This window comes from Somniosus microcephalus, chromosome 29 (genome assembly GCF_052327205.1).
Source record: "Somniosus microcephalus isolate GS21.2 chromosome 29, FLI_Smic_1.0, whole genome shotgun sequence".
Lineage (NCBI taxonomy): Eukaryota > Metazoa > Chordata > Chondrichthyes > Squaliformes > Somniosidae > Somniosus > Somniosus microcephalus.
In genome coordinates, this window is record NC_141015.1 from 16,011,012 (window position 1) to 16,129,549 (window position 118,538).

Consider the following 118,538-nt stretch of genomic DNA (forward strand, 5'->3'; position numbering starts at 1 on the left):
AAGGGGCCTCGTACAAGAAGATTGCTGATAAGTCCCTTCTCATTGCACAATACCCAGTCTAAAATGGCCTGATCTCGAGTCGGCTCCTCGACATATTGGTCCAGATAACCGTCCCGAAAACATTCCAGGAATTCCTCCTCCTCAGAATTTTTACTAATTTGGGTAGTCCAATCAATATGTAAATTAAAGTCACCCATGATGACAGCTGTGCTCTTATCGCACGCTTCTCTAATTTCCCTTTTTATGCCTTCCCTCACCTCCATATTACTATTTGGAGGCCTATATATCACACCCACTAACGTTTTCCTCCCCTTGCTATTTCTCATTTCTACCCATACAGATTCCGTTTCATCCGAGTTAATATCCTTCCTTTCCATTGCATTAATCCCCTCCTTTACCAGCAATGCTACCCCACCTCCCCTACCTTTTTGCCGATCCTTCCTAAATATTGTATATCCCTGGATGTTAAGTTCCCAGCCTTGCCCACCCTGCAGCCACGTTTCTGTAATCCCAATCAAATCATACTTGTTTACCTCTATTTCCACAACTAATTCATCCACCTTGTTCCTAATGCTTCTAGCATTAAGATACAAAGCCTTCAGGCTTGCTTTTTTCACACTCTCATTATGAATTAGTTTGGCCCTTTGTGTTTCTCTCCTTTGCTTATTGCTTCTCACCTTTCTACCATCTATTTCTGACTTCATATGACTTCCCTCTTTTCCACTACCTAGGTTCCCATCCCCCTGCCAAATTAGTTTAAATCCTCCCGAACCGCCCTAGAAAATATTACCCCGAGGACATCGGCTCCCTCACAGTTCAGGTGTAGACCGTCCCCTTGGTACAGGTCACTCCTCCCCAAGAACTGGTTCCAATGCCTCAGGAATTTAAATCCCTCTCCCTTGCACCACTGCTCAAGCCACGTATTTAGCTTATCTATCTTACTCTCTCTAAACTTATTAGCTCGTGGCACTGGTAGCAATCCAGAGATTACTACCTTTGAGGTCCTACTTTTCAATTTAGCTCCTAACTCCCTAAATTCAGCTTGTAGGACCTCCTCCCTCTTTTTACCTACATCGTTGGTACCTACATGTACCACGACAACTGGCTGATCCCCCTCCCCCTTCAGAATGCTCTGCACCCGCTCCGAGACATCCTTGACCCTTGCACCAGGGAGGCAACATACCATCTTGGAGTCTCGGTCTCGGCCACAGAAACTCCTATCTATCCCCCTTACAATTGAATCCCCTATCACTATAGCCCTATCCCTCTTTTTTCCGCCCTTCTGTGCAGCAGAGCCAGTCATGGTGCCCTGAACCTGGCTGCTGGTGCCTTCCCCTGATAAGTCATCTCCCCCAACAGTACCCAAAACGGTAAACCTGTTTTGGAGGGAGATGACCGCAGGCGACTCCTGTACTACCTTCCTGCCTTTACCCTGCCTTTTGGTCACCCATTTACTGTCTGAGCTAGCCTTTACCTGCGGTGTGACCAACTCACTGAATGTGCTATCCACAAGATCCTCAGCATCGCGTATGCTCCAGAGTGAGTCCATTCACAGCTCCAGCGCCGCCATGCGGTCCGCTAGGAGCTGCAGCTGGACACACTTCCTGCACACATAGTTGTCAGGGACAGTGTCCCTGATTTCCCACATGGCACAGGAGGAGCATGGCACGGGTCCGAGCTGCCCTTCCATGACTTAACCCTTGCAATACCCTTTTATTTACTACGATTTAGCTTAATTATTGAATTCTACTTAGAATAAGTTTGTGAAAGTACTCACCAACCAGTCACCTACCTGTTTTCTGGTGTTGTATTTTCACTGCCGCCTCCTGTCCTGGAACCTTTTCCACCTAGGTTAGGCTCCTGAAATAAAATAAATTGAACCTACCTTTTCAACTTCCCCTAACCCCTAAAAGGTTAGAGGAGGTGGAAGGGTGGGAGACACTACACTGTAGTGTTTCGGGTTTAGCAACAGGCCAGTTAGTTTAACCTCAGTAGTGGGGAAGCTTTTAGAAACAGTAATCAGGGACAAAATTGGGTCACTTGGATAGGTGTGGATTAATTAAGGAAAGCCAGCACAGATTTGTTAAAGGCAAATCGTGTTTAACCAACTTGATCGAGTTCTTTGATGAGGTAACAGAGGGTTGATGAGGTAATGTGGTTTACGTAGTGTACATGGATTTCCAAAAGGCGTTCGACAAAGTGCCATATAATAGGCTCACCAGCAAAGTTGAAGCCCATGGAATAAAAGGGACAGTGGCAGCATGGATACGGAATTGGCTAAGTGACAGGAAACAGAGAGTAGTGGTGAGCGGTTGTTTTTCGGACTGGAGGAAGGTATAGTGTGGTGTTCCCCAGGGGTCGGTTCTAGGACCACTACTTTTCTTGACATATATTAATGACTTGGATGTGGGTGTACAGGGCACAATTTCAAAATTTGCAGATGACACAAAACTTGGAAATATAGTGAACAGTGAGGAGGAGACTGGAGACTTCAGGAAGACATAAACAGGCTGGTGAAATGGGCAGACACATGGCAGATGAAATTTAAACGCAGAAAAGTGTGAAGTGATACATTTTGGTAGAAATAATGAGGAGAAGAAATATAAACTAAATGGTACAATCCTAAAGGGGGTACATGAACAGAGAGACCTGGGGGTATGTGTGCACAAATCGTTGAAGGTGACAGGGCAGGTTGAGAAAGCAGTTAAAAAGGGTTAAGGGATCCTGGGCTTCATAAAGAGATATGGAGTACAAAAGTGTAGGAATTATGATGAACCTTTATAAAACACTGGTTCAGCCTCAACTGGAGTATTGTGTCCAATTCTGGGCACCGCACTTTAGGAAGGATGTGAAGGCCTTAGAGAAGGTGCAGATGAGATTTACGAGAATGATTCCAGGAATGAGGGACTTCAGTTACGTGGATAGACTGGAGAAGCTGGGGTTGTTCTCCTTGGAGCAGAGAAGATGGAGAGGAGATTTGATAGAGGTGTTCAAATTCATGAGGGGTCTGGACAGAGTAGAAAGAGAGAAACTGTTCCCATTGGCAGAAGGGTCGAGAACCAGAGGACACAGATTTAAGGTGATTGGCAAAAGAACCAAAGGCGACGTAAGAAAAAACTTTTTGTGCAGCGAGTGGTTAAGATCTGGAATACACTGCCTGAAAGGGTGGTGCAGGCAGATTCAATCTTAATTTTCAAAAAGGAGTTGGATAAGTATCTGAAGGAAAAAACTTTGCAGGGCTACGGGGAAAGGGCGGGGAGTGGGACTAGCGGAGAGTCGGCACGGGCTCAATGGGCCGAACGGCCTTCTTCCATGCTGTAACCATTCTACGATAATAGTGTGTGCAGGTTGCACCATGGCCGGCAGGACAGGCTTGATGAACCAAATGGTCACTTCCCGTCCTCTTTCGTAAATTTGTACGAGTGGACAAGGCTGCTGCAGCAGCAAGTTAACAGGAGGCTCCTGGACACTGTCACGACAGCAGCATGGGAGCAGGAGGGACTCTGGCCTCATGCATCCCACTCTCAATTCCACCCTTGGTGGCTGTGCCTTCAGTCATTTAGGGCCTTGAATTCCTTCCTGAAACTGCTGCGCCTCAAGACCATCCAAGCTTTTGGTCACCCCCCCAATGTCCTCCTTTAACTCAGCATCTGTTTTCTACATTAAAGACACTATATAAATGCAAGTTGTCATTATCCCGTGGCTAATCACTAGTTTTGAACCCTGCAACCCACTCAGATGGATTACTTCAAATCAGTTCAGAATGGAGTTAGGGCAGGTTCTGAAACTTGAGGGAAGTAGAAACAATCTACAAGGAAGTTGCCAAAGCAGAAGCCATTAGACTCTCATGATCTCCTCCTGATGCAGAAGACACTATACCTAAACGTATGCTGGCTAAAACAGACTAAACATGTGCAATCTCGACTCCCAATGCAAATTCTGGAGGCAACATTGACACAGCAGCCAAGGTGAGTAAAGGTTGGGTTAAAATAGAGAATAGGTCAAACCCTAAACAACAGCTGACATTCGTCTTGTTTTGCACACTTTGTACAAAAATAATAAATTGCAGGACAACGGAGTATTACAGTTTAAACCTTTTAATGAAGCATCAGGTCTGTGATCTCATACAGCACAGTGGGGACAAGATAGAGTCCGGGCCCCTGGGTCTTCTAAACAATAGCAGTCCTTACAGATGCCTGCAGGCCAATGATAAATCAATATGCAAATGTTACATTGTAGGAATTGACGAATTCCTACGAATAACTGAGATCGACGCAGGAGAGCAATTAAACGGGTCTTTACTCAAAGGAGATGCCACAGGGACCGCCTGGGCAGCCCCGTGGTTTGCGACGCGACATCATCGCGTTTGCCCATGTTTTCCCGCGCTCTTAAAGGGGCCACGCCCCGTACATGCAAACTCTATATACAAAACACAGTAATGCCTAACACAATGGTACAGGTTTAGGCTGGTGTTAGAACATCGTTAGAGAATTATATACAGTTATCCAGAGTCATTCAGGGATTCTGCCACATGCGCCCCCCCAGAATTCACTTTAACGGACAAAGTCAAATGGTGAGGGGGTCTGACAAGCCTGTCAGAACGACTCCTGTACTCTCGAGGCGGAGGCTGCTGGGCGGCTGGCGGTCTGGCGGGAGGTCGCACTTGATCTGCCGCAACGACGATGGGAGACCAACCCAGTCTCGGCGGTTGTGCTGTCTCGACGGGGCGGTCGAGGTCTAAATGCGCTGGCTTTAAGCAGTCGACTGAAATGTGGTCCGGTTTGCCACCGACATCTACCGTGAAGGTTTTGTCCCCTGCTTCCAACATGCGGAAGGGACCAGTATATGGGGCCTTGAGCGGATCTCTATGTGCGTCATGGCGAATAAAAACGTATTCCGCCTTGTGAAGCTCCGTGGGAACGTGTGACCTCTGCAGCCCGTGGTGCGAAGTGGGCACCGGTGCGAAACATCTGGCCGCCTCTTGGTGACTAGCAAGCTGGGCAGACGCGGACCAGGGCTCCGTCGATGTTGGTAGGAAGTCCCCTGGGACTCGCAACGGCTGACCATAGATAAGCTCCGCTAATGAAGAGTGAAGGTCTTCTTTGGGGGCTGTGCAAAGGCCCAACAGGACCCACGGTAGCTTGTCTGCCCATCCAGCGTCCTGGAGGCTGGCCCTCAGGGCGGCTTTCATTGAACGGTGGAAGCGTTCGCAGAGGCCATTCGCCTGTGGGTGGTAGGCTGTGGTGCGGTGTAATTTGACAGAGTCCTTGGGCCACTGCATTCCAGAGTTCAGAGGAGCACTGCGGTCCCCTGTCCGACGAAATATCTGCGGGCACTCCGAAATGGGTGATCCAGGAGGAAATGAATGCCCTGGCCACGTCCACCGAAGTAGTGGATGACAGGGGGACAGCCTCTGGCCATCTGGTGGTGCGGTCAACCATGGTCAGGATGTGTGAAAAACCATGGGAGGGTGGGAGTGGTCCGGCCAGGTCCACGTTGACATGGTCAAAACGTCGCTCCGGAACTGTGAAGGCGGCCAACGGAGCTTTGATGTGGCGCTGTACCTTAGCCTTTTGGCAGACCACGCAGGTGTTGGCCCAGTCGCGGACATCTTTATGCATGCCATGCCATACGAATTTCGCTGACATCAGTTTCTGAGAGGCCTTTATTCCAGGGTGTGACAACCCACGTATGGCGTAGAACATTTTACGGCGCCAGACGACCGGGCGGGGATCCTGTACGGAGATGTCACACAACAGCATGGTACCTGCCGAATGGAACTTGACGTCGGCCAACTGGAGGCCAGTGATGGTCACTCTGTAAGCCTGGACTTCCGGGTCTGAGGCTTGGTCCGCTGCCATGAGGGCGTAGTCGATGCCCAAATGAATCGTATTGACGATCGCGCGGGAGAGGCAGTCTGCCACCAGGTTGTCCTTACCGGCCACGTGCCGTATATCCGTGGTGAATTCGGATATGTAGGTCAGTTGACGATGCTGTCGGGCTGACCACGGTTCGGCGGTCTTGGACATTGCAAAGGTCAGCGGCTTATGGTCCACAAAGGCGGTGAAAGGACGTCCTTCCAGAAGGAACCGAAAATGGCGGATGGCCAGAAAAAGGGCGAGCAACTCCCGGTCGAACGTGCTGTATGCTTTCTTGTTCTGCCGTAGTTGACAGCTGAAGAATGCCAACGGCTGCCACGTCCCGTTCACCCACTGCTGTTGTACGGCACCGACTGCGTAGTCCGACGCGTCGGTGGTGAGGGCGATGGTGGCTCCTGGCAGCGGGTGCGCCAGCATGGTGGCGTTGGCTAAGGCGCTTTTGGTGACGGCGACACTCGGGCCATGTCATCCGTCCAGTCTACCGGGTTCTTGCCAGTCTTGCCCTTGAGGGCCTCGTACAGGGGCTGCATGAGTAGTGCTGCCTTAGGCACGAAACGGTGGTAAAAGTTTACCATGCCTAGGAATTCCTGCAGGGCCTTTATGTTCTGCGGGCGTGGAAAAGATGTCACCGCCTCTACCTTTGAAGGTAAAGGAACCGCTCCCTCTGAGGTGATGCGATGCCCCAGGAAATCAATTTGGTGCAGGCCAAACTGACACTTGGCTGGGTTTATAATCAGGCCGTGTTGGCTGAGGCGTCGAAAAAGGGTGCGTAGTTGACAGGTATGTTCCTCCTTGGTAGGACTGGCAATTAGAATATCGTCCAGGTAGAAGAAGAGGAACTTGAGGTCCCGCAGCACGGAGTCCATCAGGCGTTGGAAAGCCTGGGCTGCGTTCTTTAACCCAAACAGCATCCATAAAAACTCGAAGAAGCCGAATGGGGCAATGACTGCAGTCTTCTGGGCGTCTTGTGGATGAACTGGGACCTGGTGGTAGCCCCGGACGAGGTCGACTTTTGAGAACACGGTGTTCCCTGCCAAATGGGCAGAGAAATCCTGGATATGGGGGATCGGGTACCGATCAGGAGTGGTGGCGTCATTTAGCCGTTGATAGTCGCCGCATGGCCGCCATCCACCGCCAGGCTTCGGGACGATATGGAGGGGCGAAGACCAGGGACTATTCGACCGGCGAATAATCCCCAACCGTTCCATGGTTGCAAACTCCGCCTTTGCGACCGCCAGCTTGCCAGGTTCCAGGCGCCGGGCCCGCGCGTAGACCGGGGGGCCACTGGTGGTGATGTGGTGTTCCACACCATGTTTTGTGGCCGTGGAGGAGAACGTGGGTCTTGTCAGGTCGGGGAATTCGCTGAGCAGGCGAGTAAACTCATCAGGAGTCGGGAAAGCACAAGAGACGGTGCGTGACGTAGTGTTACAGCGGTAACATGGAAGAGAGTTAAAAGTTGCTGCGTTGATCAGCCGCCGGTTCCTAACGTCGACCAGGAGGCTGTTGGCGCACAGGAAATCCGCGCCGAGGAGGAGCTGGGAAACTTTGGCCGTAACAAACTCCCAGTGAAAACGTTGCCCCCCGAGGCACAACTCCACTCACCGTCTGCCGAAGGTCCGAATAGTTCTGCCATTGGCCACCTCAAGGGCGGGGCCGTGATTCCCCGTCTGCACATCGAGGGCGGACGCGGGTAAAATGCTGCACTGCGCTCCGGTGTCGCACAGAAAACGATGACTGGAGAGAGTATCAGTGATGAATAGCAATTTTCCCGCGTTGCCAACCGCCATCGCGGCTGCGGGGTGCCCGTTAGACCCGTTCCTCGGTGGTCGCATCGTCAGTTGTTGGTTTTTTCGGGGAAAACTGCAGGGAGGGCGGCAACGCTTCGCCTTCGCGCTGAACTGCGTGTGGTAGAAACACAGCCCAGCAGGCTGACGAGCTGGGGCGGCGTCTGCGGGGGATGGGTGCCTCATGGCGGCACAGTACTGCCGAGTTACAGCGAAAATTTTGTCCGCCTCCGCAGCGAGTGTTGCGCAGTCTTCTATTTCGGATCTGGCCAGGGCAGCTTGTACCTGTTCAGGCAGTTGGCTGAGGAAAATCTCGCGGAATAGGAAACATTCCGGTTCTGAGCCCAGGAGTGTGAGCATTTGGCTCATCAATTCTGAAGGCCTGGAGTCCCCGAGCCCGGGCATAGCGAGTAATCGACGTGCGCGCTCCGATTTTGTGAGCCCGAAAACCTGCAGTAACAGCGCTTTGAGGGTTTCATACTTGCGCTCCGTTGGGGGGTTTTTCGAGGAGGCTGACGATCCGAGAGGCGGTAGAGCTGTCGAGTGCGGAGACCACATAAAGATATTTGGTCTGATCCGCATCGATGTTCCTCAGGGTGAACTGGGCCTCGACCTGAATAAACCACGAGGGTGCTTGCTGCTCCCAGAACTGCGGTAGCTTTAGCGAAACGGCGTTTGCTTCCATGCTGTGCTCTTCTTTTGTGAAAACGTTCACAAAAACGGGGTCACCAATGTAGGAATTAACGAATTCCAACGAATAACGGAGATCGACACAAGAGAACAATTAAACAGGTCTTTACTCAACGGAGATGTCACGAGGACTGCCTGGGCAGCCCCGTGGTTTGCGACGTGAGGTCATCGCGTTTGCCCGCATTTTCCTGCATTCTTAAAGGGGCCACGCCCCGTAAATGCAAACTCTATATACAAAACACAGTAATGCCTAACACAATGGTATAGGTTTAGGCTGGTGTTGCAGCATCGTTAAAGAGAATTATATACAGTTATCCCGAGTCATTCAGTGGTTCTGCCACAACATCCCCTTTCTTTTAAAAGAAAAATGTTATTCATTACTTTTGAACCTTTCTTCTACATAATGTTCTCAGTAGCATCAACATATAAGTAAACTCAACATTTAACTAGCACCGAAAACACCTCAACATTTCAATAACGACGTACAGTTTTTTTTTAGGGCAGCGATCCGCCTACACCCTTTGGCAGTTCACAAGTCAAGGATAACTCTAGGCTTGACCTCTCGTCCCGACCTTGTGTGGTGTTGTTCCTTGGTGTTCAGGAGGTGCCTGCGATTGCGGTGATACACCTGTCCTTCTGGGGTGCGGACGTGATATGATCGCTCAGTGTCAGCTGGCTGGATGACGACTGCTGGCTTCCAGTAGTCGTGCTCCTGGATTCTGACGGATTCTCCATTGTGCAGCGGCGGCAGTGGTCTAGCTGACATGTCAGAGTATCTCTTTTGGTGTTGCTGTCTCTGTACACGTTTTGCATGCACTTGCTTGCAGCTGACGACCTTCCAGGGCCTGTCTGGGATACGGTGAGGTATCATGGGCTCTTTGACATTTGATGGGCGACGTTCTAGACAAATGGGACATTTTCCGACAATGTCCTCAATGTGTTTGCACATTCCGGGCCAAACCATAATGTCACGTGCTCTTTGTTTGCATTTTTCCATGCCCATATGTCCAGCATGAATTTTTGTCAACATCTCTTCTCTGAGACTGGTAGGAATGATGATTTTCTCCCCTTTGAAGATGATTCTGTTGATTTGTGACAGTTCGTCTCTGTGGTTCCAGAATTCAGATATGCTCTGAGGGCATTTCCTCCTTTCCTCAGGCCATCCTTCATGTATGACTTTGCTCAGCAGTGAGAGTTGTGCATCTTTCTCTGTTGTTGCTCGGATCTCCTTCAGTTTTGAGTCACTCAGAGGTAAGCTGTTGTACACCATGTGCACCTGCACATCCATGCCTTCACTGAGGCTGCTGTCCTGGTAGCTAAGAGACTTTCTGGAGAGTGTGTCTGCGACAGGAATGTCTTTGCTTGGACGGTGAATGATTGTGAAGTCATACTTCTGTAGCTGAAGGATCATTCTCTGTAGCCTTGGTGGGGCTGCGGCTAGTGGTTTCCTCATGATTGACTTGAGGGGCTTGTGGTCGGATTCCACAATGGTTTGTCAGCCATAGACGTACTGGTGGAAACGCTTACATCCAAACAGAATTGCATATAGCTCTTTCTCGATTTGAGCATAGTTGATTTCACTGTCTGAGAGAGATCTGGAAGCGTAGCCGATGGGCTTTCCTTCTTGCAGTAATACTGCACCTAGTCTGTACTTTGACGCGTCCACTTGTAGTCTGAGCTCTTTGTTGGGGTCGAAGTAGGCAAGAACTGGTCCTGGTTCTCTGGTGATTAGGTCTTTCATTTTCTGAAATGCTGTGTCATGTTGTTTGTCCCACAGGAACTCATTGGATTGTTTGAGCAACTGATGCATGGGTGCGTTGATTTCGGAGAGGCTCGGGGCAAACTTGGCTAAGTAGTTAACCATGCCTAGTACTGTCTCTAGCTCTGCGCGGTTCTTCGGTGGCTCCATCTTCTTGATGGCGGAGATTTTCTCTGGATCCAGCTTAATGCCATCAGTTGAGAGGCGATGCCCGAAATAACTGATCTCGGTGGATCCGATTATGCTTTTCTCGGGGTTGAGCCGGATACCTTTCTCCTGTGATCTTTGTAGCATCGCACGGAGGTTCCTGTCATGTTCCTCTCTATTCCTGCCATAGACGAGGATGTCATCTATGATTGCGACTACTCCGTCGAGGCCTTCATAGGTTTCATCGATCTTCCGCTGGAATGCATCCTGAGCTGAGATAAGACCAAATGGTAAACGCAGAAATCGGTAGCGTCCAAATGGTGTGTTGAACATTGTTAGCTTAGATGGCTCTTCCGTGAGCTTGATAGTCCAGTATCCTGATCATGCGTCCATTACACTGAAGTAACGTGCTCCCACTAGCTTGGGTGTGATGTCATCTAGCGTTGGTAGAGGGTAGTGAGGGTGTTTGATATCCTTGTTCAAATCTCTGGGGTCAAGACAGACTCTGAGCTTGCCTGTACGTGGTTTCTCAACCACTACTAACGCATTGACCCACTCTGTCAGTTCTGTTTCCCGGACGATGATTTCTGTATTCTCCATGCTCTGCAGCTCCTCCTTCAGGCGACTACGTAGAGCAAGGGGTATCCTTCTCGGTGGGCAAACCACAGGGGTTGTTGCTGGGTCAAGGTGAATAGTGCATTCATCTGGGAATAGTCCGATTCCTTTGAAAACGTCAGCAAACTCCTCCATGACTGTCTGCTTCTCAACTGGTGCTGTCAATGATAGCACTAGCTTGACGAGGTCCATGTTTAGGTCCATGTCTAAACATGCCTTTAGACCTAGCACTGGACGTGCTTGAGTGTCAATAATGTAAATGTCCAACATCATGTCACTTTCTTTGTACTTGCATTTCATCATGCATGTGCCTTCTACAATGAGCTGCTCACCCCCATAACCGGTCAGTCTGTGTGAGGTGGGCTGTAGCTCACACTCATCCTTCAAGCTGTGATACTCACTCAGAGGAATTACATTGGCCCAGAACTTGGTGTCGGGGGCTTGCTGCGCGTGCAAGCCCCCGATCTGCACTCACCCTGCGCGCTGACATCTGAAGCCCGGGCCTGCTTGCATTTCCTGTCACAGGCCCGGTTCAGATGTCAGCGCGCAGCGCTTACCTGATCCAGCGGCGTAGTTAGTGCGATGTGCCGGCTGGGATCAGGTGAGCACTGTACAACCAATCAGGGGAGGGGAAGGTTCATTCATGAGTTTGAGAGTAAGAACTGTCAAACTCATGAAAACTACGGGGGCCCAAAACACTATTTAAACTTTAAATAAAAATTTAAAAAACATCCCAATCATTAAATTAAGTATAAATAAGTTTAAAAAAATAATTTAAACAATAATTTTTTTTTGTTGAAAAAAATAAATTTTTAATAAAAAGGGTCTAAAACGAAACTTACCTTATTGTAGATTCTTTAAAATAATAAACCTGTGGAAAAAAAATTTCTAAATTACACTAAAACACCACTTACCTGCAAAAATAAATACTTACGTGTGCTTTTTACAAGCGTAAAGACCGGAGGCCTTTAGACATGCGCAAATCCCCCAAAACAGAGGAAATCCAAGGCGCACGTGCTGCCCCCTACAGCGCACGCGCTAGCCTCTTCAACTCTTGGGTTAGAGGAGAGGAAATGCCGGTTTTCAGCGCATGCGCTGTGCATGCTGAAAACTGGCATTTCCTCCGGCCAGACGCGTGAGTACCCCTTCCGTACTCACGCATTTGGGGAGGAATTACTGCCCCATTAACTTGAGATCCAGTGTCTAGTTTAAACTTAAGCTCTTTGCCCTGTTTTCCTATCTCAATATCGGCATAGGCTTGCTCAGTCTCTGAAATCTGTTTTTTCTGTGACACAGAATCAATAAACAGTTCCTCTGCATTTGGCTCTCTATCTGGCATTTGGCTGTCACTCACTGTGTACTGTTATTCTGAAAACAGTCCTGCAAACTTTAGCAAAGTGGTTCCGTTTACCACATTGCTTTCCTTTGGCAGGGCAGTACTCCTTTTCTCCATGCCAGTTGTTTCCACAATATCCACAGTTTTTGAAGCGTTTTATGTCTGTTTTGCCCATTTTTAGAACTCTCTCTGTTCTTTATGTTCTGAAACACACTCTCTGGGCGGTGTTCTTTGGTGTGTGTCTATTAACTGCGTGCACTGTCTGTTCATGTGAGCTGTTCGTGGCGCCGGTTATGGTTTTCAACTGTGCTTGGGCTATCTCGTGTGCTCTAGGTATGTCCATAGCTTTGTCCAGCGTTAGCCCGGACCCAACATTCAGAAGTTTCTCTCTCACTTTAGCTGAATGTATTCCAAACACGATGCGGTCTCTGACCATCTCATCTTTATCTGCATATACACAGTCTTTTACCAGCAGTTTTAACTCAGTCACGAACTGTTCAAACGACTCACTAGCTCCTTGTACTTTCTCCTGAAACTTGTACCTAGCGAATATCGTATTTGTCTTGGGCATCACATATGCTTCAAAACGGTCAAAATAACTTTTCAGTACCTTTGCTTCATCCGCGGTGAGAGACCATGTGTTAAAAATGTCTCTCCCTTTTTCTCCAATCCACAAGAGTAGGTAGCTGCATCTTTCTTCCTCCCCTTTGCTTTTCAGTGGACCCGAAAACATCAACTCCACGTGTTGCTTGAACTTGCGCCATTCTCGAGGTAAGTTCAAAGATTCCCAATTCATTCGAGGCAAGGGAGCTCCAACGATGTTCATTTCAAATCCCTGTTCTGACACATTGGGCTGGATTTTGCTACGGGGGCGGGTTGGGGTCGTGTTCCCCACATTTCGTGTTTCCCACACGAATCCTGAACGATGTGGGAAATTGATGCAATTTTGATTTTATAGCCCAATTGATTCCCCACGTGTGGGAACCCCTAGCCAGTGAGCTTTTCAGGTGGGAAGCTCGCCTCCGATGACATCATCACTGCTGCTTCATTTAAGGGCTTCCACAAGCCTTGCTCACTTCAGCAGACTGCCAAGCTTCTGGCCCTGGCAGCTGCTGCTACCATCATCAATCATGGCGACACATCGGAGTAAGGCATCCCCCAGATTTGACGAGGCAGCCCTCCAGGCATTGGTGGAGGGAGCGACAGAGAGCAGGGAGGTGCTCTTCCCCTCCTCGGGGAGGTAGAAGCCACCCCAGCAAACCAAGGCTGTGTGGCTGAGGGTGGCAGAGCAGGTGAACGCCAGCTCGAATACCAGCAGAACATGGATCCAGTGTCGGAAACGCTTCCATGACCTTCTGTGCACTGGAAAAGTGAGTATGATGTTCCCATCACTCTTAATCTGATCCCCATTGCCTTTCCTCACCAGCTCTCAGCTTTACCAATCTCTTCCTCCACATCCCACTTGTCACTGACACCCATGCACCCTTTCCCACTCCCTCTCTCTCTATGGTCACATTCACCTAACTAATGGACTATGCAGCCCTCACACTCCCTATCACTGTTATGCTATGAAAACAACTTACATCACATAGGGAGGGCCCTTGGTCTTGCCATCTCACTCCATCTTTCTCTCCTTCTAAGCATCTATGCCATCGATTCTCTACACTCACTCCTTCATTCTCGCTCAAACTCCACTTGTCTCCCCCATTGCAGGAAAAGAGAGCTCACAACCGAAGAGAGCGAGCCAGGACAGGGGGAGGGGCAGCCTCTTTAGCCCAGCTGACCCCATGGGAGGAGGCGATCCTGGAGATCGTCGGCATCCAGGACGACACACAAGTGGGGGACGGAGAGACCGGTGCAGCAGAGCAAGCTGGTGACAGAAGAGTTTTCCAACTCTCTCAATTGCATTGCATGACTCGCTGATAATGACTTGGAAGCTCTAGCAGATGGACCTCTGATCATCTGCAATAAGCACTGTGCAGGTAACCCTGGCCTCTCATCTCTGACACTTTCCTTTACTCCCCTACAGGACCATCGCAAGCTCCCGTCTCCAGGACGCAGGAGGAGGTTCAGCCTCAGCATCCAGACTCCTCAGAGGAAGCTGCAACCTCTGAGGGTGCAGCGTCAGCAGAAGGCAACGCACCCAGCACCAGCGCAGACACTCACACCTCGGTGGGATCTTCGGGACATAGAGTAGTGTTGTCACCTGGTGTATCACAGCTCACAAGTGAGCCTCAGCAGATGGTGGAGACAGGGACAGCAGTGGAGAGTCCTAGTCAGAGGGCGCAGCACTCTCCCAGCTCGGCTCAGCTGCATGTCGACCCTCTGCCTCTGGGTCCGTCCACAGTATCAGCAGTGATGGCACTCCAGGAAAATATGCAGGAGTCTCTGGCAGGTTTTGTCTCCAGGGTTGCTGCGAGTGTGGAGCGAATGGAGGAGTCCGTCGCTAACATGAGCAGAGCCTTTGTGGAGTCATTGGCGCATCAACGCATTACCACGGAAAGGATGGCAACCTCCGTGGAAAGGCTGGCTACAGCCATGGAGGAGATAAGTCGCGCGAGTGTTGAAAACATGGTGAGTGTTCAGACTAGGCTGACATCTCTGGAGGAGCGATGGGCAGCTATTGAACAGAGAAACCAGACCTTCATGGCAGTCCCTCTGAGAAGGACTGCCAGTCCCGACACGGGTCCCTATGGCTCCCCTGATGTGCAGCAAGGTGCTCTCTCGCCACTTGCAAGCGCTGAGGGGGACCTGACCCATGAGAGGGATGATGGTGGCAGAGAACAAGGAGGTGGGGGCTCCTCTCCAAGCGCTCAAACTTCCATGCCACTGACAAGTCCTCGGTCAGAGCCCCACCTGAGTCAGCACCCAAGTGAGATCGGCGTCTCAACCCCTGCACAGCCGCAGGTGCAGCAGACTGTTGCGCAGCCCTTACAGGCTCGCAACCCCAGAGGACGCCCGCCAAAGGTGTCCAGACAGGAGCAGCAAGGAAGTGAGCAAGGGGCCTCCATATCTGCTGATGCCACTGGGGAACCATTACGTAGGAGCACGCGTAAGAGAAAGAAACTGCACAAAGGGAGTGGAAGCCCTTGCAGTTGACAAAAATACCAGGATTGCGATGGGGAGCCTTAAGGGCCACATGTGTGCAATCAACGATGCCCTGCACCCTTAGAAAGCCTGCAAGATTAGCAAATCCAACCGCTCTCGCCATGACACTTGCTCGATCCTTGGTGAAATGGATGTGATTGTGCGCGATGGCAAAGAGGGCATCGGTTACCCGCTTGATGCAGGTGTGTGCGGCCGCCTGGGAGATGCCGCTGATGTCTGCTGCTGATCCCTGGAATGAGCCTGAGGCAAAAAAAGTTGAGTGCGATGGTGACTTTGATGGCCACTGATAAGGGGTGTCCAGCTGCTCCTCTGGGCTCCAGGTCTTGCTGCAGCATTGCGCAGATGTCAGCCACTATCTCTCGCGAAAGTCAGAGCCGCCTTTGGCACTGCTGCTCAGACATGTTGAGGTAGCTGACCCTGCGTCTGTAGACCCTGTTTAGGGGGTATCTCCTGCGCCGACGGCCTTCCATGCGCTGGCCCCTTCTGGCCTGTGCATCCTCAGGTGGGGCAGCAGCAGCTTGGCGCAACTGTTGTTGCTGCTGCTGTTGGGCGGCCTCATGTAATATCCAGAAGGGCAGGACAAAAATGGCTCCCATGCTTCTGGTAGATGCCTCAGTTGAGGAAGCGCTCAGTGAAGGTGGCGAGAGGGGTTTCCCAGGAGGTCACACTGGAGATGGTTGTCAGGCTGCAAACTTCCAGAGCTGTGGGTATACCTTCTGAAAGATCCCCCAGACCTGAGAGAGCAAAGTTACGCCACCTGCAATTAAAGCCTGTTCAAATCTGCCATTTAATGGTTGAGCTGCAGCTGCTACTCCGCAAGCCAGTTGTGCTCCCGCCAGGTTTCAGATGTGTGTTTCCCACCAGGCGTGTTTCACGTGGGAAAACGAGTAAACTTGCAAGTGGTTAGGAAAATGGGATTATAGAGCCAATTGAGGGCTTGTTAAGGGCCTTAAGGGCCTATCCCGCCTCCTGGAGGCGGGATGGAGTCGGGACCAGCAGACACGAATTTAGGAAAATTGCGTGGAGGCGGGATGGAGGCGGGTTTGGGCCCGCACGCCAGTTTTGCGATTTTTATCCCCCACACGCCTCCAATCCCGCCTCCCCGGCCCTAGCAAAATCCAGCCCCATGTCTTGTTTTGCACACTTTGTACAAAAATAATAAATTGCAGGACAACGGAGTATTACAGTTTAAACTCTTTTAATGAATCATCAGGGCTGTGAACTCATACAGCAGTGGGGACAAGATGGAGTCCAGGCCCCTGGGTCTTCTAAACAATAGCAGTCCTTACAGATGCCTGCAGGCCAATGACAACTCAGCATGTGATCACGTGAATATAATAGGTATTCCTTACAGATGCCTGCGGGCCAATGATAAATCAATATGCAAATGTTACAATATTAAAGCAAACACTTCCATTTAATGGAGCCAGGTCATTCTCACCTGTGATCTTCCCAACTCTAGTTGGAGATGGTGGTCTCTTCAAGACTCACCGATGGTTTGAAGTTTCTTGGAGATTATTTTCCTAGGCGAGATCAGCAACCCTGCACAACACTTCCATATGATGTCTACCAGATGTTTGGAGTCATTAGCGCTGGTTATAAAGTCAGATTGCTGTACCAGTAGTTACCCTCCTTACCAAGGTGCCAGTCAGGTGGTGTAGTGGGTTAGCAGACCTTTCCCCTCTCACTCCGAGACCAAGGTTAGAACCCAGCCCCAATGGGAGGAATGAAAGACCTCTTTCTGACAGCCGTAAGATCCTACGGGAAATCAGTTTAGTAGTCTGAACCTACACCCTTCATTTAGAATCATAGAATCTTACAGCACAGGAGGCCATTCGGCCTGTCGTGCCTGTGCTGGCTCTTGGAAAGGGCTCTCCAATTTAGTCCCACATCCCAGCTTTTTTCCCCCCATAACTCTGAAAATTAGTTCTCTTCAAGTACATATCCAATTGCCTTTTGAAAGTTCCTATGGACAATGCGTTCCATATCGAACAACCCTCAGAGAAAAAAAAATCTAACTTTCCCTCCAGTTTGTTTTGCCAATTATTTTAAATGAGACCTCTGGTTACCGACTCACTTAGAAACATAGAAGATAGGAGCAGGAGTAGGCCATTCGGTCCCTCGAGCCTGCTCCGCCATTCAATGAGATCATGGCTGATCATCCAAACTCAGTACCCTGTCCCTGCATTCTCCCCATACCCCTTGATCCCTTTAGCCTTAAGAAATATATCCAACTCCTTCTTGAATATATTTAATGAATTGGCCTCAACTGCCTTCTGTGGTAGAGAATTCCACAGGTTCACCACTCTCTGGGTGAAGAAATTCCTCCTCATCTCTGTCCTAAATGGGTTACCCCTTATCCTTAGATTGTGACCCCTGGTTCTGGACTCCCCCGCCATCGAGAACATCCTTCCTGCATCTAGTCTGTTTAGTCCTGTTAGAATTTTATAAGTTTCAATGAGATCCCCTCTCATTCTTCTAAACTCCAGCGAGTAAAAGCCCAATCGACCCAATCTCTCCTCATACGTCATTCCTACCATCCCAGGTATCAGTCTGGTGAATCTTTGCTGCACTCCCTCCATGGCAAGAACATCCTTCCTCAGATAAGGCGACCAAAACTGCACACAATACCCAAGGTGTGGTCTCACCAAGGCCCTGTACAACTGCAGCAAGACATTTTTCCACTCCTTCCCCCCCCCCTTCCTTTCCTTTTGTTTCGCTCTCACACCTGGCAGCTATCCCTTGCCCTGCCAGTACACTTTACACCCAATCTCAGCCTATTACCATCTCGTCTAGCTTCTAACACCTTTCATTGTCTTTTTACTTCTTTTTGTTTCTTTTACTCTTTTGTCCGATCGCAGCCCTGCCTCCGATCCATCTTTTCTTTCCAGTTTTGAAGAAGGGTTCGACCCGAAACGTCAACTCAAATTTCTGTCCACGGATGTTGCCTGACCTGCTGAGTTTTTCCAGCATTTTCTGTTGTTATTTGCAGCAAGACATTCTTGTTTCTGTACTCGAACCCTCTCGCTACAAAGGCCAACATACCATTTGCCTTCTTAACCGCCTGCTGCACCTGCATGCTTACCTTCAGTGACTGGTGCACAAGGACACCCAAGTCTCGTTGCACTTCCCCTTCTCCCAATCTATTGCCGTTCAGATAATATTCTGCCTTCCTGTTTTTGCCACCAAAGTGGATAACCTTGCATTTATCCACATTATACTGCATCTGCCCAATCACCCAACCTGTCCAAATCATCCTGGAGTTTCTTGGCATCCTCCTCACAGCACACACGCCCACCCAGCTTTGTGTCATCTGCGAACTTGGAGATATTACATCTAGTTCCCTCATCTAGATCATTAATATATATTGTGAATAGCTGGGGTCTTGGACCGATCCCTACGGTACCCCACTAGTCACTGCCTGCCACTCGGAAAAAGACCCGTTTATTCCAACTCTTTGCTTTCTGTCTGCCAACCAGTTCTCTATCCAAGTCAGTACCTTGCTCCCAATCCCATGTGCCTTAACTTAGTCTCACTCCCCGGCTGTCCCCATAACCCTGTACATTTTATCCCTTCAAGTATTTATCCAATTCCCTTTTGAAAGTTCCTATTAAATCTGCTTCCACCGCCCTTTCAGACAGTGCATTCCAGATCACAACAACTCGTTGCATAATATTTTTTCCTCATCTCCCCTCTGGTTCTTTTGCCCATCACCTTGAATCTGTGTCCTCTGGTTACCGACCCTTCTGCCACCGGAAACAATTTCTCCTTATTTAATCTATCAAAACCCCTCATAATTTTGAGCACCTCTGGTGAAATCTCCTCTTAACCTTCTCTGCTCCAAGGAGAACAACCCCAGTTTCTCCACATAACTGAAGTCCCTCATCCCCGGTATCATTCTAGTAAATCTCTTCTGCACCCTCTGCATGGCCTTCACATCCTTCCTAAAGTGTGGTGCCCAGAATTGGCCACAGTACTCCAGCTGGGGCGTAACCAGTGTTTTATAAAGGTTTAGTATAATCAAAACTTGTGGGCAACAGTTGCACAAATAACACGGAGATGTGGAAGACCTCGAAGCTCTGTCCCAGTCACAAGACAATAGGGAGCCCACTCGTGATTGAGCGGACTAAAGGCGAGGATAATAATCCAAGCAAACGATCATTTGAGATAAAGACTAAAATTAAAATTATTTCCAAGATTAAATCCACACTACCCAATAGCCCACAACTTTTGGAACCAATGTTCAAAACTAGTTTATTATTTGTGGCTTGCTGCTTGTGTGTGAAGTGAAAGAACCAGAGGGACAACCTTTTTTACTCCACGAGTGGTTAGGATTTGGAATGCGTTGCCTGATAGGGCGGTGGACACAGATTCAACAGCAGCCTTCAAAAGGGAATTGGATAAATACTTGAAGGAGAAAAAATTGCAGGGCTGTGGGGAAAGAGCAGGGGGGGTGGGACTGACTGGATTACTCTCTGAAAGAACTGACGAAGACTTGATGGGCTGAATGGCCTCCTTCTGTGCTGTACTGTTCTAGGATGCTAATAATTGTGACTTTAAAAAAAAAAAAAAAAAAATTTTTTTTTTTTTTTTTAAAAGTCAAACTGTGGGGAAAAAACAAATAAGGAAAGCAAAAAATTAAGCTTTTGACTAAAATGTTTCCCAAAACAAACTAAAATACTTGGGAATAAAAAATTTGAGTAAAACGTGAATGAGACGACAAACAAATTAAAATGATTTCTTGGGACTAAAACAATGGAGTCACATTAACCAGCACTTTGGAAACCAATTAGCACATGGCCTTCAATGTTCTGAGCAAGACAAATTTCTCTCTCTCGGACCAGTAGCGTTTGCGCTTTACAAATTTGGACTGCAGAAACCCAACGTCAAATACTAACCCTCGTTGGGTTAAACTGCATCCAGCGAAGTCTGGGCAAAGGTTCAAGGCAGTGCAGATGTCATAGGGCAATCATCCCAGGAATAACTGCCCTGGAAACATCGGTCTAGAACCAGAATGTGCTGCAGTCCGGATATAAAGACTGAGGAACCAAAAATATATCACAAAAGCAAAATACTGCGGATAGTGGAAATCCGAAATAAAAGCAGACAATGCTGGAAAACAGTCAGCAGGTCAGGCAGCATCCGTGGAGAGAGAAACAGAGCAAACGTTTCAGGTCGAAGACCTTTCATCAGAATGCCTTCTTCCGGGCATCCTAACAAATACTATGGAGTTCCACGAGCTTGGTTTGTGTTTTTTTTTTAAAGTCACATTAAAGAGAGTTCTGATGAAAGGTCATTGACTTGAAACGTAATCGGTTTCTCTCTCCGCAGATGCTGCCTGACCCGATGCCAATAGTTAAAGGAAAATGGAAGAGAAAAAAAACACCTTGAAGCAGCATAGTATATAGGTGCTCGAAGTATGATGTGGATCATACCAGCGATTCCCAATACAGTGAATGCCTGATACTAACCACACCACAGAGAGACAGCAGTCATCAGACATGAAGGGCTGGATTTTGCCAATGGGGAGTTTTTGGAGGCGGGACTCCCACTTGTCTGGTTTTAGTCCCGCCTCCATCAACTTCTGGCCAACCCACGCTATTTTCCCTTGATTGACCTTGTTAAGCCCGCCCAGCGGGCATAGCAGGCCAACTAAGGGAAAGCCGGTTGCAGAGAACGTCAACGTATGACGTTTCATCTGTCAAAAATTTTTGACAGCTGAATTGTCATTGTTTGACAGCTCTGTGAAGCTGACATTCTCTGTAGTTTGATGAGGTCTTGAACATCTTTTTTTGTAGAAATTAGATGGTTGCTGCATTGGAGAATGCAACGGCCATCTGTCATCTCTGCCGCGGAGGTGCGAGACTCTCCGCATCCCCAATTGAAGCCTGCAGGAAGAAACAAAGGTAAGTAAACTTTTTCTAACACTTTGCACTTACCTCAGATACTCACCTCTCTACACTTGCACCCATCACTCACCTCCACAGTGCACTTTTGGACCCCTCTGACCTCCGCAGACCCTCTTTGCCTCGGTGACCCTGGCGGGTGTCGGAGCCTTCGGGAAGCCCGCACTTGTGTGGGCAAAAAGAGATAATCCTATTTTCTGCCTGTTAACAGGCAGTTAAGTGGCTTTAATCCCTTCCTGCCTCCAACGAGACAGGACCCGGCACGGGACAGCTACCCGTCTCCTGGCAAAATGGCATGGAGGCAGGTTGGGCACCCATCTCCAAATTCTGTCATTTTCCCAGCAGTCCCGCCTCTCCAGGGCTGGCAAAAATGCCCCGAAGGTTCGCATGGTCAGTGGGGAGGGAAGGGAGAGACGGGCAGAGAAATTAAAAACAGGCAACTCATTGCTGGAATAGAATGAGTCACAGGTTAGACCCTAAGATATTATGACCAGACATGGTGAACAAGTTGTGCACTGCTGTTATAAGACACCTAATGATGCAATTAAACACAAACTATACCCATTTAATACATCCCCGTGTTACACACTCGCAATACACAAGTATGCCGTATTAAAATTTACAACAAAAAGGCTTTTCAAAATAAAATAAAAATGATTTAAACTATACTTCCAGGATCATAGACACAACAGTGTTGAAATAGAAAATTGCTGCCCTCACACCCAATCTTAAAGTAACAGTTCCACTATTTACACCCGCAGCCCTCATTGCCTCAAGGGTCTTTAGCAGCTATACAAACCAAGTCACAAGTCCGTTTACTCCATACTTCTATCGGCTCTTGATGACAGGTGGCCATCAGTTCTTTCGCCTGGAATAAAAACAGAAAATGCTGGACATCTGCAGTCTGTCAACATCTGCATTATTTATCCCTTCTGCTTGATGTGCTGCCGTTTCTAGTCATGTCAGCCTTCAAGTAGTTCTGGTCAGTCGTGATTTCTGTTTGCCTCTTATCCTGTTCACCACATGTCTTGTCCCTTTCTCCTCCTCTTTGGGACTGCATTCGGAAAACCCTCATTTTCAGAGCCAGAGAGTTCTGACTAAGGGTCTCCATCTGACATGTTAACCTGCCTTCCCTTTGTGGTTGCTGGTGCATCAGTTATGGATTTCCAACAGTTTTTGTTTCAGTTACAGATCTCCAGCATTTACACCATTGGATTGAACCTTTTTCCCCCAAACCATAGTGTCCAGTAATGAACAGGATCGACTGATCCAAGGTGATTTAGAGACTTGCACAACATAGATCATTAAAGTACAGACTCCAAAATGCCATTATAGTTTTTAATATAAATTAGTTTAATATCTGCTAGATGTTGCCTGCACACTTCAGAAAAATTATACGTGCAAGTAATAAATTCAATTTTTATTCAAATCTTAACAGCACTCTAATTTTTATTTGCAAAAAAACAATCAACCGCACTGTGTGTAGAGTCTTGCGTTAAAAAACTGTGAGAATACAAAAAAGATTCACTTTGCCAAAATGTGTTTGATACGGCAATGGAAGCAAAGAATTATGCAGCGGATAATTTCAGAGGATGGGCCAAAAAGACAGATGAGCGAGTTTTAAAATCACCTCACAAAATGTTTCCAGTGAGGTGGCCAATAAACTTGATACAGTGCATAAAACTGGAAAGAATATTTTTTTTAAACTACAGAGATATTGCACAGCCAACCCAGGGTGGGAGCCAAGTACAGTCGTCACTGAATCCGGTCATCAATGGTGTCAACATCTGTAAAAGCAGCAGAGAGGCAAACTTTTCACCGTGAAATAAATATACTTAAAACGAGAACTTGCAATGTTAAAATAGACAAGTACTTAAAATATTAAACTACAAAGACCTAATGCACATGCCTTCTTTTTTAAAAAAAGGTCCTCCCTTCCTTGGGGTTTATTTCAGTCGAACAGTAGTGATAAGTTTTTAATAAAGTGCATTCTTGCAAGATTTGCTAGTGAAGCATTGTCTGCACCAGATATAAAATTAACAAAACATCTGCATTCATTAGAAACCAAATTCATCACAGCATAAATCTTCTTCAGGAAATTCGGTTTGTTTTTTTTACACACTGACAATTTACTAAAAATTAAGATGCAAACTAAAAACCCACAATAGTGTTTACATAATACATAAATACCAAGCATCAATTATGTGCTTCTGATTGGCAATTTGGTCTCTCCAGACCAAAGTCAAAATTAAGCAAAATGGTTAAATACTTATTATTGTTCTTTTAGCACAGTCGGACAATGAAAGTTGCACACAACACCAACTGGGTCAGATTTTCGGAAGCTTTGGTGCACTGACGACAGGGTTGGTCTCCTGCAAGTATCGCCGTCCCGCTGTCTTGTAGTCGTACGTGCATTCATGAGTCTCGGCATAGCGATGCGTTGCACAAAAGTTGTTTCCACACCTGCAATTTGATGAACGCCGTTTAAGCTCGCAAATAACTTGCTCGCGTTACAGGCAATTCATTCTTGAATTACACGGTTATGTACATCGGTTTGGTTTTAATGAAACTAAAGCACTTGCAGTTTTGAACCTTTCGAACGATTTTTAACAAGGGGTTAAAAAGTATATTGCTGTTTACACTGTTATCCAATTTGGTGGCAAAAACAGGAAGGCAGATTATTATTTGAATGGCAATAGATTATGAGAAGGGGAAGTGCAACGAGACCTGGGTGTCCTTGTGCACCAGTTGCTGAAAATAAGCATGCAGGTGCAGCAGGCGGTTAAGGCAGCAAATGGTATGTTGGCCTTCGTAGCGAGAGGATTCGCGTACAGGAGCAAGGATGTCTTGCTGCAGTTGTACAGGGCCTTGGTGAGACCACATCTTGAGTATTGTGTGCAGTTTTGGTCACCTTATCTGAGGAAGGAGGTTCTTGCCATGGAGGGAGTGCAGCGAAGATTCACCAGACTGATACCTGGGATGGCAGGAATGACGTATGAGGAGAGATTGGGTCGATTGGGCTTATATTCGCTGGACTTCAGAAGAATAAGAGGGGATCTCATTGAAACTTTAAAAATTCTAACAGGACTAGACAGACTAGATGCAGGAAGGATGTTCCTGATGGTCGGGGAGTCCAGAACCAGGAGTCACAGTCTAAGGATAAGGGGTAAGCCATTTAGGACAGAGATGAGGAGGAATTTCTTCACCTACAGAGTGGTGAACCTGTGGAATTCTCTACCACAGAAGGCAGTGGAGGCCAATTCATTAAATATATTCAAGAAGGAGTTAGATATATTTCTTAAGGCTAAGGGGATCAAGGGATATGGGGAGAAGGCAGGGACAGGGTACTGAGTTTGGATGATCAGCCATGATCTCATTGAATTGCGGAACAGGCTCGAGGGGCCGAATGGCCTACTCCTGCTCCTATCTTCTATGTTTCTATGTACCATAGCTTCAGATAGCATCTTAATTCTACAACCATCGCATTTAAAAACAGAAAACCTCTTAAAAGGGGGGAGGGGCGGGAAACATTTTCCTTCTCCCAAGTGGCTTCTGTTTAAGGTTTTAAAAAGTTCTACCAATAGCTCACCTTACAGTCAAAACCTTGCTCTCTAAAGAACAGAATGCCTGACACCTCATCGAAGCCCCTCCGGAATCCCCTCCCCTACAATTCTCACTGAAAGTGCACACGTGTCTCTCAGCACGATGATACATTGAGAAAGGCATTGCTTGTGCAGCAAATTTAATACAGGTTAGAAAAAAAACAGCCAAAGGGGCTTTGAGGCAATACTGATGCAGGGTGGGGTGGGGTGGGGGAAATGGGGGCATTCCCCTCATTATTTAAAAAGTAGTAAAATGGGAGCCTTACCATACAAGGCCTTTCCCCCCCACAATTGCACTTGAATCACATTAAAAATCTACCTAAAATAACAGACAATGCTGGAAATACTCAGCAGGTCAGGCAGCGTCTGTGGAGAGAGAAACAGAGTTATCGAACGAACTGATGACGGTCATCGACCTGAAACGTTAACTCGGTCTCTCGCTCCACAGATGCTGCCTGACCTGCTGAGCATTTCCAGCGTTTTCTGTTTTTATTCCAGATTTCCAGCATCCGCAGAATTTTGCTTTTATGTTAAAAATCCCCTAAATGTTAATAAAAATATTACTAAAACCATGCTGCACCTCCACAGGGATCCAGTGCCTCAGGTTGGACAGAGGCTGGTGTGTATAGATGATATACTGCAACAAGCAGCAAAATCAACAATGTTCCAGTTTCTCAATGCCAGTTTGAAGCAGCCAGCCATTTGAGCGGCGCAGTAGAGGCAGCGTGCACGGCAGTACCACGCTGGTAAGAATTGTTTAACGACAGGCCACTTCTGACCCACATCACTGATCAACAACCACTTTAGACTGGAATCAGCTGACCTTTTCAGGCCTTAAATCCAGATCCCCCAACCCAATAGTGCAGTAGCAGAGTCACAGAAATGATCAACATCCGGGAGATTTTTAACAAATGAAGTGCGTGGTGCAGTGAATAAGCACATGGTCCTTTCAGCACCGAGAATGTGGGCATGAATCCAGCCCCGACGGATTGTGTGGCAGTCTCCTCTCTCTGTGGGGTGCAGGAGTCCTGAGAGTTTAGTTAATCTCAACCTTGTTTGTAAGTGAGCATGAGCACACAGCACAAAACTGCTCTTAATTTGGCAACCACATACAGGCCCCCCCCCCAGGGCTGGCTAGTGTCTGAAATGGAAATGGCATGCTGCACAAATTGCCCTAAAGACGTGACTGCGCCCTCAACTAGAGGGAGCACCAGTCTGCAGCTGACTTGTGTTGTATTTGAGCTGGGATAGCTTAATGCTTGGCACTGAACACAGTCCCCATCGCTTACAGCGGGAGTATTCGTGCCAATCTGCCCGCCATACGCAATGGCCGGTATAACTTAGAGGGGATTAGAAGGGCTTAAGTGCACAAAAAGGTAATAGAACATTAACGAGGTGTTATTTGCTTACTTATGTTTGTTCTTGCATCCAGTGCACCTTAAGGCGCAAACTAGCGAGTAAGCACAACTGTTTCTGCCCAAAATAAACGGAGCACTTAAGACTAAAACCAATGGATAACGGTTATCGCTTTTTGGCTGATAATAAACCGCTAAAATGAAAAAGACCCATGTAGGCGTAAAACATATCTCTTTCAGCCCATCCAAAAGGGTTTGTCCCAGTTATTACAAAATATATACTATTGGCATGGCTTTTTGTTGCGTGGTTGATTTTTTTAAATATTACAAATTGTGAGCAAGAAAAGTGATATTTTATGTTTAAGGTGTAATTGGATCAATAACAATTTCAAGGTCTCTGCTAAAATGTTGCCCGAAAAATAAGTTGCTGAATGGCCACCAAAGCCTGACCAAGGTGAACATGGGCAGTGGGACGAACTGGATTGCTCTTCGAAAGAGCTGGCGCAGACTCGGTGGGCTGAATGGCCTCCTGTGATGTACTATTCTATGATTCTATAAGCGACTGCCCGTTTTAAACGTGGGCGTTTTAAGTGGTGGGGACCCTATCTGAAATGGAAAAGTGTTAGCATCACTCACCTTATTGAAGACAAATATTCACTTAAAAAAGTCGAGATGAGGAAAGCACTTTGAACTGCAAACATGTCCCGAGAATATAAATCCCTCTGCATTCAATAGTAAATCGCTGAAAACAGAATCTACGCCACAAGCACTCAAAGGCTTGTCATCCAACATTTTGTTTCTACCACAAGCGTGTTATTTAAAATAATAAAACAGTCAAGCTACAGTACAATTGGTGACTATGGGAACTGTAAAGCACCCGCTGTGTCCTTCATCTCTCCTCAGAGGATTCTGCCCATCATCTTAAATCGGTAGAAATTATGGCTAATATAGCCCCAACAAATTTGTAATAAGTCATGAAGCAAATTCAAATTTCAAGAGTTTTTCCACATACTGAATATTACAACATTAATCAAAGCCATCAGTGCTGCTGGTAACATGCTGACAGTCCTCTGCACTTTTAGTTCCCAACTCAAGCTTTTCATTGTTAAATGTATAAAAAGGAAAATTACAAATGCTGTAAATCTGAAATACTGGAAACTACACAGCAGGTGTAAAAGAGAAAAAAGATAAGTCATATAGTTTGAGGTTCTGATTAAGGGCACACAGCCAAAATGTCATAACCGGCCTTTTCTCTCTGATCCTGACTGGCCTGCTGTGTGTTTGCAGCAGGTTCTGCTTTTTAACGTCAGGTTTGCAGCGTCAATGTGTTAACAAAGGGAATGGACAAGATTCCGACATTCTATGCGCAGCACTGTCCGAGTCCGTCACACAACGAATGCCACGTTTTTGATCTGGAATAGCATACCAAAACAAAATGTGCACCCCAAAGACCCTTACACTTGGGAGAGAGCATTGAACGATCGCGAACGTATTACTTGCCTGCATTCGTAGCTGGTGGCCAAGCCAGTCTTCTTCCCACAAAGAAAGCAGTGCTTGGCATTTTTCTTTTTTGTTTGGTTTGGAGCCTTTACTGGTGGGAAATGATGTGTTGGAGTGCCTGAGACAAACAATGACCGGACAGAACATTTAATCATTTTTTTTTTGTAAATTCAAAAACAGAAAACCAGATATTACTGAAAAGTCTAATGATAAATACTTGAGAAATGGATGATATGACGTTTTGTTCCAGTTTCGAATTGGGTATCAGGCAGAAGCTGCATAATAAGACTTTCAAAACACGTGGGATAAACAACCATGATTCGAGGGCTCTTCTTTGAAAACCCCCATTTTCGTTAACACATATTGGTGAAATGTCACTCAATATAAAGTATTCTATGTAGAAAGTTTCAGCATCTCCTCTGAATGGAGCAAATCTTATTTGCTCTCAACTAGTCCGTTGGAATCAGACCCGATGCATGGATTGAGCAGGTCTTTTCTGAACAGCTGGCTACACCTGGCTGCTTAGTGACTAGAAACATGCAGACCTCTCCCTCTCAGATAGTGCTTCAAAACATTTTTTTAGGGCGTTGCTCCTTCATCAGGTGAAGGAGCCTGACGAAGGAGCAGCACTCCGAAAGCTTGTGATTTCAAATAAAGCTGTTGGACTATAACCTGGTGTTGTGTGACTTCTCACATTTGTCCACCCCAGTCCAACACCGGCATCTCCACATCATCTTTTTAGGGAGATGAGGCTTCACATTGAAATTCTTTCTTGCTCGCCCCTCAGTCATATCTCCCCCCCCCCACCCCCACCCCCCACCATATTTAACTTTACTGCAACAGTTTTAGCCCCAAAAACGTTCATCCTGTTTGCGTATTCTTTCACACTAAATCAACAAGATATTCACCAGGTACATTCCTGGTTTTGCAATCCAGCCTCTTCTTTCAGGATTCATTACCAAAATTTGAAGAGGTGTTTAAAATAAATTACTTGTGGATACACAAGTTGATTTCCCCTGACACTCATTTTTGCCTTCTTGGAACTAAGTCTTCTCCACACAAATTTCTAGGATTTTGCTTCCCCAGTTACACCAGACAAGAGAAATGATTCAGCGGTTGACACAGTCTTTACATATAGTGGTTTTCATCTCAGAGTAGAGCCGAGTGCCAAACAGAACATGGCCAACAACTATTGACCAATCAGCAGTGTGGATTAGTCAACCACTCCATTACTGTTGCATCATGGAACTACCAGGATGGTAGAAGGCGAACTAAGTGGACCGTAGTCTTTTTTCAATCGAGCAGTCCCTGCTGGATGTCCCAACATTGAAAACTATATGACCATTTTCAGCAAGGTTCTTTCTCCTTCCTCTCAAAGCTATTTGCATTTATGGGGCGGGGGGAGGTTTAAAAAAAGTTCAAATACAACGGATCATTTACACAGTATTTGGCTCCAAGAACTGCCGACCCTGCCCTTAGCTACTGCCTGGCTGTGAACGCTCCTTCTCTTTCGCTCTTCGCATCAGTTTCACTGCACTGATATTATTAACTTGCCATTCCATGGCACTGGTATCCACATCCTCACGCCCTGCAACAATTACTTGACCCTTTGTGCCTCTCCAAGAGGGATAATAAAGATGGGGAAGAACAAAGGTCTGTGAAACCAGGCACTGCACCTGCCCTTGTAACTCGGTACATAAAATAAGGGCTCTTCTACCTCAGTCATAAAGCACAACTACAGGAGGCACTCTGGCTTAGTCAATGCATAGGAGGCAACACCGGAAAAGGGCAAGGTTTTCAGGGAGAAAAGGAATACACCAACGAGGATAGGCAATAGATTAAATGGAAGTGTGACCAGGCAATACAGGATCATTCATAATGTACTTCAAGCAAGTAAGAAATGGGAAAGAACTTTATATAGCATTTTTCACAACCTCACGAGGCCCCAAAGTGCTTCACAGGTGAAGTACAGGAAACTTTCTGGTATCCGGCACTGACAGGACCGAGCTGGTGCCGGTCGATCAAAACTGCCGGAGAAACCAGCGCTAATGTTAAAACATACGGAGCTTCTGAGCTCCATGTGAAGCAACAAATCCTGTTGCTTAGCAACAGCTTCAAAACAGTCGACGTAGCTTGCAAGCGTCTCTGTAGCTAAACAACAGCTTCAGCTAGACCTTGCAGAGCCACGACTGGAGAAAAAAAGCAACAAGTAAAAAAACGTATCTGAACCGACTCCTGAATTTTGCCGGTGGGTAGAGCTTTCCGGACATTTAACCTCCGGTTAAACGAAAGTTTCCTGTATTTTGAAGTGTAGTCACCGTTGTAACGTAGGCAAATGCAGCAGCCAATTTGCACACAGCAAGGTCCCACAAACAGCAGTGAGATTAGTGACCAGATAATCTGTTTAGTGATGTTGGTTGAGGGATAAATGTTGATCAGGACACTGGGAGAATTTACGTCCACCTGAGAAGGCAGACGGGGCCTCGATTAAACATCTCATCTGAAAGACGGCACCTCCGACAGTGCAACATTCCCTCAGTACTACACTGGAGTGACAGCCTGGATTATGTGTTCAAGTCTCTGGAGTGAGGCTGAAACCCACAATCTCATGACTCAGAGGCAAAAGTGCTACCACTGATCCAAGACTACCACCTACTTAGCCACTGGATACAGAAGAACTACATCAAACGTCCCCACAAAAGTAGTAGTGGTAAAGCACATGCAAAGTGAAGTCTTAAATAATAATCCTTTGGGAGCTGACACTTACATTTTATAAATACTGCTAAGATTCATTATGTAACAACTCAGCGTCAAGGCCTAAGCTACCCTTTAAAAATAGAATAAACCTCCTCAGGAAAAGACACAGCCTTCCTACAGAAGACAGCTTGCCCGCTGGCTCTCTGGGGGGGCACTGCTCAACGTCCAGTGTAGAACAACGCCAAACTGACCAGAAGGTCCCTGGTTCAATTCTGGGTACAATGCAGATTCACTAGGATGCTGTTTGGTAGGAGGAAACCACAAATACGAAGACAAACCAAGAAAGTTGGGTCTTTTTTCGTTGGAACAATGCAGATTATGGGCTGATGCAATAGAAGTTTTTTAAATTATGAAAGAATGGGACAGGGTAGATAGAAGCAGGCGCGGACTGTTTCCAGTAGGTGAGGGGTCAAGAGCGAGGGGCCGTGGGTACAACATTAAATGCAAGAGATTTAGAACAGAGGGCAGGAGAAACTTCTTCACAGGGCGTTGTGAGGCGGTGGAATTCACTTCCAGGGTTAGTGGTTGAGGTAGAAACTATGTCAACATTCAAGATTAGATTGGTTGGTGGATACAGAAAAAGGGGTTGGAGGGATATGGGAACAGGACGGGCAAGTTGTGATCAGGACTATTTGCTCTCGTGGAGGGGAAACTGCGACACGGAGTGGTTGGGCCGAATGGCCTGTTTCCGTGTTGTAACCTCCATGTATTTCTATCGTCTCTACTGAGTTGGCGGATGTCTGCTGGGGCTTCATCTCTGATAAACTAGCATCAGGGCGTCTAAATTAGGAAGAGATTATTATATATATAAAAAATAGAGCCCAGGGTTCCCATTATGCATCGACTCCTGCTGGAAAATGCACACGTGCGAATGTCGGCTATGATGCTTCCCACAGACTAATAACCTGCATACACTCATTGTCTAGACACACAGAATGGCCATTTAGGGGAGATGTGCGAAGACCAATACCTGTGGAAACAAAAGCCTTCAGGAGACAAGGGGAGATAACAGGAAAAAAATGAGAACTGCCAAATCTAGGTCCCAAATACTGCCTCCCTGAAACTCAAAGAAGTAACTCTGCCCTAAACCCAAGACCAGACAAGTTGTCTTCAGTGTCCATGCCCAGCAAATACTGTTCAGCATCACTGCTGGAAGCTAGTTGTTGCCGAGATGTACATTTCTCAGTCTTCCTCCACAGCTCCAAGAAAACTCCAATGGCACACAACAGATACTCATGGCAGTATCAACCTTTGGTTAGTTTCTGTGTTTGTCAGTTAGTGGGATGCCCTTGTTTTCTGCCACTTCACAGCAGGATAGACATTACCAGATTCTGTGAATCTCCAATCCACTGGATGCGGAGGAGGCCACAACACCTAGAAATCATCTTTTCAGATTAACCAACAGCTAAATGGGAGAATTCTTCATGTACATAAGATACAAATTAGCCCAATTATCTCCCCTTTTGATCAGGCAGTGTTGCCTTTGACTTTGCCATCAAGGTGGTCACTGATAGTGAATTTAACTATCATATTCACCTCACTGTTTTGGACTACTATGCTATACAATTATGCCTCAATCTTCGGAGATCTTCTTTTCAATACACGTTCCCCTCTTCCACGCCTTACAGACCTCTACTCAGCTTTGCTGGCACTTGCTTTGGCAGTTTCAAAGTTAAACTTCAGATGGCTGTTGATGAAAGTGTCACATTGAACTAATACAAAATGAGACCCACAGTAATTAAACAGTTGTGTGAACCATTGAGCAGCTTTTTCACTTTGGTGGGGGAAAGCAGTGTGGATACTGAGAACAGGGTTAATTCAACTTTCATTTGACAGACAACTATCCTAGATACGACTGGGAATTTAGCCCAGAGAAAAATCAAACTCATAAGTCACTCTAAATTAATCACCCTTTAAAAAGTCAAATGAACATTAAATGGTGAAGTCCTGGTATCGATCGAAATTTACCTCTCTCTGACCTGCCTTGGATTGCTAGTGTGCCAGCTGAGCCAATTTAATTAGAGGAGAAATTCCTACCCAAAATATTAAAGCAAACTTTGCGACAAGGTTACAATGGGCAGGGAGCAAGGCTCATTGCGCCTAAACGTATAGGAGAGTGTCACCTAGCCTAAAAGGGGATAAATAGCACAAAATGAAAAAGACACAGCAAGAAATCAAAGTCACGTCACTTTAGCAAGCTTACCTATTCGCCTTCCTATTGTAGTAGGTCTGCCGGTCGCACAAAGTCCAAGGGGAGACTGGAAGTGAAAGGAATGGGGAACATTTTGTATATTAATTATATAATAGAAATTAAACAAGATGTAACAAACATTCAGAAGTGAAGGTACAGCGATTTAGGTACCGCTCGCCTCAACAGATAATTATATCCTTCCCTTTTTAGGAAGGTTTTAGGGCAGAAAACGTGTTATTGTAACTTTGGAAAATATTCCCAGAGAGTTAACAATCACACAAACTAGAAATGTCCACAAAATGATTCTCTGTGGAGAAAGTTACCTAAATCAGCACGAAAAACAGGATTACTCACCTTGTGGCTTTTTTAGGCTTGACTCTAAAGAAACATTTCTCCCTTCTCCTTAGTGTGACGTTCCATGTCATGCACTACCCCTGGCTATGCACTGACCCAGATTTTGCTGGAGTGGGGCATCTCACCATGTGCCCCATTTGTTAGATTTTTTTTCCCCTCGTCCTTCAGCTCTAAAAATGTTCGCGCTGCAACTTGCTGCAAGTGTGAGCCGCTAACGGCATGGCATCTGGGACCTTGGTGGAAGACGGGACCAGCAGCCTATCTCCTTAACCCGTGAGATTTAAGGATAGAAGAACGACCGAGAAGGAAATAGGGTGAGTTAAAGTCAAATTAGATACAGAAAGAGGAATAAAGAGGGGGAAATTAAGAATAGATTAAGAAAAAGGGAGACAAAGGAAAATAAATAATTTAAAAAATTTTTTAAAAGCTCTCTGAACAATTTACTACCTACAGGAATGAGACTCCTGTTTCAATTGTTCCCTTTCCGGGCCGGCGAGGTTAAGGGGCATTATAGGAACATAAATCTGGTCATTAAAAGGATCCTTATGTCGTTAAGGACCAGCCCTAACTTTCTGCGGTGAGTTTAATTCGTTTTAACAGCGTAACAGCAGCAATTTCTGGAAACTCACGGGGAGGTTGAAGACGAGCTCCCTTATGTGTGAGGCGAATGGTGGAGCAGCGCGAATCGTGCAGCAACTTGTGCCTATTCACAACTCACGGGGTATCTCTCCCTTGCCACAAATTGCCGGGTTATTTACACGGTAATAACAGGGTTTGCAGTAAAATTATAGGTACATTACGCAACCAGAGACAAACCCTGGAAGGTGAGCCATTGAAGAATTTTGCTGATTGTGCATCTTGGCAGCTCAACATTTGAGACTCTAATTTCCTCCCTTGCTCCCGTGCAACGGGCCCAGGACAGCGCTCAGTTATTGGTATCTGAACATCAATCGCCCGTGTGCGATTTCTTTGAGTTGCGAGTTGATTTGGTTTGTAGCCAGAGCTGTTGCATTTTCACAGTCATCACCTTCCATAGGTTAAAACGATTCCATTTTGCAAAACCAAAGCATTTCTCTCCCCTTGCCCTGCAAAAAGGCTGGAGTGAAACTCACGCCAGGATTCAAGTTCTACAAAGCCACAGAAACGAGTGAGCGATAAAGTCTATGCTACCTTCCATAAAAGAACATTTTCAAACAATCCCACCTATTTAGGAGCTCGACTCGTCCAAGAAGCACAGGCATACTATGGCGGAGAAGAATCTCTCCGGGGCACTGCAGCACATCATGGGTCTAAACCAGTGCACAAGCTGTGTTCTGAACAGCCATTTTCTCTCTGCGCAATGCACCTACTCCAATATTTGTGCAGGATAGACAAATGCCGAAGTACAAGATAGCCACACAAGTGTGTGAACGGTGCAGGCTAAGACACAGGATTGTTTTGGAGTGTATGATGTTCAACCTTGTGTTTGCATGCGGTTTTGAAGTAGTTGGTTTAAGATGTGTGCAAAGTTTCCGACACAAATGGGAGGGGTATTTCCCAGCATTTGGGGGGCAGTATTTCTTAGAATATTTTAAATTTTTTACATTATAATGGTGTGTCCTGGTTAATTTTAAACTTCCCCTTCTATTAGAAACATAGAAAAATAGGAGCAGGAGGCCATTCGGCCCTTCGAGCCTGCTCCGCCATTCAATATGATCATGGCTGATCCTCTATCTCAATACCATATTCCCACTCTCTCCCCATACTCCATAGAAAAATAGGAGCAATTATGTTTGCTCTACCAGTGTTGTCGATGACCTGTCCTCAGACTTCTCAACCATCAACACGTAAGTCCCCTCTGCCACACTGTTAACTTCTACCTACCTCATTACCTCGCCCTGCCCACACCCTTTGGCTGATAATTCTGCTTCACTTGGATTGCACGACCTCAGTGCACACAACCGGCAATGCTCTCGCCACTAATCACTACATCACCATCTGCGTGCCCTTTGATGAGGCAAGGAAAGTTTTATTTTCCCCAATTCTTCAGATAGTTTCTCTATTTGTTTTGAAAGCCCAAGCATCTCGTCCGCCTCCTATTAATATTCTAGATGTCCATCTCCCGTACGCTCAAAGTATCAACGACCACATCTGCAATGCTGAAGCGGCCTCTGAGAACCTCGTTTCGCCAAGCTGTTTTTTTTTAAAACTCAAGAACACACAATTCCTTTATAAATAACTTTCCTTTATTAGCCGAGACATAGACTATAAGAGCAGGGAGGTTAAGCTAGAACTGTATAAAACACTAGTTAGGCCACAGCTAGAGTACTGCGTGCAGTTCTGGTCACCACATTGCAGGAAAGATGTGATTGCACTAGAGAGGGTGCAGAGGAGATTTACGAGGATGTTGCCGGGAAACTGGAGAATTTTAGCTGCGAGGAAAGATTGGATAGGCTGGGGTTGGTTTCTATAGAACAGAGGAGGCTGAGGGGAGATTTAATTGAGGTGTATAAAATTATGAGGAGCCTAGATAGAGTGGATAGGAAGGACCTATTTCCCTTAGCAGAGAGGTCAATAGCCAGGGGGCATAGATTTAAAGTAATTGGTAGAAGGATTAGAGGGGAGTTGAGGAGAAATGTTTTCACCCAGAGGGTCTGGAACTCACTGACTGAAAGGGTGGTCGAGGCAGAGACCCTCATCACATTTAAAAAGTACTTGGATATGCACTTGAAGAGCCGTAACCTACAGGGCTACGGACCAAGAGCTGGAAAGTGGGATTAGGGTGGTTAGTTCTTCTTCGGCCTGTACAGACACGATGGGCCGAATGGCCTCCTTCTGTGCCATAAATTTCTATGATTCCCTGCCCAAGACTCAAACACAGCACCCATGGTTGGGGAGGCTCTTCTAAAACCTCTTATAGCCCTGGATAAGATATCAGAAAAAGCTTGGCTGATCAGTGATCTTTCACTCGCCTCTAGCCTGCCTCATCAACCTCTGTCTCCCCACAGCAACCTTTGGTGTCTGTTGCATTGAAATACTAGGTCAGTGGTCCTCTGAAATAATCGTTCTTGTTCATAATTCTTCAGCAGCACCTCCCAAACCCGCAATCTCTACCACCCAGAAGGACAAGGGCAGCAGGCACATGGGAATACAGGTTGAGCGTCCCAAATCCAGAGTTCCGGAATCCGGGGCGATTGGTGGCAGGGGTTCGGAATCTGTAAAATGTTCCGGAATCCGGACACCCTGAGGGAGACTTACCAAAAACCGGAAATATCGCAACCTGGGCTCGGGCGTTTCCGGACTTCGGACATCAGAAACACGCTCCGAAGTCCGGCTCAGCCTCGGTCCCGAGGTTGCCGGATTCGGGACGCTCAACCTGTACCACCACCTCCAAGTTCCCCTCCAAGTCACACACCATCCTGACTTGGAAATATATCGCTGCTGGGTCAAAATCCTGGAACTCCCTACCTAACAGCACTGTGGGAGCACCTTCACCACACGGACTGCAGCGGTTCAAGAAGGTGGCTCACCACCACCTTCTCGAGGGCAATTAGGGATGGGCAATAAATGCAGGCCTTGCCAGCAACGCCCACATCGCGAATGAATTTTTAAAAAAAAATCTTCAAATTCATTGTCCTACATGCTCTTCCTCATCCTCGATTCCTCAGTGTTGAAATCAAGACTCAGTTAATCACCTCCTACACTAATTTCATTCCCAGGCACTCAAAACTGTGGAATTCCATGCCTACCTTAGTTTTGTTTTCCCCTATGACCTTCAGTCAAAGCTCGTCATCAGCCAACCACAACTAATTAACTCTTTTTTTCCCCCCAACCTGGGTGGTATCCTGCACCCGTGGGTCTCCACCCTTCACCTCAATTTCTCAAAACTATGGAACATTCCATTACTGATACTGCATCGGAAGCTCCGCATCAGTTGTTTGTTCCTGAAATGACAATGATGTAAGTCCGCAGGTGGTGTGTAAAGCAGTACTTTTGGTTCTGCTTAGTTGCCAGGCCAATGACTTTGATCAGTTGCTAGTCTTGGCGTCAAGTGGTGCTGGGACTTTGGTTTCAACCTTGGTGAACTTTCTTTTAGGAAGGTGGTTCAAATAAACCCCTGGACTCCGTATAGCTGATCTAACAGTGTAGAAACACATGCTTAATCTTTCACTGGAGATGGCATTTTTTAAAGGAGACTGTGTGGGCAGGGAGAGTAATATAAAATCCAGTTCATCTGTAAGCTACTTCCCAACCACCCAGAGGAAGGGAAGACAGACGTAAGCCACCCTCTAACTTTGACAGAGTGTTGCTAATTCAGTGTCCCAAGATAGTTCACAACTGCTGCATTGCTCACCATCTTCCAAAGGCAGCGTTTTATGCAGCGGTGCTTTCGAAGTGTTATTTACAAACAGACCTGCAGTAACTGCTTTGAGGATTCCAATCTCCAATTTGGAATAGGGCGACGGACACGAATTGTGGGTCATTTTATCTGGGAAGCAGTTTTGTAAAGAAAAGTGCCAGTTTTGTTTAAGGGTGCTGTAAAAACCATCAACAGTCTGGCAGATAAACATGGAGTAAAAAGGTTAATCAAAGCAAAACTGCACTAATTAAAACATGATAATTGGTGGTGAAATCTTATCCGAGCCACCTGAAAAGCACCGCACTATACAGGTCATACTCGAGCTGTGGATATTAGTGACGGGAGAAGCTTATTTGTCACCGAGAGTTGACATGGACTTCACAAAGTACACTGCTAATCGCCCACACTGCTCAGGAAACCACAAATTAGTTCAAATGACTGAAAAACTGCACTAGTTAAATTCACCATGGAGATCAAAATATAATTTGTCATTTGGTTAACCAATACAGACACAGTATGGCACCGTACGAAGGGCATGAGGCAACCAATAAACCTTTAGTGCATTCGCCCTTGAGCATATAGCTCACCTTTGTAAATTTGAAAGAGCAACTCGGGCTCAATTCTGTGGTTTGCGCCAGTAAAATAATTCCATTCACTCAAACTAGTCACACAAAAAAGGGGTGGAATTCACTTACAACAAATGCATTTGAAACTCGATCCGGTGAAGGAATGCTTCTAAAAATCTCTTCGTGAAAATTTTGAATGCTAGCAGGTAGTGCGATACCATTTGTCCGCTGTCTGCTTGCCCCACAATTATTTTGCACGCTGTCCCTGGATATGCTTCGTGCCAGCGAAGCAAACATTCCAACGTCTTTCGAAGAGCCCAAAGGCTCCTTTGCTGCTCTGCTTGCCAGCTCGGTCACCTCCGTTTTCAAAATGATATCCGCTTTCTTTCCGGGGGAGTCTACTTTGAGTCCTTGAAACCTGCCGGCCTTTGACAGTGAAACATTGGGGAAACCGCCGCTATCCTGAGCTGGGTGCAGTAACTGTTGTGACACAGGAGGTCTTAGGCTATTTATGTCAAATGTCTTTGGGGGTCTTTGAGCTGCGAGAGCAATTAAGGAGTTATGAGAGGCTGGTGCGGGATATTGGGCGGGCGGCATCATTTTTTCCTTCTTCGGAATTAACTCCGCGAGACTCGATTTCCCAGATTCCATCGGAACACATCCCAGTGTGTTCGGAAAAACTGGTCTAATAATACTTGGTTCCACAGCATCTCGTTCTGCGGACTTAGTCCCTCTCTTGGTCTGTTCATATAGTGAAGTTTTAAGTCCTATTTCGCTCAGTAGGTTGGCCTCTTCCGCTCCATCAGCATCTACAGACAAGGCAAGGACATTTGCAACATCGTCGGGGACCCTTTTCTCTTCAGAGAGGCTCGCTTCCGTAACGGGGGATTTTAGCCGCGAGCCACCTGCCGCGCAATCGGTTACAAAATCCGTACAAATAGTTGGCGCTTCCCTGAAGTCCTGAGAAATAAGTGGCGGAAGCACCTTCTGTTGCCGTGGGTTTCGCAATTCTCCCTGCAGAATTCTGCCTGGCGATGGGATAGCACTCTGGAGCAAAGGAGTCAAGTCGGCGTTTTCATCATCCTTCAGCAGGAAGCCGCTAGAAGACGGCGGAGCTAAGCTAATGCCGGAAGCAAAGTTGGGACTCAGCACGTTGTGGTAGGAAAGAGTTGGATGCTGGTCACCAACAGGAGGTAGACACAGTGTATGATTGAGAGACTGCCCGTTGTGAGGGAGAACCCGGAAAAGGCGGTGACGAGCCGCGGTGATCGAACTGCTGGTAGGTCTGGGTGCCATGGGAGGCCTTGGCTTCACTGTGGCAATCTTCTTGGGCTTTGTGGAAAGAAGACAAATAAAGTTATACAAAAATCACTCAAAAACATACTTTCCCCAAGAGTATTAAATTAGAAACAATTTAAAAGGAGTGATGCTTTAAATAACTTTATTCTTTTCTTACAGCGCCTTTAAGAGGTCTGTCTTGATTCACCTACAGCACAACCCGAGCAACTTCAACTTTAACAGCTAGGTGACAAACACGCAAAAACTTCCATCTGCTGCTATAATGACAACATTAGGTAAAACTCTGAAAGATTTGCCTTTCCAGTTCACAAAGAAAACCTTGTCAGCTAAACTCGAGAGAGATTTTCCAATGATGTTGGTCCCAGCATCTAAATGAATGGCACACGGGTGGAATATTTACTAATATATGAAATATTTACACTAGATAATACATTGGAAATAAAAAAGATAAAGTACAGAGGAAAAAATTGAGAATTAATAACATTTTAATGAGATTTTTTGCAAATACTAGTTGATTTCCTATAGCACTGCTAACAGAATTTTTAAAAATTGCTTGTACAGGAAACTCTATTATCCGGCACCGACGGGACTGGCGTGGTGCCGGTTTATCAAAAAGTCCGGATTACAGTGAGGTATCGTTAAAAGGTACGAGAGCTCCGTACACAGCAACAAATCCAGGCTTCCCTGTTGCTTAGCAACAGGTGCAGAAACCCCGGCCACAAGATCCAGGCGTCCCTGTTGCTTAGCAACAGGTGCAGGAACCCCGGTTACACAGCCACAGATCCAGGAACGGCCACTAATATGAAGTAAAACTTACCTGAACCTACTCCTGAATTTTGCCGGTTAACAGAGATTTCCGGTTATTTAGGTGCTGGTAAATCGAGAGTTTCCTGTAGTTGCTTTTCCAGTTCTCCCCCAGGCTGTTTCTCTCCCCATTTTTCCTTAAGACTTCCATGCTATGTACAGTTCCCATCAGCCACATCTATTCGCTGGCTCATTAATTTATTTCCTTCTCTGTCTCTTCTCTGCCAGATCTCCTTTACTCTGCTTCCTCCCAGTTTCTCGTTCGTTCACCCTAACTTTTTCCATTTCTTTTCTTGCTCTTTCTCCTCCTTTCGGATTACAACTCATTTACTCTCTCCATGTTGAGCAGGAGCTCACACATGCACAGGTTACACCGACTGGCACAGAGTGGTGGTGGGGGCTGGCATTAAACTGGCGCACGCATGGGGCGGCGAGAAACATCGTGATGGAAAACCTTGCTGTATTAACTTTGGGAAGAAAGCAGAGCGAGTCACTCGGGAAGGGCACTGGAAGATGATGTGGCCAAGACCGTTGCAATATTTTTCAAAATGGTTTAATTTTTTTTTTTTTTTAAATGGCGCTTTATTAAATCATATATTTAATGTTTAATAATGGGACTGGGTGGAACCAACAAAAAAGGCTTACTTTAAAAAAACAAAAAAATCCAGTGATGTGATTGAGACTTTTTTCAGGAAGCACTAGGTACACAGTTTGTGTTCGAGAAGGTTTCTGCTTGTTTGAGTGACCAAAATCTCACATTCACTAAAAAGCAACCAAACAGCAAGCTTTATACCTTATGGTCATGGACACACTGAACACTTGTATTTACCATTAAGTAGACTTCAATAGTATAGCAAAGTTATGCTCAGTCATTCCCAACATCTCAGCAGCATTATTACTGTAACACTGGTGATTTTGGAGTCTCTCAAATACTGAGCTAAATGTTACTTTTAATAGAGGGCCAGTAAAAGAGATATAAATTTCCCTTGTAACCTGCTAGTATTGAAAGGATTAAGGAACCTTAGGGAAAAAAACAGATCAGAGCAAAGTACGGATGACTCTTAATATAAGCAACAGGGAATCATAGAATGGTTACAGCACAGAAGGAGGCCATTCGGCCCGTCGAGCCCGTGCTGGCTCTCTGCAAGAGCACTTCAGTTAGCCCCACTCCCCCGCCCTTTCCCCGTGGCCCTGCAAATTTTTTCCCCTCAGGTACTTATCCAATTCCCTTTTGAAAGCCACAATTGAATCTGCCTCTACCATCCTTTCAAGCAGTGCATTCCAGATCCTAACCACTCGCTGTGCAAAAAAGATTTTCTTCATGTCGCCTTTGGTTCTTTTGCCAATCACCTTGAATCTGTCCCCTCTGGTTCTTGATCCTTCCGCCCATGGGAACAGTTTCTCTCTATCTACTCTGTCTAGACCCCTCATGATTTTGAACACCTCTATCAAATCTCCTCACAACCTTCTCTGCTAACGGAGAACAACCCCAACTTCTCCAGTGTATTGACGTAACTGAAGTCCCTCATCCCTGGAATCATTCTCGTCAATCTTTCCTGCACCCTCTCGAAGGCCTCACAACTTTCCTAAAGAGCGATGCCCAGAATTGGACACAATGCTCCAGTTGAGGCCGAACCAGTGTTATATAAAAGGTTCATCATAACTTCCTTGCTTTTATACTCGATGCCTCTATTTATGAAGCCCAGGATCCCGTAAGCTTTTTTAACCGCCTTCTCAACCTGCCCTGCCACCTTCAATGATTTGTGCACATATACCCCCAGGTCTCTCTCTTCATGCACCCCCTTCAGGGTTGTACCCTTTAGTTTATATTGCCTCTCCTCATTCTTCTACCAAAATGTATCACTTCTGCCACGTGTCCACCCATTTTGCGAGCCTGTTCATGTCTTCCTGAAGTCTACCACTATCCTCCTCGCTGTACCTCTAAATTTAGTGTCACCTGCAAGTGCAGGGTTATAGTTACTAAACACTCAGCATCCTCTGGCAATACCAGAACACACATCAAACACCATAAAATCTCAAAACCGTTTGTGTCATTGAAGAAACTCTGGGGTCAAAATGCTTCAATCCACAGATGCTGCCTGACCTGCTGAGTACTTCCAGCATTTTCTGCTTTTATTTCAGGTTCCAGCAGCTGCAGCATTTTGCTTTTGTAATTTCATCCTTATGTCCAATACAATTTGTTTCTCCATTCCTTTTCAACAGTTTTTAAGCAACTCAATCTTTATAAGCTTCCTCATTCCCTACCTCGTCTCATTTCCTTTTTACTTGCTTCCAATTTCCCATATACCTCTGGATATGGATCATGTACTCTTGACTCAATTCGCACCTTTCCCACTTATTTTCATTTTGTCCTTGTTGATGGAACTTCAAGGCATTCCAATCTGGTTAATTTTACGGCTTATTGCCTTTGCCATAGTATCAACCCTAAATAAAACGATCATTCCACTCAAGTATACTGAACCCAGAAGACGAGCAATGACTAATGGTTAACTACAGGATATTAAGTTAATCCAGCCTCAGGCTTTAACATGTCCAGTCAATGATGAAAAGGAAGCTGCAATGATAGATAACTAATGTGTTTCTAAAAGGGTACTAGCTCGAATAAATAACTAGCTGTCCTGCATTAGCTCTGTAGATGTAGAGGACACGGTACAGCAAATCCTGGCGCTTTCAACAATACCTTTTTACTAAGGTTCATATTTTCCATCTTTGCTTTCAGAAGTTTCATTTTGTTCATAGTGATTGAATTCTCGAGAATCTGCTGTCCAGATGGAGACTCCTCAGATTCATCATCATCATCTGCGTACAGGTTGAACACTGAACCTCCACTTAAAATCAGAAAAAAATAATAATTTTTAAAAATTTAACTTGCAACAGACAATGAAAATAAATTAAAAGTTCTTTCACACCTTGTAGATTGTACAGAAAAGGACTATAAAGTATGGACAGGCAACCTTGAGGTCAGGTGTTCAAATCCCACTGTGTAAAACTCAGTTAAATAAATCTGGTCGTTTGTGGCCTAGCGTCAGAAAATGAAAGATGGTGGCCTATCGTTAAAAACCCAACTGGTTCACTAATGTCCTTCACGAAAGGGCACCTCTACACGTGACTCCAGTCCCACACGTGACTCCAGTCCCACACTAGGGCAGGGCACCTCTACACACGACTCCAGTCCCACACTAGGGCAGGGCACCTCTACACATGACTCCAGTCCCACACTAGGGCAGGGCACCTCTACACGTGACTCCAGTCCCACACCAGGGCAGGGCACCTCTACACGTGACTCCAGGCCCACACTAGGGCAGGGCACCTCTACACACGACTCCAGTCCCACACTAGGGCAGGGCACCTCTACACGTGACTCCAGTCCCACACTAGGGCAGGGCACCTCTACACGTGACTCCAGTCCCACACTAGGGCAGGGCACCTCTACACGTGACTCCAGTCCCACACTAGGGCAGGGCACCTCTACACGTGACTCCAGTCCCACACTAGGGCAGGGCACCTCTACACGTGACTCCAGTCCCACACTAGGGCAGGGCACCTCTACACATGACTCCAGTCCCACACTAGGGCAGGGCACCTCTACACGTGACTCCACTCCCACACTAGGGCAGGGCACCTCTACACGTGACTCCAGTCCCACACTAGGGCAGGGCACCTCTACACGTGACTCCAGGCCCACACTAGGGCAGGGCACCTCTACACGTGACTCCAGTCCCACACCAGGGCAGGGCACCTCTACACGTGACTCCAGGCCCACACTAGGGCAGGGCACCTCTACACACGACTCCAGTCCCACACTAGGGCAGGGCACCTCTACACGTGACTCCAGTCCCACACTAGGGCAGGGCACCTCTACACGTGACTCCAGTCCCACACTAGGGCAGGGCACCTCTACACGTGACTCCAGTCCCACACTAGGGCAGGGCACCTCTACACGTGACTCCAGTCCCACACTAGGGCAGGGCACCTCTACACGTGACTCCAGTCCCACACTAGGGCAGGGCACCTCTACACATGACTCCAGTCCCACACTAGGGCAGGGCACCTCTACACGTGACTCCAGGCCCACACTAGGGCAGGGCACCTCTACACGTGACTCCAGGCCCACACTAGGGCAGGGCACCTCTACACGTGACTCCAGTCCCACACTAGGGCAGGGCACCTCTACACGTGACTCCAGTCCCACACTAGGGCAGGGCACCTCTACACACGACTCCAGTCCCACACTAGGGCAGGGCACCTCTACACGTGACTCCAGTCCCACACTAGGGCAGGGCACCTCTACACACGACTCCAGTCCCACACTAGGGCAGGGCACCTCTACACGTGACTCCAGTCCCACACTAGGGCAGGGCACCTCTACACACGACTCCAGTCCCACACTAGGGCAGGGCACCTCTACACGTGACTCCAGTCCCACACTAGGGCAGGGCACCTCTACACGTGACTCCAGTCCCACACTAGGGCAGGGCACCTCTACACGTGACTCCAGTCCCACACTAGGGCAGGGCACCTCTACACGTGACTCCAGTCCCACACTAGGGCAGGGCACCTCTACACACGACTCCAGTCCCACACTAGGGCAGGGCACCTCTACACGTGACTCCAGTCCCACACTAGGGCAGGGCACCTCTACACATGACTCCAGTCCCACACTAGGGCAGGGCACCTCTACACGTGACTCCAGTCCCACACTAGGGCAGGGCACCTCTACACGTGACTCCAGTCCCACACTAGGGCAGGGCACCTCTACACACGACTCCAGTCCCACACTAGGGCAGGGCACCTCTACACGTGACTCCAGGCCCACACTAGGGCAGGGCACCTCTACACGTGACTCCAGGCCCACACTAGGGCAGGGCACCTCTACACGTGACTCCAGTCCCACACTAGGGCAGGGCACCTCTACACATGACTCCAGTCCCACACTAGGGCAGGGCACCTCTACACGTGACTCCAGGCCCACACTAGGGCAGGGCACCTCTACACACGACTCCAGTCCCACACTAGGGCAGGGCACCTCTACACGTGACTCCAGGCCCACACTAGGGCAGGGCACCTCTACACGTGACTCCAGTCCCACACTAGGGCAGGGCACCTCTACACGTGACTCCAGGCCCACACTAGGGCAGGGCACCTCTACACGTGACTCCAGTCCCACACTAGGGCAGGGCACCTCTACACGTGACTCCAGGCCCACACTAGGGCAGGGCACCTCTACACGTGACTCCAGTCCCACACTAGGGCAGGGCACCTCTACACATGACTCCAGTCCCACACTAGGGCAGGGCACCTCTACACGTGACTCCAGTCCCACACTAGGGCAGGGCACCTCTACACGTGACTCCAGTCCCACACTAGGGCAGGGCACCTCTACACGTGACTCCAGTCCCACACTAGGGCAGGGCACCTCTACACGTGACTCCAGGCCCACACTAGAGCAGGGCACCTCTACACGTGACTCCAGTCCCACACTAGGGCAGGGCACCTCTACACGTGACTCCAGGCCCACACTAGGGCAGGGCACCTCTACACGTGACTCCAGTCCCACACTAGGGCAGGGCACCTCTACACACGACTCCAGTCCCACACTAGGGCAGGGCACCTCTACACACGACTCCAGTCCCACACTAGGGCAGGGCACCTCTACACGTGACTCCAGTCCCACACTAGGGCAGGGCACCTCTACACGTGACTCCAGTCCCACACTAGGGCAGGGCACCTCTACACGTGACTCCAGTCCCACACTAGGGCAGGGCACCTCTACACGTGACTCCAGCCCCACACTAGGGCAGGGCACCTCTACACGTGACTCCAGTCCCACACTAGGGCAGGGCACCTCTACACGTGACTCCAGTCCCACACTAGGGCAGGGCACCTCTACACGTGACTCCAGTCCCACACTAGGGCAGGGCACCTCTACACGTGACTCCAGTCCCACACTAGGGCAGGGCACCTCTACACGTGACTCCAGTCCCACACTAGGGCAGGGCACCTCTACACGTGACTCCAGTCCCACACTAGGGCAGGGCACCTCTACACATGACTCCAGTCCCACACTAGGGCAGGGCACCTCTACACACGACTCCACTCCCACACTAGGGCAGGGCACCTCTACACGTGACTCCAGTCCCACACTAGGGCAGGGCACCTCTACACGTGACTCCACTCCCACACTAGGGCAGGGCACCTCTACACGTGACTCCAGTCCCACACTAGGGCAGGGCACCTCTACACGTGACTCCAGTCCCACACTAGGGCAGGGCACCTCTACACATGACTCCAGTCCCACACTAGGGCAGGGCACCTCTACACACGACTCCACTCCCACACTAGGGCAGGGCACCTCTACACGTGACTCCAGTCCCACACTAGGGCAGGGCACCTCTACACACGACTCCACTCCCACACTAGGGCAGGGCACCTCTACACGTGACTCCAGTCCCACACTAGGGCAGGGCACCTCTACACGTGACTCCAGTCCCACACTAGGGCAGGGCACCTCTACACATGACTCCAGTCCCACACTAGGGCAGGGCACCTCTACACATGACTCCAGTCCCACACTAGGGCAGGGCACCTCTACACGTGACTCCAGTCCCACACTAGGGCAGGGCACCTCTACACGTGACTCCAGTCCCACACTAGGGCAGGGCACCTCTACACGCGACTCCACTCCCACACTAGGGCAGGGCACCTCTACACGTGACTCCACTCCCACACTAGGGCAGGGCACCTCTACACACGACTCCAGTCCCACACTAGAGCAGGGCACCTCTACACATGACTCCAGTCCCACACTAGGGCAGGGCACCTCTACACACGACTCCACTCCCACACTAGGGCAGGGCACCTCTACACACGACTCCAGGCCCACACTAGGGCAGGGCACCTCTACACGTGACTCCAGTCCCACACTAGGGCAGGGCACCTCTACACCTGACTCCAGGCCCACACTAGGGCAGGGCACCTCTACACATGACTCCAGTCCCACACTAGGGCAACTAGGGATGGGCAATAAATACCACATCCCAAGAATTTTTTATTTTTTTTAAACATACGTTGGATTTTTTTGGGGAGGATGAATATATTCAATTTTTATAATCCCGCTCCTCCAAGGAAACCAATTCAGTGCCTGGTTACAAACATATTTCTTCAAAATTAATGCAAACCGTTCAAGAAATACTTGCTAAATATTCCAGATGAACCTCACTTGTTGAATTCAGTGATATGGTTTTACAGTCTAATCGTTTTCTACACACCTCAGGGACTCGGAGAGTGGTGTTAAAGTGCCATCCCCTCGATCCACAACTTGAAAGAAATTCAACTGGTCCCCTTCACGATACACTAGAAAGGTGACTTGCTTGTTGGAAGGGATCCTATCCCAGATGTCATCTCGACTGGTCTCCATGTATTCAGCCATATCCCTGGTGGGATCTTCCATTGGAACTATAAAATATGGATTTACATAAATGGAAGTATTTTAACAACACAATACTATATAATTACAATATTAATCATCTGTTCTGCGCTGGAACCTAGTTCAAGTTTGCAAGTTAATGGTTTATTTTACCAGTTCCCAAGGTGGATTAATCTGGGTTCACCCAGATGTGCATAATTTGTAGTATTTACTCTGTTCATTTTAAGCCTTTTCATGAGCAATTAGTCTAAGTAATATCATGTGTGAGCACATCCACTACAACAGAATGGCATCATTGTATTGCTGAACTCAACCAACCCAATTTCATCACTTCAAGATGTAACAGAGAAATAGAGAAGATACAACACGGAAACAAGCCATTCATTTACTATCCACACAAGCACAGTCCTGATTGCATTTACCTGCCCTGTTAACGTATCCTTTTATCTCATTTTCTTTCATCCACCTGTCCAATCGAATCTTGAATGTTAACAGTTTATGCCTCAACCACCAACCCTGGAAGTGTATTTCACAGTCTCACAGCTCTTGTGTAGGAGGTTTCTCGTTCTCGGCTCGGAATCTCTCACATTTGATTTTGTATTTATGGCCCCTCAACTACTGAAAACAGTCCGCTTCTCTACCCTGTCCAAACCTTTCATTATTTTAAACATTCATCATATTGCTCCGTAATCTGCACTGTTCTAATGCAAAAAGCTTGAACTCCCCCTCCACCCCCCCCCCACCGCCTTCCCCAAGTCTTTTTTCGTATTTGTATTTCCTCATACCAGCATCCTATTGAATGTGCATTGTACCCTTTCTAAAGCATCAACATCCTTCCTAAAACGTGGGGCCAATACTGCACACAGTACTCAAGAGTCTTTCAGGTTTTATAAACCCCCCACGTTCCTCTGCTCATCCACAGTATCAAGCCTACTTCCGTGCAGAATAGAATTACTGTTTTTTGACCAAAATGTAGCACCTCACACTAACCTAGCAACCGAAAGTTTCACATAAATAAACAAAAGCAATACAAAGACTTACACAATGAAGCCAACTTAAAGGCAGATGTTTTTTGACGTCTAAAGATGCAGGTTTAACCAGGAAACACATTTATCCAATCCAACATTGAAACAAATGCGTTCTGCCTCAGTGGGTGCATTTGAACTGTAAAAGTTGTGACTGGAATTGTCCTCAAGTGCTCCCATAACCGGAAGAGTTCACAAAGATTAATACCCTACAAAGTGCACAGGGGGCTTCTCAGTAAGCGAGGCACTGTTGTTTGGCTATATCTCTTCCTTTTAGGAGCGAAACTCCCGACTTGGAATGCAAGACCACCTGGTTACTGCACATTGAACTGCTATTCTACCCATCAGGACTTCAAACACACGTTAAACAAGAGCATTTAGAATGACGGTTAAAATGAGAGTGCTGAATTGAGTAAGGTGTAATTTGCTGAACCCAACACTGATAGACTGTGTGTAGCACCCAGGAAATATGCACTTGTAGGGTATTAATCTTCAATGGAGCTTGGCTGGATCCTAGGAAAGTGGCATTCAGGCAGTGACCCCCCGACCTTTGTGTGGCACTCCCCACGTTTAATGTGCCTGATATTAGCATTCCAGTCAAGCCCAGCTGTCAGCCAGAAACTCCCGATTCCCACTGGCAAAAGGGAAGTAAATCCAGCTCTGCAATTTTTCATTATTAAATGGAGACCCAGCAGAAACTTGCCAAATGTGGCCTCCATGCTGCTTCATATTAGGTCAACTACTACAGGAGCACCAGGCGTCTGGAGTAATGGCACCCACCTAAAACAAACGGCCTTATGTAAACACTCTAGGCTATCGGGCCACACTCAATTCCAATGATGCCTTTGAAAATCCAGACTAGCTCTTGCACTAAAAGTTTGTGCAAATAGGTGTCTAAACCTTGAATCAAATAATTATTTGCACATACTTTTAGTGTAAGAGCCAGTCAGAATTTGTATTTGTTTCAAATGCCAGACAGGTGTAAATTAAAACAGTGTGCACTTCTCAGGTGTGTAGCTAAAAGAAACAAACAGAATGTGGTTAGGCTACAAGCCAAGATCTGCTTTAAAGAAATCTGAGCGAGAGTTTGATTAGAACAGTATGTGCAGCCAGGTAAGGCAGCTAAGTGTTAAGTAGCAACTATCTGATTGAGCAATGGGCTAATGAAGCAAAAATCCAAGTGCTTAGGTCCATCAGAAGCTGTGCATTTGCAAGAATGTGCTTTAAGCTAGTATTCATCGAACCAGAGTATTTAAAGAAAGAGTGACTTCCATTCCAAGTCTGGAGTTTCACTCCTAAAAGGCTCTATACATGCAAGACCACCTGGTTACTGCACATTGAGCTTCTATTCTACCCATCAGGACTTTAAACACATTTTAAACAAGAGCGCGACCTCAGGACATCCCAAAGCACTTTACAGCCAATGAAGTACTTTCTGGAGTGTAGTCACTTGTAATGTAAAAAACGCAGCAGCCAATTTATGCACAGCAAGCTCCCACAAACAGAGCTGTGATAATGACCAGATAATCTGTTTTAGTGATGTTGGTTGAGGGATAAATATTGGCCAGGACACCGGGGAGAACTCCCCTGCTCTTCTTCGAAATAGTGCCGTGGGATCTTTTACATCCACCCGAGAGGTCAGACAGGGCCTCGGTTTAAAGTTGCACCCAAAAGGCGGCACTGCTGACAGTGCAGCGATCAAATTAACGCCAAAAGGATTGGGATTCTAAAAAGTGCTCTTAACCAATGCACACATAAGTGGGCTTCACAGTATTAACATTTGAACTGTGCCAGAAATTTACAGTGAATCCTCTCATTCTTCTGTTAATTAACTTTGCCATTATTTTATGCCGTTAATTACTTGGCATGGATTCTATGGGGTCCAAACTGGTCAAAACCAGCAGCTACTCCACAGCCAATCTGTCCAAATACTACACAAGCATAAAGAGTTGATACAGTGCACTGCAGGGATACGGTTAGTTGCAAACTCCAGTTTAAAAAGGGACCATATAGAGAGGCCAGAAGTCTCCCAATACTAGTCTGTCATTCCAGATTATTAAAGTTTATTAAAAGATAACTAACTCAACCAACTGCAAGGGCTCACGTAACAATGCAAAAACATTCCTTGGCACAGTAGCTCAGAAGTGGCTCTGACACAAGTCAAGACTACTATTGGGGAAGGTAAACATTCGCATGCCCACAACCCATGGTGACGTGGACGAGGTGTGTCTAACAATGACAGCATTCTTTAGCAGTAGCAAAACAATCGTTGGGCAACATATAGACCACTTACTGCATTTTACAATTACTTATTCCAGGCCACAATAGTTACATCAAGTACCTGTAGCAGCAAATGCCACAAATTGGTCTTTGAAGAGGCACGTCTTTATGTCTTGGGGGTTAGAACAACCTAATGCCAATTATGTCATGGTTATGTCAATGACATCAATGTAATTTACGATTTTGCAAGGTATCTGTGTGTTTCAACATCAATTGCATCCAGACGTTTAGCAAACAATTTACATTTCTACTGCACTCTATGTACAAAGAGATGTCTCAGTGCTTTACAGAGCGGGGGGTGGGGCGCGCAGGGGACAAGCACAGCAGGAGAAGCAAGTCTTAAGGAGCTTTTCCAAGGCAGGGATGATGAGGGAGGGTTTGAGAGGACAAGGGCAAGATGGCTGAAGGAGCGGTTGATATGGTGGAGTACAGGGAGCATGGAAAGAAGAAGTAGGGCAGTGTTGGAAGACTAGAGCAGTCGCACAGGGGCATATGGCTGGAGTAGATCATGGAGGTAGGGAGGGGGCGAGACCATGAAGGGACGTGAAGTTGAGGTCAAGAATTGAGGTCCATTCTTTGGGAAATGGGAAAGCAGTGGCGCTCGGCAAGAACAGGGGCGAGAGGGATCCGGCAATCAGTGCAGGGCGAAGACATGGCTCGCGGCATTCTGCACGACTCCGTTTACGCATGGTAGAAGCAGGGAAGCCAGCAAGGAGAATGCTGAAGTCCAGCTGCAAAGTGATAGAAGCATGGGCTGGGGTTGGGATGGCAGAGGGAATGACGTAAAGAAAGAACTTGCATTTGTACAGTACCATTCATGTTCTCAGGACATCCCAAAGTGCTTCACAACCATTGAATTATTTTTGAAGTGTAGTCACTGTTGTTACATAGGCAAACAAGGAAGCCAATTTGAGCACAAGGTCCCACAAACAGTCACAAGATAAGTGAGCAATTAAACTATTTTGAGTGTTGGTTGGGGGACACTCAAGACTCTCTGCTCTTCTTCAAATAGCACCAGCAGATCTTTCACATCCAGCTGAACTAGCAGACAGAGCCTTGTTTTAATGCCTCGCCGAAAAGGCAATGCCACGCTCCCTTGTTGCTCCACTGAAGTGTCAGCCCTGATTATGTGCTGGGGTCAGGCTTCAACATGCAGAAGTAGAGGCAAGGGTGCTACGGCAGCAAGTGGTCACTTGGCTCAATGGTAGGGGCACAGCCAGGCGACGTTGTCGAGGGCAAATGAAATACTAATAGTGGCAAATCAGATGTGCGGAGGAAGCGGAGTTTGAGAGTTGAGCAATATTATTATGCAGGGCTACGGGGAAATTGGATAGCTCTTTCAAAGAGCCGGCACAGACATGATGGGCCGAATAGCCTCCTTCTGCGCTGTATAATCAGCTTTTGTGCCTCTGGACCATGTCTGAGGTGCAACTCGGGGCAAGGAGAGCAGGGGGGGGACAAGAGAGAGAAAAAGGACAGTCGGTGGGGAGATATTCGGTGGTGTGGGATCCTATGGAGGCACAAGACAATCCAGAAACTAAAAATTCTGCTGAAGGCTTGGAGAATTCAGATTCCCACATGCAACATCCAACACTAACCCATTTAAACAGAGGTGGAGAGAGGTGGGTGCAGGAGCAGCTCTCTGCTAACTCAAGGAAGCGAGTGCCAATTCCCAAAGGGTTGGAAATTTGACCCCACAGCTGTGCATCAATAGCACTCAAACTCACTCAGCTGAATAAACTCCATCAGTTCTCACCTGTTTCTCTGCAAAAGCGAGGGACTGGATCTCAGTCGCGAAGAAAAAAACCCAAAAAGCACACATTTCCTGCCAGTCAATTGTGCTGTTGCATCAACAGCCATGGGGGAAGTTCACCATCCATGGTTGCACCATGCTGGCTGAAGGAAGAGGCACAGAGCTAAGAAGCAACAAGTGGGAAAAAACAATTCCATTTTCTTCCAACGTTCAGATGGTTGGTATTCTTTACTTACCCCTTCTGGTATTTATAGGGCCCCCTCTCATGGCGAGCACCAGTTTAAGAGTACAACCTTCTGATATACTGCAAATAGAAGACAGCAAACTGTGATAAACTGACAGTGACGTCTGACGCACATTGCAATGCACTGGTTGATCCAGTGGTTTGTTTGAACAATAATAATCCAGAGTAAAAATGTTGAGCAGCATCTGGAAAAATTCACAAACCCCCGTGCTGCTTTTACATCGTCACATTTCTGTAGCAAAGAACAGAAGGGTAGTTTGTGTCGTTACATCACAGACCTCCAAACTTTCTGCAACATTCTGGCTTCAGGTCAAACATGGGCATGGAACCCTATCACCCTCCCTCAGCTGATCAATCAGAACTCGTCCATGTTGAACATCACTTGGAGCAAGTACTGAGGGTAGCAATGGTGTGGAGATGCCGGTGTTGGACTGGGGTGGACAAATGTAAGAAATCACACAACACCAGGTTATAGTCCAACAGCTTTATTTGAAATGATGAAGGAGCAGCGCTCCGAAAGCTTGTGATTTCAAATAAAGCTGTTGGACTATAACCTGGTGTTGTGTGATTTCTTACATTTGAGGGTAGCAAGATCACAGAACGTAGTCTGGGTGGGGGACTTCAATATCCATCAAAAAAAAAAGAGTAGCTCGGTCGTACCACCCTGACCGAGCCCTGAAGGACATAGCTGCCTGAGTGGGATTGCAGTAGGCGAGAGAACCAACACGGGGGAATAATATACTTGACAACATTTTGCAATTCAGGGCCAGAAACAGAACAAAAAAAGGTCAGTGGAATGATGAAATAGCTACGCTGATCTTGGTCTCTGCTGCAACAGTGTGCATCATTAGCAACGTATTTTTTATATGTCGGGAGTTCAGCTGGAGAGAAACCCAGGGTGGGATTGGTTTGGGGTTGTGGGGGTGTGGTGATTATTCTTGTTTTATAAGAAGCATTGTAATTGGTTGCCTGTTTTCCTGCCTTGAGATATATGCTGTAAACTTATTTGTTAGTTGATTCCATGTGACCTGTGGTGGCCATCTTAAATTCAGTTTTCTACAGTTTGGTTGAGACTGGGTGCTCAACATGTACTTGCTGGTTTTTTAAGGTTAATAAAGCCTAGCTTTTGAAAGGCAATCTACTCTTTATTTCAATTTATTAACCTTTTGCTATAATGGAACGATATCTTCGACCGGAATGATTTAATGCTGACCCTAATTCTGCAGGAGTGGATGATCAATGGAAACATTGGTATCGTACATTTAAAAACTTTTTGGGTGTGTTGGATCAGCAATCTCTAAATAAGTTGGATATACTAATCAACTACATTGCTCCGGATGTGTATAAGTATATTTTGGACTGTGAAACTTATGAATTGGCTATTGCTACGTTGGAAAAAATTGTTAAACCCAAAAGAGGTATTTGCACGTCATCTTTTATCTGCCCGTAGGCAGCAGGCGGGAGAATCCTTGGATGCTTATTTACAAGCACTCCGGCGCCTTGGTGCTAACTGTAATTATAAGGCCGTGTCTGCAGAAGAACATAGGGAAGAGTTGGTACGGGATGCATTTATTAATGGATTACTGTCTAGATCAATTCGTCAGCGGTTATTAGAAAATAAGATCTTGGATCTTAAGAGTGCTTTTGAGCAAGCCTCTACATTGGATTTGGCTCAGAGAAGTTCGGATTCTTATGCTCTTTTTGATCGGCCTGCGACCGTGGTTTCGGCAGTTCCGGATGAAAGGGAGTTACGTGGATTTAATAGGAGTGGTTTACCAGATTCCGAAACAGTTTCTACTTCGGCAGCTGTTGCCTCTAGGATTCAGAAGTGTTATTTTTGCGGGAACGCCCGGCACCCCCGTCTGAAGTGCCCTGCCCGGGAGGCTGTGTGTAGTAAATGCGGCAAGGGAGGTCATTACGCACATGTTTGCAAATCGGTTGCCTCCTCTGCGACCATTCAGCCTTTAGATAGGGCGTTTATTGCATCAGTTTCTGCCGCCTTTTCCCATGGCCTAAACAAAGCTATAGTTATGGCCCAAGTTAATGGGTTAGACGTGAAGGCCCTTATAGATACGGGCAGTACTGAGAGCTTTATAAGTCTTCAGTTTGTGAGGGAGAAGCGTTTGAAAATTTCGCCTGTTTCCCATCAGGTGTGTATGGCTCAGACGACTCTCACCTCACAAGTAGCTGGTTGTTGCCTTGTGAAATTAATTCTCCTAGGTAATACGTATACTGATATACGCCTATCCGTTCTGCCTAACCTCTGTGCGGACATTTTGATTGGTCATGATGTGCTTCAATTACATGAGTCCCTCAGTCTTTCTTTCGGAGGAACCAAGCCACCTTTGTCTATTTGTGGATTAACTTCTTTATTCATTTCTCCATTATCACTTTTTTCCAATTTGATGCCGGACTGTAAGCCAATTGCTACCAAGTCAAGAAGGTATAGCAGTCAGGATAAAGAATTTATTAATTCTGAAGTTCAACGTCTTTTATCGGAAGGAATCATTGAACCTAGTTTTTCGCCCTGGTGGGCACAGGTAGTTGTCACCACTAATGAGAGACATAAGAAGCGAATGGTGATAGACTACTCTCAAACTATTAACAGGTATACTCAATTAGATGCGTACCCCCTGCCTAAGATTGATGAGCTTATCAATAAAGTATCTCAATATAAGGTTTTTAGCACTATTGACCTAAAGAGTGCTTATCATCAGATTCCTATCGCCATATACGGCCTTTGAAGCTGGCGGAAAGCTGTACCAATGTGGTAAACCACTGTTATTGTTGCTCACCGTTGTTGTTGTTGTTGTTGTTGTTGCACACTGTTGTATCTATGCATGCCTCAGCTGGCTCCGCCCCTGGCTCCACCCACACGCCCAGGTATAAAGGTGACTGCTCTGCAGCCCCCTGCCTTCTTGGAAACCAGTCAACCACGAGAGGCATGCTCTGTTCTTTGTTAATAAAAGCCTTTTAGTTACTCTCCTAACTCTCCGTCTTTTATGAGTAATTAATAGCGCATCAATTTTATTAACAAAGAACAGAGCATGCCTCTCGTGGTTGACTGGTTTCCAAATCCCATTCAGCAGACGTCGGTGGCTACTGTGTAGTGACCCTTTCAGTAAGGGGCACAGAATACAAAAATGTTAAACTTCTTGTCCTGCCCCATCTCTGCGCTGCCGTTCTACTGGGGTTGGATTTTCAGTGCCACCTTAAAAGTGTCACATTAGCGTACGGCGGACCCCTCCCCCCACTCAGTCTGCAGCCAGCAGCTTTTAAATCGTCCGCCGCGCACCATTTGCAGCCTCTCCACGCTTAAAGTCTCCCTCCCCCGCCCCCCCTTGTTCGCTAACCTCACCCGCGACTGTAAGCCCATCGCTACCAAAAGCAGGCGGTACAGTGCCGGGGATAGGAGCTTCATTAAATCCAAAGTAGCAAGACTCCTGAAGGAAGGGATTATTGAGGGTAGCACTAGCCCATGGCGAGCACAAGTGGTGGTAGTGAAGACTGGCGAAAAACAGCGCCTAGTTATTGACTACAGCCAGACGATCAATCGCTACACCCAGTTAGATGCATACCTACTCCCCCGCATATCTGACACGGTCAATCAGATAGCACAATACCGGGTGTTCTCGACGATTGATCTGAAGTCGGCATACCACCAGCTCCCCATCAGGGCTGAGGACCGCCAGTACACAGCTTTTGAAGCGGACGGTCGTCTCTACCACTTCCTCCGAGTCCCCTTCGGCGTCACCAGCGGGGTTTTGGTCTTCCAAAGGGAGATGGACCGAATGGTTGACCAGAACGTGCTGCAGGCCACCTTCCCCTATCTAGACAACGTCACCATCTGCGGCCACGACCAGCAGGACCATGACGTTAACCTAGAGAAATTCCTCCGTACGGCCCAGCGGCTGAATCTAACATACAACAAGGACAAATGTATGTTTCGCACCACGCGCCTCGCCATTCTTGGCTGCGTAGTGGAGAACGGAGTCATCGGCCCCGACCCCGACAGAATGCGCCCCCTTATGGAGCTCCCCCTCCCCCACTGCCAAAAAGCACTGAAGAGATGCCTAGGGTTTTTCTCTTACTATGCTCAGTGGGTGCCCAACTATGTGGACAAAGCCAGACCCCTCATCAAGTCCACCTCCTTCCCCCTGACAGCAGAGGCATGTGCAGCCTTCACTCTCATAAAAAGAGATATTGCGAAGGCCACAATGCACGCAGTGGATGAGTCCATCCCTTTCCAAGTGGAGAGCGACGCATCAGACTTCGCCCTAGCTGCAACCCTTAACCAGGCGGGGAGACCCGTGGCCTTTTTCTCAAGGACCCTCCAGGGCCCCAAGATTCGACACTCCTCTGTCGAAAAGGAGGCCCAGGCCATTGTGGAAGCGGTGCAACATTGGAGGCATTACCTGGCCGGAAAACGATTTACCCTGCTCACTGACCAGCGTTCAGTGGCTTTTATGTTTAATAATAAGCAGAGGGGCAAAATCAAGAACGACAAGATCTTGAGGTGGAGAATTGAACACTCCACCTACAATTACGATATCTTGTACCGGCCCGGGAAACTCAATGAGCCCCCAGATGCCCTATCACGTGGTACATGCGCCAACGCGCAGGTTGATAGACTGCAGACCCTCCACAATGACCTCTGCCACCCGGGGGTCACCAGGTTCTTCCATTTCATCAAATCCCGTAACCTGCCCTACTCCATCGAGGAGGTCAGGACCATGACCAGGAACTGCCAAATCTGTGCCGAGTGCAAACCGCATTTTTATAGGCCAGACAGAGCAAGCCTGATCAAGGCCACTCGCCCCTTCGAGCGCCTGAGCGTCGATTTTAAAGGGCCCCTCCCCTCCTCTGACCGCAACGTGTACGTCCTCAACATAATTGATGAGTACTCCCGTTTCCCGTTTGCCATCCCTTGCCCAGACATGACCAGTACCACGGTCATTAAATGTCTGAATGACCTTTTCGCCTTGTTCGGCTTCCCTAGCTATATCCATAGCGACCGGGGCTCATCCTTTATGAGCGACGAACTCCGTCAGTACCTGCTCACGAGAGGTATTGCTACAAGCAGAACCACCAGCTACAACTCCCGGGGGAACGGCCAGGTGGAAAGAGAGAACGCGACGGTTTGGAAGGCCGTCCTCTTAAACTTAAAATCTAAGGGCCTTCCGACCTCTCGCTGGCAGGAGGTCCTCCCTGCGGCGCTCCACTCCATTCGGTCACTGCTTTGTACGGCCACCAATGCCACCCCCCATGAAAAAATGTTCACTTTCCCCAGGAAGTCCACATCGGGGACCTCGCTACCGACATGGCTGACGTCTCCAGGACCCGTCCTACTGCAGAAGCACGTGAGGTCCCATAAAACGGACCCCCTGGTCGAGAGGGTGAGCCTCCTCCACGCCAACCCCCAGTATGCTTACGTGGCGTACCCGGACGGGCGGGAGGACACAGTCTCCATACGAGACCTCGCACCTTCGGGTGCCCCTGAAACACTACCATTGCCATCCACCACTACCCACAACCCAACCCCTGTAGACGGCATGCCGCAGCCCCAGGACCCGTCATTGACCACCCAACCACTCAATGAGACGCCAGATTCAACGTTGGATGCTACACCATCACGACGATCAGGACGGCATACAAGGCCACCTGATAGACTTACTTACACGAACCTTTAGTACACTTCACCCCGCCGGACTCAAATTTAAACAAGGGGTGAATGTGGTAAACCACTGTTATTGTTGCTCACCGTTGTTGTTGTTGTTGTTGCACACTGTTGTATCTATGCATGCCTCAGCTGGCTCCGCCCCTGGCTCCACCCACACGCCCAGGTATAAAAGGTGACTGCTCTGCAGCCCCCTGCCTTCTTGGAAACCAGTCAACCACGAGAGGCATGCTCTGTTCTTTGTTAATAAAAGCCTTTTAGTTACTCTCCTAACTCTCCGTCTTTTATGAGTAATTAATTGGTAATCAACCAGTTTTGCCGAGTACCATTCGGTGTTACTAACGGTGTCGCCTGTTTTCAACGGGCAATGGATGCTTTTATAAGTGATAACTCTCTCTCTGACACCTTCTCATATTTAGATGACGTAACGGTGTGTGGCAAATCAAGGGTGGAGCACGATTTTAATCTAGAAAGATTCCTTCAAGTTGCGGAAAAAGTTGGCTTAACTTTCAATAAAGAGAAGTGTATCTTTTCGACCACCGAGGTAAATTTACTGGGGTATATTATCTCGGGAAACAAGATTAAACCAGATCCAGAACGGCTGCGACCACTGATTGATTTACCTTGCCCTACTAATTCTAAGGCCTTGCAACGAGTTGTTGGACTGTTTTCTTATTATTCTAATTGGATTGCAAACTTCTCGCAGAAGATCCGGCCCCTTATTCGGGTTACGACATATCCTCTATCATGGGAGGCCAGGATGTGTTTTGATAATCTTAAAAAGGATATCCTTGGAGCAGTTGTGCATTCTATTGATGAGCAGGTTCCCTTCGTGATTGAGACGGACGCTTCCGATTTTGCAATTGGGGCTACCTTGAACCAAAATGGAAGACCTGTGGCCTTTTTCTCACATACTCTGAGCAATAGTGAGCAGAGACATTCATCAATAGAGAAAGAGGCGTACGCAATAGTAGAAGCACTGCGTAAATGGAGACATTATTTATCTGGGCGACATTTTACGCTAGTAACTGACCAAAAATCTGTGTCCTTCATGTTTGATGTCAAACATTTCGGAAAGATTAAGAATGATAAAATAATGAGGTGGAGGATCGAGTTGGCATGCTACCATTTTGATATAGTCTATCGTCCGGGGAAGGATAATGTTGCCGCTGATGCGCTGTCGAGGGCTTATTGTTCTGTGCTTCACGGAGATACGCTTATTAATCTTCATAATGCTTTGTGCCATCCTGGTGTTACGAGGATGATACACTTCGTACGCAGTAAGAATTTGCCCTTTTCAGTTGAAGACGTCAAGTGGATGACTTCGTCATGCTCTGTCTGCGCCCGGTGTAAACCGAATTTCTTTAAGCCTCAACGAGCTCATCTTATAAAGGCTACTTCTCCCTTTGAACGCCTGAGCGTTGATTTTAAGGGGCCTCTTCCTTCAACGACTCAGAATCGATATATATTTACTGTTGTGGATGAGTTTTCAAGGTTCCCTTTTGCTTTTCCTTGTGCAGATGTATCAGCTGCTACAGTTATTAAATGTCTGACTCAACTTTTTGTCATCTTTGGGATGCCTGCGTATATCCATTCGGATCAGGGAAGTTCTTTTATGTCTTCCCAGTTGAAGGAATACCTCTAGAGTCGGGGAATTTCTACTAGCAGAACTACCCCGTATAATCCCCAGGGTAATGGACAGTGCGAACGATACAATGGGGTGATCTGGAAGGCAGTTATGTTGGCTTTGACATCCCGGAACCTTAAGAATACACAGTGGGAAATGGTACTGCCTGATGCCCTGCATTCCATTAGATCATTGCTTTCAACGGCTACTAATGTGACTCCCCATGAAAGGCTCTTCAACTATCCGCGGAGATCCACTACGGGATATTCGGTACCTTCATGGCTTACTATGCAGGGACCTGTGCTGCTCCGACGCCATGTTAGACTGTCAAAGTATGATCCTTTAGTGGAGGAGGTGGAGCTATTGGAGGCAAATTCCCAATATGCTCACATTCGATTCCAAGATGGGAAAGAAAGTATGGTTTCAGTTAAAGACTTAGCTCCTTGTGGTGGCCAGCCCTCTCCTGAGGACATTAACAATAGCCATAATTCAGATAATATTGTCGTCACAGATACTACGAACATTTCCAATCCTATTGCAGACACTTACAATTCTCTTAGTCTGCCCCCGATGGATGTTCATGACCCTCCCCATTTACCTTCTAATGGGACTTCCAATCCGGAAACCATTGATAATCGGGATATTGATAGTCTCCCTGCAGAAGATATTTCTGTGTCTCCTGGTGTGGGAGGGCAAGGAACTCCACCAAGGCTAAGAAGGTCGACACGAACAAGATATCCGGTCGACCGATTAAAAATGGACTTTTAAAATAATTAATAATTTAATAGTAAAATTTTAAAATTGTTGAAGGCATTATACATGTATTGCTCTAGTCATAAATAACTAATTGTAAACTGTAAAGGCTACCTAGGTTGAAGTATATTTTAAAAGGAGGGGTGAATGTGGTGATTATTCTTGTTTTATAAGAAGCATTGTAATTGGTTGCCTGTTATCCTGCCTTGAGATATATGCTGTAAACTTATTGGTTAGTTGATTCCATGTGACCTGTGGTGGCCATCTTAAATTCAGTTTTCTACAGTTTGGTTGAGACTGGGTGCTCAACATGTACTTGCTGTTTTTTAAAATTTTTTTTTAAGGTTAATAAAGCCTAGCTTTTGAAAGGCAATCTACTCTTTATTTCAGGGGGGCTGTTACATTTTTTTAAATGACCTCAGCTTACTTGTAGTCATGTAAACAGTATTCATCCTCCAGTTCCAGGTTGTTCCAGATCAGATGTTGCTGTGCTATGGGAATACCTATGGGGAAAAAAAGAGACACGTTCTATTAAACGTCGAGATAAAATGGTCACAATTCATTTAATTGATTAAAACTGGATGGAGCACTCAGCTGCGACCCAGGCATCGGCAACGACGAAGACACACACAGCCCAGCCGACCCTGCAAAGTCCTCCTCACTGACATCTGGGGACTGGTGCCGAAGTTGGAAGCAACAGTCTGACGATCATGCTCACAGAATCATATCCATCAGCCAGCGTCCCTGCCTCCACCGTCACCATCCCTAGGTATGTCCTGTCGCCCCGGTAGGACAGATCCACCAGAGGTGGAGGCACAATGGTATACAGTCAGGTGGCAGTGACCCAGGGAGTCCTCAACATTGACTCCAGACCCCATGAAGTCTCATGGCTTCAGGTCAAACGTGGGCATGGAACCCTACCACCCTCCCTCAGCTGATCAATCAGAACTCTTCCATGTTGAACATCACTTGGAGGAAGTACTGAGGTAGCTAGATCACAGAACGTAGTCTGGGTGGGGGACTTCAATGTCCATCAAAAAAAGAGTAGCTCGGTCGTACCACCCTGACCGAGCCCTGAAGGACATAGCTGCCTGACCGGCCTTGCAGTAGGTGAACCAACACGAGGGAATAATATACTTGACTTCACCCTCACTAATCTACCCGACGCAGATGTATCTATCCATGACGGTATTGGTAGGAGTGACCACCGCACAGACCTTATGGAGAGCAAGTCCAGTCTTCGCACTGAGGACACCGCCCCCCCCATCCCATCGTGTGGCATTACCACCGTGCTAAATGAGATAGATTCAGAACAGATCTAGCAGATCAAAACTGGGCATTCATGAGGCGCTGTGGGCCATTAGCAGCAGGAGCAGAATTCTATTCCACCACAATCTGTAACCTCATGGCCCGGCATATCCCTCACTCTGCCATTGCCTGGTTCAATGAGGAGTGTAGAAGAGCAAGCAAGGAGCAACACCAGGCATACTTGAAAATGAGCTGCCAACCTGGGGAAGCTACAATACAGGACAACATGTATGCTAAACAGTGGAAGCAGCATGCTATAGACAGAGCTAAGCGATCCCACAACCAACAGATCAGATCAAAGCTCTGCAGTCCTGCCACATCCAGTCGTGAATGGTGGAGGACATTTAAGCAACTAACAAAAGGTGGCGGGCAGCTCCATGAACATCCCCATCCCCAATGATGGCAGAGCCCAGCACGTGAGTGCAAAAGACAAGGCTGAAGTGTCCACTACCATCTTCAGCCAAAAGTGCAGAGTGGATGATCCATCTCGGCCTCCTCCGGAGGTCCCCACCATCACAGATGCCAGTCTCCAGTCAATTCGATTCACTCCACGTGATATCAAGAAATGACTGAGTGCACTGGACACAACAAAGGCTACTGGTCCAGACAACATCCCAGGTGTGGTGCTGAAGACCGGTGCACCAGAACTAGCCGCACCTCTGCCCAAGTTCCAGTACAGCTACAACACTGGCATCTATTCGACAATGTGGAAAAGTGCCCAGGTATATCCTGTCCACAAAAAGCAGGACAAATCCAATCCAGCCAACACTCAATCATCAGCAAAGTGAATGGAGCGGTCTACAGTGCTATCAAGTGCCACTTAATCACCAATAATCTGCTCACCGATGGCCAGTTCGGGTTCCACTAGGACCACTCAGCTCCAGACCTCATTGCAACCTTGGTCCAACCATGGACAAAAGAGCTGAATTCCAGGTGAGGCAAGCGTGACCTGGACATAAAAGCAGCATTCGACCGAGCGTGGCATCAAGGAGCCCTAGAAAAACTGATGTCAATGGGGATCAGGGGAAAAACGCTTCAGTTTGTTGGAGGTTAATCATCTCAGCCCCAAGACATCGCTGCAGGAGTTCCTTCTCAAGGGCAAGTAGGGACGGGCAGTAAATGCCGGCCATGAATATTTAATTCAATGTAAAATCATGTACAGAAAGTGAAATAGAGAGGGAAAGAAAGATTGAATTGAGAGATAAAAGACAAAGAAATTTTTTTTTTTTTTTTAAATGTAATTTTAATTAAAAAAATCTCCACCAATAATTAAAATCGAATGGATTGCGACGCCACACTTCTAAAAAATAAATAAGGTCAGAGAAGTTGTTTGGTAGTAATTAAGACTTATCACGCCATTAAAAATTCACCTGCACTTGAATGGACAAGCCCCAACTTTTTCTGGTGCGTTGAGTGGGTAAGAGCTGCAACCTCACGCCCTTCATGTGTTTGAAAGCCGCGTCTCTTGGTGAGGTACTGTTAGAGTGAAGCTTCTGGTGGAGCAGGGTAAATCGGACAGCAACTTCCTGATTTCCATATTTAACTGTGCATGCGCAGACGCTGGGAGTTGCTGTCCAATTTACTCCATAATAACAGTGAGCGCTGACAGCCTCACCATTATTCCTATCACAAAATCCGGGCCTATATAAATGGCGGAGAATAAAAAACATTTATAAAAAACACCGGTGTCTTACAGATTTATGCAGCAAGCTTTTAAAATCTAATGGAATGAGACGCCACACTTCTAAAAATTAATTTTCAGGGCCAGAGAGGTTGTTTGGTAGTAATTAAAACTTATCATGCTGTTAAAAGTTCACCTGCACTTAAATGGACAAGCCCCAACTGATCTTAAGTGCTGGTTAAACTTTAAAAAAAAAGGTATTATATTTTACAGATTATGTAATACACACACATATATATAAATACACACATATACATAAAAAGTGGATGGGAAGAGAAAGGGGGAAATAAAACTCCACTCACATTTGAAGTTAAAATTCTTTTTTTTTTTTAAAAACCTTGCAATTGTTAAAAAAAACTTATACATTTTTTTTTAAAAAGCCTTGCAATTACTTTTTCCAAAGCCTTGCAATTACTTTTTTGAAAACCTTGCAAATGTTTTAGATGAAAGCCTTGCAATTACAGGAAACTCTTTTTTATCCGGGACCGACGTGGTACCGGTTGATCAAAAAGTCCAGATTACAGAGAGGTATACTTACCAAGGTACGAGAGCCCCGTACACGGCCACGGGTGCAGGAGCCCCGGTTACACGGCACTTGTGCAAGAGTCCCGGTTACACGGCCACAGATCGAGGAACCCCGGTTACACGGCCACTAATATATAGTAAAACTTACCTGAACCTACTCCTGAATTTTGCCGGTTAAGAGAGATTTCCGGATATTTAGGTGCCGGTTAAAAGAAAGTTTCCTGTATTATGCTACAGTGATCAAGGTTAGCCCTTAACACTGCCTATTCTGAAAAGGTACAAGTGCCCATATAACAGAGGCGTGTGGTCCGCCCAGGAACCCATGGGCCCAGTGGGATTCGGAAGCATTCAGCAGAGCCTGTTGCAAAGTGGGAACTCTGAACACAACATAGGAACAGGAGGAGGCCATTCAGCCCCTCGAGCCTGTTGCGTCATTCAACAAGACCATGGCTGATCTGCGACCTAACTCCATATACCCACCTTTGGCCCATATCCCTTAATACCTTTGGTTAACAAAAATCTATCAATCTCAGATTTATAGTTAACAATTGACCCAGTAGCAATTGCCGTTTGCAGAAGAGAGTTCCAAACTTCTACCACCCTTTGTATGTAGGAGTGTTTCCTAATTTCACTCTTGAAAGGTCTGGCTCTAACTTTTAGACTCTGCCCCCTAGTCCTAGAATCTCCAACCAGCGGAAATAGTTTCTCTCTATCTACCCCATCAGTTTTCCTTAATATTTTGAAAACTTCAATCAAAGCAAGTGTCAGCAGGTGAACATTTAGGGAACAGTGATCATAGTATCATAAGGTTTAGATTAGCTATGGAAAAGGACAGGGAGCAATCTAGAGTAAAAATACTTAATTGGAGGAAGGCCAATTTCAGTGGGATGAGAATGGATCTGGCCCGGGTAAATTGGAATCAAAGATTGGCAGGCAAAACTGTAGTGGAACAATGGGCTGCCTTTAAAGAGGAAATAGATCAGGTACAGTCGAAGTATATTCCCACTAGGGAGAAAGGTTAGGGAACTAAAGTCAGGTCTCCCTGGATGACGAAAGAGATAGAGAGTAAGATGAAGCAGAAAAAGAGCGTGTATGACAGATGTCAGATCGAGAATACATCAGAGAATCAGGCTAAATATAGAAAGTTCAGAGAAGTGAAAAGGAAAATAAGAGGGGCAAAGAGAGGGTATGAGAATAGAATGGCAACCAACATAAAAGGTAATCCAAAAGTCTTCCTTTTGCAGATGACACAAACCTTGGAAGTACAGTGAACAGTGAGGAGGAGAGCGATAGACTTCAAGAGGACACAGACAGGTTGGTGGAATGGGCGGACACGTGGCGGATGAAATTTAATACAGCAAAGGGCAAAGTGATACATTTTGGTAGAAATAATGAGAGGCAATATAAACTAAAGGGTACAATCCTAAAGGGGGTGCATGAACAGAGAGACCTGGGGGTACATGTGCACAAATCGTTGAAGGTGGCAGGACAGGTTGAGAAAGCAGTTAAAAAAGCATACGGGATCCTGGGCTTCATGAATAGAGGTATAGAGTACAAAAGCGTGGAAATTATGAACGAACTTGTATAAAACACTGGTTCGGCCTCAACTGGAGTATTGTGCCCAATTCTGGGCACCGCACTTTAGGAAGGATGTGAAGGCCTTAGCGAGGATGCAGAAAAGATTTACAAGAATGGTTCCAGGGATGAGCGACTTCAGTTACGTGGATAGACTGGAGAAGCTGGGGTTGTTCTCCTTAGAGCAGAGGAGGTTGAGAGGAGATTTGATAGAGGTGTTCAAAATCATGAGGGGGTCTGGACAGAGTAGATAGAGAGAAACTGTTCCCATTGGCAGAGGAGTCGAGAACCAGAGGACACAGATTTAAGGTGATTGGCAGAAGAACCAAAGGCGACATGAGGAAAAACTTTTTACGCAGCGAGTGGTTAGGATCTGGAATGCACTTCCTGAAAGGGTGGCGGAGGAAGATTCAATCATGGCTTTCAAAAGGGAATTAGATAAGTACTTGAAAGAAAAACATTTGCAGGGCTACAGGGAAAGGGCGGGGGAGTGGGACTAGCTGAAGTGCTCTTGCAGAGAGCTAGCACGGGCTCGACGGGCCGAATGGCCTTCTTCCGTGCTGTAACCACTCTATGATTCTGTAAATCACCCCTTAACTTTCTAAATTCCAGGGAATATAACCCTAGTTTGTGTAATTTAGCCATTGGAGTTCAGTATCATTCTGGTAAACCTACGCTGCACTCCCTCCAAGGCCAATATATCCTTCCTACGGTGCGGTGCCCAGAACTGCTCACAGTGCTCCAGGTGTGGTCTAAGCAGAGCTTTGTATAGCTGCAGCATAACTTCTACCCCCTAGTCCTCTGCATATAAAGCCCAGCATTCCATTCGCCATTTTGATTATTTTCTGTACCTGTTCATGACATTTTAATGATCTATGTACATGGACCCCCAAGTCTCTTTGGACCTCCAATGTTTTTAGCTTTTCACCATTTAGAAAGTCCCCTGTTCTATCCTTGTTAGGTCCAAAGTGGGTGACCTCACACTTGCTTATATTGAAATCCATTTGCCACAGTTTTGCCCATTCACTTAATCTATTAATATCCCTTTGTAATTTTATGCTTCCATCTACACTGCTTACAATGCCGCCTATCTGTGTCATCGGCAAACTTGGATATGTGGCTTTCTATCCCATCATCAAATAAATACGGTGAATAACTGAGGCCCCAACACAGATCCTTGCGGGACACCACTAATCACATCCTGCCAATTTGAGTACCTACCCATTATCCCTACTGCCTGTCTCCTGCCACTCAGCCAATTTCCTAACCAGGTCAATAATTTAATAATAAAGAGGGTTGAGCTTCAACTTTTGCTAACAGTCTCTTATGAGGGACTTTATCAAATGCCTTCAGGAAGTCCATATAAATACAGGAAACTTTCTTTTATCCGGCCCCTAAATAACTGGAAATGTTGGTTAACCAGCAAAATTCAGGAGTAGGTTCAGGTAACTTTTATTACGTTTTTTACTCCATTTGTTGCTGTGCAAGGGTGTGGCTGCAGCTGTTGCTAAGCTACAGAGACGCTTGCAACGTGTGCCCATTGTTCTGAAGCTGTTGCTAAGCAACAGGGTTTGTTGCTTTATACGGAGCTCGGAGCTCCGTATCTTTTACTATAGCGTTCGGTTATCCGGAATTGTTGATGAACCGGCACCACGTCGGTCCCGTCGGTGCCGGATAACAGAAAGTTTCCTGTAACATTTCCCCGTCCACTACTTTAGTCACCTCTTCAAAAAATTCAATCAAGTTTGTCAGGCAGGAACTACCCTTTACAAATCCATGCTGGCTCGCTGATCAGCTGAAAATTTTCAAAGTTATTCAGTCGCTCAATCGTTAATTATAGACCGACAACAGATGTTAGGCTAACTGGTCTATAATTTCCCTGGTTTCCCCCTCTCTCCTTTCTTAAACAGCGGAGTGACAGGCGCAATTTTCCAATCTAAAGGAACGGTTCCCGAATCGAGAGAACTTTGGAAGATTATAGTTATGACATCTGCAATGTTCTCATCTACTTCCTTTTAAACCCTGGGATGGAAACCATCCGGTCCTGGGGATTTGTCACTCTTGGTGCCATTATTTTCTTCAACTCTGTTATTTTGCTTATGGTAACTTTGGCGAGTCCATGTCCCTGTTTCAGTAGGAGTTTCCTTGGGATGTCTAGCGTGCTATCCACTTCCTCTACTGTAAATACTGACGCAAAGTAATAATTCAACGTGTCCACCATTTCCTTATTCTCATTTACAATATCACAGTTATCAGGTTTCAAGGGGCTAACGTTGCTCCTGACCACCTGCTTTTTAATATAACTGTAAAATAATTGTGCTGATTTTGATATCCCTTTTTGTAGCGCTTACCATCTGCCAGGTCCCATACTAGGCGTCTAGAGAAAAGTACAAAACTCTAAAACCAAAGAAAGGTAAAACTTAAACGGACAAGGGTAGCACTCTCGCCTCGGAGTCATAAGGCTGTGGGTTCAAGTCCCACTCCAGAGACTTGAGCGTATGATCTAGGCAGAACTGAGGGAGTGCTGCATCGTCAGAGGTGCTATCTTTCAGATGGCACGTTAACCCCAGGCCCCGTCAGCCCTCTAGTGAATGTAAAAGATTCCATGACACTATCGGAAGAGTAGTGGAGTGCTCCCTCGTGTCCTGGGGCCAATACTTATCCCTCAACCCACATCACAAAAACAGATTATCACATTGCTGTTTGTGGGACCTTGCTGTGCGCAAATTGCTGCTGTCTTTCCTAAATTACAGCAGTGACTACACTTCAAGTACTTCATTGGCTGTAAAGCGCTTTTGGAGGTCCTGAGGTTGTGGAAGGCGCTATAGAAATGCAAGTCTTTCATTCTTTTCAGCAGCCCAGCTCGCCAGAAAATAGAAACATAGGTTTATGCTAATGTAAAGAATTCACTATTTGCTTGCTCAAAGGAATATTCTTTGCCGCTTTGTTCCAATATACAGCTGAATGCAGAAAACCCGGAACATAAAGCAAGTGCTCAGATGCTCTTATATGGAAATGCTGCACAGTAGTTGTTTGCAAAGTCAAATTTTCCCAACAAAATTTGACTTTAAAATGCAACAAGAAGCAGAAATTCTGAAAACAAGTCAGCAAAGTTCATTCAACAGACAAACCAAAAACAATTTCTAAAACCAAGAAAATGCATTTCTAAGTTACAATGAGAAGGAATTCAGACCTTGGGCCCCACACCCCTCACCCCCACTCACTCTGGAGTGGGCTATTCTACTAATGCAGAAGTTGGCTGAAAATCAGTACTGGAAGATTATAAAAGGTATTAATTCAACGGTTATGAATTGAACAAAATCCCCAACCTGCTTGACAGTTAGAATCATACTGCACAGAGGGAGGCCATTTAGCCCATCATGGCTCTTTGAAAGAGCTATACAATTAGTCCCACTCCCCCGCTCTTTCCCCATAGCCCTGCAAATGCTTCCCTTTCAAGAATATATCCAATTCCCTTTTGAATCTGCTTCTACCACCCTTTCAGGCAGTGCACTACAGATCATAACAACTCAGTGTAAAAAAGATTCTCCTCAGCTTGTGCTCAGGGTTGTACAAGAATATACAGTACAAGGCAAGGGCGAGAAAAGACCACTTGACCATCGAAGCTCACCCCCTCCTACATCCCCAGTCTCACATCACTGTATTCAACTGTACGTTAAACTATATTTTTGCCTCGATTCAGTATTTGGCGTAACATTTCAAACTTCTCACCTCAGTCGTTTGCCTGTGCACGAACTGGCTGTCGCCTAGGCCTATGAAACAGTCCTAAAGTAGTTCATTGGCTGTGAAGTGCTTTCAACATTCTGAGGACATGAAAGGTATTACAGAAACGCAGCATCTTTCTTTCTTTGGTTTTAAATTTAGGGCCTGGGCGGCTGAAGGAACAGTGGGGTGAAGGGAGCAGGGGGTGCACGAGAAGCCAGGGTTGGGGGAAATGCAGAGTTCTGGGTGGGTTGTAGGGCTGGAGGAGGTTACAGAGATAGGGAGGGGCGAGACCGTGAAGGGATTTGAACATGAGGATGAGAATTTCTAAATTGGTGGTGTTGCGAGACTGGGAGCCAAGTTAGGGCAGCGAGCACAGGGGTGATGTGTGAACGGGACTTGGTGCGAGTTAGGATCTGGGCAGCAGTTTTGGATGAACTGAAGTTTATGGAAGGTGGAGGATAGGACGCTGGTCAGGAAAGCATTGGAAGAGTCAAGTCTGGAGCCGACAATGACATGGACGAGGGTTTCAGCAGCAGATAGGCTGATGCAGGGGCGGAGACAGGCGATGTTACGGAGGTGGAAGTAGGCAGTCTTTGAGAAAGTGAGAATGTGGGGCCAGAAGCTCGGCTCAGGGTCAAATAGGATGCTGAGGTTGCAAATACTTTGCTTCAACTCGAGGCAGTGGGCAAGGAGGGGGGTGTAATCAGTGGGGAGAGTTTGTGGTGGGGGCTGAAGAGAAAATTGTGGCTCATCCACGACTGGACGTCAGACAAGCAGGCTGGCAAAACAGAGACGGAGGAGGGGGTCCAAGGATAGATCCTTGGGCGACTCCAGAGATAACGATGCAGGGGGAGGAAGAAGAGTCATTTCTGGAGGTGCTCTGACTACGATTGAATCTGTAAGCATGGAACCAAGCGAGGGCAGTCCCACTCAGCTGGACAATGGACGCAAGGCGTTGGAGGAGGATGGTACGGTCGAGCCTGTCAAAGACGGCAAAGAGGTCAAGAAAGATGAAGAGGGATAGTGCATCATGGTCACAGTCACAGAGAATGTCATTTGGGCCATTTTATGCTGTGGGAGGGATGGAAACCTGATTAGAGAGATTCAAACATGGGAGTTATCAAAAGATGGGCATGGATTTGGGAAGCGACAATACGTTCAACGACTTGAGAGGGAAGGGAGGTTGTTGATAGTTTGCAAGGATAGAGGGTGGGATTTTTAAGGAGGTGGGTGATGATGGCGGTTTTGAAAGGGAGGGGGACAGTACCTAAAGAGAGGAAACGAAAGGGAGGGGGGATGGTACCTAAAGAGAGGAATCTATTTACAATGTCAGCTAGCATGGGGGCCAGGAAGGAAAGTTTAGTGGGAATGGGTCAAGTGAGGAAGAGGTGGGTCTCGTAGACAGGATGAGTTTGGAAAGCACACAAGGAGAAATAGGAGAAAAACTGGAGAAAGACACAGGTTTAGGGCTGGAGCAGGGGGAACATTGGGAGAAGATTTGGCTTGGCGGGCAAGGAGAAGGGGCGATGCGGCAGAGGCAGCTGAATGAATGGTCCCAATCTTAGTGGCAAAGAAGTTTGAGCTCCTCGCACTTGTTCTTGGAAGCGAGGACGGACAAGTAGGCGGGAGGTGTTTAAGGAGACTGTTGTTAGGGGAGAAAAGAGGCCGAGTGGTTATCTTTGGAGTCCAAGATGATCCTGAGGTAGTGACCGTTTTTGGCAGATGAGACCAAGGCCGGATAGTTCTTGATGTGGTCCAGCCAGATCTGGCGATGGATGGCTAAGCGAGCAGCGCAGGGAAAGTCAGTGAGCGAGGAGAATGGGGCAGTTGGAGCTGCTGCTCGTAGAGAGGCAACGATGAGTGCCTCAATAAGCCCTTTGGAGAATGACAAGAGAATAGCTGTGGGTTAATTCAAGGGGATTCAAGACTGGGACGGTGGCAGCAGACTACATAGGTAGAGGATTGGGGTGGGGAGGGCAAAGTATCTGAAAGGGGAGAAATGAAAGGTGGAATGCATGGGTGACTGGAAGGAGAGGAGATAGGAGAGAAAAGCCCAAGGTGGGTCAAGACATTAGAAAAGAAAAGGAGGTGGAAGTAATGGGCTCGGGTCCAGAGCGGCAGCCAAAATGTGCACACGAATGGACAGAGGGATTTCAGGTTACATAGGCACGGCAAAGATTAGGACAGATATATCTAAATTATAACATTTAATAATTTATATACTTTACTGAGGACCTCCTTAACCACCGGTCACATTTTTGGGTTTCTTTACTTGTCTACTTTCTCCAGCTAGCTTTGACTTCTGTGTTCCAGATTGCTCACAGACGAGTCCTAAATTGCTGTATCAGAGAGAATTTCATTTGTCCAGATATTCAGGTAAATGAGTTGTGTGACCAGGGAACTCTCTCCAGTTTATTTTAGCTAATTTTATCACGTGCCCTCAGGTGATTCCTGATTTCAGAGTATGGCAGAATCACACGACTGTAGAGTTTCGACAACTGCTGTGCTAAAACCACGATGCAAATATTATTGTTATCTAGCAGTTATTTGTCTTTTCTCACCCTCTACAGAAGCTATCTGGCCTGACAATCTCCAGTCAAAGGCTTCAGACATTTGAAGACAAAATACTTTGAAAAAGCTAATTTAAATATCCGCTGTATCCTTTACCAATGCATACATGCTATTTTCTTCTGGTAGTGTGAAAATGCCAAGATTATTATTATTTTTTTTAATGTATTCATTCACGTTACGTGCCGTCGCTGGCAAGGCCAGCATTTATTGCCCATCCTAGTTGCCCTTGAGAAGGTGGTGGTGAGCCGCCTTCTTGAACCGCTGCAGTCCGTGTGGTGAAGGTACTCCCACAGTGCTGTTAGGGAGGGAGTTCCAGGATTTTGACCCAGCGATGATGAAGGATCGGCGATATACTTCTAAGTCAGGATGGTGTGTGACTTGGAGGGAAACTTGGAGGTGGTGGTGTTCCCGTGTGCCTGCTGCCCTTGTCCTTCTACGTGGTAGAGGTCGTGGGTTTGGGAGGTACTGCCGAAGAAGCTTTGGCGAGTTGCTGTAATGCATCTTGTAGATGGTGCACACTGCAGACACGGTGGAGGGAGTGAATGTTTAAGATGGTGGATGGGATGCCACTCAAGCGGACTGCTTTGTCCTGGATGGTGTCGAGCTTCGAGTGTTGTTGGAGCTGCACTCATCCAGGCAAGTGGAGAGTGTTCCATCACACTCCTGACGTTGGGCAGTCAGGAGCAATGTTCCCTTTGATTTCTTGGGGGGGGTGTGCCGTCCCTGCAAGGGGCTGCGTGGCCTAATCAAAATACCACACATGCGCGGTTTTTCCCATTTAAAAGCCAGTGAGCCGGCTGCGCGTGAGCTGTAGAGGCCGCGCAGCTTAACAGGAATACTGATCAGGAGTCACTTGCTGCAGAATACCCGGCCTCTGACCCGCTCTTGTTGCCACAGTATTTACTCGGCTGTTCCAGTTAAGTTTCTGGTCAATGGTGACCCCCCCCAGGATGGTGCGGGATTCGGCGATGGTAATGCCGTTGAATGTCAAGGGGCAACGGTTAGACATTCGCTTGTTGGAGATGGTAATTACCTGGCACTTGTGTGGCGCAAATGTTACTTGCCACTTATCAGCCCAAACCTGGAGGTTGCCCAGGTCTTGCTGCATGTGGGGATGAACTGCTTCATTGTCTGAGAAATTGCGACTGGAACTGAACACAGCAATCATCAGCGAATATCCCCACTTCTGACCTTATGTTGGAGGGAAGGTCATTAAGGAGCTGGGCCAAGGGCCTAGGACACTGCCCTGAGGAACTCCTGCTGCGATGACCTAAGGCTGAGATGATTGACCTCCAATAGCCACAACAATCTTCCTTTATGCTAGGTATGACACCAGCCAGTGGAAAGTTTACCCCGATTCCCATTGACTTCAGTTTTACTTGGGCTCTTTGATGCCACATTCGGTCAAATGCTGCCTTGATGTCGAGGGCAGTCACTCTCACCTCACCTCTGGAATTCAGCTCTTTTGTCCATGTTTGGACCAAGGCTGCAATGAGGCCTGGAGCCGAGTGGTCTTGGCGGAACCTAAACTGAGCATCGATGAGCAGGTTATTGGTGAGTAAGTGCCGCTTGATAGCACTGTTGAGTACACCTTCCATCACTTTGCTGATGATTGAGAGTAGACTGATGGGACGGTATTTAGCCAAATTGGATTTGTCCTTTTTGTGGACAGGACATACCTGGGCAATATACCACTTTGTCAGGGATATGCCAGTGTTGTAGCTGTACTGGAACAGCTTGGCTAGAGGCACGGCTAGTTCTGGAGTACAAGTCTTCAGCACGATGTTGTTGGGGCCCATAGCCTTTGCTGTATCCAGTGCGCTCAGCCGTTTCTTGATATCACGTGGAGTGAATCGAATTGGCTGAAGACTGACATCTGTGATGGTGGGGACCTCGGGAGTAGGCCGATATGGATCATCCACTCGGCACTTCTGGCTGAAGATGGTTGCAAACATTTCAGCCTTGTCTTTTGTACTTGCACGCTGGGCTCTGCCATCATTGAGGATGGAGATGTTCAAGGAGCATCCTCCTCCTGCTAGCTGCTTAATTGTCCACCATCATTCACGACTAGATGTGGCAGGGCTGCAGAGCTTTGATCCAATCCGTTGGCCATGGGAATCACTTAGCTCTGTCTATAGCATGCTGCTTCTGCTGTTTAGTATACGTGTAGTCCTGTGTTGCAGCTTTCCCAGGTTGGCACCTCATTTTCAGGTACACCTGGTGCTGCTCCTGGCATGCTTTTCTACACTCCTCATTGAACCAGTGTTGGTCCCCTGGCTTGGTGGCAATGGTAGAGTGAGGGACATGCCGGGCCATGAGGTTATAGATTGTGGCGGAATACAATTCTGCTGCTGCTGATGGCCCAGAGCGCCTCGTGGATGCCCAGTTTTGAGCTGCTAGATCTGTTCTGAATCTATCCCATTTAGCACGGTGGTAGTGCCAAACACGGTGGAGGGTGTCCTCAGCGTGAAGACGGGATTTCGTCTCCACAAGGACTGTGCGGTGGTCACGGCTACCAATGCTGTCATGGACAGATGCATCTGGAACACGTAGATTGGTGAGGATGAGGTCAAGCAGGTTTTTCGCTTCTCTCACCAGCTGCTGCAAACCCAGTCTGGCAGCTATGTCCTTCAGAACTCAGCCAGCTCGGTCAGTAGTGGGGCTACTGAACCACTCTTGGCGATGGACATTGAAGTCCCCCACCCAGAGTACATTCTGTGCGCTTGCTACCCTCAGTGCTTCTTCCAAGTGGTGTTCAACATGGAGGAGTACTGATTCATCAGCTGAGGGAGGGCAGTAGGTGGTAATATTTGACCTGAAGCCATGAGACTTCATGGGGACTGGAGTCAATGTTGAGGACCCCCAGGGCCACTCCCTCCTGACTCTATATCACTGTGCTGCCACTTTAGGGATGGCGATAGGTACGATTCTGTAAGTATTACTCTGTCAGGCTGTGGTGCCACATATGGTCTCCTCTTCACCTGCTGTATAAAGCTTCAGTGTACTAAGTATGCCTGGTGACAATGTGTCTTGTTTTGTTATAAAGCACGCACCACAGCAATTTCAATGGCAGGTTTGTGTAGCACAGACTAACAAGTAAAGGGAATTTTTTATTTTCTAAGGCAGGAAATGTCAGCAAGGAGAGAATTGGAGAAATCCAGCCCGGAGCTGATGAGGACTTGGAGTAGAGTTTCAGCAGCAGAGATGGAGAGGCAAGAGCGGAGGCAGAAAATGTTTTGAGATGAAAAATAAAAGCAACCGTGGTAATAAATCAGCTGAGGGGGGAAGAATCCAAGTTCGCAATCGAGGACTATACCAAGGTTTCAGAAACGGAGTCAAGACCAGAGGTATTTGCGGGAGACAAAGAGTATGGCAAAGTCTGGCTGAACTAAGAGAGCAGAGCCAGAGGTGACTGTGGAGGAAAGGCGCTCGAGGAGGAGAGAATGACAACAGCGTTGAAGAAAGGAGCGATCAATGAGAGATACCAAGCCATAAGAACATAACACAAGAAACAGGAGCAGGAGTCGGCCATTCAGCCCCTCGAGCCTGCTCCGCCATTCAATGAGATCATGGCTGATCTTCGACCTCAACTCCACTTTCCCGCCCAACCCCCACATCCCTTGATTCCCCTAGAGTCCAAAAATCTCTCGATCTCAGTCTTGAATATACTCAATGACTGAGCACCCGCAAGGTTGCTCTCACACGGGCTTGACCAATGTGGGCAGGCCAGAAGCCCAATTGGAGGGCGGGAAAGAGGGAATAGTGGAAGAGTGAGGCAATTCCATATTCCAGGATTTTAGAAAGATAATGTTGGAAATAGTGTGGTAGTTAGAGAATCAAGCGTTACAGAGTAGTTTTTTTTGAGGAGGTTGATGACTGTGGATCTTAAAGAGACAAGAACAGATTGATGATGTCAGCAAGCATGGGACCAAGGAAGTGAATTTGGCAAATCAGGAACCAAGATGGGAGAGGGTCAAGGGACAGATAGTGTGCTTCATACATGAGACAAGTGTAAGGATGTTATGGAGAATGGGTTGGGGGAAGAGGAAGAGAACCTAGTCAGAGACGGCCCTGATTTTGGGCACAGAGATCCATGGGCTCCCTATATTTGATGTCAAGGTAAGGATGGGGCTTGCAGTGGGAGATGACCAAAGGAGACGGTTAATAGCAAAGAGCAGTTTGGCGTTCTTCAACTCTCCAGGATGATCTCCGAGTAGCACAAAAACCTAGCCATCCAAAATGAGTGCTGGTACAGCTTAAGGTGATCACACTATACGTGGCAATGGATAATCAGGCCAGTTGCTTGCCAACCACTCAAGCTTATTGCCAGTGGTACTTCTGACTTCCAGGTGGGTTTTTTGCACCTCCTCACTGCTGGGACAGAGATGGAGACGGAGACCTTAATTCCCCATTATTTTAAATTAACTCAGTGTGAACTGCATACTTCTGTACCAGAAGTGAAGGCTTTCATCCCCAATGTGACTCAGCTGTGAGTTGCTCAACCGTGACAAACCTGCCACTCCCAGTTCAGTTGTCACTAGCATTTCAGTGAAGCGTAAGGGTTGATCTGTCTACTGAAACAGTGAAAACATTTTGAGTCATAGAACACTAGTACTGGGAGTAATTTGGGAGAAGTCCGACACAAGCAGCATATTAGCTTAAGTGAATTATCTGAAGCATAGTGGTATGAATATACTAAACACTCTACTGAACATGCTGACTGAGTCAAAGGTGTGGTGGATGCTGACTCTCTGTACATCCTCAAGAGGGAGCTGGACCAGTTCTTGACTCGGGCAGAGATCGTGTCATATAGAAGGTAAATGTCTTTATAGTAAACACTGGGTCCGTGTGATCTCCTGGACTGGTTTTGATCGCCTGAGAGGTCGGGAGAGGAATTTTCCCCAGAGTATTTTTTTCCTTATTGGCCCTGTTGTTTTTCTCACCCCCCCCTCACCCGGGAGAGAATGAGGGGAGAGGAAGTATCTAGTCATGTTGCTCTGGCCATCGTGGTGTGGCGTAGACTTCGTGGGACCAGCTGGTCTTTCCCTGCCCATAAATTTCATATAAGGTTGTAACAGAATCATCATGTGCTGAGGTTTATCACCTAACCAGCCTTTACCAAATAACCAAAAGTTTGTAAAATGCCAATCGAAGGCATCACCCAGTTTTGAATTCGATTTTCCTCAGCTTACTCTATTGCACTGGAGCTTTGCTCGACAATCCATATATTCCTCAGGAAAAGTTTGGAAAAATGCAACCTGCCAGATTCACAAAGACAAACCAGGAGCGTTTGATCAAATGAATGAGAAAAAAAAAAATCAGTACCTTCTAGTCTTTGAATCTTGGCCTTCACAGAAATCACTGTCTCGAAAGGGGACACTTGGAGTTCAAAACAAGTTCCTGTGAGTGTTTCAATGAAAAGCTCCATTGTCTCGTAAAATGGGAGTTTATAACTGATAGGCCCAGAATTATCCTCATTGAAGAAGGGAGGTTCCTTTTTGTTTTCCATTTCAACACAATCCAGCAACTTGACGGGACAGCTTATGATGAAAGCTGCTCCCACAGCAGCTGCACGCTGCAATCACATTTAAACAGCGTTCGAGGCTGGCTCATGAGGATCATGACCAAGCGCGCTTCCTGGTGGCAAAAGAAAACAAGGACACAGTTAGTTACTTCTTCACGGCACTGCTCTCCGGTCCCGAGCTACACATATACGTGTCTGAGAAATGTAAGCAAACAAATTACCAACATTCAAATGTGACAACATTCAAACTCCCAAAGAGAATGCGGGAAGAATTTCAAACTCACACATCACCCGTTCTGCACGACTCAAGTCAATGTGCAACAATAGTGATTTAGAGAAGGAAATTACTAGGTTGGAAGATACTTCTCATTAGCACAATTGCAATGGAGCACACATTTAGTGAGCAAACTACTAGTGAACTGGAGTATTAAGTGCATTTTACAAGCAGCACTGGTAAACAAGAACTTCACAATACCACCAGATCCAAAGCCAACTCCAACAAACATACCAGATGGCATCGGTTTGACACACACTCTCCCCAGACTTGCAGCCAGGGCTGCTGTCAGTGAGAGAAACACTAAACCAAGGACCACTATCAGTAGGAGACACACACACACTAAACCGAGGACCACCATCAGTGTGAGACACACTAAACCAAGGATCACCATCAGTGCAAGACACACTAAACCAAGGACCACCATCAGTGCAAGACACACTAAACCAAGGATCACCATCAGTGCAAGACACACTAAACCAAGGATCACCATCAATGCGAGACACACTAAACCGAGGACCACCATCAGTGCGAGACACACTAAACCGAGGATCACCATCAGTGTGAGACATACTAAACCGAGGATCACCATCAGTGCGAGACACACTAAACCAAGGATCACCATCAGTGCGAGACACACTAAACCAAGGATCACCATCAGTGCGAGACACACTAAACCAAGGATCACCATCAGTGCGAGACACACTAAACCAAGGATCACCATCAGTGCGAGACACACTAAACCAAGGATCACCATCAGTGCGAGACACACTAAACCAAGGATCACCATCAGTGCGAGACACACTAAACCAAGGATCACCATCAGTGCGAGACACACTAAACCAAGGATCACCATCAGTGCGAGACACACTAAACCAAGGATCACCATCAGTGCGAGACACACTAAACCAAGGATCACCATCAGTGCGAGACACACTAAACCAAGGATCACCATCAGTGCGAGACACACTAAACCAAGGATCACCATCAGTGCGAGACACACTAAACCAAGGATCACCATCAGTGCGAGACACACTAAACCAAGGATCACCATCAGTGCGAGACACACTAAACCAAGGATCACCATCAGTGCGAGACATACTAAACCAAGGATCACCATCAGTGCGAGACACACTAAACCAAGGATCACCATCAGTGCGAGACACACTAAACCAAGGATCACCATCAGTGCGAGACACACTAAACCAAGGATCACCATCAGTGTGAAACACACTAAACCAAGGATCACTATCAGTGTGAGACACACTAAACCAAGGATCACCATCAGTGTGAGACACATACACACACTAAACCAAGGATCACCATCAGTGCGAGACACACTAAACCAAGGATCACCATCAGTGTGAAACACACTAAACCAAGGATCACCATCAGTGCGAGACACACTAAACCAAGGATCACCATCAGTGCGAGACACACTAAACCAAGGATCACCATCAGTGCGAGACACACTAAACCAAGGATCACCATCAGTGCGAGACACACTAAACCAAGGATCACCATCAGTGTGAGACACACTAAACCAAGGATCACCATCAGTGCGAGACACACTAAACCAAGGATCACCATCAGTGCGAGACACACTAAACCAAGGATCACCATCAGTGCGAGACACACTAAACCAAGGATCACCATCAGTGCGAGACACACTAAACCAAGGATCACCATCAGTGCGAGACACACTAAACCAAGGATCACCATCAGTGCGAGACACACTAAACCAAGGATCACCATCAGTGCGAGACACACTAAACCAAGGATCACCATCAGTGCGAGACACACTAAACCAAGGATCACCATCAGTGCGAGACATACTAAACCAAGGATCACCATCAGTGCGAGACACACTAAACCAAGGATCACCATCAGTGCGAGACACACTAAACCAAGGATCACCATCAGTGCGAGACACACTAAACCAAGGATCACCATCAGTGTGAAACACACTAAACCAAGGATCACTATCAGTGTGAGACACACTAAACCAAGGATCACCATCAGTGTGAGACACATACACACACTAAACCAAGGATCACCATCAGTGCGAGACACACTAAACCAAGGATCACCATCAGTGTGAAACACACTAAACCAAGGATCACCATCAGTGCGAGACACACTAAACCAAGGATCACCATCAGTGCGAGACACACTAAACCAAGGATCACCATCAGTGCGAGACACACTAAACCAAGGATCACCATCAGTGTGAGACACACTAAACCAAGGATCACCATCAGTGCGAGACACACTAAACCAAGGATCACCATCAGTGCGAGACATACTAAACCAAGGATCACCATCAGTGCGAGACACACTAAACCAAGGATCACCATCAGTGCGAGACACACTAAACCAAGGATCACCATCAGTGCGAGACACACTAAACCAAGGATCACCATCAGTGCGAGACACACTAAACCAAGGATCACCATCAGTGTGAGACACACTAAACCAAGGATCACCATCAGTGTGAAACACACTAAACCAAGGATCACCATCAGTGCGAGACACACTAAACCAAGGATCACCATCAGTGCGAGACACACTAAACCAAGGATCACCATCAGTGCGAGACACACTAAACCAAGGATCACCATCAGTGCGAGACACACACTCACCTGGTTGCATTCTTATCTATCCAGTCATAACCAATCACCTGCAACAGAATCTCTTCCCGCACCATTACCTCTGGAGTCCCCCCCAAACATCTATCTTTGGGCACTTCCTATTTCTCATCTACACGCTGCCCCTCAGCGACATCATCTGAAAACACAACGTCACATTCCACATGTACACTGACGACACCGAACACTACCTCACCACCTATCTCAACCGCTCTACTGTCTCTAATTTGTCACGCTGCTTGTCCAACATCCAGTACTGGAGGAGAAGTTTCCTCCAAAAAAATATTGAAAAAAGACTGAAGCCATTCCCCTCCTGACAACTGTATGAGGCTGAACCAGACTGTTCGCAATTTTGGTGTTGTATATGACCCCGGGATGAGCTTCCGACCACATACCCGCTCCATAACCAAGACCGCCTACATCCACCTCCGTAACATCACCCGATTCCGCCCTTGCCTCAGTTTATCTGCTGCTGAAACCCTCATCCATGTCTTTGTTACCTCTAGACTTGACTATTCCAATGCACTCCTGGTCAAACTCCTATCTTATACCCTCCATAAACTTAAGCTCATCAAAACTCTGCTGCCTGTAGCCTAACTTGCAACCATTCAACCATTATCCCTGTGCTCGCTGACACACACACCCTCCCCCAGAGGAATCAGTATCAGTGTGACACACACACACCAACGCCCCCCCCCCCGCCCCTCCCTGAGGGGACCAGTATCAGAGTGACACACACACACACACCAACCCCCCCCCCCCCCTCCCTGAGGGGACCAGTATCAGAGTGACACACACACACACACCAACCCCCCCCCCCTCCCTGAGGGGACCAGTATCAGAGTGACACACACACACACACCAACCCCCCCCCCCTCCCTGAGGGGACCAGTATCAGAGTGACACACACACACACCAACCCACCCCCCCCCCCTCCCTGAGGGGACCAGTATCAGAGTGACACACACACACCAACCCACCCCCCCCCCCTCCCTGAGGGGACCAGTATCAGAGTGACACACACACACACACCAACCCCCCCCCCCCCCCCCCTCCCTGAGGGGACCAGTATCAGAGTGACACACACCAACCCCCCCCCCCCTCCCTGAGGGGACCAGTATCAGAGTGACACACACCCCAAGGGGATTAGTGTCAGTGTGACTCCCCTCCCCAGGGGGACCAGTGTTAGTGTGACACACCCCCACCCCAAGGGGGACCAGTGTCAGCACGACATTCCCCAACACCACCCCAGAGTATGTGACACACACACCCTCTCCCAACAGGGGGACCAGCATCAGTGTGACACAGACCCCAGGGGGATCAGCGTCAGTGTGACACACACCCCAGGGGGATCAGCGTCAGTGTGTGACACACACCCCAGGGGGATCAGCGTCAGTGTGTGACACACACCCCAGGGGGATCAGCGTCAGTGTGTGACACACACCCCAGGGGGGATCAGCGTCAGTGTGTGACACACACCCCAGGGGGATCAGCGTCAGTGTGTGACACACACCCCAGGGGGATCAGCGTCAGTGTGTGACACACACCCCAGGGGGATCAGCGTCAGTGTGTGACACACACCCCAGGGGGATCAGCGTCAGTGTGTGACACACACCCCAGGGGGATCAGCGTCAGTGTGTGACACACACCCCAGGGGGGATCAGCGTCAGTGTGTGACACACACCCCAGGGGGATCAGCGTCAGTGTGTGACACACACCCCAGGGGGATCAGCGTCAGTGTGTGACACACACCCCAGGGGGATCAGCGTCAGTGTGACACACACCCCAGGGGGATCAGCGTCAGTGTGTGACACACACCCCAGGGGGATCAGCGTCAGTGTGTGACACACACCCCAGGGGGGATCAGCGTCAGTGTGTGACACACACCCCAGGGGGGATCAGCGTCAGTGTGTGACACACACCCCAGGGGGGATCAGCGTCAGTGTGTGACACACACCCCAGGGGGATCAGCGTCAGTGTGTGACACACACCCCAGGGGGATCAGCGTCAGTGTGTGACACACACCCCAGGGGGATCAGCGTCAGTGTGACACACACCCCAGGGGGATCAGCGTCAGTGTGACGCACACCCCAGGGGGATCAGCGTCAGTGTGACACACACCCCAGGGGGATCAGCGTCAGTGTGTGACACACACCCCAGGGGGATCAGCGTCAGTGTGTGACACACACCCCAGGGGGGATCAGCGTCAGTGTGTGACACACACCCCAGGGGGATCAGCGTCAGTGTGTGACACACACCCCAGGGGGATCAGCGTCAGTGTGACGCACACCCCAGGGGGATCAGCGTCAATGTGACGCACACCCCAGGGGGATCAGCGTCAGTGTGACACACACCCCAGGGGGATCAGCGTCAGTGTGACACACACCCCATGGGGATCAGTGTCAGTGTGACACACAGCCCAGGGGATCAGTGTCAGTGTGACACACACCCGAGGGGATCAGTGTCAGTGTGACACACACCCGAGGGGATCAGTGTCAGTGTGACACACACCCCAGGGGGATCAGTGTCAGTGTGACACACACCCCAGGGGGATCAGTCAGTGTGACACACACCCCAGGGGGATCAGTATCAGTGTGACACACACCCCAGGGGATCAGTATCAGTGTGACACACACCCCAGGGGGATCAGTATCAGTGTGACACACACCCCAGGGGATCAGTATCAGTGTGACACACACCCCAGGGGGATCAGTATCAATGTGACACACACCCCAGGGGATCAGTATCAGTGTGACACACACCCCAGGGGGATCAGTATCAGTGTGACACACACCCCAGGGGGATCAGTATCAGTGTGACACACCCTCCCGGGGGCCGGTATGAGTGTAACACCGAACCCGCCTCGGATTCTGGGCCCCTCTCTCTCTCGCTGACTCACCGGGCCCGGACGCCCGCCGCTCCCTCACATCCTCCGGCCTGAAAACGGGCTGAGCTGAAGCGCCGGCGACCAAACCCCGCTGCCTCCGCCGCCCGGGAGGAGCAAACTTTGTGACGTCTCCCTGACTGACAGCTCCGCCGGCCAATCAGGCCCGAGCGGCGGCGCGCGGAGCGTTCGGCCTGGAACGTCAGCGCCGGCGGCAGCCAATGGGGGCTTGGCACGGGAGGAGGGGGCGGGGCCAGGCCGGGACGCGCGCCGAGCCCCGGATGTTGACCCTCATCTCTAACAACAATCAGCACGTGACCTCGCCCTGCCTCCGCCCCTTGGCCCAGCCTCACCTGGGGGGCAATGGGCCCTGGTCCCAGCCACACGGTGGGCCAATGATTCTGGTCGGAGCCACATTGATTGGGCAAAGGGCCCTGGTCCCAGTCTCACCTGGGGGGCAATGAGCCCTGAACCCAGCCTCACCTGGGGGCAATGAGCCCTGGACCCAGCCTCACCTGGGGGCAATAAGCCCTGTGCCCAGACACACCTGGGGGCAATGGGCCTTGGGCACAGCCTCACCTGGGGGTAATGAGCCCTGGACCCAGACACACCTGGGGGCAATGAGCCCTGAACCCAGACACACCTGGGGGCAATGAGCCCTGTGCTCAGACACACCTGGGGGCAATGGGCCTTGGGCCCAGCCTCACCTGGGGGTAATGGGCCCTGGACCCAGACACACCTGGGGGCAATGAGCCCTGTGCTCAGACACACCTGGGGGCAATGGGCCTTGGGCCCAGCCTCACCTGGGGGTAATGGGCCCTGGACCCAGACACACCTGGGGGGGCAATGAGCCCTGGACCCAGCCTCACCTGGGGGCAATGAGCCCTGGACCCAGACACACCTGGGGGGCAATGGGCCCTAGTCCCAGCCTCACCTGGGGGGTCATGAGCCCTGGGCCCAGACACACCTGGAGGTCAATGGGCCCTGTGCCCAGACAAACCTGGGGGCAATGGGCCTTGGGCCCAGGCTCACCAGGGGTCAATGGGCCCTGGTCCCAGGCTCACCTGGGGGGCAATGGGCCCTGGTCCCAGGCTCACCAGGGGGTCAATGGGCCCTGCGCCCAGGCTCACCTGGGGGCAATGGGCCCTGGTCCCAGCCTCACCTGGGGGGTCATGAGCCCTGGGCCCAGACACACCTGGGGGGTAATGGGCCCTGGACCCAGCCACACCTGGGGGCAATGGGCCTTGGGCCCAGGCTCACCTGGGGGTCAATGGGCCCTGTGCCCAGACACACCTGGGGGTCAATGGGCCCTGTGCCCAGACACACCTGGGGGTCAATGGGCCCTGTGCCCAGGCTCACCAGGGGGTCAATGGGCCCTGTGCCCAGGCTCACCAGGGGGTCAATGGGCCCTGTGCCCAGGCTCACCTGGGGGTCAATGGGCCCTGGGCCCAGGCTCACCAGGGGCAATGGGCCCTGGTCCCAGACAGACCTGGGGGGTCATGAGCCTGGGCCCAGACACACCTGGGGGACAATGGGCCCTGGGCCCAGACACACCTGGGGGACAATGGGCTCTGGTCCCAGACACAACTGGGGGCAATGGGCCCAGACACAACTGGGGGCAATGGGCCCTGGGCCCAGACACACCTGGGGGGGTGTCATGAGAAAGGATTAATTAATATTCTTGTAGTAAAGGAGCCTTTAGGGAAGAGTGACCATAATATGATAGAATTTTATTTTGTGTTTGAAAGTGATTTAGTTAAATCCGGAACTTAGATGCACTGCAGCAACTCGCCAAGGCTTCTTCGGCAGCACCTCCCAAACCCGCAACCTCTTCCACCTAGAAGGACAAGGGCAGCAGGTGCATGGGAAGACCACCACCTCCAAGTTCCCCTCCAAGTCACACACTATCTTGACTTAGAAATATATCGCCGATCCCTCATTGAAGCTGGGTCAAAACCCTGGAACTCCCTCCCTAACAGCACTGTGGGAGTACCTTCACCACATGGACTGCAACGGTTCAAGAAGGCGGCTCACCACCACCTTCTCAAGAGCAACTAGGGATGGGCAATAAATGCTGGCCTTGTCAGCGACACCCAGATCCCATAAGCGAATAAAAAAAAAATCTAAACAAAGCAAACTACGTAGGTATGAGGGACGAGTTGGCTAAGGCAGATTGGGAAAATACATTAAAAGGTATGACGGTAGACAAGCAGTGGCTAGCATTTAAAGAATTCATACATAATTTACAACAAATATACTTTCCTTTAAGGCACAAAAACCCCACAGGAAAGGTGTTCAACTGTGACTAACAAGAAAAGTTAAAGATAGTATTAGATCAAAAGAAGAGGCTTATAATGTTGCCAAAAAGAATAGCAAGCCTGAGAATTGGGAGGATTTTAGAATCAGCAAAGGAGGACCAAGGAATTGATAAAGAAAGGGAAAATAGAATGAGAGTAAACTAGCAAGAGCCATAAAAATTGACTGTTAAAGCTTCTATAGGTATGTAAAAAGGAAAAGATTAGCAAAAGTAAATTTTGGTCCCTTACAGCCTGAGACAGGAGAAATTATAATGGGGAATAAGGAAATGGCTGGGAAATTAAACAAATACTTTGGGCTGGATTTTGATTCTGGAGGTGTGTAGGAGGCGGGACTACAACTTTCAGGGTTGTAGTCCCACCTCCATCGAGTTGTGGCCAACCCACGCGATTTTCACTTCATTGACCTTGTTGAGCCCGCCCAGTGGGCGGCAACAGGTGATGTCACAGATTGACATTTCATCTGTCAAGAGCTTTTGACAGATGAAATATCAGCGTTTCACAGCTCTTTGAAGCTGTCAAACACTGACAATCTGTACACTAAGTTAATTCCTTCCTCTCAGGCTGATTTAGCGATCTCTCCAGAACAGAAAGCTGAATGCTGCAGATTTTGACAGCTCACGGCCATTCTGCTTTCTGTGCCGGTGAGATGAGGGACTCCCGAGACCTGAAGGAAGGAAGGCTGTAAAGGTAAGTAAAGGTTAGTATAACTTCTTTAAACACTTTACACGCACCAAACACACTTACCTGTGCACTCATGCACCCATCACTCACCTGAACACCGGACATCTCGAACCCTCCAAGTCCTTCAGCCCGACGGCCCGCCTCACTAACTTGGCGTGGTTTGGAGCCGTCGGGAATCCCACACTTCAGGAATAAAAATAGGGATTAGGCTAAAAACTGCCTGTTAACTACCTGTTAACAGGCAGTTAATTGGCACTAATCCCCTTCCCGCCTCGGGGAGGCGGGTCCCAGCACAGGTCGGGTGTCCGCCTCCTTTGAAACTGGCTTGGGGGCGGGATGGGTTCGTGCCCCCTGATTTCAAGATTTTAACCCCCCACATGCCTCCAATCCCACCTCCACGGCCCAATGAAAATCCTGCCCCTTGTGTCTGTCTTCACGGAAGAAGACGCAAAAAACTTCCCTGAAATAGTGGAGAACCAAGGATCTAGCGAGAATGAGGAACTGAAAGAAATTAGTATTAGTAAAAAAATAGTACTGGAGAAATTAATTAATGGGGCTGAAAGCCGATAAAGCCCCTAGACTTGATGGCCTACATCCTAGGGTTTTGAAAGAGGTGGCTATAGAGATAGTGGATGCATTGGTCCTTAACACCAAGAAAACAAAGGAAATAATCGTGGACTTCAGGAAGTCCAAAGGCGGAAGTCACACCCCCATCCACGTCAATGGGGCGGAGGTGGAAAGGGTGGCCAGCTTTAAGTTCCTCGGAGTCCACATCACGGAAGACCTCTCCTGGTCCCTCAACACCTCCTCTCTGGTGAAGAAGGCCCAGCAGCGCCTATATTTCTTGAGGAGGCTGAAGGGATGTAATCTGTCACCCCCGATCCTCTCTAACTTCTACCGCTGCACTATAGAGAGCATCCTGACAAACTGTATCACGGTATGGTACGGCAGCTGTAGCTCCCATGACCGGAAAGCCCTGCAGCGGGTAGTCAAAACTGCCCAACGCATTACCGGCACCCGGCTACCGACCATAGAACATATATATCAGAAACGCTGCCTACGGAGGGCACGGTCCATCATCAAAGACCCTACCCACCCCAGCCACAGTCTGTTCGCCCTCCTACCATCTGGAAGACGCTACAGATGCATTCGCACCCGTACGACCAGATTTAGGAACAGCTTCTTTCCCAGGGCTGTCATCCTACTGAACTCCACAAATAAACACTAAAGCCTGCACATCTGCCGATGCACTTTATTATGGTCATATTTATGCTAATATATATGTACAAATGTATGTTGAAATGTTTAAGTGTCCTAATCCAAATTGTACACTCTCGGGAGCCGCAAGCCTACATTTCGTTGTACTGCACTTGTGCACTAACAATGACAATAAAAGTTGATTTGATTTGATTTGATTGATTGATCATTTTCCAAAATTCCATTGATTCTAGAATGGTTCCCGTGGATTGTAAGGAAGCAAAATGTAACCCCACTATTTCAGAAAGGAGGGAGAGAGAAAACGGGGAACTACAGACCAGTTAGCCTGACATCAGTAGTAGGGAAAATGGTAGAATCTATTATTAAGGACGTGGTAACAGGGCACTTAGAAAATAATAATAGGATTGGCAGAGTCAACAAGGATTTATGAAAGGGAAATCATGTTTGACAAATCTGTTAGAGTTTTTTGAGGTTGTAACTAATAGAATAGATAAGGGGGAACCAGTGGACGTGGTGTATTTGGATTTTCAGAAGGCATTCGATAAGGTGCCACACAAGAGGTTATTAAACAAAATTAGGGCTCATGGGTTTGGGGGTAATATACTAGCATGGATTGAGGATTGGTTAATGGACAGAAAACAGGGAGTAGGAATAACCGGGTCATTTTCGGGTTGGCAGGCTGTAACTAGAGGGGTGCCACAAGGTACCCGCAGCATGCTACCCGCCACCATCTCAGCACAACCCCAGCTCGGCATGAGGTTGAAAAGGCTATCCGACAACTGAAGAACAACAAGGCCTCAGAAGCAGATGGAATCCCCGCCGAGGCGCTAAAACATGGCGGAGAAGCACTATTGGTGCAAATACATGAACTCATTTCTCTTATATGAAAGGAGGAGAGCATGCCAGGGGATCTCAGAGACGCTGTAATGGTGACCATCTTCAAGAAAGGTGACAAGTCTGATTGCGGTAATTACAGAGGAGTCTCCCTGCTGTCTGCCACAGGGAAAGTCATCGCAAGAATCCTCCTCAATCGCCTTCTTCCAATGGCTGAAGAGCTCCTCCCAGAGTCGCAATGCGGATTCCGCCCACTAAGGGGCACAATGGACATGATCTTCACCATGCGTCAACTACAAGAGAAATGCAGGGAACAGCACCAACCGCTGTACATGGCCTTCTTTGACCTCACAAAGGCCTTCGAAACCATCAACCATGAGAGATTATGGAGTGTCCTCCTCAAATTCGGCTGCCCTCAAAAGTTTGTCACCATCCTCTGCCTGCTTCATGATGACATGGAAGCCATGATCCTGACCAACGGATCCACCACAGACCCAATTCACGTACAGACCGGGGTCAAGCAAGGCTGTGTCATTGCACCAACGCTCTTCTCGATCTTCCTGGCTGCAATGCTCCATCTCACCCTCAGTAAGCTCCCCGCTCGAGTGGAGCTAATCTACAGAACAAACAGGAAACTGTTCAACCTCCGTCACCTCCAGTCCAGATCCAAGGTCATCCCATCCTCTGTCATCGAATTACAGTATGCAGACAACGCTTGCGTCTGCACACACTCTGAGGCCAAACTCCAAACCATTATCAATATCTTCACCGAAGCGTACGAGAGCATGGGCCTTACACTAAACATTCGTAAGACAACGGTCCTCTACCAACATGCCCCCGCCACACAGTACTGCTCCCCGATTATCAAAATCCATGACGAGGCCTTGGACAACGTGGACCACTTTCCATACCTCGGGAGCCTACTGTCAACAAGGGCAGACGTCAATGACGAAGTCCAACACTGCCTTCAGTGTGCCAGTGCAGCCTTCGGTCGCCCGAGGAAGAGACTGTTTGAAGGCCAGGACCTCAAACCCAGCACCAAGCTCATGGTCTACAGAGCAGCAGTGATGCCCGCCCTGCTGTATGCCTCAGAGACATGGACCATGTACAGCAGGCACCTCAAAGCACTGGAGAGGTACCACCAATGCTGCCTCCGCAAGATCCTGCAAATCCATTGGCAGGATAGGCGCACCAATGTCAGTGTTCTCACTCAGGCCAACATCCCCAGCATCAAAGCTTTGACCACGCTCGATCAGCTCCGATGGACGGGCCACATCGTCCGCATGCCCGATATGAAACTCCCAAAACAAGCGCTCTACTCGGAGCTCCGACACGGCAAGAGAACCCCAGGTGGGCAGAGGAAACACTTCAAGGACACCCTCGAAGCCTCCTTGAAAAAGTGCAACATCCCCACCGACACCTGGGAATCCCTGGCGCAAGACCGCACAAAGTGGAGGAGAAGTGAAGGCGCCGAACACCTCGAGTTTCTTCGCCGGGAGCAAGCGGAAGCCAAGCGCAAACAGCGGAAGGAGCGCACGTCAACCCAAGCATCCCATCTACCCGCCCCTTCAACCACCGTCTGCCCCACCTGTGACAGAGACCGTAGGTCCCGCATTGGACTCATCAGTCACCTGAGAAATAATTTTTAGGGTGGAAGCAAGTCATCCTCGGTTCCGAGGGACTGCCTAAGAAGAAGAAGACCACAAGGATCAATGCTTGGGCCTCAGCTATTCACAATCTACATCAATGATTTGGATGAGGGGACCAAATGTAATATATCCAAGTTTGCTGATGATACAAAGCTGGGTGGGAATGTAAGTTGTGAGGAGGATGCAAGGAGGCTTCAAGGGGATATAGACAGGCCTGGTGAGTGGGCAAGAACATGGCAAATGGAATATAATGTGGATAAATGTGAAGTTATCCAATTTGGTAGGAAAAATAGAAAAGCAGAGTATTTTTTAAATGGTGAGAGATTGGGAAATGTTGGTGTTCAGAGGAACCAGGGTGTCCTTGTACACGAATCACAAAGTTAACATGCAGGTACAGCAAGCAATTAGGAAAGCAAATGGTATGTTGGCCTTTATTACAAGAGGATTTGAGTATAAGAGTAAAGACGTCTTACTGCAATTATATAGGGCCCTGGTGAGACCACACCTGGAGTATTGTGTACAGTTTTGGTCTCCTTACCTAAGGAAGGATATACTTGTCTTAGAGGGAGTGCAATGAAGGTTCACCAGACTGATTCCTGGGATGGGGGAATTGTCCTATGAGGAGAGATTGAGTAGACTGGGCCTATATTCTCTAGAGTTTAGAAGAATGAGAGGTGATCTCATTGAAACATACAAAATTCCTACAGGGCTTGACAGGGTAGATGCAGGGAGGATGTTTCCCCTGGCTGGGGAGTCGAGAACACGGGGTCGCAGTCTCAGAATAAGGGGTCGGCCATTTAGGACTGAGATGAGGAGAAATTTCTTCACTCAGAGGGTTGTGAATCTTTGGAATTCTCGACCCCAGAGGGCTGTGGAGGCTCAGTCGTTGAGTATATTCAAGACAGAAATCGATAGATTTTTGAATATTAAGGGAATCAAGGGATATGGGGATAGTGCAGGAAAGTGGAGTTGAGGTCGAAGATTAGCCATGATCTTATTGAATGGCGGAGCAGGCTCGAAGGGCCTGCTCCTATTTCTTATGTTCTTATGTTCAATGGCCCTGGTCCCAGCCACACATGGGGCGGGGGCAATGGACCTCTTCCTAGCCACACAGGGGGTCAATGGGTCTGGTCCCAGCTGTTAAGTCTGTGTGTTATAGTGAGAATTACTACACAGACCACAAGAGTAAATTTTAACAGGTCTTTACTAGTCGAAGGTCAGGGCGGAACTGCCCAATAAATCATTACACAGCACTTACATACCGGTGTGGTCACCACCGGTATTACAGTATACAGCAGCCAAGATAAAGTAGTGCAACTCTTAAAATAGTTCTCTTAAAGGTGGAACGGTTACATACACCACAATCCTCCCTTTTTAGCTTAACAGTATATATTCCCCATTAACATAACATAATAACATATATACACAACTTCATGTAAAAACAGTTCACAGATTCAGTCTCTCTGGAGGCTTCCTGACTTGGTCCGGATAACGCCTCGGTGGTGTAGTAGTTTTCGGTGGTGTAGTAGGTTCTTTTGGCAAGGTCGATTCGGCTTGAATGCCAGTGTCGGGTTCATCTGATTCCAGTATCACCGGATCGGAGGTAGATACTATGGGTATCTCTGCTTCATCATTAGGCGTATAGAGTTGTGGAGTAGGTTGTCCCTTTTTGGATGACTCTATGATCTGGTCAACATGGCGCCTTATTATGCTTTCACCAATGTCCACGGTATACATCAGCGGTCCTAGTCGTGTGCAAATAGTTCCAGGCTGCCATTTCTCGGTACGGTAGTCCCGGGCCAAAACTTGTTGACCTATCTGGAAGGTTCTAGTTGGCCTTTCATTCATGCCTTGAAATTGCCGGTTCTCTACGTCCCTTCTGATGTTTGGCTTGATCAAATCCAGCCGGCATCTTAGTCTTCTATTGAAAAACATCATGGCGGGAGTTTGGTTTGTAACCACATGTGTTGCATTCCTGTACGTCAACAAGAAGTTATCTACCTTATGTTGCAGATTTATGTCTTCATTACCCATGGCCTTTATGGCCTTCTTGAAGGTCTGGACAAACCTTTCAGCTAATCCATTGGTGGCGGGATGGTATGGGGCGGACGTGTAGTGCTTAACCCCATTGTTTTTTAAGAACTTCCTGAATTCTTCAGACACAAATTGCGGTCCATTATCAGAACAGATCTGTTCCGGCAGCCCATTCCTGGCAAATATGGTCCTTAATACTGTGATGGTTTTTTCCGTGGTGGTGGAGGAAATCTTTATTACCTCCGGCCACTTGGAGTGTGCATCCACCGCGATTAAGAACATTGAGTCCATAAATGGACCAGCAAAGTCGATATGTACCCTTTGCCATGGAGATGAGGGCCACTCCCATGGATGTAGAGGGGCTTGTGGTGCGGCGTTTTGGACCTTCTGGCATCCTAGACAGCTCTTGGTCATTTCTTCGATGTCTCCATCGATACCTGGCCACCACACAAACGCTCTGGCTAGGTTCTTCATTTTCACTCCACCCAGATGCCCCTCGTGAAGCTCCTTTAGCACTTTATGCTGGAGTTTGGGTGGAATCACCACTCTGGATCCACACATCAAAGTTCCTCGGCACACTGACAGCTGCTCTCTTCTTTGTGAGAATGCTGGCAACAGTGGTTCGCCATGTGCTGGCCATCCCTTCACCGTTAAATCGTAGACTCGTGAGAGAGTCGGGTCATTTCTCGTTTCCTTTTCGATGGTAGAATTTGTTACTGGTAGACATTCCACTATAGTTGAGTGGAACATCTCCACTGGGTCCACTGTAGGCGCCTCTTCTACCGTTGGCAACGGTAGGCACGATAAACCGTCAGCATTCCCATGCTGTTTTGATCCTTTGTATTCTATGTCATATTGGTGTGCCCCTAGGAAAAGGGACCACCTCTGTAGCCTTTGCGCTGTCATAATGGAAACGCCCTTTTTAGGGTTAAATATGGATACCAACGGCTGGTGGTCTGTCAGCAGTGTAAACTTCTGGCCCTGCAGGTAATGATTAAACTTCTTTACTCCCCACACCAGGCTGAGAGCCTCCCTATCTATCTGAGCATAGTTGCGCTCAGCGGAGGTCAATGATCGGGATGCAAATGCGACTGGCCTTTCCAAGCCATTTGGCAACTTGTGTGAGAGTACTGCTCCAATACCATAAGGAGAAGCATCACAAGCTAAACGAATAGGTAGCGTTGGGTTGAAATGAGCCAACACTTCCTCTGAGGTGATCAATGCCTTGCTTTTGCGAAAGGCCTTCTTACAGTCCTCGCTCCACTTCCATGGTACTTCTTTCTGCAAAAGAGCATTCAGCGGGTGCAGCACCGTGGATAGATTTGGCAGAAACTTATGGTAATAGTTAATCAACCCTAGGAACGACCTCAACTGGGATACATTTTCCGGAGCGGGAGCCTTCACAACAGCTTCGATCTTGTCAGGTGACTTGTGCAGCCCCTCCTGGTCAATGACATGACCACAGTACGAGATCCGTTTCTGAAAGAACTCACATTTCTGGCGATTAACTCGAAGTCCATATTCCTTCAATCTGGTGAGCACCAGTTTCAAATTTGCAAGGTGTTCCTCATCGTCATCTCCTGTAATCAGGATATCGTCCAAGTAACATTGAGTGTTTGGAATTCCCTGTAATACCTGCTCCATGGCCCTCTGCCAAATTGCTGGAGCTGAAGCCACTCCAAAAACCAGTCTATTATATCGATACAAGCCTCTGTGCGTGTTGATTGTGAGATACTGGCGCGACTCTTCCTCAACTTCCATCTGTAAGTACGCTTGCGCCAGGTCTATCTTGGTGAAGTGTTTCCCGCCAGACAATGAAGCAAAGATATCCTCAATCCGCGGAAGCGGATATTGCACCGTGTGAAGCACCGGATTAACTGTGATCTTGAAGTCTCCACAGATGCGGACCTTCCCCGGTTCCCCTGGCTTGTTACTCGATGAACGCTTCATGACGGGAACAATGGGCGTGGCCCACTCACTCCAGTCCACCTTAGACAGTACTCCTGAACGTTCTAGCCCTTCCAGCTCAGCTTCCACAGCAGGTCATATCGCATAAGGTACCGGTCTGGCTTTGAAAAATTTTGGGTTTGCATGTTCTGCAATCTTGATTTTTGCCTTAATTCCTCTTAGTGTTCCCAGTCCCTGTTGGAACACCTCTTTAGCCTCATCCAATATTCTGGACAATCGTTCAGGTTTGACATTTTTTTTCCAGAATCTACCGTCATTGCTTTTAGGGAGTGCCAGTCCATATTTATTTTCCTGATCCACTCCCGTCCCAGAAGTGGTGGACCTCCCTCAGGTAGTACATATAAGTCCATTCCTTGGTGTTCTTTGCCCTTGTGTATCACCTTGACTTTTATCTTTCCGATGGGGTATACTCTTTGCCCCGTGTATGTCTGCAATACTATCTCCGTATCCCGTAGGGGAATATGTGTGAATAACCTTTTGTAATCTTGCTTATTCATGACCGTCAACGCCGATCCGGTGTCCAATTCCATCTTCACTTGGACTCCTGCTATCTGCAGTGTGACCCAGATAGTTTGTAGGTCAGCTTCCTTATTCACATTGTGAATTCTCAGACTACCCAGTTCCTTGCTGTTGGAGTCTGAATCCGAATTCTGTTCATCCGAACTCTTCTCAGCCACCTTATGTACCTTTCTGCACTTTTCCTGCGGTGACTTTTTGTTGCTGGTCTTCTTTTCTGACCGGCATACTTTAGCTATGTGACCAAGCTTGCCACATTTTCTACATTCCTGGTTTTTAAACCAGCATTGGTTCTGATCGTGTGTTGTCTTTCCACAACGATAACATTTCGTTGTACCCAAAGCCATTTGATCTACGCTGAGTACCGCTGCCTTCAGCTGCATTTCCGCAGTGCCTCTCACTGCGGCTTCGTGCGATGCTGCAATAGTGACAGCCTTATCAAGTGTAAGATCATTCTCTTCAAGCAGCCGCTTTTGTGTTCCTTCTTTCGACAATCCACACACGAATTTGTCTCTCAGTGCCTCTGTCAGACTTTCCCCAAACTGACAGTATTTCGCTAGCTTACGCAGTTCAATTAAATACTCCGCGTTGCTTTCCTCTTTCAGTTGCGTTCTCGCATAAAATTTAAATCGTTCCGCTAACATCAGCGGTGTGGGGTTCAAATGATTTTTCAGGACAGCAACAATTTTAGCGAAAGTCTGATCCGCCGGTTTAGCTGGTGATAGAAGATGCTTCAATAGCCCGTATGTCTTCGCACCCATTGAGTTTAGTAAGGTTAGTGCTTTATCTTCATCTGATATTTTATTTGCCTTACAATATATCTCTATGCGTTCTACATACGTGGCCCAATCTTCAACATCGGGATCGAAATCGTTGATGTTACCACGCTTAGGCATCCTCGCAATCTTCTTGAGAAACAAAAAGAAATGTTTCTTTTATTTTTTTTTTTCAAAATGGCGGTTTCCCGCGCTTGTCTTCTTCCCCCGCCTATGAAAATGGCGGCTTCCCGCGTTTGCCTTTCTCCCCCGCTGGCTGTAATGGCGATTGCCGTATTGCTGCATTCGCCCTCCCCAGCGGTTTTCAAATCGTGCCTCCCAGCCCCTCTTGCAGTCCGGTCCTTTCCCCCGGCTGCGGCTGAGTTCTCCGCGTTTTTTTTAATTTCCTCCCGCGCCTTACGCTGACCCGGTTGCTGCGCCTCGCGGCCTCGGTAGCTGCCCGGCCTTTTTCACCGGTCGCGGTCGAGCCCTCTCTCGACGCTGTTGCGTCTCCCAGCCCGCTTGCAGCCCGGTCTTTTACACCGGCTGCGTTTGCATTCACCGCGGCTCCCGTGCCTTACGCTGCCCCAGTCTCAGCGCCTCTGGTCCCGACTTCTGTCCGGTTCTTTTCCCCGGCCGCGGTCGAGTTCTCTGCCCTTATATCCTCCGTTTTTCCCTCCCCTACTTCACAGCCAACGTGGCCGACTTGCTGCTCGTCGCTGATCGGCTTACCCACCACCGTGATAGAAGGGATGATCACTGCCTGTTGCTGATGGAAGGCTTCGTGTCAGGATTCTTCCTTTGCTCTTCAGACCTGCGTCTTTTCTCAGCAGGATGATGGGGGCGGATGCCTCCTCTCAATGCCCGTCAACTGCCTTGGATGTATCTCTGCCGCAGGGTAAGATCGTACTCGTCGCCACTGTTAAGTCTGTGTGTTATAGTGAGAATTACTACACAGACCACAAGAGTAAATTTTAACAGGTCTTTACTAGTCGAAGGTCAGGGCGGAACTGCCCAATAAATCATTACACAGCACTTATATACCGGTGTGGTCACCACCGGTATTACAGTATACAGCAGCCAAGATAAAGTAGTGCAACTCTTAAAATAGTTCTCTTAAAGGTGGAACGGTTACATACACCACACCAGCCACACACGGAGGGCAATGGGGCCTGGTGCCAGCCACACATGAGGAGCAGTGGGCCTGGTCCTAGCAACACACTGAGGGCAATGGGCCTGGTCCCAGCCACACATGGAGGGCAATGGGCCTGGTCCCAGCCACACATGGGGAGCAGTGGGCCTGGTCCTAGCAACACACGGAGGGCAATGGGCCTGGTCCCAGCCACACATGGAGGGCAATGGGCCTGGTCCCAGCAACACACTGAGGGCAATGGGCCTGGTCCCAGCCACACATGGAGGGCAATGGGCCTGGTCCCAGCCACACACGGGGAGCAGTGGGCCTGGTCCTAGCAACACACTGAGGGCAATGGGCCTGGTCCTAGCAACACACTGAGGGCAATGGGCCTGGTCCCAGCCACACACGGAGGGCAATGGGCCTGGTCCCAGCCACACATGGAGGGCAATGGGACTGGTCCCAGCCACACATGGGGGCAATGGGCCTGTTCCCAGCCACACATGGGGGCAATGGGCCTGTTCCCAGCAACACATGGAGGGCAGTGGGCCTGGTCCCAGCAACACATGGGGGCAATGGGCCTGGTCCCAGCCACACATGGAGGGCAATGGGACTGGTCCCAGCCACACATGGGGGCAATGGGCCTGTTCCCAGACACACATGGGGAGCAGTGGGCCTGGTCCGAGCAACACAAGGGGAGTAATGGGCCTGGTCCCAGCCACACAGGGGGGCAATGGGCCTTGTCCTAGCCACACATGGAGGGCATGATGTGGAGATGCCGGTGTTGGACTGGGGTAGACAAATGTAAGAAGTCACACATCATCAGGTTATAGTCCAACAGCTTTGTTTGAAATCACAAGTTTTCGGAGCGCTGCTCCTTCATCAGGTGAAGTGGAGAGATGCCTATAGACACAGATTATATAGTCAGAGAATAATGCCAGATGATTACAGGTAATCTTTCCAACTGCCATTTATCACACCTCGGCAGAGAGACAATCACAGCAATCAAAGGTGTGAATGGTGTCCAAACAGGTCAGTCAGGAAAACATTACATCAAAGAACAATGAGGTGGGGTCACAAGGGGTAAAATGTTGCAGATGCTGGGGTCTGTATGAAAAACAAAAAACAGACAAAAAACATTTTCTTTGCTGGAAATCACAGCAGGTCCGGCCGCATCTGTGTAGAGAGAACAAGCCAACGACGACTCGAGTCTGGATGACCCTACGTCAGGTGGGGTTACATGTAGCGTGACATGAACCCAAGATCCCGGTTGAGGCCGTCCTCATGAGTGCGGAACTTGGCTATCAGTTTCTGCTCTATGATTTTGCGTTGCTGTATGTCTTGAAGGCCGCCTTGGAGGGCAATGGGCCTGGTCCCAGCAACACATGGGGGGCAATGGGCCTGGTCCCAGCAACACATGGGGGGCAATGGGCCTGGTCCCAGCCACACATGGAGGGCAATGGGCCTGCCAGGGACCTCAGGGTTGGCACTAACTCCCTCCCAATAGAGAAGGTCCAGGGACAATATTCCCACAGGGCTCAAAGCAGTGTGATTCAATGGTTAGGATAGCCTGAAAAGAAAGACGTGCATTTATATAGCGCCTTTTACGACCACCGGACATCCCAAAATGAAGTACCTTTTGAAATGTCGTCACTGTTGTAATGTGGGAAATGCGGCAGCCAATTTGCGCACATTTCCCACAAGCAACAATGTGATAATGACCAGATAATCTGTTTTTTTAGTGATGTTGGTTGAGGGATAAATATTGGCCCAGGACACCGGGGATAACTCCCCTGCTCTTCTTCAAAATAGTGCCATGGGATCTTTTACATCCACCTGAGAGAGCAGACGGGGCCTCAGTTTAACATCTCATCTGAAAGACGGCACCTCCGACAGTTCGGCGCTCCCTCAGTCCTGTACTGGAGTGTCAGCCTAGCTTTATGTGCTCAAGTCCCTGGAGTGGGACTTGAACCCACATCCTTCTGACTCAGAGGCGAGCCTCCTGCATAACAGAGGCCCAACAAAAACGCTCCCAGTGTCCTCCTGGCCAATATTTATCTCTCAACCAACACCACCAAAACAGGTTGGGCCAGATTTTGCTGAAAAAGTATAATGGCGTGTGAACGGCGCTCGCCCTCACCATGGCGCAAATCGACCAGCAACTTGTGGCGAGGAAGAGAGACCTCGTGAATTGCAAATCACTGCAGGTTGCTGGCCGATTTGGGCCGATTTGGGCCGCTCCGCTGATAGCTTCGCGAAAACGGCATCTTGCGCTTGACCTGCCTGCGATTCTCATCAAGTTGCTGCACTTGCACATTAATAGCCCACTAAACGTACCACAGAATGTTAAGCCTTGTAATTAACAGCGTAAGTACCCTTTTAACGACATGATAATTGTTAATGACTTGCCAATCAGCGCCTCTTACCCAGAAAATAATTATATGTGTGCAGTCAGGTTGTGAATTGTTTTAGGAGATTTTAAAAATGTCAAATTTTAAATATTCAAGTTTTTTTTCCTACTTTTCCTTTCTGTCTTTTTTCTCTCTTTCCTTAAGCCAATCTTTCTATCCCTCTCTTTAATTCTCTTTCTGAACCTGATTTGACTCTAATTCACCCTACTGCTCAGTGCTTCCTCTGTTTATTTCTGAATTCTTAAATCTCTGGTTAAGGAGATACACTGTTTGTCCCGCTGTTCACCAAGATCCCAGGTGCCCTGTTGCCCTCGCTGCGCCGTTATCAGCTTGCACTTCCAACAACTTTGTAGTCAAAATCTTTAAAACCTAAATGTGCACGAACAAGTCTAACTACTGGGGCACAGAGAGATGCCCAGCTCCAGCAACATGTGGCCAGCATTATCTGGTCTTGATCACATTGCTGTTTGTGGGAGCTTGCTGTGCGCAGGTTGTCTGCCGTGTTTCCTACATTACAACAGTGACTACACTTCAAAATCTACCTCATTACCTGTAAAGCGCTTTGGTACATCTACGGTCGTGAAAGGCGTTATATAAATGCAAGTCTTTCTTCTGCAGAAATATTCAGGAGATTAGGAAACATCAGTCCAGGGAAACCTTTAAAAAGTCTTAAAGATCTAGCAAGGGCAAGAGCTAGAGCTGGGAAAGTGTACTAGAAGGTGGACAGAAGTGAATTTACCACAAGCTCCCACAAACAGCAATGAGATAATGACTAGATAATCTGTTTTAGAGATGTTTAGTGAACCAACATAACAAAAACATTAGCTGGTCATTATCACATTGCTGTTTGTGGGACCTTGCTGTGTGCAAATTGGCTGCCGCATTTCCTACATTACAACAGTGACCCCACTTCTTTAAAAAAAAGTACTTTATTGGCTGTAAAGCGCTTTGAGACGTCCGGTGGTTGTGAAAGGCGCTCTATAAATGCAAGTCTTTCTTTTCTTTATGTTGGTTGAGGGATAAATATTGGCAAGGAGAGTTCCCCTGCTCTTCTTCAAATAGTGCCATGGGATCTTTTACACCCACCTGAGAGGGGAGACGGAACCTCAGTTTAACGACTCGTCTGAAAGATGGTACCTCCGACAGTGCTGCACTCTCTCAGGACTGCACTGAGGTGTCAGCCTTCAATATGTGCTCAAGTCTCTGGAGTGGGACTTGAAACATAGAAGATAGGAGCAGGAGTAGGCCATTCGGCCCCTCGAGCCTGCTCCGCCATTCAATGAGATCATGGCTGATCGTCCAAATTCAGTACCCTGTTCCTGCCTTCTCCCCATATCCCTTGATCCCTTTAGCCTTAAGAAATATATCTGTGATATCCGAGTGGTAAGGTCAGAAACTGAGAGAAGCGAGACTTTAACTCTGGAACTTTTGCACGGTTCCACAATTTTGAGTACTCCCCCCTGTTCATTATGGTTACGCCGCATCCTGTATCCACTTCAAAGTTGACCTTAGAGTCATTTATTGTCAGTTGCAAAGTGATAGGATCCACTTTTGGAATGTTCTCTAGCATACTATGCATTATGAACATGTCGTCTTCTTTCTCAGCTTCTCCGCTGATGTGATGTGCTCCCTGTTTTTTCACTTCTCTTCCTAGGTTTTGCTTTCCTCCCCCTTTTGGTTTGTATTCCTCCACGGTTGCTTTTGCCCTGTATGCACGTTTTATATGTCCTTTTTTCCCACACTTGTGGTATTTTTCCTCCAGAAACCAGCATTCCCTCGCCAGGTGATCGCCATTGCATCTATAACATGCCTTTACATGCTCACGTTGTGGTTTCTGACGCATATTTAACTTGTGCACAACAACCCAACCTCCAACTTGCTTTGTAGCAGCCCAGTCGGAACCTTGTATTTCTTTTACATCTCGGTCCACTGTCTCTATGGCTTGACCAAGTTCCAACGCTTTTTCATACGTAAGCCCAGTCTCGGACAATAATCTCCTCTGCATTCGATCATCCATTATCCCGCAAACTAGCCTATCTCTCAGCATGTCTTTCAGGTTGTTCCCGTAATTGCAATCGTGTGCCAATTTTCTCAACACCGCTACATAATCCAACACAGTCTCTCCCGGTTTCCTGTTCCATGAATTAAATTTGAAATGCTGTACAATCTCACTCGGTCTGGGATTGAAATGGTTCTTCAGCAAGGCCACTAAGTTAGCAAATGTTGTGTCTCCAGGCTTTTCAGGACTGCATAAGTTTCTCATTAAACTATACGTCTGACTTCCCACGGAAGTGAGCAAAATAGCTCTCCTTTTTCCGACATCATTTATATCATTTGCTTCAAAGAAATGCATCAGCAACTCGCAGTACTCATCCCAGGTCTGTGTCTGAACATCAAAAGCAGAGATCTTTCCTACCGTAGCAGCCATGATCCTCTATTCAGTGCTCTTTTATTTTTGCTTCTTCAAGATGTGATCTGTTGATCCTCGTCACCAATATGTGATATCCGAGTGGTAAGGTCAGAAACTGAGAGAAGCGAGATATAAGGAACAAAACCCAACTGTTTATTACACGGTGTAGCAGAGAGACATAGCTCTTACAGGCTGGAAGCAAAGCACCATTTCTTACTGCACGAGCACCAAGATGGAGGATGAACCTCTGAGTCATACCCATAATGCAATGCCACATTACCTTAATAACTGGTGTACCAGGACATTGAGTACATGACCCATTACCTTAAATACTGGTGAATGTGAAACCTTACTCTTTGGCTCCATCTGGTGGATAACTTAAACATTACATCCCAGATTACTATAATATCCAACTCCTTCTTGAATATATTTAATGAACTGGCCTCTACTGCCTTCTTTGGTAGAGAATTCCACAGGTTCACCACTCTCTGGGTGAAGAAATTCCTCCTCATCTCTGTCCTAAATGGCTTACCGCTTGTAACATTTGCATATTGATTTATCATTGGCCCGCAGGCATCTGTAAGGAATACATATTATATTCACATGTGATCACATACTGAGTTGTCATTGGCCTGCAGGCATCTGTAAGGACTGCTATTGTTTAGAGGACCCAGGGTCCGGACTCCATCTTGTCCACACGGTGCTGTATTGGTTGAGAAAGCTTACAGACCTGATGCTTCATTAAAAGAGTTTAAACTGTAATACTCCGTTGTCCTGCAATTTATTATTTTTGTACAAACTGTGCAAAACCAAAACATGGTGTCAGAACAGGGATTTGAAATGGACATCGTTGGAGCTCCCTTACCTCAAATGAATTGGGGATCTTTGAACTTACATAGAGAATGGAGCAAGTTCAAGCAACACGTGGAATTGATGTTCTCGGGTCCACTGAAAAGCAAAGGGGAGGAATAAAAATGCAGCTATCTACACTTGTGGATCGGAGAAAAAGGGAGAGACATTTTTAACACATGGTCTCTCACCGCAGATGAAACAAAGGTACTGAAAAGTTATTTTGACTGTTTTGAAGCATATGTGATGCACAAGACAAATACGATATTCGCTAGGTACAAGTTTCAGGAGAAAGTACAAGGAGCTAGTGAGTCATTTGAACAGTTCGTGACTGAGTTAAAACTGCTGGGAAAAGACTGTGAATATGCAGATAAAGATGAGATGGTCAGAGACCGCATCGTGTTTGGAATACATTCAGCTAAAGTGAGAGAGAAACTTTTGAATGTTGGGTCCGGGCTAACGCTGGACAAAGCTATAGACACAGCTAGATCGCACGAGATAGCCCAAGCACAGTTGAAAACCATAACCGGCGCCACGAGCAGCTCGAGTGAACAGACAGTGCACGCAGTTAATAGACACACACCAAAGAACACCGCCCAGAGAGCGTGTTTCAGAACAGAAAGAACAGCGAGAGTTCTAAAAATGGGCGACACAGACATAAAACGCTTCAAAAACTGTGGATATTGTGGAAACAACTGGCATGGAAAAAAGGAGTACTGCCCTGCCAAAGGAAGGCAATGTACTAAATGTGGTAAATGGAACCACTTTGCTAAAGTTTGCAAGACTGTTTTCGGAAAAACAGTACACACAGTGAGTGACAGCCAAATGCCAGATAGAGAGCCAAATGCAGAGGAACTGTTTATTGATTCTGTGTCACAGAAAAAACAGATTTCAGGGACTGAGCAAGCCTATGCCGATATTGAGATAGGAAAACAGGGCAAAGAGCTTAAGTTTAAACTAGACACTGGATCTCAGGTTAACGTAATTCCTCTGAGTGAGTATCACAGCTTGAAGGATGAGTGTGAGCTACAGCCCACCTCATGCAGACTGACCGGCTATGGGGGTGAGCAGCTCATTGTAAAAGGCACATGCGTGATGAAATGCAAGCACAAAGAAAGCGACATGATGCTGGACTTTTACATTGTTAACACTCAAGCACCTCCAGTGCTAGGTCTAAAGGCATGTTTAAACATTGACTTCGTCAAGCTAGTGCTATCATTGACAGCACCAGTTGATAAGCAGACAGTCATGGAGGAGTTTGCTGATGTTTTCAAAGGAATCGGACTATTCCCAGGTAAATGCACTATTCACCTTGACCCAGCAGCAACCCCCTGTGGTTTGCCCACCAAGAAGGATACCCCTTGCTCTACGTAGTCGCCTGAAGGAGGAGCTACAGAGCATGGAGAATACAGAAATCATCGTCCGGGAAACAGAACCGACAGAGTGGGTCAAGCTCAGAGTCTGTCTCGACCCCAGAGATTTGAACAAGGCTATCAAACGCCCTCACTACCCTCTACCAACGCTAGATGACATCACACCCAAGCTAGTGGGAGCACGTTACTTCAGTGTAATGGACGCACGATCAGGATACTGGACTATCAAGCTCACGGAAGAGTCATCTAAGCTAACAACGTTCAACACACCATTTGGACGCTAACAATTTCTGCGTTTACCATTTGGTCTTATCTCAGCTCAGGATGAATTCCAGCAGAAGATCGACGAAACCTATGAAGGCCTCGACGGAGTAGTCGCAATCGTAGATGACATCCTCATCTATGGCAGGAAGAGAGAGGAACATGACAGGAACCTCCGTGCGATGCTACAAAGATCACGGGAGAAAGGTATCCGGCTCAACCCCGAGAAATGCATAATCGGATCCACCGAGATCAGTTATTTCGGGCATCGCCTCTCAACTGATGGCATTAAGCTGGATCCAGAGAAAATCTCCGCCATCAAGAAGATGGAGCTGCCGAAGAACCGCACAGAGCTAGAGACAGTACTAGGCATGGTTAACTACTTAGCCAAGTTTGCCCCGAGCCTCTTCAAAATCAACGTACCCATGCGTCAGTTGCTCAAACAATCCAATGAGTTCCTATGGGACAAACAACATGACGCAGCATTTCAGAAAATGAACGACCTAGTCACCAGAGGACCAGTTCTTACCTACTTCGACCCCAACAAAGAGCTCAGACTACAAGTGGACGCGTCAAAGTACGGACTAGACGCAGTATTACTGCAAGAAGGAAAGCTCATCGGCTACGCTTCCAGATCTCTCTCAGACAGTGAAATCAACTATGCTCAAATCGAGAAAGAGCTATATGCAATTCTGTTTGGATGTAAGCGTTTCCACCAATATGTCTATGGCCGGCAAGTCATTGTGGAATCCGACCACAAGCCCCTCGAGTCAATCATGAGGAAACCACTAGCCGCAGCCCCACCAAGGCTACAGAGAATGATCCTTCAGCTACAGAAGTATGACTTCACAATCATTCACCGTCCAGGCAAATACATTCCTATCGCAGACACGCTCGCCAGAAAGTCTCTTAGCTACCAGGACAGCAGCCTCAGTGAAGGCATGGATGTGCAGGTGCACATGGTGTACAATAGCTTACCTGTGAGTGACTCAAAACTGAAGGAGATCCGAGCAGAAGCGGAGACAGATGCACAACTCACACTGCTGAGCAAAGTCATACATGAAGGATGGCCTGAGGAAAGGAGGAAATGCCTTCAGAGCATATCTGAATTCTGGAACCACAGAGACGAACTGTCACAAATCAACGGAATCGTCTTCAAAGGGAAGAAAATCATCATTCCTACCAGCCTCAGAGAAGAGATGTTGACAAAAATTCATGCTGGACATATGGGCATGGAAAAATGCAAACAAAGAGCACATGACATTATGTTTTGGCCCGGAATGTGCAAACACATTGAGGACATTGTCGGAAAATGTTCCATTTGTCTAGAACGCCGCCCATCAAATGTCAAAGAGCCCATGATACCTCACCGTATCCCAGACAGGCCCTGGCAGGTCGTCAGCTGCAAGCAAGTGCATGCAAAACGTGTGCAGAGACAGCAACACCAAAAGAGATACTATGACAGGTCAGCTAGACTACTGCCGCCGCTGCACAATGGAGAATCCGTCAGAATCCAGGAGCATGACTACTGGAAGCCAGCAGTCGTCATCCAGCCAGCTGCCACTGAGCGATCATATCACGTCCGCACCCCAGAAGGACAGGTGTACCGCCGCAATCGCAGGCACCTCCTGAACACCAAGGAACCACACAAGGTCAGGACGAGAGGTCAAGCCTAGAGTTATCCTTGACTTGTGAACTGTCAAAGCGTGTAGGCGGATCGCTGCCCTAAAAGAAACTGTACTTCGTTATTGAAACGTTGAGATGTTTTCAGTGCTAGTTAAATGTTGAGTTTAATTATATGTTGATGCTACTGAGAACATTATGTAGAAGACAGGTTCAAAGGTAATGCATAACATTTTTCTTTTAAAAGAAAGGGGATGTAACATTTGCATATTGATTTATCATTGGCCCGCAGGCATCTGTAAGGAATACATATTATATTCACATGTGATCACATGCTGAGTTGTCATTGGCCTGCAGGCATCTGTAAGGACTGCTATTGTTTAGAGGACCCAGGGTCCGGATTCCATCTGGTCCACACAGTGCTGTATTGGTTGAGGAAGCTTACAGACCTGATGCTTCATTAAAAGAGTTTAAACTGTAATACTCCGTTGTCCTGCAATTTATTATTTTTGTACAAAGTGTGCAAAATCTAGACACCCCTTATCCTTAGACTGTGACCCCTGGTTCTGGACTCCCCGACCATCGGGAACATCATTCCAGCATCTAGTCTGTCTAGTCCTGTTAGAATTTTATAAGTTTTGATGAGATCCCCTCTCATTCTTCTAAACTCCAGCAAGTACAAGCCCAATCGACCCAATCTCTCCTCATACGTCATTCCTGCCATCCCAGGTATCAGTCTGGTGAATCTTCGCTGCACTCCTTCCATGGCAAGAACATCCTTCCTCAGATAAGGCGACCAAAACTGCACACAATACTCCAGATGTGGTCTCACCAAGGCCCTGTACAACTGCAGCAAGACATCCTTGTTCCTGTACTCAAACACTCTCACTACGAAGGCCAACATACGATTTGCCTTCTTAACTGCCTGCTGCACCTGCATGCTTACTTTCAGCGACTGGTGCACAAGGACGCCCAGGTCTCATTGCACTTCCCCTTCTCCCAATCTACTGCCATTCACACGACCATATGACTCAGAGGCGAGAGTGCTACCCACTGAGACACAGCTGACACCTATTCATGCATAAAGACAAATCGGCAGAGCAGATGGGATTTCGCAGCAAGGAAAAGGTGCACTTTTACTCTGTACGATGGCTAATAATGTACCCAGAGTTTTACTGAGGTAGCAAATCCCCATCAATGGTATGTTAAATTTCTGGAATGAAAGATGTCTCTGAGCAGTTTATATGGCACTTTGCTCCTTGAACACACCTGTATGTCCATCTAATTCCTTTCTTTCTTGTTTTAGTGCTGCAGACAGTTCCTGTTTTATGGACAGTTCTTCCTTCAGTTTCTTGAAGTTTTATAACATTGAAAATTATGGAAGTGGCCCTAGAAATAGTAGATGCATTGCGGGTCATCTTCCAAAATTCGATAGACTCTGGAACAGTACCCATGGATTGGAGGGTAGCTAATGTTACCCCACTGTTCAAAAAGGGTGGTAGAGAGAAAACGGGGAATTACAGACCGGTAAGCCTGACATCGGTAGTGGGGAAAATGCTAGAGTCCATTATAAAGGATGTAATAGCAGAGCACTTGGAAAAAAGTGACCGGATCGGACAAAGTCAACATGGATTTACAAAAGGTAAATCGTGCTTGACTAATCTACTGGAATTTTTTGAGGATGTAACTGGTAAAATAGATAAGGGAGAACCAGTGGATGTGGTGTATTTGGATTTTCAAAAGGGGTTTGATAAGGTCCCGCATAAGAGATTAGCATGTAAAATTAAGGCACATGGGATTGGGGGCAAGGTATTGACTTGGATAGAGAACTGGTTGGCAGATAGAAAGCAAAGAGTTGGAATAAATGGGTCTTTTTCCGAGTGGCAGGCAGTGACTAGTGGGGTACCGCAGGGATCGGTCCTTGGACCCCAGCTATTCACAATATATATTAATGATCTGGATGAGGGAACTAGATGTAATATCTCCAAGTTTGCAGATGACACAAAGCTGGATGGGCGTGTGTGCTGTGAGGAGGATACCGAGAAACTCCAGTATGATTTGGACAGGTTGGGTGATTGGGCAGAAGCATGGCAGATGCAATATAACGTGGATAAATGCGAGGTTATCCACTTTGGTGTCAAAAACAGGAAGGCAGATTATTATCTGAATGGCAATAGATTGGGAAAAGGGGAAGTGCAACGAGACCTGGGCGTCCTTGTGCACCAGTCGCTGAAAGTAAGCATGCAGGTGCAGCAGGCGGTTAAGAAGGCAAATGGTATGTTGGCCTTCGTAGCGAGAGGGTTTGAGTACAGGAACAAGGATGTCTTGCTGCAGTTGTACAGGGCCTTGGTGAGACCACATCTGGAGTATTGTGTGCAGTTTTGGTTGCCTTATCTGAGGAAGGATGTTCTTGTTATGTATTGTGTGTTCTATTGTGTGTTCTCCTCCCACCTGTGGTGGCGCTGTCACAGGAGATAAATGGTTGGGTGTTCTCTGTTAAGTTTAGCTCTCTTTGTTCGGAACTTTCCAGAACTTCCTTTCCTTCCAATAAAGCACTTCATGTTTGAATCTCTGAGTTCTGAGTCCTAAATTGTGTCTAGGTAGAAAGGTACCGACACAACAGTTCTTGCCATGGAAGGAGTGCAGCGAAGATTCACCAGGCTGATACCTGGGATGGCAGGAATGACGTATGAGGAGAGATTGGGTCAATTGGGCTTGTACTCGCTGGAGTTTAGAAGAATGAGAGGGGATCTGATTGAAACTTATAAAATTCTAACAGGACTAGACAGACTAGATGCTGGAACGATGTTCCCGATGGTCGGGGAGTCCAGAACCAGGGGTCACAGTCTAAAGATAAGGGGTAAGCCATTTAGGACAGAGATGAGGAGGAATTTCTTCACCCAGAGAGTGGTGAATCTGTGGAATTCTCTACCAAAGAAGGCAGTAGAGGCCAATTCATTAAATATATTCAAGAAGGAGTTGGATATATTTCTTAAGGCTAGGGGGATCAAGGGATATGGGGAGAAGGCAGGGACAGGGTACTGAATTTGGATGATCAGCCATGATGTCATTGAATGGTGGAGCAGGCTCGAGGGGCCGAATGGCCTACTCCTGCTCCTATCTTCTATGCTTCTATGTTTCTATGAATGTCAAAATAAGCCAAAGCCCACATCTACAGTCTTTGTCCTCAGATAAAAGTTGTGCAGTTTATTTATAAATCAGTTTTTCCTCTTCATTTTTTTCTAAGCATCTTATCTTGTAATGGTAACCACTATAAAAACTATTCGCTTTCATTTAGCATCTTCAACTTAAAGAAATCTCCCAAGGTACTTCATCAATTAGCACGATGAAATTGTTGCTGTGACAGGAAGGGAAGGAAGATGGACTGAAGAGGGGGGTTTGAGAAAGTATTTAGTTGTGGAGAGAGGCGGGGAAGGTTAGAGATGGGCTTCCAGAGAGTTGGATCGAGGTGACTGAAATCTCTGCCACCAGCAATGAGGCAAAGGGAGGGGCTTCAGTGCACAGAGGACTGGCCACAGAGGAGCAGAAAACTTAAGAGTGGATCTAAGGCTGGAGGCGATAGTCGAGATACTGGAGAGACTTAAAATAACAGAATCATACAGCACAGAAGGAGGCCATTCGGCCCATCGTGCCTGTGCCGGCTCTTTGAAAGAGCGATCCAATTAGTCCCACTCCCCTGCCCTTTCCCCAGAGCCCTGCAAGTTTCTTCTTTCCAAGTATTTATCCAATTCCCTTTTGAAAGTTATTATTGAATCTGCTTCCACCACCCTTTAGGGCAGTGCATTCCAGATCGCAACAACTTGCTGTGACATTTTTTTTCCCTTTATTTCCCCCCTGGATTTTTTGCCATTATCTTAAATCTATGTCCTCTGGTTAGCGACCTTCTTGCCACGGGAAACCTTAATTACACTAACAAAACCCTTCATAATTTTGAACACCTCTATTAAATCTCCCCTTAACCTTCTCTGTTCTAAGGAGAACAACCCCAGCTTCTCCAGTCTCTCCACATAACTGAAGTTCCTCATACCTGGTACCATTCTGGTAAATCTCCTCTGCCCCCTCTCCAAGACCTTGACATCCTTCCTAAAGTGTGATGCCCAGAATGGGACACAATACTCCAGCTGAGGCCTAACCAGTGATTTATAAAGGTTTAGAAAAACTTCTTTGCTTTTTAACAGCCTTATCAACTTGTTCTGTCAGCTTCGAAGATTTGTGTTTGTAAAATTTAGGACAAGGATTTTAAATGTAATGCAGTGGGGGACTGAGAGGTAATGAAGGTTAATGAGGATGGGATGAGGGTTGAGCAGAACAGGACACATGGATAGGCGCACCAAGGTCAGTGTTCTCGCTCAGGCCAACATCCCCAGCATCGAAGCTTTGACCACGCTTGATCAGCTCCGATGGACGGGTCACATCGTCCGCATGCCCGATACGAGACTCCTAAAACAAGTGCTCTACTTGGAACTCCGACACAGCAAGAGAGCCCCAGGTGGGCAGAGGAAACACTTCAACGACACCCTCAAAGCCTCCTTGAAAAAGTGCAACATCCCCACCGACACCTGGGAATCCCTGTCCCAAGACCACACAAAGTGGAGGAGAAGCATCCGGGAAGGCGCCGAACACCTCGAGTCTCTTCGCCGGGAGCAAGTGGAGGCCAAGCGCAAACAGCGCAAGGAGCGCACGTCAACCCAAGCACCCCACCCACCCACCCCTTCAACCACCGTCTGCCCCACCTGTGACAGAGACTGTAGGTCCCGCATTGGACTCATCAGTCACCTGAGAACTCATTTTTAGTGTGGAAGCAAGTCATCCTCAGTTCCGAGGGACTGCCTAAGAAGAAGAAGAAGACATGCTGCAGAGTTTTAGACAGTTAGGGTTTACTGAGGGTGCAGGGTGAGAGGACACGAATGAGTGCATTAGAGCGGACAAGTCAGGAGATGGCAGACATATATAAAGAAACAACAAACTTGCATTAATACGCCATTCGTAACCTCAGAATGTTCCAAAGTGTTTCACAGCCAATGAAGTACTTTTGAAGTGTAGTCACTGTTATAATGTAGGAAACGCGGCAGCCAATTTGCGCACAGCAAGATCTCAAAAAATGAGAGAAATGACCAGATAATGTATTTTTGGTGACGTTGGTTGAGGGATAAATATTGGCCAGGACACCGGGGATAACTCCCCTGCTCTTCTTCAAATAGTGCCATGGGATCTTTTACATCCACCTGCGAGGGCAAATTGGGCCTCAGTTTAACGTCTCATCTGAAAGATGACACCTCTGACAGTGCAGCACTCCCTCAGTACTGCACTGAATTATAGGCCTAGATTTTTGTGCTCAAGTCTCTGGAATGGGGCTTGAACCCACAACCTCCTGACTCAGAGGCTACCACTGAGCCAAGGCTGACACGTAAGGTATAGGGGCTGAGGTATGAGTGGAGGTGGGCAATGTTGCGAAGGTGGAAGTAAGTGGCCTTAATGTCGAACAGGATGCCAAGGTTTCTAACAGTCTGAAATAGAAACAGAAAACGCTGGAAATGCTAAGCAAGTCAGGCAGCATCTGTGGAGAGAGAAACAGAGTTAACATTTCAGGTCAATGACCTTTCGTCAGAACTGAAAAAAGTTAGAGACGTAACAGGTTTTAAGCAAGTACAGAGGCAGGGAAAGGGGGGAGGGGAGAAAAGAACAAAAGGGAAGGTCTGTGATAGGAAGGAAGGCAGGAGAGATTGAATGACAAAATGGATGATGGTGCAAGTCAAAAGGAGATGGTGATGGGACAAGTAAAGAAACAAAAGATGGGTCAAGAAGAGGTGTAAATGGGAATGGCAGAAACATCAACAGCTGCCATGTGAAAAAATAGGGGCAGAGGTTCTGGTCTGAAATTGTTGAACTTGATGTTGAGTCCAGAAGGCTGTAACAGTCTGGTTGTCTTGGTGCATCTTCTTTGAGGCTACTCACCAATTAGGAATCATTTGATGTTCACCATAACGAAAGTAGTCTCCTCTCTGCTCACGTCTCTCCACTGACTACAACCATGGGGTAGGAACTGGGAGCACATCAGATCTGTCCTTATTCAAGATTTTAAGCCGGGACTTGGAGAAACTGAGAAAACTTGGTCTCCGGACTGAAAATAGAAAGTTGGCATCTTGGATTATTGGACGATCATTATCATCTGACTGTTAAATGCGTACCTACCAAGGATCACACATTTTGATTTTAAAATACTTGTAATTTACTCTTAAAAATAAATAAGGCTCCATATGTTTAAGTGAGTTTGTGATCAGACCCACACTTATTAATCATAAATCTCACCCTTAACAGACATTTGAACTTCCCAGCAATGTAAATGAAGTGTTTGTGGCTCAGTGCTGATACAGTGGCGAGTATGAATCACTGCTGCTCTCAGCTCGTGAGTCATGTGCACAAGTTTTACAAAAGCAACCTGTAACATTTGCATATTGAATTATCATTGGCCTGCAGGCATCTGTAAGGAATATCTATTATATTCACATGTGATCACATGCTGAGTTGTCATTGGCCTGCAGGCATCTGTAAGGACTACTATTGTTTGGAAGACCCAGGCTAGGCGTCCTAATGCCAGGCTTTCCCCAATGATGCAGTTATGAATAAGATCACAGACCTAATGCTTAATAAAAGAGTTTAAACTGTAATACTCTGTTGTCCTGCAATTTATTATTTTTGTACAAAGTGTGCAAAACAAGACATGGTGTCAGAAGTGGGATTTGAAATGGACATCGTTGGAGCTCCCTTGCCTCGAATGAATTGGGAATCTTTGAACTTACCTCGAGAATGGTGCAAGTTCAAGCAACACGTGGAGTTGATGTTCTCGGGTCCGCTGAAAAGCAAAGGGGAGGAAGAAAGATGCAGCTACCTACTCCTGTGGGTCGGAGAAAAAGGGAGAGACATTTTTAACACATGGTCTCTCACCGCAGATGAAACAAAGGTACTGAAAAGTTATTTTGACCGTTTTGAATCATATGTGATGCCCAAGACAAATACGATATTCGCTAGGTACAAGTTTCAGGAGAAAGTACAAGGAGCAAGTGAGTCGTTTGAACAGTTCGTGACTGAGTTAAAACTGCTGGTAAAAGGCTGTGAATATGCAGATAAAGATGAGATGGTCAGAGACCGCATCGTGTTTGGAATACATTCAGCTAAAGTGAAAGAGAAACTTTTGAATGTTGGGTCCGGGCTAACGCTGGACAAAGCTATGGACATAGCTAGATTGCACGAGATAGCGCAAGCACAGTTGAAAACCATAACCGGCACCATGAGCAGCTCGCCTGAACAGACAGTGCATGCAGTTCATAGACACACCAAAGAACACCGCCCAGAGAGCATGTTTCAGAGCAGAAAGAACAGAGAGAGTTCTAAAAATGAGCGACACAGACATAAAACGCGTCAAAAACTGTGGATATTGTGGAAACAAGGTGCATGGGGAAAAGGAGCAATGCCCTGCCAAAGGAAGGCAATATGCTAAATGTGGTAAACGGAACCACTTTGCTAAAGTTTGCAGGACTGTTTTGGAAGGGCAGTACACACAGTGAGTGACAGCCAAATGCCAGATAGAGAGCCAAATGCAGAGGAACTGTTTATTGATTATGTGTCACAGAAAAAACAGATTTCAGAGACTGAGCAAGCCTTTTCAGATATTGAGATAGGAAAACAGGGCAAAGAGCTTAAGTTTAAACTAGACACTGGAGCTCAGGTTAACGTAATTCCTCTGAGTGAGTATCACAGCTTGAAGGATGAGTGTGAGCTACAGCCCACCTCAAGCAGACTGACCAGCTATGGGGGTGAGCAGCTCATTGTAAAAGGCACATGCGTGATGAGATGCAAGTACAAAGAAAGCGACATGATGTTGGACTTTTACATTGTTGACACTTGAGCACCTCCAGTGCTAGGTCTAAAGGCATGTTTAGACATGGTCCTCATCAAGCTAGTGTTATCATTGACAGCACCAGTTGATAAGCAGACAGTCATGGAGGAGTTTGCTGACGTTTTCAAAGGAATCGGACTATTCCCAGGTGAATGCACTATTCATCTTGACCCAGCAGCAACCCCTGTGGTTTGCCCACCGAGAAGGATACCCCTTGCTCTACGTTGTCGCCTGAAGGAGGAGCTGCAGAGCATGGAGAATACAGAAATCATCGTCCGGGAAACAGAACAGACAGAGTGGGTAAACGCGTTAGTAGTGGTTGAGAAAACACGTACAGGCAAGCTCAGAGTCTGTCTCGACCCCAGAGATTTGAACAAGGCTATCAAACGCACTCACTACCCTCTACCAACGCTAGATGACATCACACCCAAGCTAGTGGGAGCACGTTACTTCAGTGTAATGGACGCACGATCAGGATACTGGACTATCAAGCTCACGGAAGAGTCATCTAAGCTAACAACATTCAACATACCATTTGGACGCTACCGATTTCTGTGGTTACCATTTGGTCTTATCTCAGCTCAGGATGAATTCCAGCGGAAGATCGACGAAACCTATGAAGGCCTCGACGGAGTAGTCGCAATCGTAGACAACATCCTCATCTATGGCAGGAATAGATAGGAACATGACAGGAACCTCTGTGCGATGCTACAAAGATCACGGGAGAAAGGTATCCGACTCAACCCCGAGAAAAGCATAATCGGATCCACCGAGATCAGTTATTTCGGGCATCGCCTCTCAACTGATGGCATTAAGCTGGATCCAGAGAAAATCGCCGCCATCAAGAAGATGGAGCCACCGAAGAACCGCGCAGAGCTAGAGACAGTACTAGGCATGGCTAACTACTTAGCCAAGTTTGTCCCGAGCCTCTCTGAAATCAACGCACCCATGCGTCAGTTGCTCAAACAATCCAATGAGTTCCTGTGGGACAAACAACATGACACAGCATTTCAGAAAATGAAAGACCTAATCACCAGAGAACCAGGACCAGTTCTTGCCTACTTCGGCCCCAACAAAGAGCTCAGACTACAAGTGGACGCGTCAAAGTACGGACTAGGCGCAGTATTACTGCAAGAAGGAAAGCCCATCGGCTACGCTTCCAGATCTCTCTCAGACAGTGAAATCAACTATGCTCAAATTGAGAAAGAGCTATATGCAATTCTGTTTGGATGTAAGCGTTTCCACCAGTACGTCAATGGCCGACAAGTCATTGTGGAATCCGACCACAAGCCCCTCGAGTCAATCATAAGGAAACCACTAGCTGCAGCCCCACCAAGGCTACAGAGAATGATCCTTCAGCTACTGAAGTATGACTTCACAATCATTCACCGTCCAGGCAAAGACATTCCTGTCGCACACACGCTGTCCAGAAAGTCTCTTAGCTACCAGGACAGCAGCCTCAGTGAAGGCATGGATGTGCAGGTGCACATGGTGTACAACAGCTTACCTGTGAGTGACTCAAAACTGAAGGAGATCCGAGCAGGAACAGAGAAAGATGCACAACTCACACAGCTGAGCAAAGTCATACATGAAGGATGGCCTGAGGAAAGGAGGAAATGCCCTCAGAGCATATCTGAATTCTGGAACCACAGAGACGAACTGTCACAAATCAACAGAATCATCTTCAAAGGGGAGAAAATCATCATTCCTACCAGTCTCAGAGAAGAGATGTTGGCAAAAATTCATGCTGGACATATGGGCATGGAAAAATGCAAACAAAGAGCACGTGACATTATGTTTTGGCCCGGAATGTGCAAACACATTGAGGACATTGTCGGAAAATGTTCCATTTGTCTAGAACGCTGCCCATCAAATGTCAAATAGCCCATGATACCTCACCGTATCCCAGACAGGCCCTGGCAGGTCACGGCAATGGATCTGTTCACATGGAACAACGAGGACTACATAGTGACTGTTGATTACTACAGCAGATTTTTTGAACTGCACAAGCTTCACAGCACCACATCTGCAGCTGTGACCCACAAGCTAAAGGCAGCCTTTGCCAGGCATGGCATGGTAGAGACTTTAGTCTCAGACAATGGCCCCTAATACAAATCAAAAGAGTTCGAGTCGTTTGCCAAGGCATGGGATTTCACACATGTCACATCAAGCCCACATTATCCTCAAAGTAATGGCCTTGCTGAAAAAACTGTCCAGATTGCAAAAACACTCATGGACAAAGCCGAAGCAGACAAAAGAGACCCCTACATCAGTCTCCTTGAGTACCGCAACACTCCGGTTGACAACTTCAAGTCACCAGCACAGCTGTTGATGAGCCGCAGACTTCGCTCAATCCTTCCAAGCAGCAACCAGCAGCTGCAGCCAGAGGTCGTCAGCTGCAAGCAAGTGCATGCAAAACGTGTACAGAGACAGCAACACCAAAAGAGATACTATGACAGGTCAGCTAGACTACTGCCACCGCTGCACAATAGAGAATCCGTCAGAATCCAGGAGCATGACTACTGGAAGCCAGCAGTAATCATCCAGCCAGCTGACACTGAACGATCGTATCACATCCGCACCCCAGAAGGACAGGTGTACTGCCGCAATCGCAGGCACCTCCTGAACACCAAGGAACAACATCGTCATTCCGACGAAAGGATCAGTTCAACAGAGTGTGATGAACAGAGCAATACACAAAACACATCATACTTACCTGAACCTAAACCTGAACCTAAATTGTTGACCGATTCAGGAGCATGCTCAGTTTCATACCACACAAGGTCGGGACGAGAGGTCAAGCCTAGAGTTATCCTTGACTTGTGAACTGTCAAAGGGTGTAGGCGGATCGCTGCCCTAAAAAAAAACTGTACATCGTTATTGAAACGTTGAGATGTTTTCAGTGCTAGTTAAATGCTGAGTTTACATATATGTTTATGCTAGCGAGAACATTATGTAGAAGAAAGGTTTAAAAGTAATGCATAACATTTTTCTTTTAAAAGAAAGGGGATGTAACATTTGCATATTGAATTATCATTGGCCCGCAGGCATCTGTAAGGAATACCTATTATATTCACATGTGATCACATGCTGAGTTGTCATTGGCCTGCAGGCATCTGTAAGGACTACTATTGTTTGGAAGACCCAGGCTAGGGGTCCTAATGCCAGGCTTTCCCCAATGATGCTGTTATGAATAAGATCACAGACCTAATGCTTAATAAAAGAGTTAAACTATAATACTCTGTTGTCCTGCAATTTATTATTTTTGTACAAAGTGTGCAAAACAAGACACAACCTATGTTTGTATAGCACCTTTAACATAATAAAATGTCCCAAGGTGCCTCATAGGAGCCTAATCAGGTAAAAATTGAGCCAAAGAAGGAGACATTAGGACAGGTGACTAAATGCTCGATCAAAGAGGTAAATTTAAGGAGCATCTTAAAGGAGGAGAGAGAAGTGGAGAGGTTTAGGGAGGGAATTCCAAAGCTTAGGGCTGAGAAAACTGAAGACACGGCCGCCAATGGTGCAGTGAAAGAAGTCAGGGATGCACAAGAGACCAGAATTGGAGGAACGCGGAGGATTTTGGGGCTGGAGGAGGCTACAGATATAGTGAGGGGCAAGGCCATGGAGGGATTTGAACACTAGGATGAGAATTTCAAATTCATGGGGTTGTTGGACCGGGAGTCAATGTCAGCGAGCACAGGGGTGATGGGTGAACGGGACTTTTTTAAAAATTCACTTATGGAATGTGGGCATCGCTGGCAAGGCCAGCATTTATTGCCCATCCCTAGTTGCCCTTGAGAAGGTGGTGGTGAGCCGCCTTCTTGAACTGCTGCAGTCCGTGTGGTGAAGGTACTCCTTCACCACATGGACTCGGGCAGAGTTTGAGTTAGGATATGGACAGCAGAGTTTTGGATGAGCTTAAATTTGTGCAGGGTAAATAAAAGCATGGACATGGGTTTCTGCAGCAGATGGGTTGAGGCAAGGGCAGAGTCAGGTGATATTACGGAGGTGGAAGTAGGCGGTCTTGGTGATGGAGAAGATATGGGTTCGGAAGCTCATCTCAAGGTCAAACATGACGCTGAGGTTGCGAACAGCCTCAGACTGTGGCCAGGGAGAGGGATCGAATTTGTGGCGGAGACCAAAGGCAATAGCTTCAGTCTTCCCAATATTGAATTGGAGGTCATTTCTGCTCATCCAATAATAGATGTCGGACAAGCATTCTGACAACACAGAGCCAGTGGAGGGGTCGAGAGAGACGGTGGTGAGGTAGAACTGGGTGTCGTCAGCGTGCGTATGGAACTCGATGCTGTACTTTCAGATGATGTCGCCTGTTCTCTCACTACCCTCTCCATGTTACTTAGTCAGAAACTTATCATTGGCAACTGTACAGAAACAGGACAGAAGGTTAATTCACTCATCGATGCACGAGACAGTCAGTGGAGGTTGAATATTGAAATAAATGGAAACAGCTGCAAAAGACCAGTTCTCAATTGGTGAAAAAAGCTCCACCAAGCCATCCCAGGTCAGGAACAGGACAGAATAAATGAAAGTTAATTAATTGGGGAAATACTGACCAGGAATGGTCACAGGGAGTCATAGTCGGCCCCTCACGACATCAAACCAGTATCTGGCTGTCATCAAAAGAAGCTAATGGGATGTTAGGTAATATAAGAAAGAGGAATGCAGTATAGATCAAAGGAAGTATTTCCACCATTACACAGAACGTTGGTCAGGCCCCAACAGGAGTAATGGGTGAAGTGCTCGAACCCTCACTGCAGACAGGGTGTCATTGATCGGGAACAGACACAGAGAAGAGCTACTAAGATGCCTACAAGGCTGGAGAACAAAACACAGAGAGGCTTAAAGAATTGGGACTTTTCTTGGAGAGAGAATTGATTTTGGTTTTCAAACTAAGGTGACTCAGGGCTGTCAAGGATCAGTAAGGGCTGTTTGAATTGCCACAAGACAGAACAAGGGGACACGAGGACAATCCAAGAAGAGGGAGATTCGGGTGGGAGGCAAGGAAACACTGTTGGGAGGGTGATTTGTTTTTAACAACAGTCCAGGCTGCG

The 118,538-nt window shown here is 47.4% G+C and overlaps 1 protein-coding gene across 2 annotated transcripts; it reads right to left on the bottom strand.

Moving 5' to 3' along the window:
• Nucleotides 1-22,548: 22,548 nt before the first annotated feature.
• zfand4 (zinc finger, AN1-type domain 4) lies at nt 22,549-83,654 on the bottom strand. Of its 2 annotated transcripts, XM_085970230.1 has the most exons (10): nt 83,529-83,654; nt 77,509-77,820; nt 61,225-61,300; nt 52,733-52,800; nt 47,281-47,467; nt 42,693-42,840; nt 38,018-39,220; nt 32,642-32,696; nt 27,682-27,799; nt 22,549-23,687 (listed from the first exon to the last, which is right to left on the bottom strand). In XM_085970230.1, the coding sequence occupies exons 2-10, from the start codon at nt 77,690-77,692 to the stop codon at nt 23,552-23,554; spliced, it is 2,175 nt and encodes a 724-aa protein (XP_085826356.1). In that variant the 5' UTR covers nt 77,693-77,820; nt 83,529-83,654; the 3' UTR covers nt 22,549-23,551. The 2 variants fall into 2 exon arrangements, with proteins under 2 accessions (XP_085826356.1, XP_085826357.1); XM_085970231.1 differs by lacking the exons at nt 77,509-77,820; nt 83,529-83,654 and adding an exon at nt 52,500-52,639 and having other exon boundaries at nt 61,225-61,245.
• Between the last annotated feature and the right edge of the window lie 34,884 nt (nt 83,655-118,538).

Excerpts from the sequence above, each read along its gene's own strand:
- zfand4 (XM_085970230.1), bottom strand. The coding sequence starts at position 77,692 with ATGGAAAACAAAAAGGAACCTCCCTTCTTCAATGAGGATAATTCTGGG. Across the intron at positions 61,301-77,508 it reads CAAGATTCAAAGACTAGAAG|GTATTCCCATAGCACAGCAA; the intron begins GTACTGATTTTT and ends TTTTCCCCATAG. Across the intron at positions 32,697-38,017 it reads GAGTTTCAAATGCATTTGTT|TCTCCCCTTGGACTTTGTGC; the intron begins GTAAGTGAATTC and ends TTTCACTTCCAG.